This window comes from Microtus pennsylvanicus, chromosome 14 (assembly GCF_037038515.1).
Source record: "Microtus pennsylvanicus isolate mMicPen1 chromosome 14, mMicPen1.hap1, whole genome shotgun sequence".
NCBI lineage: Eukaryota > Metazoa > Chordata > Mammalia > Rodentia > Cricetidae > Microtus > Microtus pennsylvanicus.
In genome coordinates this window covers 74,844,677-74,988,855 of record NC_134592.1, presented here as the reverse complement: position 1 = coordinate 74,988,855, position 144,179 = coordinate 74,844,677, and the positions used below count along the sequence as shown (strand labels likewise).

The window sequence follows — 144,179 nt, the reverse complement described above, 5'->3', positions numbered from 1 at the left end:
CCATTCACTTGAGTCTCCTTGAAGTGTGATTTCCTCAACTTAGTGGTCCCAGCTGGAGGTGAGACACCTCAAGACATTTTGTGAGGTTAAAGTCATTGCTGTACATATTGCAAAACAGAGTACAGGACAAGAACTAGAAAGTCAGCTCAGTTGGTGAACTGCATGTAAGAAGCCCTGGTCCAGCACTGCATACCCCAACTGTACAGGGTATGGGAGAAGCAAGAGGATCAGAAGTACAAGATCATTCTTGGCTACAAAGCAAATGTGAGGCCAGGCTGTCAGTCAAACAAACAAAACACAAGAAAACTCCTCAGAACAGACAATGTTGCTAACCAGTGTCAGTAGTGGTGAGATTCCATGGTCTCACTTACTATGCTTAGTTTTCTTCTAATGAAAAAAAAATCCCTTTAGGGGCTAGAATTATCTAGATTCTTGTGCCTGAGTCACCTAACATAGGTCTACAATAGATATCCAGAAGGAATTATTTTTCTGGAAAAGGGTTTGACCAAAATGAAAACCCTAATGTATGTAGGCTATAGTAAACATACACTATAAATGATCAAAAAGAGAATTGGACCGTAGAGATGGTTCAGTCAGTCAAGTATCTTTTTCCTAAGCATGAGGATGTGAGTTCAGATCGTCAACATCCACAGAGAGTCAGAAACAGACTGTAACAGTGGGAGCCTGCTCAGTTCCAAGTTCAGTAAGAGAATTGGTTTAAAAACTAATGTGGTAAGCAACAAAAGAAGAGACCTGATGGCAATATCTATCCTTCACACATGTGTATCCTCTCCACACAAATACACCTGCACACACACATGCAAAAAAAGGGGGAGTCAAAATCTTCTTTTCTACGCTGATAGTCATAATTTTTTCTAGGTAGTCCTAATGAATTCAACAAATATTAAATAATGAGTACAGTGCTCTACTCATGGTCATATATATTATCTCCCCACACTTGAAAACTAATGGTATTTTTGAAGAATGAGCAACTTAAAATATTAAATTAGACATGACCCCCCTTAATTATAAATTAATCTTTACTATGAGATGAGAATTACAGCCACTTATATCATGGCTACAACATAGATAAAATGAAAATGCAACATAAGTGTGGGGCACAGATAGGGAAATACTGTGAAATACCTAGCTATTATCACTAATTATTTCAGGTGAAGTGGAAACTGAAATTTACATTTATATAGTTGTCTAAAAGGCAGAGGGCTTCAGGATTTTTTTTCTTTTACCATTTTCAGCAGTTTCCTGAAAACGTTTTGAAGCAAATAGGAGAAAAGGCTCAAGAATACAGGCAAGGATGTGAGGGGCTGGAGTTTTGCCTTACATTGTATAGTGGATACCATGAAAGTCAGTTCAGATGCCCTCAGACCTAAGTCCTTACTATAGAGGTAAAAACACGGGAAGCATATTTCTGTCTGTGTTTTACACCCAAATTGCTCCTACTTAGCTGCATTAACTGACACTTGCAGTTCAAGAAATTAGACTGTAAGAGAAGTTTAAGCCAGAGCCCTCCCTGAGTGTCTGTAGCCAGGGTCCCAGCAATCCACAGAAAGCATGATTGCCATTTTTCTGGGTGAGTCATCCCTGTTAACTGCTCACTACATAGCAGCAATCCAAATTTGATGGCTTAAATGGCAGCCATATCTCTTTTGCAGTGGGTTGCCTGGACATCTTTTGTACAAGCCATCTGGAATACATGAGTAGATCAACTTATCAGAGAGATTAGAGGCCCAGTTATGCTAGGGAATGACCTAAAATCCAAGCATGACTGATTCCTGATCCCCTGACAGTGAGCACTGAGTATGGCCACTGAGACCCAGCAACACCGTTATTCCAGCTCCACTGGTCAAGACAACTCCTAAAGTCAGCCCAGGTTTTAGAGTATAAGAGTGGGAGAGAAAACAGATTCTACATCTTTTCAAACATTTTACATCTTTGTTGTATTTATTTATATATTTGTGCATGTGTATAGAGGCAGATGAAGTATGTGTGCCACAGTGTGCATGTACAGGTCAGTGGACAACATTCAGGAGTCAGGTCTCTGCTTCTACCATGTGATGGCAAGTGCCTTTGTGGGTTGAGTCGTCTTTGCTGGTGGTAGGTTCTAACAACAAAGGTTATAGAAGAACTTGGGGAGTTGACTAGTGTTGTGCAGTGCAAATCCTTTAGCATCTCTAGACTCAAGGGGTAAGAGTAGCAAGAATGTTACCAGAGCCCTATGAACCCTGGCACATCATGAAAGCTAGAGCTGAGAAAGAAAAGGCTGCCGGTGTCAAAAAGGGATGCCTACTGTTTGCTGGTCTCAGGACAGCCCTTTATCAGCACATCTTTCCAGCCACGTGAGTGTAAGCAGAGGCAGAGAAAGCCTGAGAATGTCACCGTGAGGGTTAGGTTTCAGGACACTGAATAAGATAGAGACTGGGTCTGCTGGGGGAATGAAAGGTATTCTGTTCAATCATATCATTTACCTGGTAGAAACACAGGGGTCTCTTTTCAAACATGGTTCCAGGGTTGAATCCTCTTTTTAATTTCAAAAGACTTGCACTTGGAAGTATTTAGTGACAAAACACTCACTACTTTCACACCAGCTCTTTAGTCTTTGAGTTTCAGTGGCTGCTATAACATTCTTCTTTATACTTAGACAAAATCTTCCTTCAGCAAGCTTTCTAATTGCCGCTTTTCATTTTATTTCACCAGAATGACATAGAACATGTTCACTCTGGTTTCTAGGCTGGCTTTTCAAGTACCACAGGGAGATAGACCTCTGTGACTTCAAGGTGTGGTAGCACACGCCTTTAATCCCAGTGCCCAGGAGCCGGGAGCATAGGAGCGGCACTCAGCACTTTAATTCTGAGACTGAGCACGCAGCACAGAAATTCTTTTCATCCAAGTAACATCCAAATCTGACACGCAGAGCACTGCGCAGTCTAAAAACACGTCTCTGTATGGCGGCAGGAATCTGCCATGCTCTTCCGCCTGCCTAAGCTTGATTCTGCCTTCTGCCCAGGAGCAGGCGGGGAGCTCTGAGTCATCCTCATGGTCTCAGAGCACTCTCCTTCCGATCCCAAGCGGAAACAAACATAAAGCCAGAGTTTGCACTGGCGGCACAGCCCCAGGAAGCCACGCTTTGAAATGACACAGCATTTTTTCTGCTGCTGTTGCCGAATCAGGAAATCTCTCTACAGCACGCCACCAACAAACAGCAAAAATCTGTGTTAAACTCTCTCTCCCTTATTTTTAAGCCTTCTCAGGTTTTTTAAGTGGGTTTAGCCCATCACGTGGGCGCCATAATGTAGCGGCGTAAACGAATGCAGACAGTTTGTAAAAATATATATAGTTTTAATGTAGAAATAGACTTACAGAACCACCGTTCCCGCGGAGACCAGGAAAGTAGAAGAGACAGCTTGGAGCACGCTCGCCAAATTTATAGGCAGACATTAGCCCGAGGCGAACACGTCCCCTAAGGGATGGGACTTATCCCTACAAAGTACTAGAAAAGTAGCTATGTCACAGGCTAGGAATTTTTTTTCTCCACATGAAACAGCACAACAGCATTTGTTCAGAGAACAGTCTGATTTAGCCTGGCCCTTTCCTTCACCACGTGCTAGTTTGACAATCCTTCTAAGCTAAGTTAGCCCTTAGGTGCACTCTGAACTGGAAAGCAGCTTACATTTATTTTCTTGCTTTTGGAAGGTCTACTTCTAACCAAGGACAGGGTTTTTCTCCCCACCCCCCCCAAAAGTCACTTCATGTTGTTATCTGTAGCTCTCTACATCCCCTCTATCCCTTATTCTGTAAGGTTCTTCATTAAGATTTATTAGAATTCTCAAATAATTGCCGAGTGAAGAGCAAGCAAATATACAGACAGAAAGATGGATCAATTGATAATAAATTGATAAATACGTTATGAGTGCAGCCAAAACAATATAAACAAACCACCAAAAAAAACCCTTTTAATTTGTTGTCACAGTTCAGGAACTTCCACAACAGCAAGGACATTTATTTTTTAAAAAAAAAAAAAAGATTTATTTATTTATTCATTATGTATACAACATTCTGCCTCGATGTATGCCCGCACGCCAGAGCAGGGCACCAGATCTCAGTACAGATGGTTGTGAGCCACCATGTGGTTGCTGGGAATTGAACTCAGGACCTCTGGAAGAGCAGCCAGTGCTCTTAAGCTCTGAGCCGTCTCTCCAGCCAGCAAGGACATTTCTAAAAAACTGGAAAAGTCTAAAGTTCATGTTTACTAAGTTAAAGTAGTAAAAACAAAATACTTTGATTTAGAAAAATAGCAACAACTCCACTCAAAGCTGCGTGGGCCTTTTCATTTCTAATCAACTCTCACTAGCTATGGATGGCATATTTATTTTCCTATTTCATTTATTTAATTAATTAATTTTATTTATCTGTTTGTTTTTTCAAGACAGGGTTTCTCTATGTAGCACTGGCTATCAGGAAATCAGAGATCTGACTGTTTCTGCTTTTCAAGCACCGAGATTAAAGGTGTATGCCAACACCACCTGGCTGAACGATCTTTAAATGTTTTTTGATATAAAATTTTTGGAAAAAAGTATCAGTTTTATTTGATTTATGGTGTGAGATTTTTGAGAAGTCTCCTGAAAAGAGATTTTATTTTATCCATTGAATAAAAAGACATCACTAAGACACACACAAATCTGTCTTTATAATGAGAAAACATAAAAAGGAGCTATGAAGCAGACATATGTTATGCTTTTCATTTTCCTTCAGATTTATAAAAGAAAATAGAAGATTTGAGTCTAGGTAGACAAAAGAAAGCTGACCAACTGAAACAATTGGAAAATCCAAGTTGTCACCATTAAAAATGAAATTGTTGAGAAGAAAAGAAATAAGCCACCAGCTGTAATTAGGCAAAGTCCAGGTGCAAAAGTCTGTTCCTGTTTTTCTAGCTTCTTAAGCACAAACCTGAGAGCTGTGGTGAACTGGTGGAACACTAAGGTCCGCCACTTCACCGCCTGCACTGATGCTGGCTCCTCAGCTGGACTGCTGTGTGTCTGGAGGAAGGAACTCAGAGCATAGTCATAGCAACACCACTCATGAGGCAAGGAAACAAGGAGTGAGGTTCCTTCAGGATTCAAAAGCCTTCCCTCTCTGCCTTTTCTTTTCCATAACTTAAAACAACCGGTTCATCTGCCAAGTAAAAATCTAAGTAAATTCTCTACTCACCAATAACTATTGACATTAAGTGAACATAACATTAAGTAATTATTTCTTTTTTTTTATTTATTAATTTTTTTATTGATAAAAGAAGAATAAAGAAAAAAAACAAATTTCCACCTCCTCCCAGCCTCCCCTTTCCCTCCCCCTCCTCCCACTCTTCTCCCCCTCCTCCCACCCCTCTCCCCTTCCCCCCACTCCTCTCCCCCTCCCTCTCCAGTCCAAAGAGCAGTCAGGGTTCCCTGCCCTGTGGTAAGTCCTAGGTCCTCCCCCCTCCGTCCATATCTAGGAAGGTGAACATCCAAACTGGCTAGGCTCCCACAAAGCCAGCAGATTGCGTAGGATCAAAACTGCGTGCCATTGTCCTTGGCGTCTCATCAGCCCTCATTGTTCGCCATGTTCCGAGAGTCCAGTTTTATCCCATGATTTTTTGGTAACAGTCCAGCTGGCCTTGGTGAGCTCCCAGTAGATCAGCTCCACTGTCTCAGTGGGCGGGTGCACTCCTCGTGGTCCTGACTTCTTTGCTCATGTTCTCCCTCCTTCTGCTCCTCATTGGGACCTTGGGAGCTCAGTCCATTGCTCCAGTGTGGGTCTCTGTCTCTATCTCCATCCATCGCCAGATGAAAGTTCTAGGATGATATGCAAGATATTCGTCAGTATTGCGCTAGGATTTCAGGTTCCCTATCCTCAGCTGCCCAAGGAACTAACTGGGGACCTCAGCTTGGGCACCTGGGAGCCCCTCTAGGGTCAAGTCTCCTGCCCACCCTAAAGTGGGTAGGAATATGTATGATGGCAGGAGCTGGGTCATCTAATCATTTGGATTTGCTTTTTGCTATTAAAACTTTAATCAAAAAACAACGTATGAAACTCAAAATGTAACTCACATCACACTTCCCTATTCATTCATTCTCTCAACAAGATGATTCATTTTCCCAAAAGGGCCTGGAACAATTTTTTTTTTAATATTTATTTATTTATTTATTATGGATACAATATTCTGTCAGTGTGTATGCCTGCAGGCCAGAAGAGGGCACCAGATCTCATTACAGATGGTTGTGAGCCACCATGTGGTTGCTGGGAATTGAACTCAGGACCTTTGGAAGAGCAGGCAGTGCTCTTAACCTCTGAGCCATCTCTCCAGCCCTGGAACAATGTTTTAAAAACATAAATACTGAACTATTTTTCATAATTCTTCTATAGCACTTTTTGCTATAAAATCTTCTGCTTTAAAAGAAAAGCTTAGCAATCATGTTCTTATTGTTTAGTATAAAAGATTGAACTGTCTCATGCTCAGCAAGTCTATGGTTTCACAATCTCCATGTTTTTTGTTGTCTGTTTGCTGTTGTTGTTGCTGTTTTGTATGTAGGATTTGTAACAGAGCACACCACTTCCGTGTGGGAATGCAGTCTTTCAGTGGGATTGTCTACAACAGTTTGGCTTCACATTAATATGTGCCCACGTAGACAGAGAAAGGAAGACAACTGGAGTCATTTCTCCTAAGGACTGACTCATAAAAGTGGGACTTAAAAATTCAACAAATGGTTTTGATGCTAAAAATAACTATGAAAATTGTTAGAATGTAGGTGACTAAGGGAAACTGCAGAATCTGTTTTTCTGTGGCTCTTACAGAACCGATGAAAACTTCTCTACAACAAGGACTATCCAGAAATTTCTCACCAGGTATACAGTCGTAGAACTTTACTATGCAACAATTGGACCTACAAGCCTACACTGAAAGATGTAGAAAAAAAATGACTCAGAAAGTCAAAAATTATGACTGCCATGAAGTTCCACCTCTGTGTGTGTGTGTGTGTGTGTGTGTGTGTGTGTGTGTGTGTGTGTTTGTCTTAGTTAGGCTTGCTGTGATGAAATATGACCAAAAGCAAGTTGGGGAGGAAAGAGTTTATTTGACTTATGCTTCCTTATCACTACTAATCATCAATGAAAATCAGGACAGGAACTCAAACCAGGTAGGAACCACAATACTTCTTCCTTTTGTCTAAATAAGAAGGTTCTAAACCGAATACAAAACTATATACAAAAAGAACAAATATCAAGTATTGTCCAAGAGAAAGAAAGAGTAATAACATATACAAAAATAAAACTACAACCAACAGGAACATTAAGCAAGAAACACATACTAAACATGCGGGTTATAGGTAATTGGCAAAAAAAAACCAGATTATTCCAACAGCTGTCCTATCCTGAGGGTCTTGTACCTAAAATGCCTTTGGTAAGATTTGAGAGGATAGTAACCATGACTATTTATCTAGTCTTCAACCCCATCAAAGACCTGAGAAGGAAAATAATATTACCCAAGAAAGCAAGAAGTGCAAGCAAGCAACTTCCAAAAGGTGCAAGAAATTACAGAAACAGCTGTCTACCTAAACAGTTACCCAAAGTCTCTCTGCAACGTTGGGGCAACCATCTCTGGCTGTAGGCCTAGAGTATCTGACAGACTATTATCAAAAGCAGGAAAATTCAAACACGTCCTTCCCTGTCTTGGCAAGGTTTAGCAGTTGCTTCTCCTTGTACCCTGCTTGTCCAGATTGGACACCATGCTTACTGTCAGCAGTCAAGGCAAGGACAGTTCTTTGCCTGATAGTCCAGTTTGTCAAGAGGAAAAAAAAACTCCACGAGGAGTGTCTTCGGTGCCCATCATTCTCTCGGGAGTAGATTGGTGTTGGTAGGAGCATTCTTGTCTCACGCCAACAGAATTCTAAATTGTTGAAACATTTAAATGTCATATTCTGAAGTCTTTGAAATGTTTGAAGATTACCTATCTATGTGTAGTACATCTCCGTGCATCTGGAGAACCTAATTAAAATTACTGTAAGTATGACAAACATTATTAATTTGTAATTCGTAATAACCTATTTAGCTTAAAGACTAAAGTTTCACATTATAAAAATAAACAACCTATAAACAGATGAGGACAATGACCTCGAAATTGTAATAATTTATAGAAATATCTTGATCAGAGGTAGGAATATGCAATAGTGCAATCTGACAAAAATATCCTTAAATTATATCAATATTCAAAATATCTTAAGCAGAAGTAGAAACATACATACATACAGTATGGCAGAAACAATTTTACATTTGTGTACAAAGATACTGTAAAAAGAAATAGGAACACATACAACAAATAAAATTTTGAATTTGTATCAACATACAAATTATCTTAGATAATACAAAAATAATTTTACATATGCACTAATATACAAGAATCTATACCAGTGCAAATTGTCTATAACTAATTGCTAAAATAGTTTACAAGTAGATACATTAATCTACCTTATTATCTCATCCCATCCATTCCCCCTTTTTCTTTTCCAAAAGAGGCTTCCAAGTCTAAACTTCATGTTCCACTTCAAACCCTTAACAGATGACAATTATCCATAAGCCTGAAAAAACAAAATCTGTTGGGTGAGGGAACATCGTTTTCTTAGAATTGCTTCCTGCTTTTTAGAGGGCAAAAATATCTCTATGGGATCCGTAAAAAACTAAAACAATGATTAAATCTCAAGAGGACTATATGTAATATTTGTAGACAGTCTCTGAGTAGTGGATAAGTTCTGGCTAGAGTATTGGAAGAAGGTGGACTATCCCTGGAGCAGTTTTTAGCCAACCCTTGAGTGGTGTTTATCAGTTCAATGACATCATTATGAACCAGGTAGAATCATTATTGTGATGTGTAGGGATCAAGCTCAGTCCTCATATTTGCATGACAAGCACATTTTACTGACTGAAATGTTGCCCCAAAACCAGCCCAAATCCTGAGCTTCTGCAGGTTCTACAAATATACAGAAGATTCTCACAGTACAAGGACGGTCTAGGTTTCTTCCACATTTCTCTTTGAGTGAATGCAGCCAGCTGTGATAACTCAGCAGGGGTTTTTGGTGCATAATTACACAGGGGTCAAGTCACTCTCTCTTGTTGAGTCTTTTATAGTCTGATCTTCCCAAGCAGATCAGCCTTCTTTGGCAGAAAGCAAGACTGTGGAGAAGAAAACACATTTATTCTCTTTACCAGTCAGAGCCACATCTTCATGAGTCTCTTTAGGGCATTAGGGGCCTCAAATCCTCCTCAGCCCAGTGCAACAGTCCTGTCTTCCCTGCTTCAGTGGATGGAGGACCAACAAATCCTGTCCCTGACCTTGTGACTTGCATTTCCTTCAGCTGGAAAATTCTACCTTTCACATCTAGTCCCCTTCCCAGGGTAGCTGAGATAATTCGTGTGATAGGATTGGGGAGAATGAGGATCCTGGAAATCCTCAGTCCTCGTGACTATTACATTGTTAAACTCACTCCCAGAGCAGGAGCCTCTCGGATAGGATTGTTCGTGTAGTCTATCTCTCTATCTCTCCAGCCTAATGAACCTGCCTCACAGAAAAAGCCCTGGAGAACCCCAGCCACTACATTCAATAGCTCAACTAGAGCCTCTAAACCTCTCCATTGTCAGCTGCCTGATGTGCCTTATCTGGGTTAGCAGATAGTAAGTTCCAGGACAACACAGGCCGTGCATTCAGTCACGTTCAGTCACGTTTTCTTTGTCCCCCACAGAAGTTAGCCTAGCACAGAGTATTCTAAAGCAATGGTAATCACTTCGAGATATTGACCTCAAATTGATGCAGCCAGGCTCAGACCATCAATGAACAAAAATACATTCAATTGTCACAAGAAACTGGTTTGTCACATGATCCAGGGCTCTAACAGTTTACACCAAAATCTATTAAGATCTTTATCGCAGCATTCAGAGACAGTGTGTCAAATGGGAACGAATATGTGCTTAAGACAAAAAAAAAAATCCTCACCTCAATAACTAGAATTCCTTATAACAAAATTCTTAAACTGTTTTCCTTCATGACCCTTGTGTCAAAGAAATTTTTACACAACCCTAGGAATATAGCTCTATAAAATAGTTATAAAAATTAAACATTTACTGATAATAAATCTTAAAAGTTCAAATTAAAAAAATAAAAAGATAAAAGACAAATTTGTACACTAACAAAATTGCATAAAGAATTAAATGGGAGCTCGAGGGATAGTTTAGTGGTTAAAGTACTAGCCACTCAGGCTTGACAGAACCAGTTTGGATCTGCAGAATCCACAAAGAAATCTAACCATAGCAATGTAAGCATTTACAACTCAAGCAAACCCTGTCATGAGGACTCAGCTAGCCTGGTGAACACAGCAATGAACAAGAGAGGCCCTGTCTCAAACAAGGTGGAAGGTGAGAATGTCCTCTGATCTCTGCATATGCACTTTGGCAAATGCACACCAACACACATGCCACATACACTTACACACATATCCATACACAAGAAAAATGCTGAATGCTGGCTGAGCATTTGCTACTACAGGGTAGTAACATTTTTCGGAGTTGATCAGTATTTTTATTTATAATCATCAATGTTGAAAATATCACTTTTCACAAATTCATAGTATAAAAATGACAAGTGTGTGATTAAAAACATTTCAAAATTATTGCAAATTCTGTCTTGATCCTCAAGCCAAAATTCAGTTAAAGACATTCTGTAAAATCTAAGGCAGCAAATCAAATAGCAATTGATAAAATCAAATATTCTAAGAAATACAATTCAAATATGAACAAGTCAATATTCACATGCTAAAGAGTGAGTAACGAAAATGGCAAAGGTCTTTATTTCTATAATTAAACCATTATGTTTCTTTAAGGATGAAAGATTTATGCATGGGGCTGTGGAGGTGGCTCAGCCTGTAAAGCTGCCAAGCTTGACTACCTGAGTTGGACCCCTGGATCCCACATGGTAGCAAAAGAGAACTGAATTGTAAAAACTGTCTTTTGACCTCCACATGTGTGCTGTAGCATGAATGTTAATATGTCACACATAAATATATGTGAGAAAATCTGTACATATAGAAAAAACAACAAACACTGCAATTTGAGATGCGCATCAATCTGCACTCTATCAAGGTTTTCCAGGGAGCATTCCTTGACCTTGCAGAGTGTGACCAAGTGCAGTGTAAACTGCGCCTGCTGCATATTCAGAACAAGCCTGCAGTGATGGCAACATTCAGTTACATATATATGGTTGAAAGCCACAATTTAAGAAGCTATGACTTACAGAAGCCATAAAAATCTTCTCTTTTAGGGCTCAGAATATAGCTCATTGTTAGAACATTTCCCTAGCACCAGCCTTCGGTTCAGCTCCCAGCACTGCAAAAATAAAGAGAAGGTAGGTAGGTAGATGGATGGATGGATAGATAGATAGATAGATAGATAGATAGATAGATAGATAGATGATAGATAGATAGATAGATAGATAGATAGATAGATAGATAGATAGATAGATAGATAGATAGATAGATGAGAGGGAGAGAGAGGGAGGGAGGGAGGGAGGGAGGGAGGGAGGGAGGGAGGGAGGGAGGGAGGGGGAGAGGGAGAGGGAGAGATAAAATTTGAAAATATCCTTTCTCTTGGCTGGAGACGTAACTCAGTGCATTGCCAGAGTGTGCAGGTCCTAGGCTCGATGCATACAACCGTGCACATACTATACACAAGCACAATGATGATGTTGACATAATAACTGCAGTGTTTTTCTTGAAACTCCCCTAGTTTATCAACCAAGTACACACAACTCCTCACTCTTGGTCTTTTTTCCTTTTGCCTCCCAGATCTAACTTCTTCCCTTAGCACTGAATCATCCTCCAGAGCTCAGCATGTTAAGTTAAACACACTGTTGCTATTTTCCAGTTCACTTGACCATAAATTAGGGTGAGTTGTCCCTGAGGAAGGTCATGGCCTCAGACAGGCACCAGCTGTATTTCCTGGGTTGAGTTTATTGAGCCAAAAGGATAGATAGCTTTTCCTTCCCATCCCAGTAGCTTCCATCCAAAAGCAGATTGCCCCAATGTGGCTAAGCAAAAGAAAATTACAGAACATATATAAAGGCATGTACTTACATTTGCATGTACTTGTAAGATTTTCTTAAAGTTGCTAATTTCTTTATGTAAATGACAATGTTGTAAGTTAAATATTTTGAACATATGAGGAATTTAGCAGAAAGTAATTATATTATAATTTAAATTATTTGCATGTGTGCATGCGTGTGCATGTGTGTACCCACAGAGGTTAGAAGAGGACACTGAATACCCTGGAACTGAAGTTATAGGTGTTTGTGAGACACCTGACATGGCAGCTGGAAACCAAACCCAGTTCCTCTGAAGAGCGGCAAGCACTCTTTACCACTGAGACATCTCTCCAGCTCCCACAGAAAGTAATTCTCAAAAAAAGACAAATAGCACATCAGTTAACCAAATAGAAATGCTTTATTTTTGAAGTGTAATTGAATAAAATTGTATAGTCTTTTGAGATCAGTATGTCTTTTGTGAATAGGCAGCCGAGCAAATATACATACAGTTTAAGCTATTAAATACATTTGATGAAATTATTTTAAGATTCTTCAAAACATTCCATGATGTTTTAAAAAATGGGCTTCCATTTAAAAATAATGAAGAGAGCAAAATTATAGGTATCAAATTTTATGTTACAGAATATAATGATTCAATAAACTATTTGATTTTGCAGGAAAACTATGCACACACACATTTACACACGCATGATTACAAGAAAGACACTTGGTTTATAACAGTGATGTTGTAAGAGGCCACTTGTTTATTTCTGGCTTCCCAGACTGGAAATAATCACACAGAAACTGTATTAATTAAATCACTGCTTGGTCTATTAGCTCTAAATCTTTATTGGCTAGCTCTTACATCTAGAATTAATCCATTTCCATTATTTTATATTTTACCATGAGGTTCGTGGCCTACTGGCAAAGTTCCAGCTGACAGCTCATGTCTTTTTCCTCTGGGACTCCTTGGTGTCTCTCTGACTCTGCCTACTCTTTATATATATCTTTTCCAGCCTGGCTATATTCTGTTAAGCCATTGGCCAAAAGCAGCTTCTTTATTCATTAAGCAATAAACACAACACATATACAGAAGGACTTTCCACACCACAGTGACTCAAGGTGGGCAAGGTGGTGCATGCCTTTACTCCCAGCACTCAGGAGGCAGAGGCAGGCAAATCTCTGTGAGTTTGAGGCCAGCATGGTCTACAAAACAAGTTTCAGGACAGCCAGAGCCACATAGAGAAATCCTATTTTGAAAAACAAGCAAGCAAACAAGCAAACAGAAAAGACAGTAGCTCTGTATCATATACCACAAGTCTCTAGGACTTTTCAAAAACCCAAACAGGGGGGCTGGAGAGATGGCTCAGTGGTTAAGAGCATTGCCTGCTCTTCCAAAGGTCCTGAGTTCAATTCCCAGCAACCACATGGTGGCTCACAACCATCTGTAAAGAGGTCTGGCGCCCTCTTCTGGCCTTCAGGCATACAGACAGAATATTGTATACATAATAAATAAATATTTAAAAATAAAAAAAAAAACCAAACAGAGTCCAGATTATGACTCTGTGAAAGAATCTAACTCTTGAGCCTCAGTTTACTGAGCCAACTAAAGATAACCCTTTCTTGTGAACTTTCTGGAAAGAATTAGAAATAGAAATTACATGGGAGCCTGTAAATCTGACAAAGCCAGTGTTTGGGAATTCCAGAGATTCACGCCGTGGGAAAAACCTCAAAGCTTAGGGAAGCTGTATAAACATTCTGTATCTAGAGATAAACAGATGGGGATCTTTACGACGTCCAGGTTCAGCGCCTTGCTGCACTGTGACTCATTTAAAGACGGCAAAGCAAGAATGGAAAAGATGGAGTAGTCAGGACTAACAATACAGCTGCTTTCACTGGGAACAGGAAGCTAACATTGCTCATAAGTCAGTATTAGAATGTTGTGGAGACCCAAAAATGTGAGCCTATTTCCACGTCGACCAAAGGTCAGAGAGTTGGAACTTACCTCTAATCCTTCAAGGTTATTGTGTTTTTACCTCAAGCAAAGGTTCCACCTAAATCTAGGTCAGAGAGTTCTGCTCTCTCAAGGTTATCGTCAACAGGTGTGGCTAATAGCCAGACCTTGTATTTCAGGAATAGAGAGTAGATATGTGTTTACCTCAAACAAAAGTCTAAGGATCCAACTAAGGTTCCTTTAAGGAGATAACATTGGCTTCCACCCCCCCAAAAACGGGGGGGGGGGGGTTAGTGGTATTTTAAGCAATTGGAAATTAAACATGGGTGATTTTAGTATTCACTGGAACTCCCTCCTGCTACTATTCTGTTTTTCTGTCTTATTATTTTCATGTCTTTTTATTCTTTACTAATATTTCTAAATCCCAATGCCCCTACTATGGTGAGCGGCATTTTTGTAGAGGCTGTCCCCGGCAGAATATCAATCTCTTTAGATATTCTAATTAACATAGTTTGGGTGTTTTGTGTGTATATATGCTTTGTTATGTTGGGGATTGAAACCAATGCCTAATGTATGCCAAGCAAGTGTTCTATCACTGAGTTACATCACTAGCCCCAGATATTTAGAATAATTATGTTTAGAGAAACATCTTAGCTGTATTCTTCTACTGTTCACATGGTTATAGAGCAAATGGATAAAAATTTATAGATGTTTCTAAACACTTTTTCCTTAAGAAAACAGAAAATCTATTAACCCACTTTGGGGAGCAATAGTAATATACAAACAATATGAAAGATCTGAATATACATTAACACATTTCTTGAGCAGGAGAAAAACCTGTCTCTGCTCTAAACAAAATTTTCTATATTTTGACTGTGTTGGGAGCAAGAAGGTGCATAGTTAGTATAACAAAAGTTATATTTTATTATGCGAAGGATCATCACACAAGGTTCACACTCTAAATTCCTAACTATAGTACTAAGTCTATAACCTCAAGACTGCTCACCTGTGCAATATACCTTAGCTGAAGGTCAGGTCTAGTCTCTAACAGTCTCTAATTCAAGGGTCTCTTCACAGCAATAGAAACTCTAAAGACACCGTGAGTGGTTGTTTTTATTCCACTATGAATTAAGAATTTTCCACAATTGGAAGCTGTTTCTCCTCTTAAATAAACAGGTTTCATAATTCCAGGTAACTGTTAAGTATACTATTACTTGGTTATTTTATATGAGTCCTTAGCGATAGATATTTTGTATTATTTCCCCTTTTTCTGCACTGAAATAATATTGTATGCATAATCTGGCGCATTTTCCTAATCAGATCTGGAGTATTTAAAATTAATATGCATTTCAGATTGTCTTCCAGAGAAGCATAGTTTAATCTTGTTGATAACTGTTTACACTATTGTCCTCGCCTTGGTACAGATAGAGCAGCTAATGCCTGGGGACATTAACTTATCATTGAACTGTCAACACTTGAGCTCTAATTGGGTTACTTCTCAGTAGCCTTCACAGAGATTATACTTCCTTCATTACAGTACCTTTGTCACTGTACAAATTTATGTTGAATTCAGAGTTTATACATTAGTATTCCATACATCTAAATCAGAGCAAACTACTCATCATTTGTATATCCTACTACAAAAAGTGAATATTCTCTATGCATTTTAAAGGTGTTCATGTGTATTGCACATGATGTATTCTGGTGAAAGACTCATCTGCCAATGACTTCTCCAAAAGCTCAGTGGGTATAGTCCCAGTTATTGAGTTCCTCGCCCTGAATGGTCTCAACAATTACCTGATGAACATTTGTCAGATACGCATATATACTGGCAATTCTAAGATGTTCCCAGAGCACTTAAAATATAGCAGAAAAACAGTATTCAAACAATTCTTGTTAAGTTAGCGGACACTCCCTGCACAGTTATAGTGTGCTGTGCTCTGCACTAGTGCTAGAGACACAACAGTGAGAACCAGAGGTCACGATGGCTGGATTTATGGTTCATCTATTCTAGAACTGTCCAGAAAGTTTCTCTCCACTTAGCATGTGACCAAGTCCTTACTTCAGGGTAGGACTGAAAAGGTTCTACATGTGAACAGCCACCAGTGCTAAACTGGCTGTGTAATAAGGAAAAACAGGCTTGGCAAGAAAGAAGGCTGATAGAGGGAGAATGTATCAGATTTCAATGGCCCAAATACTGATAAAGGAGTCTAAACTTTGTACTGTTTCACAGATAAGAAAACTGAGGCATATGGATGTGAGGACGCTTCTCATGAATGACTGGTGCATTTGAATTCCATGGGCCTTTGGATTTATATTTCAAAGAAAGAACTGCAGCTTAGCACTTTCTTCAAAGTATAACAAATATTTTACTTCAAAACAAACTTTCTCGTTAGAATTTTCCTCTGATTTTACCAGTTCAGACAAGCACATTCTCCTTGCTTAAAAACAAAAATACAGAGTCAGAAGAACAGGAACCTGCTTGCCTTCTGAACCACCCCCCTCATTAGGTTCCCAAAGACCCATTCCACCCACCCCACTTCACCTCACTGTTCACCTGACTACCAGACCCCTGCCCTCTTCTTGGGTGGTTTTCCTTTGCTCAGGTGCAGACCACAGCAGTCAGAAGAACAGGTGCAGGCCAATCAACCAGAAAAACAGGTGAACTTCAGAGACTCCCTGTGGAACCAGAGACCACACCTGCCACCAGAGCCACAGATAGGCAGCACCCCAGCAGAACTCCAATCACTCAGTGCCCACAATCCCCACTCCCCTCCTCATCACTGTATCCCATCCCCAACTCTGGGAAAGAACCCCTGCTATACCAAAGGTTGAGCTAGCTGCCAAAAGTTCAGCCCCCAAATTGGACAAAGACTTCCTACTGGATCAGAGGTAATGCCAGTCTCCAGAAATCCAGGCCACAGAACCAGAAACTAAGGAGCAAAATGCCCATCCAACAAAGACAAACTCAGAAATCAGCATCTAGACCTATAATCATTCCAAACCCAGATGCCTAAATGGCAGTGTAAAAAGAATACAAAATTGGTACCACCAGAGTCCAGCTACCCTACAACAGTAAGACCCGAATTGTAGGGCCCTGGTCTCCCTTATTCCTGTGGTGCATTTGTGGGGACAGTTTATGATCAACTTACTAAGCTTCCTGTGTGTTTCTGTGCTATGCCTGCCCCGCCTGGTGGTTAGCTGCAGGGCATTCATTCCATTGATAATATGGTAATTTCCCACCTGCCTGGGCGGAGATCCTTGTGCTGCAGTCAGGTAGATAAAAACTCCCCCAACGCTGAATAAAGTGGCATTCGGCTGATCTCCTTCCGAATGACCCTGGTCTCTCTGTGTCTTCTTTTCAATCTCCAGGCCCTTGCCCGACTCGCGTTCGGTACAGTGGCGCGCGAACTGTACCGAGGGTGTAACACCAAATCGGGTGTTACAATTGGAGGCACCGCTGGGATGATCATCGGCAACTAGACCCATCTGCGAGATCGGGAAGTAGGGATCCCTGAGAGGTCGCCCTCGGGAAGGCTGGCCAGCAGGTAAGAAATTGTGTGGCGAGGGTGAATTGGTTATGGGTGCAAGTTATTCTGTTCCTGTGTTAAAGGGCCGGTTAACAGGCCAGTTGTTAGGTCTTTTGGAAAATAAAGGCACCGGTATTAAAGTTGAGACAGCACAAGAGATCATTAAGACAGTTTTAGAGTTTAGTCCCTGGTTCCTACATGCAGGGGGTTTTAATATTACTGATTGGGAGCAGGTAAAGGCTGATCTTCAAAATGCACTGAAAGAGCGAGGGCCACAAGAATTCCCCGTGGCGATATTTTCACTATGGCGCTTGGTCAGAGATGCTCTTCTCAGTGATGATGTTAAAGTGAAAGAGCAATTAGAGAGTTTAAACAAAACCCTTGAGGAGATTCAGGAAATAGAGTCTGTGAGTTCTATTAAGAGTTTTGAGGAACAGGAAGTTTTAGGAACAGGAAGTAATAGAAAGGATATAAAAGAAGAAGAAGAAATTTTAGAAAAGGAGATCGCACTGATAAAAAAGAAGTTAGAAAAAGAGGAAAGGAAGGAAGCAAACGGAGATGTCTCCATGAGACCGCCTCCGCATAATCCTTGCACTACTGCTTCTGCCCCTATGGACTTAGAGGCAAAAATCCGAGAGATCCGGGACAGGTTAAATTATCTAAGTGGAGAGAAGCAGATTTATCCTGTTGTGGAAAAGATTGATCAACAGGGACAGAGGGCCAGGCAACATAACCCTCTGGCTTTTAAGGATATTAAGCAGTTAAAAGAAGCAGTTGTAGACTATGGAGCTCATGCTCCTTTCACTGTAGCTTTATTGGAATCCTTTGCAGACCTCAACCTTATACCAAATGACTGGATGCAGCTTTGCAGGGCTTGTCTTTCAGGGGGAGATTATTTGTTATGGAGAGGTGAAATGCAGGAAAATTGCAAAAAGACTGCAGGCAAAAATGCTGAAGCAGGTTTCCCCCAGAATAACCTTGATATGTTGACTGGTGAAGGATAATATGCTAGCTTAGAAGCACAGATTGCTTATGATCCTGCAATTTATGCTCAGATAGCTGCAGCGGCCGTTAAAGGTTGGAAGACTTTACCTAACAAAGGATCACGAGAACAGCTTTCAAAGATCCTTCAAGGATCTTCAGAACCTTATTCTGAGTTCATTGACCACCTTCTACAAGTGGGAAGCCGCATTTTTGGGGATGTGGATTCAGCTATGACAGTCGTTAGACATTTGGCCTTCGAAAATGCAAACAAGTTCTGTCAGCAAGTCTTACGCCCCCATAGAGATGGAGATTTGAATGATTTTATCAGATTATGCAGAGACATTGATGGCACCCACCTGATGGGCCAGGTCATTGTTTCTGCCCTCAAGGAAGGTCAGGGTGGAGCTAGGCCTAGGAATTGTTTTCAATGCGGAAGGTCAGGACATCTCAAAAGGAACTGCCCTGCTGGTAAAGGAGCAATTAATCAGCCTAGAGGAAATCCAGGTGTTTGCCCAAAATGCCAAAAGGGAGTTCACTGGGCCAATGACTGTCACTCTAAGACGGACAGTCAAGGAAATATTATCCCCAGGTCAAAAAACGGGGGGAGGGGCCTGCCCCGGGCCCCCAAAACACAAGTGTATGGGGCCATGAGCGGAGCAGCAGCTCCCATCAGATTCATTCCTCAGAGAAATGCCTCACTGTCAACGACCTTGTACGAGGCACCTCAGGAAGTGCAGGACTGGATCTCTGTACCTCCGCCCGAGTAGTATTGACCCCACAAATGGGTGTGCAAGCCTTGGGGACTGGAGTATTTGGACCTATCCCAGAGGGTTCAGTAGGTATAGTTTTGGGTAGAAGTAGTTCTGCGCTCAAAGGAATCAAAATTTTACCAGGAATTATAGACTGTGATTTTACTGGAGAAATTAAAATTATGATTGAAGCTGGTATGGGAGTCCTTGTCATCCCTCAAGGAGCGAGAATAGCTCAATTAGTGCTTTTGCCCATGTTTCGCTCTACTAATCCTTTCTTTAAACAAGAACGAGGGGACAAGGGATTTGGCTCCACAGGATCCCCTGGAGCTTATTGGGTTTCTAGTTTAGAGAATCGCCCCACTCTTACTTTAATAGTCAATGGGAAAAGGTTCCAAGGCCTTCCTGATACAGGGGCTGATTCTTCAGTGATTGCTAAAAGGCACTGGCCTGCATCCTGGCCTCTACAGCCAGCCTCTACTACCTTGCAGGGAGTAGGAACGGCCAGTTCTCCAGAGTGCAGTACTCAGTATTCAGATTGGGAGGACGAAGAAGGCCATAAAGGCATTTTTAAACCATTTGTCCTGGAACACCTTCCTCTTAATTTGTGGGGAAGAGATGTTTTGCAAGCTATGGGAGCAGTTCTGACCACTAAACCTGTGCAGCGTATGCTATTGAAGCAGGGCTTTGTCCCTGGTCAGGGTTTGGGCAAAAATCTGCAGGGGGATGTGCAGATTTTAGCAGACAAGAAAATAATACAACAGTCACCTGGACAGCGTGCAGGGTTAGGAAATTTTTCCTAGGGGCCATTGCAGAGCAGCCAGAAAGCATTCCTATAAAATGGAAAACTGAAAAACCTGTTTGGATAGCGCAATGGCCCCTGAGTAAAGAAAAATTACAGGCTGCTCGTACTCTAGTCCAGGAACAGCTAGAAGCAGGACACATAGTGCCATCCACTTCTCCCTGGAATACCCCTATCTTTGTTATTAAGAAAAAGTCTGGTAAATGGAGGTTATTACAAGATCTTAGAGCAGTAAATGATTGCATGGAAATTATGGGGGCAACTCAACCTGGGTTGCCTCAGCCTGTGGGTATTCCTGCAGGATATTATCTTTTAGTTATTGACCTGAAGGATTGTTTTTTCACCATTCCCTTGCATCCAAAAGACTCTGATAAATTTGCTTTCAGTGTACCTTCTATAAATTTCAAAGAACCTTACAAGCGCTACCAATGGGTAACATTGCCCCAGGGTATGGCCAATAGTTCTGTAATTTGCCAAATGTTTGTGGCACGGGTTATTGCCCCTATTAGGTATAAATATTCTCAACTGTATATAAGTCATTATTTGGATGACATCCTATTAGCTGGACAGGACCCAAAAGTAGTCCTTGAGGCTTTTGCTGACTTGCAAGAATGCCTAGCACATGCTGGGTTAGTTATTGCTTCCGAAAAGGTACAACAACAGTTTCCATATCAATACTTGGGGCATCAGCTGTTGCAGACAGGAGTAAAACCGCAGAAGGTTACTCTTCGCCTAGATAGACTACGAACTTTGAATGATTTTCAAAAGTTGCTTGGAGACCTAAATTGGGTCCGGCCCAGTCTGGGAATTCCTACTGGAGACTTAAAACCACTTTTTGACATTCTGCAGGGGAATCCAGACCCAACCTCCTTTCATGAGTTAACACCTCAAGCAAGGCAATGTATTACTCTAATTGAAGAAAAGCTTGCCTCTGCTCATATTAATTATATTGACTATAGTCAGCCACTGCTGTTGATAATTTTCCCCTCCAAGCATAGTCCTACTGGAGTTTTTTGGCAGCAAGGACCCATCCTGTGGGTACATGAACATGTGTCACCTGTAAAAATTGTTATCTCTTATCCATCAGCTGTGCTACGTGTTATTCAGAAAGGATATAAGCTTAGTTTGCAAACTTTTGGAATGTTACCTGATAAGGTTATTACACCTTATACCCAGGCAGAAATAACTTGGTTACAAAATTTTGCTGAAGATTGGACTTTATTTTTATGCACTAATCCCTGCAAGTTAGACAATCATTATCCTTCTGATAAGTTAGTCACCTTCTTTAAAAATCATCCGGTATGTTTCCCTAAAATTATTTCTTTGCAGCCTCTGGCAGGGGCACGAAATGTGTTTACTGATGGATCTTCCACCGGGAGAGCTGTAGTAGCCTCCCCTCCTGATTTTGTTATTCAGTCTGTTAATACTAACTCTGCTCAGGTGGCTGAATTGGTTGCTGTCCAGATGGCCCTAGAGAAATATGCTGATATTCCATTTAACCTTTTTACTAACAGTCAGTATATAAGCAAAATTCTTGCACCGTTGGAAACTGCAGCTTATATTGCCTCTGTATCTCGAGTCCAGATGCAGTTATTGGCTATTCAAACTTTGCTTTGGGCCCGATCTGTACCCATTTACGTAGGGCATTTGCGGGCTCATACTGACCTCCCTGGTCCTTTAAGTGAGGGAAACGCTTTGGCTGATCAGCTTACTCGTCAGATTTATGTAGTTAGTCAGGAATCTTATAAAGCTGCAGAAAAAGCTCATAATCGTTTTCATCTCAATGCTGGATCTTTAAGATTTCATTTTAAGATATCTCGAGAGCAAGCCACTAATATTGTTAAAAAGTGCTCTCTGTGTACAGAACTTTTAACTGTTCCCCATTTAGGAGTTAATCCTCGTGGGCTTGCCCCTAATCATTTATGGCAAATGGATATCACCCATGTTCCTTCTTTTGGGCGCATGCAATATGTTCACGTAACCGTGGATACATATTCTCATCTCATTTTTGCCTCAGCTCACACAGGAGAAAGATTACGAGATGTAAAAAGTCATTGTCTCCAGGCTTTTGCCTACATGGGAGTTCCTAAAACTGTAAAAACTGATAATGGACCAGCCTATACTAGCACTGGCTTTGCTAAATTTTGTTCTGAGTTTTCAATTTCTCACAAAACGGGTATACCTTATAATCCTCAAGGACAAGCTATAGTGGAGCGAGCGCATCGTACGCTCAAAGCCTATTTGCATAAAACAAAAAAGGGGGAATATGGTTCCACCCCCAGAGATCATTTATCTTTTATTTTATACATTTTAAATTTTTTGACTGTTGATGCTCAATCTCATACTGCCGCTGACAGGCATTGGCGGCCAGATTCTTCCGGGATGCCTCATGTCAAATGGAAGAATCTATCAGATGGCACCTGGCATGGTCCAGATCCTGTACTGGTGTGGGGAAGAGGGGCTGTTTGTGTTTTCCCACAGGATGCTGACAATCCAATATGGGTACCTGAGCGGCTGGTGCGTGCTGTGGATTTTCCTGTCCAGAAGCCTGAAGACAGGACAGAGCCGAGAGATCAAAGAGATTCTGGCTTGTCAACTGAAGAGTTGCGGGTTTCCTGAGGAGCTGGCTGTGGTGGTCCGAGTGCCAAGGATTGTTCCTCGCCCGTCTACCTATCTACCCATCCCATGATATCGGCAGCCACAGCTGTTGCTGCCACAGCAGCTAAAGCTGCTGGAATTTTCATTAGTCAGTCAGTTGCTTCCTGCTAGCACAAAGGATACCTTCTCAGGACAGGTTGCAAATGCCGTAGCCATTCAAATTGAGCTAAATTTACAAATGAATATTGCAGTTAATTTTGCTCTTGGTTGTGGTTAAAGACCACTGCTAGATGTTACAGTAATAAGCTTATTGCTGTTGTTTACGGACCCTGAGGTGTACAATTTACAAATTGGCTCTTAAAATTATTCTAGTTAGCTATACCAGGGTTATTTTCACCAGCGCTGAGACCTTACTTAAAGGGCTCCAATTTGGGCAGAATTATTAAGAATTGAGCAAGCACAGTCTCCTTAAAGGATGCTTACATATGCTGGAGCATCATCTTCATGGTCATGATGCCAGAGCCAAAGGCAAGCTCAGGTCAATGTTGCCACGTGGCAAGTCCCCTTAGCTATTGCCCCAGAGAATCTTTCAGCACAAATCTGGCTGAACTCGGTGTTGGATGACTAGTGAGCCAAAGACGGGAAAGGCTTTTGGGGGGCTGCCTCAACCTAAGACAGGAAATGTGTTTTGACCTGGATGCTTTCCCATGACGGGTAAGGGGTATTGCCTGACGTCCAATGCCACCCAAGACAGGCCTAGTCATAATTTATACAAAAGGGGGACCTGTAGGGCCCTGGTCTCCCTTATTCCTGTGGTGCATTTGTGGGGACAGTTTATGATCAACTTACTAAGCTTCCTGTGTGTTTCTGTGCTATGCCTGCCCCGCCTGGTGGTTAGCTGCAGGGCATTCATTCCATTGATAATATGGTAATTTCCCACCTGCCTGGGCGGAGATCCTTGTGCTGCAGTCAGGTAGATAAAAACTCCCCCAACGCTGAATAAAGTGGCATTCGGCTGATCTCCTTCCGAATGACCCTGGTCTCTCTGTGTCTTCTTTTCAATCTCCAGGCCCTTGCCCGACTCGCGTTCGGTACAGTGGCGCGCGAACTGTACCGAGGGTGTAACACCAAATCGGGTGTTACACCGAATATTCCAATGCAACTGAAGCAGAAGACAACAACCTTTAAAAAGAACTTTATGAAGATGATAGAGGTCCTTAAACAGGAAATAAAAGAAGAAAATCTCTTAAAGAAATTGAGGAAGAGATGATCCAAAAATTGGAGGAAATTGCCAGGCGATGGTGGTGCACACTTTTAATCCCAGCAGTGGGAGGTGGATTTCTTTGAGTTCAAGGCCAGCCTGGTCTACAGAGCTAATTCCAGGACAGTGAGGTGAGGGCTGTTAAGCAAAAAAGCTGTCTCAAAACAAAATCAAAACAAAACAACAACAACAAATGAGGAAATCAATAAATCCTTTAAAGAATGCCAAGAAAAAAACAAACAGGCAAAAGAAACTGTTCAAGACATGAAAATGGAAGTAGAAGCAATAAAAAAAACACAGAGAGAATTCTGGAAAAGGAAAATCTAGGTAAGCAAACAAGAACCATAGATGCAAACATCCAACAGACTACAAGAAATGGACAAGAGAATATCAGGTGTTGAAGATATGATAGAAAAATAGATTCATCTGTCAAAAAATTATGAGAAGTTTTCTGTAAGGCAAAGGACATGGTAAATAAGGCAAATAGAATCCTACAAAATGGGAAAATATCTTCACCACCCCCACATCTGGCAGAGGGATGATTTCCAAAATATATGAAGAACTCAAGAAATTAGACATCAAAATACCAAATAATCCAGTTTAAAAATGGGATACATATCTAAACAAGGAATTCTCAACAAAAGAATCTCAACTAGTTGAGAAACAAATGTTCAACATCCTTATCTATCAGGGAAATGCAAATAAAACTACTCTGAGATTCCATCTTACACCTGTCAGAATGGCTAAGATCAAAAACACAAACAATAGCTCATACTGGCAAGGATGTGGAACACTCCTCTACTGTGGTAGGAATGCAAACTTGTACAGTCACTTTGGAAATCAATAAAGTGAAGCAGTCTAACTCAAGACCCAGCTATACAACTCCTGAGCATATACTCAAAGGTTTCCCCACCCTATCACAAGGACACTTGCTCAACTATGTTCAAATCTGCTTTATTCATACTAGTCAGAAACCAGGGAGCTGGAGAGATAACTTAGCAGCTAAGAGCACTGATTGCTCTTTCAGAGGAACTGGGTTCAATTCCCAGTACCTACATAGTATCTAACAACTATATGTAACTCCTATAGAGTTACATATAGATATATACACAGGCAAAAACAAAAATGCATATAAAAATTTTAAATTTTTCTTAAAAGTCAGAAATCAGAAATAATCTAGATGTCCTCAGCTGAACAATGGATAAATAAAATGTACATTTACACAATGGAATATTTCTCAGCTGTTAAAAAACAATTACAACATGAAATTTTTCAGGCAAATTGATGGAACTAGAAAAAAATCATTCTGAGTGAGGTAATCCAGACTTAGAAAAGACAAACATGGTATGTACTCACTTATAAATGGATATTAGTTAAAGATAATCATGCTATGGTCCGCAGACCTGGGGAGGCTAAGTAACAAGGAGTGTTTAAGGAGGAACTCAAGGATCTCCGTAGGAAGGGGAAATAGAATAGATATTGCAGGTGAACTGGGGGAGGATGGGGTTGGAAAAAGGAGGGATCTGATAAGTGAGAGAAAATATAGGGAGAAATGACTGGAATTAGGGGGCAATTCAAGGGCAAGGTGGGAACCTCCTCCAATGGAAACTCGTAATCCTAGCAAAGACTCCAAGTAATATTGGACACAGAGTCTGAAAAGGCCATCTTCTGTGAACAGTCAAGGTCTCAAGTGGAGGGACTGGAACACCAACCCAGCCACAGAATCTTCAGCCTACAGTTTTTCCTATCCTCGGGGTGTTCTGGGACCCTAAACTAGTAGAATCATCATAGAAAAGATCAGAGTCTTGCTGTGGGATGTCTTTCTGTACACTGTTAATATGTGATGCTCTCATTGGTTGATAAATAAAGCTTTTTTGGCCTATGACAAGGCAAGATAGAGTCAGGCAGGAAATCCAAGCAAAGATACAGGAGAAGAAGGGCAGAGTCTGGAAGATAGCAGCCAGCCACCTAGGAAGCAAGTCATGTAGAAAATGAGATAACATCACGGCTGTTATTCTTTTGGCCCTTTAAGGGGAAAGCCATGCCCACTCCCCCGTCGACCCCCCACCCCACCCCTGCCTCGCCATCTTGGATTCTCTCTCTTACTGGCCCCTCTTGGCGTGTGCACGTGTGCCTCTCTGTCTCTCCCCTCTCCCCTCTCCCCCCCTCTCTCCTTTAAGTAATAAATGTTCAGTTTTATGCCTATTTATTGTGTCTATGTGCCTTTTACCTGCCGCCTGTTCACACCCGCCAGCTTGGGTGGCTCTCCCGGCCGGCCGCATGGCAGGACCAGCCCGCCCAGGATGAGCCACTACTCGTAAATCACCGGGGATCTTGCAGCTCCCAGAGCCTGCTGCCTGCCTACTGCTGCCTGGGACTTGTAAGCATTCTTTAAAAATCATAAAAAATGGCCCATGGCAATACACAGATTAATAGAAAGGGGTTAATTTTAATGTAAGAGTTAGCTAGTAATAACCCTGAGCCATCAACCAAATATTTATAAGTAATATTAAGACTCTGAATGGTTGTTTAGAAACAGCTGTGGGGATGGGCAGGACAGAAAAACTTCCAGTTATAGAGAGTCTTCATCTAGCAAGTGATGGGAACAGATGCAGAATCCCATAGCCAAAAACATTGGGCAGAGCTTGGGGAATCCTACAGAGAAAGGAGAGGAAGGCTAGGAGAAACAGACGGGCCAAGGACACCATGAGGCCACAGTCCACAGAATCAACTGATAGGAACTCTAGGAGGCTCTCAGAGATCAGAGAGCCTGGATGGGTCTGACTAGGTCCTCTGCATATATATGTTATGGCTAAGTAGCTTGGTGTTCTTGTGGGATTCCTAAAATTTGGAGCAAGTGTGTCTCTAACTCTTTTGTCTACTTGTGGGATCCTTTTCTTCCTACTGGGTCACTTTGTCCAATCCTCATGTAATGGTTTGTGTCTGGTGTTATTGTAGCATATTATGCCATGTTTGGTTGATGTTCCTGGAAGGCCTGCTCTTTTCTGAGAGGAGAGAGGGTATATCTCAGGGAGAGGGGATGGATGGGGGAGGAAGAATCTGGTGGGGAAATTGTAATGTATGAGAGAAGAATAAAAAATAAGAAAAATTTAAAAACAGGCAAAGCATAATAATTTTTCTCTTTTATTATCGTGTTTTAATATAAATATATATTTCATTTTTAGAAATAGAAGGGACATGTCATTTACTAGTAGTGTCTTTGCCTAATGTGCACAAAATCCTACATTTTAACTGCACCATTGGAAAAATGGCTTTCTCGTCATCTTAAATTGAGCTGTTGTTTATTTTGGCAATAATATATAGACCAATGTAGGTCTGGTCTTTCTTAGCCACTGAGCAATTTCTTCAGTCAATCTGATCTTCCTTATAAGTAGACCATTTGTCACTGTATGCGATGTTTAGCATATAAAGGGCTATGAAGAAATGACTACTGAGGAATGATAGCTGTGCCACTGGTGGACTTACGGTAACTAACCAGGTAGGCAGAGCATCCAAAGCTAAAGGTTAGCCAAAGAGAAGTAACATCACCACTAGTGCAAAGTACCTCTTTGTAGATGACTGGATTATAGGCATTGTTTACCTGGAATCTCCAGCTCAGCCCCATTTCTCTTTCTCCACACCCCACCCTCTCAGAAAAACAGCCAGAAAGTCCAGTTCTGCATTCTTGGTGATGGGGAGGGGGCAGCTCCTTCCCTAAAGCTGCCAGCTGCCCAATCCCTGCCTAAAGTATTATAATTGGGCACAAACCCAGCTTGTGGCAGATACATCATCACCCTGTGTCTACATGGTATTTAAGCTCCCTCCTTTAGATCAGCCATGTGATTTTTTTTCTACCCCTTTCCCAGGCTCCATCTCTGGGGGCTGGAGGAGTCACCTGGGAGTTGCTTTGCTCAGAATAATCCTGGCCTCTTTTTAATTTGGCTTGATCTGGCTTACTGAGTCAGCAGAGAAACTACTATTGGGCATCACACTTAATAGACACCCTACTTCATGATATCTAAACAGGACTAGTTAGAATCATGGAGTCTTAGACCCTCACTGGAGTGGAGGCATTTTCTTAACTAAGGTGAAAAGAACCAGCATTCCCTCGATCATCCTGGGTTAGAAGAAGGCCAATATTTATACAGCACCTAATTCTGGAGTGAGACATAGGCGTGACTGTTTTCTAATGTGATAAAAATGGACCACTGGGCTCAGGGTGGACTAGCCTCCCACCTCGATCTGATTAGCAGTCTGAGCAGGAACCAGCAGGGCATCTGTGATGAAATAAATGCTCTTTTCAGAGCAAGAGCCCTTTCTTTCAAGTGAACTCACCTGGAAGGCCAAAGGCATTATGGTGAAGGTGGGACAGGACTGTCGATGCCTAAGAAAAGGACATAGCTTCTTCTAACATTGCCATCATTTCAGAAACACACTCAGGGCAAAGATCTTGTTTTTCCAGGGAACAAGTACTGGACCGGGAATTAGAATCTGTTCTGCTATAAGCTGCAAATAGTTAGCAGAGTGTTCAGCTTGCTAATGAAACCCAGTTCCTGAATGGCCCCAGGTAATAATTAACAACCCAGAACTCTATGGCAGTCTAATCTACAAACCTGTCACTTTTAGTCTCTGGTACAAAGGCATGCCCTGAACCCAACTAGTTTAAACCAATGGTTTTTGTTTTTCTTTTTAAAGTCTGTTTGCATTCCTTAAGACTCACCCTGTGCACTTGGGGCTGTGGGGAGTAATAGGAGAATTCAGGTGCTCGTGGAAAACCTGGCTTTGACCTTTCAAATAATGACAGAGTCTGGATTTTAAAAAAAAAAAGTAAAAAATTAAAACTGTACATATGGGAATAAGGACAGTTGGCACTTTATCCTCTGGCTTTTATGGGTTTTAGAATCTTACAGACTGGTAAAGGCTGGTCCCATCAACCCAAATTAAACTTTTGGAATCTACCTTTAAAAATAAAAATTTAGGTGGGTTGTTTTAAAAGAGAAGCCACTAAACTTCATTTTAAGTTACTTTCCTCTGTAAAACTAAGCATTCACCACAGAGCTAATACTCAGCTGCTCGTTCAATCTTCTAAGGGTGCTTTTCAGTAAACATGGTGAGTCACTTATGAATAAAAGCAAAGATAGAATTCAGAGAACATGAAGCTGGGGTTGATGGCTATAGTCATATCTTAAGTGTTTAGCTGGCTCTATTTATGTTAATCCTTATGAATCTACTTGTTAAATTTTCCTTAAAAAAAGCTTCCTACAGCAATCTAGCCCCACAAGCATCAGTCTCTATGACTTGTTTTTAAAGAACCAACTGAGCAACGAGGTGCCCAAATTCATAAACAAACAGTGAACTCTTCCAGAGGACCCAGTCTCTATTGACTCTGCCCCTCCTCATCTGAGTTCTCAGTTAGGTCATTCTGCCTAACTTTATCCTGCCTACCTTTTGGTCAAACAGCTTTTATTATTAACCAATAAGAGAAATACATACTCTCAGGGTACAGAAAGATCTTCCCACAACACACATTCACTCACACAGATGCACCAATCAATTGATCTGAAAAGAAAAGAAAAAAATCAAGTTACTCCCCACTGGATCTTGTCATCTTCATGGGAAGTGAAATGCAATGGGATGTGCAGATTTGTGAAAGCCTAAAAAGCTTTGATAATATCTAAATACCCACTTCAATGACTGCCTTAAAGCATTCTATTACAAACTTGGGGGCTCTCAATTGAGAAACCTCTTTTGTAATGCTCTGTGGATGGATAGCCATTTGTAAGGAAATGTTAATAAAGGCTTGACAGCTTCAAGCAGTATAAACTGTGCTTCACTGCAGTAAAAGAATTTATTCCTCACTCATGCTACACAACCAAAAATACTAACCAGCTGAAGGAAGAATCTGACTTCAGGTACAACCTCATCAAGACACCTCAAGGTAGACCTTAAGATATACCTTCTGGTGTTTGGGGAAGTGGCTCAGCAGTTAAGAGAATTGACTACTCTGCCAGAGGACCCAGGTTCAATTCACAACACCCACATGGCAGCTCACATCTGTCTGTAACCCTAGTTCCAGAGGATCCAATACCCTCACACAGATATACATGCAGGCCAAACACCAATGCACATAAAAGATAAATAAATATTTTTCTTAGGAAAGAAGATATACCTTCTGCTGTCTTCATTGTTCACTAAGCTCAAGGAGTTTTCATCATTGCAGGCTGGCAGCTATAAAGCTCTAAGTTATGGGAACTAAGAGAGAACTTCTTCCTAGGAGTTCACACAAACAAAATCTCAGAGTTACTGTACCTGGAAAACGTGAGTTTCACAACCATGCCTGAACCAATCCCTGGAAGAATGGAGAGGGTAAAGACCAAACACTATTGTAACATCTGGGCCGAAACGAAGAGGACTAATTTCTCAAGGCAACCTAAGAGAAGTTACCAGATGAAGAGAGACTTTATCAAAAAAAACACAAGCACACATAAACTTCTATTATAAAGTTTGAGGCACTGAGTGCCAATGACTCCTGTCTACACTTTCTGTATGTTGGAGGATGACAGTAATGTCCCTGTGTGATCTCTAAACAGTGAAAGAAAGGCTATTCAATTTATTTATTCATTCAACAAATGATATTCAATATCTATAATATTCGAGAAACCCTTCCTTGATGGGAATACAATGTTGAACAAAATAGAGACTCTGCCTTCAAAGAGTTCCTAGAGACAAGGCCATTTTGTAAAAACAGGGGAGTAATGATCTGCATGGTATAATGGGGACATAGTAGTCACTGTTCTGTTGCTGTGATAAAACACCATTGCCAAGGCAACCTACAGAAGAAAGGGTTTATTTTGGCTTAGGATTCCAGAGGAATAAGAGTATGTCATGACGCGAGAGTATGTAACAAATATAGACAACACATTAGGAGCAGGAAGCTGAGAGATCTCACCTTCATAACCAATCAGAAAGCAGAGAGAGGGAACTGGAAATGGGCTATGAAATCTCTAGTGACATATTTCCTCCAGCAAGACCATACTTCCTAAACCTCCCCAAACTCTGCTATCAACTGGGGACCAAATATCCAAATACTTAAGCCTATGGAAGACATTCTCATTCAAAACACCTCAAGGGGTATACACAAAGAAGGGCTATGCACAAAGGGATCTGTGACATCTGACTGTTGCCTCCCAAACCTGTAACATGTTTAGAAACCAAGAAACTTGTAAGAACCACAATATGCAAGAAGAATTGGTTTGTATATGAAATTTTGTATTCCTGAAATTAACTAAGTCAGGCGGCATCGGTTATTTCTCTCCTTAACCAAAGAAGTGTGATTGTTCATATTTTTTCTCAAAGCAGACACAAAAGACCTAAGAACTTTTGTGTGTGTGAAAGAGACATCATTTCTGAATCTCTAGAAATACAGTCCAATCTAATTTTAAAAGCAGTAAAAAATATCTAATTTTTTCTGGAGAACAAGCTTATGTAAATAGTTAGTTTTCTGATCTAAAGATCAAAGTCTTGAATGCAAAGTCCTTGATGCCTCACTGTTAATCAGAATGTAAGATGAAACACATACTTGGCATTTAAATACTGTGAGATGAAGATGACCTTGAAAATGATTTTTGGCGGAAGTTTTTCAAGTGGAAATAATAAATGCCTCCAGGAGGTAACTGTCCCATATTCTTGGAGACAAATAGCCAACAATTTGCAATCCCACCTGCCATTCCAAATCAGAGAGCTCTCCAGGGATGGGGGCAGGTGAGTGTGAGTGAATGTGTTGCCATCTAGAATAAAGTCCTGAGCAGGCATACTAACAAGTCCACTCCTCCTGAAATCAAGGAAGTTGTATAAAATATAATGAGCTGCAAGAATTTGTTCATGTGTAAAATTTGGAAATATTCATAACACAAATTCAAGTGGGCAGTGATATTTTCTGCCTAGAAACAAATTCATAGTAGGAAACTAGAAGGTAGACATATATGAATTAAGGAAGTTTTAAAAACAGACTATTCTTCATTTTGATTAAAAAAAAAACTGTGATGGGCCTGGTGGTATACGAGACAGTGTGTGTGTCGGGGGCTGTTTTACTTGTCCTTGCCTCATTGTCTCCCGGGAGAGATAAGCACATAAGCACAGAGTTACAGCATTGTATCACATATGCTGCATCAGACATAGTGCTGGAAGAGGGAACGGGTGTGTAAAAAGCTCTGTGGAAATGCAGCAAAGTCACTACAGAGGTCCCCTGAATGGAGTCATCAAGATATGCTCTATAGCATATAGAAGAGAATAATATGAGCAAGGCTGTACCTCTGAAGACTCCTGTGAGTACTGGGAGGAGCTGACTGGAGAGGCTCTGGAAATAAGAACAGCACCAAGGGGGACATGGCAGCTAACAGCTAGAAAAATCATAGCAGGACCTCACAATTGGGCCAAAGGAGAGGGTGAGTGAAGGAGATGTGTCCATGACTTAAAGCTGGGCTGGCTTCGTTAACATGTGATTTATACAGTTACATTCAGGAGAGCCCTGTGGTCTGCCGTCACTGTCATTATTAGTAACAAAGGAATTACAAGTTGGTGCCCTGCTGGTCATGCCTGGGCTTCTGTCTAGAGGTAAGAGGTGAACCACATAGCACAGATGATCCAAATGAGAAATAACTTATCTTGTTCTCGAAGGGTGGGTGGAGAGATGAGCTCAGTTTTGCACTTATATTTCTATTTGCCAGTAAAGGAACAACTTTGTGGCCTGTTAGAAACTAGGTGCAAATTCTGAACCAGATACTGGGGACAGATGTAAATTCGGGAAGAGGGGGGGTGAGGTGGAGTCCCTGGATATGGATGAACGTGCGTGCAGAAAAGAAATGATGAAGATACAACCTTTAGGAGCATTGATGGTTAAGGGGTCAGAGATGGCCAAAAGAAATGGAAAAGTGTCAAATCCAGTAAGAAACATTCAGATTGTGTCCTAGAGTTAGGATCAGTGAGCTTCAGACTTAACGAGAGACTGTCTCAATAAATATGGAGAACAAGAGAACAACTGAGAAAGAAACCAGACCTCAACAGCCGTCCCCCATGCTGTACATGCACCATGCGCAAACGAGGTGGTCAGGAGAGCAGTCTTTTGAAGAGCGCTGAAGGCGGGACTAATCCTTTGCAAATGCTTTGCACACTAACCAGGGGCAGGTGACCAGGAGGACTTGTCTGCTACTGCAGGAAAGACCAGTCTCAGAAAAGAGGAGCGGAATGGGATGGCAGTTGTAACTGGGGTAGATGAAAAGCTAATATAAACCTTTGGTCCAGAGCCCTGTAAGTTGATCAAGGAGAAAAGAGGTTTGCACTACTTTTCTGTTAATGTCTATAGATCTCCTTTCAATAGTACGGTACACTCTCGGTGCCCTGCAGGCTGTGTGTGCAGCCAGCCCTAGAAGATCTCAAGCATTGGAGAGGTTGGAGAAACTGCAGTTGGGTAAGTGCTAATTTGGTGAATAATTAATGCACATTTCTAAACTTGAAAAACGGCTTATTCTATGGTCTAATAATTATAAACTTCCCCAGGCCCAATCTAATTGCAGCTAAGCTAAAAACTGACCAGTCAGCCACTTAATCCCTTCTTGAGATGGCTAGAAAACAATCAAGTCTGCCTGGCCTAACAACTGACTTATGCTCCCCTCATTCCAGGAACATTTATCCAGGGCAGTACTAAAGACAATTTTAAGGCAACTGAATTGGGATCTTAGGAAAATTTGGAAAAATCTCTTTCCCAATCTTTTTCCTTTCAAATCCTCAGTAATGCGAACCTTCTGTTTACCCTCCACTTAACCGTACAGTGCTATGAGACGTTTCCTGAGAGCCCTCCTGGCAACTCGCCTTTTCCAAACGGTGAAGTTACTAGCAGGATTCTGTTCTGTAGTACGGGAGAAGGGCGTCTCATCAAAAACCTCCAGCTTCCTGCCTGTATCAACCTTTCTACCCTGAAGTGGGAAAAGGAAATCAAGAACTTACCTGGGTTCAGGTAAGATGCGGGCTATTAACCTTGTGTATATTTGAACAGACAGATAATTTAGAGCCAGGACTCCCAGGGTAACAAAGATTGTAGGTATGTCCTGAATAAATTCATACGCAAAAAATGAGCAGCTAATGATGTCCTTCCTATGAAATATGAAGACACCACACATGTAGCACCCACGCAAAGCTCTAGCTGTTTCATCCTGAGATATCGGGTGATGATGCTCAAGGGAGTTCAAGTTCCTAAAAACCAGGCAGGCAGACCCTCTTTCTAAAGGCTTAACCCAACTCACATTCCTCCCAGCGTTAGGTGCGAGAGTTCTTAGCCTTGGGCTCACGTAGTGACTCACTTCTTACAAATGTAAATGTAGGAGTCCGCGGAAGGTCCCACCGGCCCCCTTTGCCTACCGCTCTGCACACCTACTTCTAGAACCAGCCCCAACGCATCCCTCCCGAACGCGCACTGCTGGGGAAGCGCGCACAGGAGTGGACCCGCCAGCCCACGCTAGGAACTGGAAGCACCGAAGCCCTACTGCGACCGCAGACGCTGCCTTAAAACAAAAGAGGCGCCTAGGGAGGTGGGACCCGGACCTCAGCCCCCACCCCTTTACCACCACCCCCCGCCTACTTGCTGCCTCCCGCCCCTCCGCCCCCCCCAACCCACCCCCGCTCTCTGTGTGCGCATGAGCAGAGGCGCCTCCCTCGGTTCCTCCCAAGACGAAACTTTGTAATTCCCTTCTTTGGGCCGGTGGGCGGCCAGGAGCCGCTAGAGCACTCGCCCCGCTGGTTGAGGAGAACAAAGTAGCTGAACGACTTGACCCCTTCCTGGGCCCAGCACCCCGCTTCCGTGGGAGCTGCAGAAAATGGACGAACCCCTCTCCTCTCTCTCAACATTTGCCTTCCTCCCCCTCTACCTCTCTAGAAAGGAAGACACGAAAAAAAGGCAGGCAGCTTCCCTACCGCGCCCTCCCTCCCCGGCTGTGTCCCCTCGGCTGCAGGGACTGGACATGGGGCTGCTCCAGGTGTTCGCCTTCGGTGTTCTAGGTAACACAGGAGAAGGGCTTGTGGGGGCGGGGAGGGCCGGTGTGCTCGGGCATTGGGGAAGAAACCTTTAAACCGGTTTGCTCCTGCTTTGAAGGGGTTCGGGAGAGAGGGACTGGTTGGAAATGACGCCCCTGGGATCAATCGCCACAGCTTTCGCCGGGGTGGTGGTCAAGGACGCGCACGCGGAGGTCCGCGGACCCGCATCTCCGGGTTCTGCTCACAGAAACCGCGGTCCTGCGGACTTCCGAGGCAATCACTCCGGGGCTTTGCACCCTCTACCAGTTCGTGCTGTTTCCCCACCGCCGAAGGCTGGCTCCTTGGCGTGGCTGAGGATCCTCGAGAAACCCATTACGCACAAAAGTGTCAGAACCCAGAACAGGCTTCGTCTTGGAAACAGTTTGGGGGCCATGTGGCTTCAATTAACTATCGCTGTTTGTCTCGGGGTGGCACCATGAAGAGCTGGGCCGGGTGCCTTGCTGGAATGGCAAAACGTTGAAGCCACTACCGAACTAGAGAGACACCAACCGCCTCTAAGCTCAGGGAATCGGCTTCTATGGCAAACGCTGTGCCTCAGCCGGGCGCGATCGCCGGTGACCCTGGCGCGTGCATGAGTACTTGTTCTTGTGTCCCCACGCCCACAGATCTCCCACACTGGCACCGAGGATGCGGGCACTGCCATGTGCACCCGAGTTCTCACAAGCGGGGGTGCAACGCTTGGCGGGGTCAGCCTCACGGCGCCCTGGCCCAAGTACGTCGAAGTGGCCGGTTCACAAGGTCCACCTTTAGCGGAGGGGCTTCTTGGCTGGGGCAGATCAGAGCAGACAAAAGAGTCGGGTGGATTTCCTAGGTGATGCACTCAGCTGACTAATGGTCAAACCTAATGACGTGTCTGGTTTTCTTTTCTCGTCCTTCTCTACTTGTCCCGACTTTCCTGGTCTCTCCTGCGCTCATTTCTCTTCTGTGTTTTTCTATGCATTCTCCTTTCTTTTGAATCCTCTCTCTCTCCCTGCCCCTCCTGCTGTTTCTCTTTTGCTCTGGCTTGTCCCTTGTTTTCTACCTCCTTCTCCCTATTATAGCCCTGTGGGGTACCCGAGTGTGTGCTCAGGAACCAGAGTTCAGTTATGGCTGTGCAGAAGGCAGCTGCTACCCTGCCACTGGCGACCTTCTCATCGGCCGAGCTCAAAAGCTCACAGTGACCTCGACATGCGGACTGCACAAACCAGAGCCCTACTGTATTGTCAGCCATCTGCAGGTAAGGCGGGTCTGACCGTGGACTGAATCTCCTCCTCCAGGCCGACCAAAGAGGCATGCCCAGGAGACTTCACATCCTGCTGTCAATTCAGATTGGAATTCAGCCAGCAGAGGAGCCCTGGGCTTATGCTGGTAGCTCACCCAGTCTTCCCAGTCTCAGTTTGCAAAGGCGAATCTGCCAAACATTTCCTGCCACCACCGCCATCAATCAGTAGGGGAAGCCCGGGCTGCAGAGAAACTTAGCCTCTGTGCCCTGTAGGGTCTTGCGTGTTTGATGTTGTTGTTGCTGCTGTTTTTTCAATCCTTTTGAAAGTGTGTTGAAGATGGGTCAATCATCATCTTTGTGTACTGATCATTGGTGTTGGGTTTTCCATCTTTCACTTGAGTATAAGGATGTTCCAAACTGAAGCCTTGTTAGGTGATTCAGTCAGGATCAGACACATTTCCTTACTGAAAAATGCCCTGGTTGTCATGGCATCGTGATGGTGAAAGACCAAAATGAAATTTCTGGGTGGGACGTGCTTCTAAATGTGGACTCAGGTTTAGATTTCAGAAGCCATACTTATGTAAGAGCTAATATAAAAGAAAGAACATCATAAAATATCTTGAAACAGAATCTTTTTGCTTATTCTTTCCCCCAACCCCCAACCCCTGGGAAAAATTAAAACAGAGACTGGAAATGGAATGGAACTTCTGACAATAACAGAAGGTTATGGAGTGACTGTGGTTCATCAGGACAGTGACCTGGGATTGCTTAGCACGTTTAGTGAGGTGGGGTCACAATGTGGCAAAGTGGATTCCACTCATACGCTTCTAGGTTTATACAGAGCTGTCTAGACTGCTTCCTCCTGATTAGAAGAGAGGCTATAATTAAACTTTTTTTTTTTAAGTTCTGGTAATTGTTCTTCAGTACTAGTTTCCTTGACTACAAGTTAATGAAGGCAATTAATGTTAGCTTTTCTAATAATAGCATTTCAATTTCACCTAAGCTGTCTTGCTAACGTTTACTTCAGAGGTCAGAGCGCTTTGTCAATGGATCACCACATTCTGAAATCAGTTTGGGCTACAGTGAAAAGCGCACTTCAAAGCAAGTGGAGCCAGACTCCCTGGTTTGTATGATTAGCTGTCACACTGGAGAGTGCTTCTCACAGATCTCAAGGTCTTCTCTGTTTCTGAAATGACTGGGTATAAAATGAAAGCAGGGAACTGTAGTTCCTGATCCCTTTGCATCCATGCCCTGATCGTTCCAGGGTTCCTAGCCCCCACCCCACCCCCAATCTTTAAATCATTTTTGACAAGAATTTAATTAAATAAATACAACTGTAAAGATATAGTCTGTCTTGACTTTATATCACCCTTGACCAAATTCTGTTTTATATATACATTAACCTGTAGATATTTCAGCCTTAACGTAATTTTTAGATGTAAAAATAATCTGTATTCCAGAAAAGAAAGGCACAGAGCCAAGCTCCATATGGGAAGGGAATCTTTAAACTGTTCTGTTTCTGGTTCACCACAATGTATTGTGAAGAGTAGAGATCTGGTGCCAAGGTAGCTGTGTTTATGTGGATCCCAGCACAGACCTTCCTCCTCAGGACCTCTCCCCTTATTCTGAGCAGCTTTGTGTTAGCCTGCTCACCACCAACCTCAGATGAAGTAGAAACTAAGAATCTGGCTGTCTGGACCCCAAGGACTCGATACTTTTGCCTCATATATGGTCTGTGCTTCATGTATGTTTTGGAAAATTAGGCCAACTGAATTGGGTTTTGTTCTCTTTTCCCCCCTAATTTTCGGTTTGCATCATGTCAGCAAAGACTCTCTAATACCTGTTCTTACTACTGAGTAAGCTATTTACTGAGATTAAGATTTAAGCCTAGAAATTTAAGTTTGATTAAATTGGTAGCTTATGGAAACAATGCCCCCTTTTTTACTCCTAATCTTAAGCTTGCAAGAAAAGGAGATAATTTTCCAGAGCATTTCAGACAATTCAATAAGTTTAAAAGTGAAAAATATGACATACATTTGCATAATTTTTCCACATTGACCTTTCTTGAAGGTGGTTGGTCATTTGTTTTTTTTTGTATTGTGGATTTAATGATTTTTTTTTTAATGAGATTGTTTCATAGACTCATGAAAATGTTGTGTTTTTAGGAGGACAAGAAATGCTTCATATGTGATTCCCGGGATCCTTATCATGAGACCCTCAATCCTGACAGCCATCTCATTGAAAATGTGGTCACCACATTTGCTCCAAACCGCCTTAAGATTTGGTGGCAATCTGAAAATGGTACGTGATTGGTGTGAGAACAAGTTCCATGGAGTGTGACTGACTGTTAACTGGGAAACAAGTTCCCATGGGTATTTGTGACAGATTGTAGTCTTGGCCCTGTGATTAGAGCCACTGGCAGAATACTGTTTGGAGCATTCAACTTGCTTGGTCAAATCTGACCCTCCTTCCTGAAGTTTGTGTCTTGTCAGAAGCAGTGTTTGATGTTAGACCAAAGGAGTGTTCATAGGCCTCACCCTGAGGGGGCTTCTGGGGAGTGGGTGTGTGCTAAGGGGAGTGGGGAGAGAGCAAAGGAAGACTGCATACTCGGTCTTACAAAGAACACAGCAGTTTTTGTTACCAGCCCCCAAGAAAAGGCAAACGCATGACCCCTCCCCCACCTTCTAGCTACAGAAGATTCATGAAACAAATGATCATCCCATAAAATAAGCAATGTGATATGACTGTACAGTTTGTCAATGTGCCTCTTTGCTAGCAGTGATGGGAATTCAGCCTTTTTTTCCTTCTTTTTTGGTCATTTGGCTTAATCAATCAATCTGTTAATGTTGTTATAAAACCAAATTTAGGGAATACAGGAAGAGTTGCTATATTGGCTAGTTAACCATGTAATACTAGATCTTAGATGTGTGTTTTGAACAACCTTGTTGCTTTATATGAAGCACAGGATGGCTCCTACTTCAGTCTTCAAGTTACTGGGATTACAGGTGTGTGCTGCTGTGCACACTTGAGTTCATTTTTTTTTTTAATTATGGAAGAAGCCCTTGCAGAAGTGAACCTAAGCTTGGTTGTAAACAATGTGGAAACAACTAGATCTTCGCTACAGATCCTATCTCAGGAGTTCTAAGGGGCCTGCAGGCGCCTGTCATTCATCTCATTTTGAGGAATTCTTTTATGGCTGTCAGTAATTGGCTATGAATTGTGTGTTTTCTAGAAGGACTTGGTTTCTAGGGAAGGTTGCATGTTCACTGATCATGAATCCTATTGGTTCCAAACTTGCTTGAGAGAGATGAACCCTCAAGAAAGCATATAGATTACTCTTTAGAATGGATTGTTTTTACAAGGAAATACACTGGTTGGTAGTCCAGTGTGAAAAAAAGATTCAACCAATGAGTCCCAGAGGACTGCATAAACAGCATAAACCTTCTTATGAGCAGGGTCTGGGAGCTCTTCCTGACTACCCACATTCTGCAGTGACCCTGCAGTGAAGTGGAAACTGGGAGACAAGGATGGCCCCATTTTAGTTAAGAAATAGTAAAATAGTTTTAAATGTAATTAGAGGTTTTTCTTTATGATGTCAGGAGTTCATTTGTTTCAATAGCTTCGAGGGGAACAAAAGATCCCAGATGCCAGATGCCAGAAAGATTTTGCAAACAGTGAGGCCTGAGCTCTGTCACAGAGGGTAGATAAGATTAGACAGATAGGGCTTGGTGCCCAGAAATCACTGATTGTCCCTGTACCTTGTCATCTCTGTTGTCTGATAGTTCACAATTGCAGACTCTCTGTGATTGTGACTTTATCTCCTTTCTGTGTGTTCTCAGGTGCTGAGTGGTCAGAGGGTGAGGTTGAATCTAAGTGCTCAGATTCAGGGACTTGCGGGAGATGACTGGGACTTTTCTCACTCTTCATAGGGATGTGTTCTTGAATCTAGTAAATTAGATACACCGTAAAATAGTTATGTTCTCCACAGATTTTTTTCTTCCCATATTAAGAGAAAGAAGAGCAAACCATCCTGCTTTATCAGCCTGGACTCTAAATGGAATGTGCTTTAGGGACACACATTGCTGAGACAGTCCCTTTGTTACAGGAATGGTGCTAGTCTTGCTTTGTGCTTTACATTATCTCTAAAGCCTAGAAAAGCAGAAATGTATAGTTGCTTAGCTAATGTTTCACTCAGAAAGAAATGTTTAGAGTAGTTTTGTACGATAGTTCTTTTTAGTAAATTAGATAAGGCTCATGGCTATGATTATGGTGTTTTTCTTTAACATTCCAACTAACTCACATCCGTTCCAGTGACCACTTTTCCCCCTCGGTCGACTTGGCCGTTTTCCAGCAGGCGTGTTTATTTCAAAAGGTCTTACTGACTTCCTGAAAATATACCAGCTGTAACATGATTCATTCTGACACATTCCCATCTTCCTGCATTCAAGACTTAATTTGCTTGAGAAGATGAATCCTAAAGGCATCTTCTTACAGGGACAACTGAACAGTCCTCTTAACCCCGGGGGCATCTTAGAGGTCCTTAGGGCCTTGGGGGAGGTGCTTTTTATCCCTGGAATTCCAGTGACTTGTGTGTGTGTGTGTGTGTGTGTGTGTGTGTGTGTGTGTGTGTGTGTGTGTGTGTTCAAGTGGGTCTCTTATCCTCAGGGCACCATGCACTGTGCAAAGGCTTGTTTGTTCAGGCTTTCCCCCTGAAAGGGAAGAAGTTTTTGTTTTTTTGGGGGACAGGTTTATTTTCCTGGCTTGTTCTCTGCCTCCTTGGTAAGGAAAATGTTTTTCAAATGTAGAAGTGTAACCAAAGGTTGCTCCTATCAAGGATGCGTTTCCCTGAGTTGACATGTACTACCACACATGATACTCACCTGCTTTCGTTCCCATCATTTAGGGGAAAAAAAAGAATATTTGTGTTCCTACTGTACTTCTACAAACTGATCCCCTACTGTGCACTAGACGTGTGCCCCCTCCCCCATTTGGTTTAGAGGATTGGGGCAGTGGTTATGGCCACTAAGCAGACAGCACTGAGAGATCTTCTGCCAGATGTCTTGCAGCAGTGAGTAAATTCAGTAAGCTGAACTCTGGAATAATATATGGAAAACTAAAGAATCATTCTGGCTCATGCCTCACCTCTAAAATAAGTACAAAGGGCCCCCGTTAATAGCTTCAACTCCAGCTTTAAGACACAAGAGGGATTTGTATGAGGAGCTTACAAGTCATTTAGGAAGAAAGTCAGCTCTTCACAGACATTCCACATTAATCTCACCATCTCCTTTATTGCTTTAAAAATCTATAGGTGTGGAGAATGTAACTATCCAACTGGATCTAGAAGCAGAATTCCATTTCACTCATCTCATAATGACTTTTAAGGTAAGGAATCCCCCCCTTTCTCAAGAGCACTGTGATTTCTACATTCAGAAAAAAACAATGTTTATTATGTGTTGGCATAATTGGGAACTTAAATGTTACTGTTGTCATGTATTGGGATAATTGAGGGGCTTTCAAACAGGGGCATAGATAACTGTCCTTCCCGCATTCTATTTTCATGTCAATAACTTCTCTAACCCAAGGTAATTCATCTATAAACTTTTAATTAGAGATTTCTTTATTTCTCCCATAGAGAAAAATAGTGTTTGGCTCCCTCCCAAATCTCATTTGCATAGTATATATCTGATCCTTCAGGTTTATATTTTAAATGCTGAATTTGGTAACGCAAAAGAAAGTGTGTTATCTTAATTTCCAAGATTTTGCAAAAGTGTGGGAAGAGTTTCTCAGTCCCTAAAAAAAAATGCATACCTTCTTAAATGCAGATTTTTTTTCTCTCCATTTTTCTTTTCAAGATGTAAAATGACTCTAGGACCAGGGAGTATCTCTGTACAAAGTGCCTTTGTTTCTTAAGCAGCTGCCTGGAAATGACAGACTTCACTTGGCTTAAAGTACATGTCAGTACACACAAAACTCATAATTTACTTACTCTCTCCAGATTAATATCACTCTTGAATAATTTCCTATTGGAGTTGGGGACCTTACTGGCATTTTCTCAGGTTAGGTAAAGGGGTTGGGGATCAATTTACCTCATTGGCAAGGAGGCACAGAAGTTTTGTTTCTGTCTGACCCTCAAGCCTGAGAAGCCAAGGAACAAGGGCAGGCATGGGAATCAGAATGTGAGTAGGAGGGCGTCAAACTCCATGGTTCCCAGTCTGTGCACCTCACTTCCTTGTTGTCCCTCAAATTAGCCACAGTGACAACTACTGGGGCAGGAATGTTAATAGTGACATCTAATACTGAAAGTGGCTGGATAAGGGCTGTCACTAGCTTATCAGGGACTCCTTGCCATATTTTTTTTTTGCTTTCATTAACCTTAGTGGTTAAATTCAAGCTCAGCCCCACATGAGGGTGTCATCTTCATGTTATGAGACTCTTTAAAATAGTCGTGATATTCTTTATTGATGTCTGTGGCCCTATCTTACTTTGGAGAAAGCATCTGCCTGACATACACAGATGGCTGAGTTCTTTTACATTCAGAGTCCTTTGAATGCATATTCTGTGGTTGAATTCAAGGGGGCCAGAGATGAAATTCTGTTCTATACCTAAAGGCTAGGTATAGTGCTAAAGGTTAGGCTGAGGAGCCAGTGCCAAATGAACCGTGGGTACATGGTACCAACTTCCGCACACTGGAGGAGGTTTGTCCTTCAGGTTCCAAGCTTCTGTGAGAAAACAGAACCTCTGGGGTACGGCAGACCTGGCAATTTGTGTTCTGCCTTTCCTGGCACATGTGGCCAGAGCTGTGACTTCTTTACTGTAAAATGGGAAGGTTGTCTGGCATGCCCTGTACTCTGGGAACAGGGGCAAGCTTTCTTGACACCTTTTGTAAATGGTGATATTAATGTTAGCCTGTGTTATGACAAAACTTTTCCTGGGCAGACAAAATGTGCTCTTCTACTTAACCCAGATAGGGAACCCATGACAGACCAAAGTTCAGATGCCACCAAGTCCAACTTAGTGAACCAGTGAATTTTATTGGAGTTACTTACAGGAATATGTGTTGAGGGTTACTTTGGAGCAGAAATGACTCAAGGATAGTTGCATCACCAAGGACTGCAGCATAGACGGCAGCTCACAAAAGCTGGGAACCTGCAACGTGCTGCACAGCTTGCAGGCAACTCAACAGGGTGGCGAGTCCTTCCTAAGTGTCTCAATTGGTCTAAACCTCTTCTAGGCAGCTCAGCTGATTTCTGCTTGTCTCATAGCTGGTCTTGTGTGAGAGTTTTCTTTGCAGCTTGACTTCTTCCCTCGAAAAGGGACTCTTAGCTTTTATTGGGGCCTAGAGACTCTGGTCAGTTTCAGGGACATCCTGAAGCTATTTTGAGTTGTTTATCTTCCTGATAATAGAGCTTCCTGCAGGATGGATGTTTTTATCTTAGAGGAAACTATTACACAACAACCTGGCATAAGGGAAAATCTTCAGGGATGAGAAGCATTTCAGAGGGAAGAGACAGAAAAACTGCTCTTTGTGGATGAGCCTGAGAGCAGTGTGCCTTTGTAAGGTCATTGGGCAGACTTACTCACTGTACTTGCGCTTACATGCTTCAAGCTCAGGGTGACGAGGGAAGTAAGAATGGAGAAGCAGGTCTAAGGAGCCTGACTCTTTGCTGAGGAATGTAAACTGTATAGGAAGTAGGGAACCACTGACCCAGAGGTCAGAGAAAAAGCTCACCAAGGAAATCAGGCATAGTGACACAAACCCAGCACTCTAACAGTTGGGTCTCTGTGGGTTCTAGGCCTGTCTGAGCTATATAGAAAGTTCCAGGCTAGCCTAGGCTACATAGTCAGACCTTGTCTTTTAAAATAGTTTTGGATTATAGAGCATTTTAAATTCCAGAAGCTCACCTTTTCTTAAACACTTTTGAAATTTACTTGCTTCTACACTCTGCCACTCTTGCTGCTTTGGGAACAACTGTAGAGAGGAGGATTCTCTGCTTCCTGAGACGTCACTTGGATGCTTGAGAATCAAAGGTTGACCTTGAAGTTGAGAAGGATTGGAGGCAGGACAGGGGAAGGAAAGGGCTGTGTCCAAAATAGCCTAGAAGTACAAGTCCTTAGGAAGATGCGAGTCCCTAAAAGCATTGTAAATGGAAAAGAAGAGGAAGCAGGACAGAGATGAAAAACTTATGTTTATTCTCCGACAGGCTGGCTCAGGATGGATGGTTGCTAGATGGATTGGGTTTTCTTAGACTAGAAAAACTCACTTGTGTGTTGTATACCCAGTGTTTTTGTTATAGACAGATGTTTCCAGTCCTTTCTGTTTATTATGTGTTCAGCAGCCCCTGTGTAGCAATAAGGGGCCTGAGAAGCTTGATGACTAAGCAGAGTGGGGGGAAGGTTTTCATCCTTTAGTTGAAGTGAGCTGTTCCAGTTCCCGCAGCTTCATAACTCCACAGGAAATTGGATGACTGGTCAATGTCACTTGGGATTTAGGAGTTTTCAGAAGTGAGAGAAGGAAGCATAGTTGGGACAGGCTTCTATGTGTTACTTCCCTGCTGCCTTTTGATACTGAGACATCAGACCAGGCGTGTCCCTTCCAAGCCTGCTCTCGTCGTCCCAGACTGATCTCCTGGGATTGGCTGTACCTGTGTCATACCAGGTTCAGATAATCAAAGATGCTTCTTATTCCCTTTTCAAACTTAGTCTGCAATTCTCTTCAGTTTGATAAAGCATTGTTTTCTTCTACGCCTGGATACATAGAAAAGTAACTTTATCTGTTAATCAGATTAGATTATTAAGGAAGGTAAAAGGTAGGTTAGTGAATTTTTGTTAATTTCCAAGATCGGCACTCTGCAAAGGATTCTGTCAAATGATGATCTTTTTTTACTTCTTTTACTTTGTTTCTTTTCCCAAGTGATGATTTTAATTCAGAAATTCATCTTTATTTAAGTTTTGTTTCCTAGGTTGGCTAAATTTTCCTTTGATTTTTTTCCCCATGGTAATCTGACTTCCCCTTCGTAAAATGCACACAGCATGCTCATGGGTGTGAGGCATCTGCCTGTGCACACAGCATCTCATGAGTGTAGGCATCTGTCTGTGCACACAGCATGCTCATGAGTGTAGGCATCTGCCTGTGACACAGCATGCTCAAGGGTGTGAGGCATCTACCTGTGCACACAGCATGCTCATGGGTGTGAGGCATCTGCCTGTGAGGCATCTACCTGTGCAAACAGCATGCTCATGAGTGTAGGCATCTACCTGTGCACACAGCATGCTCATGGGTGTGAGGCATCTGCCTGTAAGACATCTACCTGTGCACACAGCATGCTCATGAGTGTAGGCATCTGTCTGTGCACACAGCATGCTCATGGGTGTGAGGCATCTGCCTGTGAACACAGCATGCTCATGGGTGTGAGCCATCTGCCTGTGCCTATTTTAGAGTTCTGTCTGCTTTCTCTCCTATTTCCACTTGAACTTTTTCCTCACACTCTCCTGAAATCTTCAACCTGTTCTGAGTATTTGTTTTTTTTTCCTATTCCTCTGGCACCTGCTTTTCACCCGTGAGCACACAGAGCTCCTGTGCTCGGCCTCTTAGGCACTTTTCTAGAGTACTGACCTGTTTTCTCTTACCATCCATTCGCTTTGTTGGAGAGATTCAAGTATTAAGTGAGTGCAGTAACTTCCAAATTCTGTTTGCAAAACTGAGCACCATGCCCATGTATCTGGCCCCAAAGGAGCGTTCATATAATTTTCAACACAGCCACCCATGCCTTAGGGCCTTGTGTTTCTTTCCTGTCTTCTTTTTCACTACAGTCTAATTGACCAAATGTAATTTGATACATTATACTGTCATTAGTTATACAGAATAGTTGACTTTATATCTCTCTGTCCATGTTATAACTGTGGAGTTAACAGCCTTTACCTTTCTTTGGTTTCTCTCCTTCTTTTCATCTTCCATGTTTAATGACAATGCTATCAGAGTTGTTTGTCTAAGTATAATCTTCATTTATTGAAGAAATCCAACCCTTGAGATCCCAATTTGACATTATCTTTTCTGTGAAATGGTCTCTAATTTTTCTATTATTTAAAAATGTTTCCTTTTGTGGTAAAGTATGCATAACAGATTTCCCCATTTTTATATGTATAACTCAATGATGTTAGACATATTCAAGATGTCATACTGTTGTCAATTTCCAGGACTTTGTCGTCACCCCAGATAGGGCCTCTAACTAGTCACTGAGCACTAATCCCTCATTGTCCTGCTCCTCTTTCCTGTGACCTCGTTTCTGCCTCCATTTATTATCCTAGGTATTTCACAGAAATGGAATCATAATATTTGAGATTTTGCATAGCTTATTTCACTTAGCACAGTGCCTTCAAGGTTCATCTGTGTTACAGTGAGTATGGCGTTCCCCTCCTTTTGCAGCTGAATTATATTCTATTGTGTTACCACATTTTGTTCTTCCTTTATCAGTTTATAGGCACTTGGGATGTTGCCACTCTGGCTATTGTGAATAATTCTGCTTGTTTTCTTGACTGTACTGTGGCGTTTGACATATTGCACTATGATATTTTATGGTCATATGTATTCCTTATTAGACTATGCAGCATATGGATGGCATTCATTACAGCTATTGAATGATTAAATGAAGAAGTGAAAGAGCAAGCATTCAAATTCAGTTCTGTCATGGGAACAGTGGCTAAATATACCAAAATATGCTAGCTACAAAGGCCTATTTATAATCAGCTTCCAAAGAGAAGCAGCTTGTTGATCTACTAGGGTGGGAGAAGTGTTTTCTTGCAAGAACACCCTCCACAGAATAGTGTGTAGTGTTCAAAAGTGAGCTAAATCTGATATACCAACCACATGAAGTTGGGCTTTTGGCACACAATGCGTGACATTTTTGAAAAGGACAGATCAGCAATCAAAAGCACCAAACGAGACTTTTCTCCTGCGTTTCAGACATTCCGTCCAGCTGCTATGCTGATAGAGCGGTCTTCTGACTTTGGGAAGACTTGGGGTGTGTACAGATACTTCGCCTATGACTGTGAGAGCTCATTCCCAGGCATTTCGACTGGCCCCATGAAGAAAGTGGATGACATCATCTGTGACTCTCGATATTCTGATATTGAGCCCTCAACAGAAGGAGAGGTTTGTATGTCTCTTTGTTTTAATTCTACTTGCTAGTCTACTTTTCGATCATTGCAAAAATACTAACCCTCTTATCTATTTTTAGGTGATATTTCGTGCTTTAGACCCTGCTTTTAAGATAGAAGATCCTTATAGCCCAAGGATACAGAGTAAGCTTGTTTTCAAATAAATGCTTAGGTGGGAAACAGTCGTCATGGAACAAGTATCTTCCTTCCCAGTGCCCTGCTACCAATATACTGATGCCCAGTCCTAAATTCACCTACATTTTCTTCATTTTTTATAGTCTTCAGAAGCTCTTCAAATTACCAGTAATCAGTCTTCACTGATAGGGAACACATTTTGATTATGTCTGCAGAACACTGACCATGCCACCTTATACTTTTTGTTGCTCAGCGTATTAGAGTATAAATTGAGTTGCTATAGTAAACCTCCCCCACATACAGTTGCTCAAATAAAACAGGTGTTTCTTTTGTAAGTATGAAACTAGCGGGAGTGGTTTTCATTTTAATTTTATGTGTATGGGTGTTTTGCCTGCATGTATGTGCACCATGTTCATTCCTGGTGATCTAGGAGGCCAAAAGAGGATGTCAGATCCCCTGGAAGTAGAGTTACAGACAATTGTGAGCCAACCATACTTGCTGGAAATCAAGCCCGAGTCCTCTGAAAGAGTAGCCAGTGTTTTTAACCACTGAGCAATCTCTCTAGCACTGGAGGGATTCTCTAAGAAATACAGCTCAGTTGCCACAATTAGTTTTACTATATAAAATGCAAGATGATACCCAGTTAAATTTAAGTGACTGATAAATAACAAGTTCTTTTTCAAGATCAGGTGTAACATTTGTAGTTGGTACAAATGTGTCCCATCCGATATTAATGGTTAACATAATTTGCATCACTTGCTATTGGGGACCCACTTAAACTGTAAATGCGTTTTTATTATCCATTCGAATTTAACTGAGTATCCTTTATTATATGCTAAATCTGGTAATCATAGCTATAAGACTATCTCTTTCCCTAGGATTATCCACACCAGCAGAATTAGAACACTATCACTGTTTCCTCATTCTAGAAGTCAAGTACAAAGATAAGACATGGATGTTGTGCATATCACATTTGCTCATTGCTATAATTAGTCTTGTAGCTAGAGCACAAAAGATACTGAGAAATATGTCTGCCTATGTGGCCTGTGCTCTGCTAAAACTCTTGGCAAGGGCTCTTATCCATAAGCAATAGGAAGTAAGAACACTGAGAAATATCAGAAATGCCAGTCGTGGCCAGTATATGTAGTAAGGTGAGGATTGTATAGCCTTTTGATAGATGAATGACCCAAGTGTAGAGTTGGATAACAAGCATAAGGTGATGGGGCAGTGAAATGGCAGGTGGGTCTTGAGTTCATATGATACAATTCTTAGTTCAGAGCTCTTGCCACTGTTTAACAGTTGTTTATATTACAGGACTGCACATTGATGTTCAATAATTAAACTCATCGGCTTCCATACCATTCTATCATATTGTAGCAACATGATCTGGTAACATACTTAAAACTTTACCTTTCCCATCTTTGAGTGGAAATAGAAATACCAACCTGAGGGTTGTTTGAGAGAAAATGAGTCGTATATAAGTGACCAGCCCAGAGCCAGAGAGGAAGAAAGTTTTCAGATGATTGAAGCTGCGGCTGGTAGTGATGTTAACCTTATTGCCAGCAACAGCAGTTTGTCTTGCATTGAGCTTATCCCTGTCAGAGTAAAAGAGGGAGATATCCTCCTCCCTTATTCTGCCTTGCTATGAGGTTACAATCAGTCAAGTAACTGTTCTTGTTGGTCTTTGCCCCTGTGCACAGCCCTCTTTATAACCAAAGTTTCATGGACTTCCAAGCTTGCAACATGAGAATAGAGTAGAAGATATCCAGGGGATGTTGACAGAAAAGTCTGCTTTCCAACTTAACTTAATTTGACATGTGTTCCAGACTGTTTTGGGTCTGTAGTTTACTCATTCATTCTATTGTAAAACAAGTATTTAATGACATATCCATGCAATCTCTGAGCAAGTCATGAGGCTATTGTTATAGGTCTCAACATCTGGTCATGACAAACAGCTCTGGAGTCCCTAGAAATACTTATGTTCTGCTTTGCAGGTTAAGTGTATGGGACTTGAAGAATGTATTAAATTTATGACTCAGTTCTCTTGACTACACTTGTTGTCCAGTGGCATCTGGACCTATTTCTAGGAAGTACCCATGTTAACTGTTTGTGCCTTTGATTTATGTAGTTATCAAGGGAACAGAATTTCTTTCTATCATTGAAACCTTGAAGACTCCCTTCAAAGTGATGTTCCTCTTAGAAATGCAGGCAGCTCGAGGCTCTGTTGTTCCTCCATATGGCAGGAGAGAGTGGGGGGCTGTTTGCTCTTCTGAAGGATTCTAATGAAGTTCAAGGGTTTCTAAATAGTCCAGCTGTCCTTCATGTTTGTTTTCCGGCCTGTTGTCAATAGTGCTCACTGTGTGCATGAGCATTTTGCAGATGTTGCCATTCAGCGCAAGATTGTGAGTTCTCTGTTTTGTATTTAATTTTTACAAAGAGCCTAAGTTTAATGCATGGACTTTCTCTTTCCAGCCTCAGCTGTTTCTGTCTTCACTGTAAGCTATGCATGTCTTATAACTATTTAAAATTGCATTTGGTCTCTTTGGCCATTCAGGAAAACCACCTGAGTAACAGGTTGACTGGCCCTTGGTCTATCTAGTCATATAGAATGTCACTGATAGCCCAGCTTCTGGAATAAGCTTAGGCTTATAGACCCAGGATGAAAGAGGAAAGCTAAAAGAAGACAAGTTGCAAGTTGATTTATAAGAAACTTTTGTGTAGGAAAAACAATTTGCCTGACCACCTAGAACTAAACCCCTTTGTCCTCTTGTCACAATACTGAATTTAAAAAAATATAAAAATGTTTTTCAAAAAAATGTAGACTACAATGTTGCTTAAAACTTGATTGAAAGAGGTCATAAATTTGTGAGGGAGTTGAGGGGACTATGGAGGAGTTGGAGGAAGGAAAGGGAGGGGTAATAGAAATATAGTGCACATATATAAGTTTTAAAATACTAGTTTAAGAAAAGCTTGGTTGAGACATTATTCCCCTAGAGAGGGAGTTTTCTCTAGTCTTATTACTTGGATTTAAGAGGCAGTAAATTTCAGATAGTGTTTTCTCATTCAAAAATAAATACATATCTGTTCCTATTGTAGTTAGAATTGGCACCCAGGATAAACCCATTTCTACCTGAAAGGAATTACTGACTTTGACAGCAGTGGCTATGGGAACCAGGGGCATTGCAGTATCTTTAGGTTAAGTGACAGTGGGTTTGGAACTCCAAGACTGTAACTGACATGACATTTTTACTAATCAGGGGCTATTGCACTGTATTAACTATGGTAAGGGTTACACCATCATCTCGTTCATTCAGGAGGTAACTGACATGACATTTTTACTAATCGAAGGCGATTGCACTGTATTAACTATGGTAAGGGTTACGCCATCATCTCGTTCATTCAGGAGGAGTAAAGTTTACTTAGACTGCTGTCATCTGCCCAGTCTGTCACTAAAGAGAAATAATGTAGAATTGCCACAGCATGCTTATCTGTCTGATGAGACCTTTCATCTTGGTGACCTTTGTAGATCTATTAAAAATCACCAACTTGAGAATAAAGTTTGTGAAACTGCACACTTTGGGAGATAATCTTTTGGACTCTAGAATGGAAATCAGAGAGAAATACTATTATGCTGTTTATGACATGGTGGTTCGTGGGAACTGCTTCTGCTATGGCCATGCCAGCGAATGTGCCCCTGTGGATGGAATTGATGAAGAGGTGGAAGGAATGGTAAGTGTCCTGTGGATGCTTGTTCAGTGATCTGAAAGGCAAAACCTGTCTTTAAGTCTGTCACATTTTTTAGCAGTTTTAAATTCCCAAAATAGACTTCGATTTTTGTGTCACATTAGGGGCTGATTACTGATTCCCTGTCTTGAAGAGTTGCTTAGGTTATGAGAATGTGAGCAAAAACTACTAGTTTCATAGACCCTTAATTGGCTTATGAAATCTATTGCTTTAGGCTGTTGCTGAAGTATTTTAGTTACCAAGGATTAAAAAGTTGTGTAAATAACAATCCAGATTGTTTTTCCATTAAGAAGATTAAGAAACCACAAGCTTCTAGGCTTTATGCTGGTAAGAACAAGGTGGCCTCAGCTCAGAGAGACTGGCAATTATAACCCAGGACCAACCAGAGATACCTCTTAGAGATCAAGTGATATTTTCTCTTTGTCCTCTCCTTTAACTTTACTTTCTTTGCCAACTTTATATTGTGTTTGCAAACTGAATACTTGAAATTTTAGATTTCATTTCTTTGACAAATGGTTAATATGCTGGTTAGTTTTTGTCTGGTTGACACAGACTAGAGTACCCTGGAAAGAATGAACAATTGAGAAACTGCCTCCATCAGACTGACCTGTAGAAATATGTGGGGCATCTTCTTGCTCAGTGATTGATGTGGGAGGGCCCAGCTCACTATGGTGGTGAAACAAGCTGAATGAGCCATAGGGGATCAAGCAGCATTCTTCCAAGGATTCTGCTTCAGTTACTGCCACCAGGTTCCTTCAGTGATAATAGACTGTGACTTGTGACTTGGAAGTGTAAGCCAAATAAACCCTTTTTCTCTCCCAAGACAGCAGCAAACTACAGCAGTTAGGCTGGAGTATTGTACTTTAATCCACTTAAGTGGTTTCCCAAAAAATTCTTCAAACCCTTAGGAGTTTAATACCACACGGAGACTCTGCCGTCCTTGAGAGATCTATCCCAGGCACCTCCCATAGTCTCTGGCCCTCCCTTGACGACAGACATATGTTGCTTATTTTCTCTCTGTCTCTTTAAAACTAGTTAGTCTTTGTACAAAGGGTGCAGAATCTGCGTGCTCTGCCCTTCTAAAACCTCTACCTTCCCTTTACTCCAGTTGGAAGTCTTCATGAGTAAACAAGTTAGCTTTTTAACAGCCCGAAGGCAGGGATATGCTTCTAATCAGTACATCCTTCTGAGAATTCAAGACAGACTTTGCTTTGCAGCACAGAAATCTTTGTGACTTTATGTCCAGTCATTCTCGCGGCCTCAGAATATGCATATTCAGGCACTGAGTGTCTTGTGATGTGGACTGGACCACTGCTTTTCAGTTCAGTGCAAGCCCTGGGAACGAGAGGGGCTTAAACAATCTCTACCTAACTGCACTCTGTCAAAACAGAGAGGAGAGACCTGTCTGTCCTGTTCCCAAATTCCAGGCAGTAGACATCAGGGTTACGGCAAAGGGCTTATACCTGTTTGGTAGAAAGGATCTATTTATCCTTTGCAGGCTACAAGGGTCTTAAGATTGCCTTGGCGTAAAATGACATTCAGTAGTACATCCTGAATCTTTTAGAAAAATTAATTTGTGTCTTTCTGATAGTTTTCTTGCTTGAAAGAAAACATGGTAAATGGTTGAAATTTTTTTTTTTATGGTTAAGAAAAATTAAGTGCTTTGTTTAAAGGGAGGAAATTGTCACCTGGCACAATGTAAAATGCACAGTGGTCAGATCTGGTTCTTGGAGACCAGTGCATATGGCATTCTACACTTATTTTTATAGGTTTCTATTACAGTAGCTTTAAAGAAATTATTCTTAGATAACTAGTTCGAAATATATTGCATTTAAAAATTTATTTAGGGTGTATGTGTGTCCGTCCCCTCACTCATGACCCACTGAGTTCATATGGAGGTCAGGCACAACTTGAGGAAGTCAGTTTCTCTATCCATGTGGATACTGGGGATAAAATTTAGGTATTCAGGTTTGGTAACAAACTATCTCACAGACTCTAGGTTAATTTTGTTGCTGTTATTTTAATTCTTAAATAATTACTTAAAAATAATTTATTTACATTATAATTACATCATTTTCTTCATCCCTTTCCTTCCTCTCAAACCATCCTATACACACACACACACACACACACACTTCCTTGCTCTCTTTTAAACTTGTGGCTTCTTTTTCATTAATTGTTGTTACATATATGAACATGTGTATGTATGCAGACATACATAAGACATACATACATATATATGTACATATCCCTGAATACATAAATACAACCTATTCAGTCTTTAAGTTACTTATATGTGTGTTTTCAGGGATAATCATTTGGTATTGGATAACCAGTTGGTGTGTTCTTCCCCGAGGAAGACCATTTCTCCTGCTGTAAGCATTCCTCAGTTGCCTGCAGTCCCTTAAAAAAATTCTTAGGTTGTTAATTTTTCTCATCTGAATCCTTTGTGAAGATATTCAGTTCACTGTCTATTGTACCATAGAAACTATTCCAGAAACAAGGATAATTGCTGTTATCTTACATGGATAGAAATTGCTTAGTTGAGGAAAGAAAATAAAAGAAGCCCTCACTGGTAGGAGCTAGAGGTGTGTGTGAAAGATTCTATCTTCTGCTGACTGTGGAAAAAGTGTGGCCGATTGTGTGTTTCTGACTTTGCTTCTCCTGGTTTGTAACTTCCCAGGTTCATGGACACTGCATGTGCAGGCACAACACCAAAGGCTTGAACTGTGAGACGTGCATGGATTTCTACCATGATTTGCCATGGAGACCTGCTGAAGGTCGAAACAGCAATGCCTGCAAAAGTAAGTCAGTGGGAAGGGCAGTTGGGATCCACTTCTACAATGAATGTGTTTGCAGAGGGGAGGAAAATAGGGCCATTCTCCCGACTGTGAGTGTTCCAGAGCAATAATATGTATGCATTGAGTTAAATTAACAATAATTAGTATGTCTGACATTGACTTGGGAAAACAGCAATGGTGTCCATGACATTGCATCTGCTTTTAAGACAAGAGGATAACAAGACAAATGAAAGGCAAATATTGTATATTTCTGGTGTGGGTTTGAGGTGTCCCCCAAAGGATCATGTGTTGAGTGTTTGGTGTCCAGTTGGTGGCACTGTTGAGAAGTAATTGGGTTCCCAGGCCACTAAGTTGATGCATTCCTTGCTGAACCTAGGTTTACTAGGTTAGGTCCTGGAGAAGGAGGTAGGTCTCAGAGGTATGCCTCTGATGATGTTTCTTGCTCCCAACCTTGTCTGGTTTGTTCTGCTTCCTGACTGTCTTGAAGTGAGCAGCTCTGCTATTCCATGCCTTTCCGCCGTATCACAGAGCCAGCAGCACCAGAATGAGCCAGCTGTAGAGTATAACCCCCAAAACTATTAGCCAAAGTAAAGCCTTCCTCCTTTAAGTTGTTTTCACAGTAATCAAAGAAGTCTGCCTTGTTGATGGACTGCCCATGTGCTAGAATTACAGGCTGCACCGTGTCTACCACTGTCATCCCCCACACCTCCTGCCATATTCTTCAAATAGGAAACCCAGAAAGATTTCCTTCAGAATAGTAGAAAGTACTGCAATCAATTCTACCTAGTAGGGTGGTGCCAAAGGTACCTTCAGTGGAACAGCACCCTTCTGTGTTGATCTCACTGAGAAAATAGCCAAGTAAATCGACTAGGTTGATCTCAAACTCAGAGATCCTCCTGCCTCTGCCACCACAGTGCTAGGATTAAAGGTGTTTGTCACCACGACCTGGCCTAGCAATCTTAAAGTTGCTAACTTGATTTGTGGTTTCCACCAGGATCAACAAGGGCTATATCCTTTTTCATGACCAGAGCTTTCTCACTGATTGCTGTTCTACTCAAACTCAGTCCCCACTTTGTTAAGCTTCCTTCCTGTTACCTCCATCTTCCATGGGTAAACAGATTTAAAAGTTTTGTTCTTGCCAGGCAGTGGTGGCACATGCTCTTAATCCCAGCACCTGGGAGGCAGAGGAAGGCAGATCTCTGTGAGTTTGAGGCCAGCTTGGTCTAAAGAGCTAGTTCCAGGACAGGCTCAAAAAAAAAAAAAGTTTTGTTCTTGACATTGGTCTTGTCATACAGAATGCAACTGCAACGAACATTCCAGCTCATGTCACTTTGACATGGCGGTTTTCCTGGCCACTGGGAATGTCAGTGGGGGAGTGTGTGATGACTGTCAGCACAACACCATGGGACGCAACTGCGAACAGTGCAAACCATTCTACTACCAGCACCCCGAGAGGGACATCCGAGACCCCAGTCTTTGTGAACGTACGTTGGGAAATGTCATTTACAGGGCCTGTTTTGTTTATTTGTTTTAATCATTTTTCATGCAGAATAATTGTTGTCAATATCCTCCTCTTGGAGCTCAGACTCTGAGCAGCGTAGCCAGCATTGCTAATCAATTGCTGTCTAGGATACGGGGAGAAGCATTTACGCTAATAAAACCTTCTTAAGTTCTCTTTGGCTGGATTTGGAGGGTGGAAGAAAATATATGTGCTTACAAAAAACCATGGCCTAATTCCTGATGCCTTTAACCTGGAGTTGTTCTTCTCAGCATGTACCTGTGACCCAGCTGGTTCTGAAAATGGAGGAATCTGTGACAGTTACACTGATTTTTCTGTGGGTCTCATTGCTGGTCAGTGTCGGTGCAAATTGCATGTGGAAGGAGAGCGCTGTGACGTTTGTAAAGAAGGCTTCTATGATTTAAGCGCTGAAGACCCATTTGGTTGTAAATGTAAGTTTGTTTGGGGCGTTCTCCAGGGATATAGTTCCATTTTACACTGAAATTGTAGAACTAAACAATAGCTTTGGACTCACTTGGTTTGTGTTTCTTTGCTTCATTTTGTCTTTAATAAAGCATGTGCTTGCAATCCTCTGGGGACAATTCCTGGTGGGAATCCTTGTGATTCTGAGACTGGGTACTGCTACTGTAAGCGACTGGTGACAGGACAACGCTGTGACCAATGTCTGGTAAGTAAACCTTAATCTCTCGATAAGAAGTTAGTGAATGTGGCATGGTTGTTTTGTTTTTGAGGTAGAGTCTCAGTAGATACTCAAGGCTGGCTTTGAACCCACAGTCCTCTCAACCTGCCACCCATGTCCTTGTATGGTATGTGTGTACCTGGAAAATAAGGAATGTGTCTCCTGTTATGAATCTTACCATCATCCATACAAGTTAATGCTAAGAGACCAATGAGAAAAGTCAAAATGAGGATTCAGAGTGAGTTATTTGACAAAGCACAACAAATAATGCTTATGAAGACAAGTGAACAGTTTTTAAAAGTGGCAATGCTAATTGCTAGTGAGGACATGATGAGCTAAGACTTGTTAGTTGCTAACAGAAATGCAGGTTGACTCATACTGTAAAAAGTGTTTCAGAAAAATGTCTCAGGAGCTAGTAAAAATGTACATATTCCTAACCTAGTAACCTTACTCCCGAGGCTCCCAGTGAGATCCTCAGAGAATTGGACAAAGGTGTATCCCTCTCAAGATTCATTCTGTCCTTATTAATTATGGCAGAAGACTTGGAACCAACAGTGGGAAAGTAGTTACATGAACTTGGGGATTTCCATACAAAGTGATATCAGTTCCTGTGGAAAATGACACTAATGCAGGGAAATGTTTGTGTTGTTATACTAACAAACAAGCCAGAATAAGACAGAGACTTCATGTAGGAAACAATTTCATCAAGACTGAGAAAATCTGGAGGAAGTACACCAGTAGCAGTTCAGTGGCATAGTATTTTGGGGGGAAGTGGGTGCTGGGCTTTGAATCCTCTATTTTGCACATGTTGGGCTTTAACAATGAACCTCAGCTCTAGCCCTGAGTAGAAGATTATGAGGGTAGTTTACATAGATTATCTTATAGCTTCTGTGGCATTTTAATGCTGTTTTTATTTAGTTTTGCTTAGAGGATCCACTTGCCCCATACATACATGTATTTGCAACCCCTAAATGTGTGTGCTTGTGTACAATCCTGAGATGCTTAATAAATGTCTTGAAGTCTGATTTAAATTAGTACATCTGAGCAGATGAACCTCTGTTTGCTTTTGAGATACAGGGGAATCTTTGTTGTAAGGAGGCCACTTGTTCATTTCCTGGCTGCCCAGACTCCCGAAATAACCACACAGAAACTCTATTAATTAAATCACTGCTTGACGAATTACTTAACTGTATTGCTAGCTAGCTCTTACATCTAGAATTAACCCATCTCCATTATTTTCTATTTTACCATGAGGTCCGTGGCCTACCTGCAAGGTTTCAGCGTGTCTGTTGCTGGCAGTGGCTCCACGGCTTCTTCTTGACTCTGCCCTTCTTTCTCCAAGCATTCAGTTTAGTTTTCCCCACCTAGCTCTGTTCTACCCTATGAGACCAAGCCAGTTTCTTTATTAACCAATGGTATTCACAGCATACAGAGGGAAATCCCACATCAGATCTCTGTATGAAGAGACCTGGTATTTGCCTTTCTTTTTATTAGAGAAGAAGCTCTCATTTTTTCCTGCTGTGTCCATAAACACAAATCCTAAAGCCTTTCCTTGTGGGTCTTGTGACAGACTGAACTGAAGGAAATGTAAAGACATGCCGAATACTTTCCATAACTGTTCTTACTGCCAGAGCCATTTGCATGAAGAAAACTGATCTCTGTACTGCTTGCTCAGAGCAGGACAGCACTTTCCCTCAAATGACTCAAAGATGAGTGTGTGTGTGTGTGGGCGGGGGGGGTTAACTAAGAATATTTCTACCCTCTGTCTGTTTTCATGGTTGAAAGCAATGCTTGGAATAACCAAGCATGCTGGAGCTTGTTCTTTGCTGAGTCTCTTGTACAGTCAAAGGAACCCATCTTTACATGTTTGATCTTTGTTCTGTAGCCACAACACTGGGGCTTAAGTAACGATTTGGATGGATGTCGACCTTGTGACTGTGACCTTGGAGGAGCACTGAACAATAGGTAAGTGGAATCTTATTTGTACTCTGACCCAGGTGCCAAGGAAACTCATGACTTCTGGAAATCTGAGGTTTTGTTGCCTCTTAAGAAAGTTTGTAAAGTATGTTCATCCTTGGTTTGAGTACCTGCTAATCATTTGTACTGTGATCTCAGTGAGTTCAAGGGTTGTTGTCATGCTAGGAGTTATTGTGTTGGCCTAGAGGTGGCTTAGTGTTTGCAGAGGAGCCAAGTTTGATTCACCTGTGTCACTAAAAATGCATGCAATTCAAGCTCCAGGCTCTAACGCTCTATTCTGGCTTCCACAGGTACCTAAACTCACGTACACACACAGACACAGACACACACACACACACACAGACACAGACATAGTATACATGTACATAATTAAACACTTTTAAAAAGAATAATTTTTTGAATCTAGGAAATTTATGTCTTGATTTTTTTAAAATAATGCTGTTATTCAGTTTTGTACTTTTATTTATCCATACCTTTTAAATTATCGAAGCCGTGCATGCCCATAGTTTATAAAGAAAACAAAAGAGTTCAAACAGTTCAAAGAACTATAAACTGAAATGCAAAGGCATTTTTTTCTCCTGTTTTCTCTTTTAAGTTTCTCCTAGGTAATCTAGATGTATCGTTATTAACAACTTCTTGTTGCTCCCTAAAAAATTAATAACAGGCAGTTATGAGTTCAGTATGCCTGCTGAAAGTCGGTGTTATTTTCTTCTCTGTTTTAAAATGATGTTAGGTTTTATGTGTTTGGCTTCTTTTTTCTTTTTTCTTTCTGTGTATATATTGTATGCATACGTGTGGGAGGCAGCCTGCAGTTTGACATTGGGAGTTTCCTTTGAATGCTCTCCATCTTCATTCTTTTTAGGCAGGATCTCTCAGTTAAGCCCAAAGCTCACCTATATGGCTAGTCCCCTTAGCCAGCTTGCTCTGCAAATCCCCAGGCTAGGATTCCAGGTGGATTGCCAAGCACTTACACGGGTTCTGATCCTCTTGCATACTGAGCCCTCTCCCCAGACCCCTATTTATATTTTAATAGACAACATCAAAGAGAAAAACCAGTCCATAATTTCCCACTTGCCTTTATCTTCATTTATCTGTATCCACGAGTGTGCACACACCACAGCACACATGTGGAGGTCAGAAGACAATGTGAGAGAATTGGTTCTCATTCTGGTGTGTTGGTTAGGTCATCAGGCTTAATAGCAAGTACCTTAGCCCACTGAATGAATTGTCTAGCCAGTCCTAAACGTGTTATCCTGAAACTTGCAAATTTTCCACTTGTAGAACTTTGTCTTACTCTCATCCACATCTTTATTTTTAATAACTTTATCTATCAGGTGAAAATGCATAATCAGTTTGGTTACTTTTATCTCCGTTTTTTAAATGTGTTGTGGTGAAGCTTTTCGAAGACATGTCTTGATAAATGCCTGCATCTCTGTAGATCAGGTTTCAGTGATGAAACTGCTAAGCCAGAGACCATACATATTTTCATTTTCAAAGAATGCCATATTGTTCGAGGTGGATTAAACCAGCTGGTTTCCTTTCTGTCTGTCACAGAAGTGCTGGCTTCCCTGGCCCCAGCCTCAGCTGGTAGCAGCAATTTCTTTTTCACTGATTTTTGTTGGCTTTTTGTTTTGTTATGTTATGCTATGTTTTGTTTTTCCAGAGACAGGCTTTCTTTGTGTAGCCTTGGCTGTCCTAGAAAACTCGCTTTGTAGACTAGGCTGACCTCAAATTCGCAGAAGTCTACCTGTCTCTGTCTCCCAAGTGCTGGGGTTAAATGCGTGTGCCACCACTGCCTGGCTCTTTTTCACTAACTTAACAGATAGAAAATAGATTCTCATTTGGTTAGGAGAATCTTTTCATTTCTTTTCTTTGTAACTTTTAAACTATTCATAAAGTTCACTTATCATTTTAAGTTACTGAAATATGCTAGTTTCCTTTGAATTGACATAACATGTGAATCTCTACAGAAATATATAATATGTTTAGCCAGTTCTTTTTATGGGAGTTGAGTTAACCACAGTTGAGTATGAAAAGTACTTTGGTCTCTATCCCTGGACCCAACTCAGAACATCTGGCAGGGAGAGTGTAAGTGACTGCAAGGACAGATGTTTCTTTGTCTCCTCAGTCCTCCCTCAGAGAACATGCTGAATTCATTGAGCAAGCTTCGTGTGCTCAAAACTTGACTCTCTGACAACTTTATTTCCCAACTGCACAATCTGCTGGCAAGCTCTGAGAATGTGTTCTCTTTGGCCTTTTATTTGGGTTTGTTCTGTTCCAGAGTATACTGGGATACAATACAACAGATGAATTCTCCCTCCAGAAGAACTCTGTTCTTAGAAACTCCTGAGGGGAGGCAGCTGGGATGCTCCCATAGATGCGGGGAGACTCGGGTCTGCCATGTATGCACTCCTGATTCCTCCATTCATAGCTGTCACCAACCCCCACCCGCCCAGTCCTTCCTGAGCAGATAAAAGTGACCATCATAATTCAGGAATGTCTGGGGTTCCTTTACCCTGCAAGGTCTCTATTCATTTCCTTTTCTCCATTGTACACTTGGTCTCCATTCTAACCTGTCTTCTAATTCCTCCTGAAAACTTCAAACACCAGAATATGTTCATCCAAAGAGTCTGTGAAACAAAAAGTTTTAGTGAGAATTTTAAAACAGGTTGGGAGCTGTGAACCCCCCAGATCCTGAATTTCTGGTAAACAACTTGTAATGCTTGCAGCTGCTCTGAGCACCCTCAGGAGTTCCTGATGGCAGGGCAGTGGTTTCTGGTGGGTTTGGCTGGGGCGTGGCTATCAGTTAAGGATCTCTATATAAGCGACAATAAGGGGGGCATTCCTGTTTCAAGGATTCTGGCATCGAGGATGACCTGTGTCTCTGTCTGTCTGTCTTTGTGTGTTTCAATCTCCAGCCCCGTGCCCGGTGCACAAACTGTATGGTAGTGCATAGAGCGCAGACAGGTGTGGTGCATTCCAGTCCTCCAATCTAGCATGACTGATGAGACCCCCGTTTTCATGGGGGGGGGGAAGGAAGCCTTAATAGATACTTGCCAGCCTGAAAGCCCTACAGAGTCCTGTAGTGGTTAGTGTTTCCTCCAAGAGATGTTTCTGAAAGATTTTCTTAGACTTGTCCCTTAACCACTATTTCAACTAGGACACTTGCCCATGCAAGGCACCCTGGGAACACTTGCTGAATGGTTGACCTGTGTGGCACAGGAGTATATTTTAAACTTTATATTTCTTTACTTCTCTTTTAAAAACTGTTTTTACACTTTATGTGTAGGGGAGGGAGTAAGAGTACAGTCCTCAGTAAGTTGATTCTCTCCCGCTACCATCGATCTCTGGGTTATCCCAAGCTTGGCACCAGGCACTCCCACACTCACCAGCCCTTTTCTGTGGACACATATTAATAATGCTAGATAAGTGTTGATTGAGTAAGAGAACTTGATAAACGAAAGATTTCAAGGTGTAGTAACTGCATACATACTTCTTAGGTGAAGCGGTTTCTAAATATGATATCAAACACCTTTTGGTTACTTTTAGCTAGGGACAAAATCTAGTACAAAAGTATTTAAAGTGAAAAACACTTCAAAACATTTTGTAGAACTAGCCAAATGGAATTTGAGTTGTACAGTAAAGGCTTTGTCCACCACTTCTAGTATGTTTTAAATATTTAAAGAACTCAGACCTAATAGTTTTAAGTAAAAGAACTAAACCCAAGATAATGAATTTTTGTCCAGATTGCTTACTTTAATGAATAAATAAGAATTAATGGCAGTGGCTGGTAGATAAACAGTACTTTAAATCAACATCTTTGCAGCATCCGTCCAAATGTTCTCAGTTAAATGTAGGCCCTTGGGCCAGCCCTGGGCATCTAACCTGTAGCCCACCATGTCTTGGTAAGAGCTTTGAGCTCAGTCTTCCCTCTTAGAAGTACATCAGGAGGTGCATACTACCTTCTTGGAAGTTTCGAACACTCTCTTAAGATGTGAGGTCTCAAGAATGTGTTCTCTTTGACCTCTTTATTTGGATTTGTTCTGTTCCAGAGTATACTGGAATGCAATATAGCCTGTGGCCTCTTCCTCTGGAGAACTCTGTTCTTAGAAACTCCTGAGAGGAGTAGCTGGGATGCTCCCATAGATGCGGGGAGGCTCTGGCCTGCCACATATGCACTCCTGATTCCTCCATTCACACTGTCACCCCCCACCCCGCCCAGTCCTTCCTGAGCAGATAAAAGTGAGGTTTTTTTTAAAGAGAAGGTGCTACTTTCTCTGCCGTTCCCAGCATTCGCCTGATGTTTGTTTAGCACTTGTTTACTCTGCTTATATTCCCTTTAGCACCAGACTGAGGCTTGCAGCTGCTCCATCTGCAAGGGTCTGAAATTTACCAACTGTGAACCCAGAACACAGGTTCCTAGACACTTTCATCAGCTCTCTGAATAATTGTGATTTATCTAGCTTTTTGTTAGTTGCTACAAGGGATGGACATTAAGGGGTTCCTTCTTGTTTGGAAGTGTAGTTGGGGTGGTGGTGATACTACCCAGAAAGAATGGGTGGTGCTGGTCTTCAAGGTAAAGTAGTTCTTACTTGGAATCAATTATGGATGAGATGACGGTGCTGAGTACAACAGCTGGCCCTGATGCATGGTACTTTTTACACTTTAGAAATTTTCATTGTTAATAGAGAAAAGCTGAACTTACACTTGTCCTGCTCATTCATGTGTAACTAAAAGTAATTATATTCCACTAGAACTTTTAAATTGTTTGTATTTGTGAGAAATCTGGGCTAAATCATCTTAACCTTGACCTATTGGGAAACCTAGAGCCTGTATTGACTTTTGATTGCTGCCAGACAAATTACCACACTTTAGTGGCTGAAAACAATATAAACTTAATATCTTGCAGTTTGGTAGGGCAGCTGTCTCTGTCTCTGTGGATTACAGACAGATGTTGGTGCAGGGTCCTTTGCTTTCAATGGACAATAGGGGAAAGAGAGAGTTCTCTGTTTATTCAAGTGTCAGGTTGTTTCCTTGAAGCTGTAGGGTGATCCTGTTTGCTGCTGGCTGTTTCCTATAGGCTGCTCCCATTCCTTGATTTCACAACCCACTTCCTCTTTCCTCAAAGCTGTGGTAAGTCCTTGTGATACCTTAGCTCTCTAACCCACTTCTCTGCTTACCTCTCCCACTTTTGAGAGCTCCTGGGAGTGGATTAAGTCCACCTAGATAATGCATGATCATCTCACCCATTCTGGGATTCCTGCCCTTCATCACATCTGCCATGTGTGGTCATGGACCAGCGGGTCCCAGAGAGGATGAATGTGTCTTTCGATGCCAAGCCTCTGTTTTGTGTTATCTTTCTGATACTGATTAAATAAACTCCGTATTCAGGTTATAGGAGAATTTGTAGTGAGAGTGCGAAAAATTGTATAGTATTTCTGACATGTGATTTTTGTTTGTTTGCTTGTTTGTATTTAGACCAGTAAAGAATAGTTACATGTCATCTTCTGTTGAGGAGGAGCTTGGATTTGGGAATGAGTTTCAAAAGCAGAGTAAAGTTGAATGGCCTCATATTTGTTGGGGGAAGACTTAGCTGGGAGGAAAGAGAGGGTAAAGGTTAAGAGGGGGTGGGCAGGTCAGGTTCTTCCACTTCTTTGCTTTCATCATTCCCATCCTTTCTCTGCACATCAGAATCATCCTCCCCAAGTATCAGGGCCAAGTATCAGGGCCACATCTTCCAGGACGCCTCCCTTAATTTTCTCCATCAGGTAAATTACAACTTCCTATGTACACCCAGAGTGCTACTGGCTACATTTTGTCTTGGTTAATTGCTTTACTGCTTATCTTCCCAGTAAGATTCCAAGTTGTTTAAGAGAGAGATATCCCCCCCATCCCATATTATTTATCCACAAATAATTAAGGGTTGCTTCAGAAGCAAGTTGGACTAACATATGAGGGCACTGGTACCAGCATGCACAGTGTCCAGGGACAGTATTTGTTTGCTAAATATTTGCTGAAGAGTACAAAGAGTGTGGCTCGTCTGGCAGCGCAGGGCTCTATTAGGATGAACTATGGAGCTGCAGGAAGCCAGACAGAGGCATCATCACCTGACATGACCAGGTGCAGAGAAACACTTGTGGGTCTATGGAAGCAGGGCTCTAGGAAGGTGGATTGGGTAGTGATGGCTTAGGAAGCTGCATGAAATGGTGGCATCATGGCCTAAGATAATGACAGTGACGGGAGAAGAAGGCTGCTAAGTGGAAAAACGCACTGGAAGAAGACTTAGGTGTTCATGTTGAGGAAGAATAAAGTTTTATCTCACACCATGAGAAAGGATTTAAAATCTGAGCATTTAAGAAGAGAGAATGAGAAGGGGGTGTGAATGATGCTGAGTATTTCAGGAGTGCAGCTGGGAGTGCCTCATCCACGGTTGGAATAATGGAAATGAGCGTAAAACTTGGGGTGTTTAGAGCTGTAAGGGTGAAGAACATCTGTGGGGCACGGGACATTTACAAAACATTAGTGTGGAATTGAAGCTCTACTTAACAGTGGCAGTGATTCCAGTCTGTCACTAGACTTGTCACAGGGCTCAGAAGCAAGGTCCTTCTAGATCCTTCCATGTGATCATCTCTTCCTGGGATTATTGCTCACTTAGTTTAGAATTGTGTCGCCTAGGAAAGACAAGCTCAAGGGTCCGCAAGTATCTCTCCATCTTCAGCGATTGTTTCTAATGATAGTGGAGCGCTAGTTACCTTTTTTGATTCATTTAGGCTCCCAGTAAGCATCTGCTATAGCGGAAGTGGGTCCATGTGATACAATGTCTGATGGCTGAATTTCTGAAAATGACAGTTGTTGGTGGCCTAGGCCAAGAGTGCTGGGTCCTAATTAGAACAGGCTTTCTCTTCCTGGAACTGGTTCTGTAGCTTTAAGAACTCCTATTCCTTTGGGATAATGTCTTGCTCCTCTAGCAAGGATATCACTTGACAAACAAGCCTTGGCCTGTTCCATCTTCTGGAGTTGCAGCTTGCCTGAAGCTTGATTTTTTTTTCCTAAACTTCAGGCGCAGGGCTTAAGTACCATTGTAAATCACATCTTGACTTTTAGTGGAGTGAAAAGGGATGCCTGAAGCCAGGTGTGGTGATTCAGTCTGAAATCCCAGCAGTCAAGCTGAGTTAGGAGGATGGCAAATTCCAGGCTAACGTGAGCTATTTACAGAGACACCCATCTTAAGAAAAATAAAGTCAGCAAAGGATACATGTATTTGGGTTTTACCAGACTCATAAAATGATAGCATGGGAAGAAACAAAGAAATAATCAGAGCAAAAGATAAATACATTACAGTTTATACAGTTTCATTTATTACCTAAAATCATAATATATAGTAAGAATTTATCTATATTAAATCTTTTCTAACTTTCGTTCATTCTTTTTCTATCCATTGTTTGCTGAATGTATTCCCTGTGCAGAGCATTAGGCCTGGGTGGGTGAGGGCAGTTGAGGTGTGAAGACCTAGCTGGTGGATAGAGATCTGCTAATGATTATGATAAAGGAAAAAGCAAAGGTTTTATGTGCAAGTAAGGAAGAATCACATTCTTAAAAAGCATCCTTTGGCAGTGGTTGGGGAAATTAAATAATGTTAGAAGCTGGTCTAGGCTCTGAGAAGCAGATGTGAAGACTCTGGGCCTCCACTTTAAGGAAGTGACAAAGCATTGTAAACAGTATGTGTACAGAAGCAAGGCAGTGACATGAAGAAGGAAGTCTGAGCTATGGAATGGGGCTGGTGGTCAGGAGCTGCCACAGCAAGGAAGATAGATCATCCTAGGCTAAAGGACCAGCCTGAACCACAGGAGGAATCACAGTCACTAGTGCATCTGAGAAGTTGCAAGTAGTGCAGTGTGTGATTGGGGAGAACTGGGGAGACATTAGGCAGACAGGGGTCACACTAGAAGGCACAATATGCCTGTCCATTGTGCCAAGAAGTCACATGGTGGATGCCTTCTAGAAAGGTCCTGAGGGGCAGCTGTATGGAGGAATTGTGTTAGGTTCTATATTTGACAAGGATTCTGTCTTAATTAGGGTTTCAATCGCCGTGAAGAGATACCATGACCACAGCGACTTTTTCAAAGAAAACATTTAATTAAAGTGGCTTGCTTACAGTTCAGAGGTTCAGTCCATTATCATCGTGGCAGGACATGCAATGTAAAGGCAGGCATGGTGCGGGAGAGATAGTTAATCCTTGTTGATATGGAGGCAACAGGAAGGAGACTCTCACTGGGCACAACTTGAGCATATATGACACCTCAAAGCCTGCCTGCACCATGGCACACTTCCTCAAACAAGACCACACCCACTCCAGGGCTACATCTCCTAAGAGTGCCACTCCCTTTGGCACTAATTGTTTTCTTTCAAACCACCACAGATACCAATGAGAAAACTGTCACGTTTGCTGACTGAGAGAACAGCATGGCCACTGGGAGGGGAAGGGCACAGTAGTTGGCTCTCCATGACTCTGTGGGGTGGGATGCCATCAGCCCAGTGGAGAACACAGGAGGGAGGCAGTGGTGCCTCTTTGGATGGGTTGTTCCAAAGAAACTTGGAGAGCTGAGTTAAAGATTTCCTTCAGGGAGTTGGCTATTTGGGTCTGAGGTCAAAAAAGAGTTGTAATAAAAAGAAAAGCAAAAGAGGGCTGTGGAGGTAGCTCAGTGGTTAAGAATACTGGCTGCCTTTCTAGAGGAACCACCTACATGATGGTTCACAGCTATTATAACTGCAGTCCCAGGGAATCCAGTGCTCTCTGATGGTCTCCATCAGCATCAGGCATGCATGTGGTCATATGCATACACAAATAGGCAAAACAGCCACACACATAAAACAAAGTGAAGGGGGGAAGAAAAGCAAACAGTGTAAGATTCCAAAGCAAGAAAATTTGTGATGTTTATAAGAAGTTTCAGTGTCATATAGAAGAGCATAGGAAACAGGGGAAACTGAAAAGACCAGGCCGAGAATACTCAGGGTCATGTGTTTAGACTAAGTTTGGGATTCATTTACAGATATTGTTTTTTTTCCCTTATACTTCATTTTTTGAATGAAATAAAAATAGATTGCCCCATAATAAATTTGATATTTAAACATAAGAACCTGTCTGCGTCTCCAGTGAGCTCTGATGAGCTGTGCTTCCTCCTCAGCTGTTCAGAGGACTCCGGCCAGTGCTCCTGCCTGCCTCATATGATTGGGAGGCAGTGCAATGAGGTGGAATCTGGTTACTATTTCACCACCCTGGACCACTACATCTACGAAGCCGAGGAAGCCAACCTGGGGCCTGTAAGTAGGGGAGCTTCTGGAAGCGTGGGAGAGCAGCACTGTTACCGACTACACAAGCTTTATAACAATGTCATTTAAGAAGTATTTTTGTAGATCTTGTCAGCACAAAATAAGGGTGGGGACATGCTGTCATATTTAAAGGTAAGTCAATATAGAATTCACAAGTAGTCTTTGGAGAGTTCTATAATAAGGCTTTTGGTTGGTGTGTCTACAAGTATAAGTATTTTACACTATTCTCTCATTTGTGCTTCAAAATTATTGTAGATCTGACATCATGAAGACTCAGACATATTTCACTTACCACCCCAAACCTTTCTGTTGTAAAATGTATGTCTGGCACTTAAGCGTAACTGGTTGACACAGATGGAACCAGGGTATTTTTCCTTGTAGTAAGGAGGCCACTTGTTTCCCAGCTACCCAGAAGCTTAGACCCGAAAATAATCACACAGAAACTATTTATTTAAAGCACTACTTGACCCATTAGCTCTAGCTTCTTATTTTCTAACTCTTACATCTTAATTCAACCCATTTCCATTAATCTATGCATCACCACGAAGTCGTGGCCTACCAGCAAAGTTGCAACACCTCTGTCCCTGGAGGTGGCTCCATGGCTTCTCCCTGACTCTGCCTCCTTTCTCCCAGGATTCTGTTTAGTTTTCCCCGCCTAGCTCTGTTCCCCTATAGCTCTGCTATAATCCCAAAGCAGTTCCTTTATTAACCAATGATATTCACAGCATACAGAGGGGAATCCTACATCATTTCCCCACATGACTTGCTGCCTTGAGCATTCTCATAGTTTGGCTTCTGACATCCAATAAGAAAGAAACAAGCTGCCAGAACTCCTAAAGCTCTAGACTGCCATCCCCTAATACTCTGTCAATCACAATTCCCTGGGCCAGCATAGTTTACAGGGAGTGAAGCATTGGCCGTGTCTCTTGGCAGGCAAAACCCTCACAGATACTAAGGAGGACTCAGTATGGCCATTTTTGGAGATGGCCAGTCACAGGTTCTATGTAACAACTGTAGGCAGTCCACCAGAGTGGAGTCATCATTTGGCATCATATACTCGCCAATAAATCACACTCCTGTTTGTGTACTCGTCAAGAGAGCAGTGGAGGAGAGAGAATGTGCTGCACTAGATACTGAGCTGGCCATGCAGAGACTTGTGGAGTACCTCAGCATTCCTAGGGAGGCTCGACAACCATGTTCTTTCCTTGGATTATCAACTAATTATGTCGAGTGTGGTATATCCCAAACTTTTGACTTCCATCTCCCTTGTCCCGACTTCAACCATAAAAGTAAAAGCATCTAATTACCTGTTTATGTGAGAGGGGAAAAAAACAAACACACATAAACCTAAAAACAACTTACTGTCTTCGGGGCATTTGTAGCTAGGAGACAGACAATAGTCAGTTTTGAATTACTGGACATCTTTGGCTATGAGGTGTAGGTGAATTCCATTTCATACAAAGAATAACTAGTGTCATTGTGTCCCCAGGGAGTCGTTGTGGTGGAACGGCAGTACATTCAGGACCGGGTTCCTTCCTGGACAGGACCTGGCTTCGTCCAAGTGCCTGAGGGGGCTTATCTGGAGTTTTTCATTGACAATATACCATATTCCATGGAGTATGATATCCTAATTCGCTATGAGCCACAGGTAAAAAAAAAAAAAAAAGCCATCAATATACATTGTGTGGGGGATCGAGGGGGCTGTTACTAGGTAAAATTTAGCCCTAATAGGTACTAGAATGTTCTGGGAGGATGAGTTTGCACTGACATAAATACTGGCCACTGGTTTTTCTAACCTTCTCTGTGTGCCTTTTTAAATCCAGCTTCTTATTCAGCAAGAGGTGATGTTGGTTATCAAAGCTATCCTCCCCCTGAGGCCTGGCTGCCCAGTGTCTGGTCCCCTAGTATAGTGAAAGTCCAGAGGTATAACAGAGATAAAGTTGGGAAACGTGTATGGGGGAACTGAGCCAGGGTTTCTAGAGTATTTCCTGAAGACTCAGCTCCAGGCCTTACAGCATGAGTGTTAATCGTTAAGTGGTATTTTTTTTCTTTAGAAATGGGGTCTTGTTTTGTAGCTGAAGCTAACTGTGAGCTCAAAGTCCTGCCTCAGCCTCTTCAATGCTAGGATTACGATGTGAGCCAACACATGCAGCACATAAGTAGAGTTTGATAAAATGATTTAAAGGGAAGAAAGAAGAGATGAAGGAGGGGCTTGTTGAGAATCAATCTCAATGCTAGAAAGGATATGGTCAGAGGTGTGCTTGGGGAAGTGTCAGGATGAGAAGAGGCTTCTGGACTGTGTATTGAGCAGAAGGTTGTCGTTACATGAGCTTCTTGAGAGTAGACAGCAAAGGCATGTCGGAAGAAAGCAGGTTTTAGGGCTGGAGCTGGTCAGGAACAGAGGAAGTATTAGGGATGGGAAAGCAACTGTGAGGTTTCTATTGAAACTGAGCCACAGTGGAGAGATCTTCCGAACTGAACTGAGTGCAGTGGGCTAACACAGAAGTTCCTTTAGTCCTTTGTTTCCTGTTCTAGCTGCCGGACCACTGGGAGAAAGCTGTCATCACCGTACAGCGACCTGGAAAGATTCCAACCAGCAGCCGCTGTGGTAACACTGTTCCTGATGACGACAACCAGGTGGTGTCTTTGTCGCCAGGCTCAAGGTCAGTGTGACAGTGGGTCCTACAGACTGAGTCACCGTTTCAGAGTGAGGCACTGGCTGTGGAAAGTCTTCTGTTGGCATGGTCGCCATAAATAAGCTTTTGTTTTACTTCCTGTTATTATTGGAAGCTTAAAAGTTGTTTTCTGTTGTTTCTCTCTTGTCTTGGGGCAGATATGTTGTCCTCCCTCGCCCAGTGTGCTTTGAGAAGGGAATGAACTATACAGTGAGGTTGGAGCTGTCCCAGTACACAGCATCTGGCAATGATGTGGAGAACCCCTACACGCTCATTGACTCGGTGAGTGCCAGGTTCTTGTCCATGTAAGAGAGCCTAATAGAAAGTGCCCAGCTGCTACCGCAGTATTGTGTGGAGAGACAGCTCTGGGTAGTGAGGCTGAGTGGGCCCTTTTTGCTTCCAGAGTTTCTTTGTTTATACGGTAAACAGTCAGCGCTCACTTCTGGATTGAAAAAAAAATTCTGACTAAAACCCACTGACTAAATCTCTGAGCACAAAATCCCACCAATCTCTGGGCTCACTCCAAGCTGAGGACTTGAAATCTCTGCCCTGGAAAACTTCTTCCCCCCAAAAAACCCTATATAAGCATGACTCCTGCTCAGTTCCCTGCTGCTTCTCACCCAAGCAGATGCGGCCACTTCATGTCTTTCCCAATAAATCTTTGTGAGGTTTGTTGAATGGTGTGACCTTGTGGTAGTCCTTGGCTCCTGATTGCCAGGATTCTTTTCCCTGTGACACTTCCATCAGAGAAACCTTTCCTTCAGAGCTGTAACAGTTAAAATAGCATTCCACCTTTCTGGGAAGGATGTGTTCAAATCATTTCCCCACAAATCTGTAAACTGCTTCAGTAATAGTTGTTTCAAAGCCCACCAACCAGTATAAAGTTTATCTCATTTTCTAAGCAGAATATTTACAATGAGGAAGGTTTCTGCTTTATGTCATGAGTGTTATTAGCTTCTGTTCCAAAAGCAGAAGGCTGTGGGGTTTTAGCATGGGTTCTTGCTATGATTGATAATGTGGGCACCTTCATGAGGTCATTGTGTTATTCTTCTTCCCCCATAGCTGGTTCTCATGCCCTACTGTAAATCCCTTGACATCTTCACTGTTGGAGGCTCAGGAGATGGGGAGGTCACCAACAGTGCCTGGGAAACCTTCCAGAGGTACCGGTGTCTGGAGAACAGCCGGAGTGTAGTAAAAACACCGATGACAGATGTCTGCAGAAACATCATCTTCAGCATTTCTGCCTTGATTCACCAGACAGGTCTCGGTAGGTGTCACTTGAGCAGCTACGGAGTCTGCAGGGTATATTTTTGCACTAAGAGGTACAATGGGGTACATGCCTATGCTTCCTTGTGACACAGCATGAAGGAAGCAGTATCTTTAACCTGAGCTTGACTTTATTTAACAAGTATTTTAGTTTAGTTTAGTTTAGTTTAGTTTAGTTTAGCCTGGTGTGATAGTTGAACACTTTTAATCCCAGTGCTCAAGAGGCAGAGATAGGCAGCTATCAGTGAGTTTGAGGCCAGCCTGGTTGACATAGCAAGTTTCAGGACAGGGCTCTATAGTGGAACCTTGTTTCAAAAAAATAAAATAATAAATAACAAATGCTTTTGTAATTTAGCATCATCAAAGATGGAATCTGCATTAAATAAATTTTCGAAGGGGGTAAAGAGATAGCTCAGATTCCTTGCAGAGGAATCAAGTTCAGCTTCCAGGGATCCAGAACCTCTGCCTCCGTGGGCACCTGCATTCATGTGCTCTTACCTAACAAACATACACATAATTAAAAATAATAAAAATAAATCCTAAGTATACACAGTATGTAAGGATGTAACCTGCCTATAGGCTGTGGACATGAAGGACTGAGAATCAGGAAAGCATCACCTAACTAAAAGTTATGTTTTTTCTCTAGGAAAGGTTAGACCAGTGATCACAGAGGTTTAATACTGTCAGATATTTGAGCTCTTAATGACCTCCTGCCTACGAAACCTGCTTTGATCTGCCAGGGCAGCTGACTTGTTCCCTCCCAGTCAGCACAGGATGAAGTTTTTAAACTGGAATTTTCAGAACTAGAGTAGAAAAGGGGTCGGGGAGTATTCAGGGAGAGATAGGTGTGACATTCTGCTCCCGTCATCAGCCTAACCATTGCTCTTTTTCCTGCAGCTTGTGAATGTGACCCTCAGGGTTCTCTAAGCTCTGTGTGTGACCCCAACGGAGGTCAGTGTCAGTGCCGGCCTAATGTGGTTGGAAGAACATGCAACAGGTGTGCACCAGGCACCTTTGGCTTCGGCCCCAATGGATGCAAACGTAGGTGTATCACAGACTTTGTAATGAATTCTGGGATGGTCCTTGGGGATTCCCTGACTTCCGAGAGCAATGCTCAGCTCTGAGCCTGATCACTGTGATCACTATGGATCAGGGCTGTGCACATGTGAAGGCATGTCTGTCTATTTAATGCGTTCTTTGTTTGCCTTGTCTGCAGCTTGTGACTGCAGTCTGCAAGGATCTGTGAATGCTTTCTGCGATGCTGTCACGGGCCAGTGCCACTGTTTCCAGGGCATATATGCTCGGCAGTGTGACCAATGTCTCCCTGGTTATTGGGGCTTTCCCAGCTGCCAGCCATGCCAATGTAACGGTCATGCTGAAGACTGTGACACGGTGACAGGGGAATGTCTGAGCTGTCAGGACTATACCACTGGCCACAACTGTGAAAGGTATGTGGGCACCACCTCCTGAAAGTAAAGATAATACATTGGGCATGGAGACTGGAACACCTATAATCCCATTTCTTGTGGGGCAGAAGTAAGAGGACCAGGAGTCTAAGGCTAGCCTGGGCTACATAATGAGGCTTTGTCTCAAAAAAAGAAAATGACACCATCTTTGGCTAAGTAAATATTATCTTGGACAAACGACAGAATTAATCTCTTGTAGGCTCCAAATGGTTCTTTCATTTTTGGTCATCCCAGCATTTTCTAACAGCTCACTCGTTTATCTAGCACAAGTACAGCTTACACCTGGTTTGTGCCACGCACTGCTTTGGTGCTAGAGCTGTGGTGATCACAACCACCTGAAGTCTGCTCTTTGCGAGTGGTCTGGCGAGTCAGCCTTGGATGGAAGAAACTCCCACTTGACACTTTCTGGCTTGGATAAGAGTTGAGAAATATTCTTCTCTAGTTTGGGTCAAAGCAGAAGCCTCATCCAAGTGGGACTACTCACTTCATATCGCTTTGTTATTCAAAACATTGTATGAGCCGGGCGGTGGTGGCGCACGCCTTTAATCCCAGCACTCGGGAGGCAGAGGCAGGCGGATCTCTGTGAGTTCGAGACCAGCCTGGTCTACAAGAGCTAGTTCCAGGACAGGCTCCAAAACCACATAGAAACCCTGCCTCGAAAAACCAAAAAAAAAAAAAAAAAAAATCAAAACATTGTATGCACCCAGTTTCCTGGAGACATTAAATATACAAAGTAAAACTATTCTCCAGTTAGCAGATGTTTTTTACCACTGAGTAGTACTCTAATGTGTATATATTCCACACTTTCTTTATCCCCTGCCTTTTCTTAAGGAGGGAGGGGGAGGGAGGAGGGTAAATGGGGGAGCTAGAGGGGAATGGGAGGAAGGGAAGAAGTGTAAATTTTTGAATGGAAAAATAAAATAAATTTAAAAAAAGCATGGACAACGCACTGAAGTAGAAACCCTTGAAGGTGAACTGCAGGCCCAGCTCTGCTAATTGCTTTAAAACTGTGGGAGAATGAATAAGAACTTCTGTATGTGTGATAGCCAGGTTCAAGCCTTTGTGTTATATGGGAAGTAAAAAGCACCCTAGTTAACATTTACTTTGAGGTCAGCAATCTTCCTTGCTCAAAGTTGGGAGGCTGAGTCAAAATGAGGCTCTGTATCTAGGTGTACAAGCATTTGCAAAGCATTCAGCCCTCACAGATCTCCAGTCTTAAAAATTCTGGATGTGATGGGTTTGAAAGCTAGGAACACCCCTCTTTCTTGCCCACGTTTGGAACCACATAAGAGATGGACTCAGGGGTCACAGCTGTAAAGCATCCCTATCAGTGCTGTTGGGTGAAAGCTGGATTTCAGGATGGCTTAGCCCCATGACCATGATTGTCTTGCTAACTGTATCTCCTCTAGCACCCCCATCCTCACCCCATCCTCCATACTCACATACAGGCTAAGAAGAATAAGCCATGCAGACTGACTCCCTAAGGCAAAGAGAATGTAAAGCCAAGTGTCCAGGGCAGGTAGGCAGTCCATGGACAGTGAGGTCCACATTGGAAACTATTTCTCTGAGTAACAGTTAGTGAAGATCATCACGATCATCCAAGGGTATCATCCTAAATACATTATCTTGCAAGTGTTCTCCATATCAGCCAGCTTCAGCACCACCAGGAACCTTGTTAATCAAAATATTTGGTTCAGGAGCCCAGCAACCTGTTTAAACAAAGTCCTTCATGGGATTTTAACTAAAAGTTAAGAATGTCTGTTGCTGCTCTAAAAAGTTCCTTGGAATAGGAAAAATGAGGAATCATGTCCTCAAACAGGATACAGTTTCCAAACCTGTTCTTATGACTGGGTCAGGGCTCAGTGTCTTCTGCACCCACCACAGGTGCCTGGCTGGTTACTATGGTGATCCCATCATTGGGTCCGGAGACCACTGCCGCCCTTGCCCTTGCCCAGATGGTCCTGACAGTGGACGCCAGTTTGCCAGGAGCTGTTATCAGGACCCCATTACTTTCCAGCTTGCATGTGTCTGTGATCCTGGTTACATTGGTAAGTCATACACACAAAGGCGATGGGAGAAGACGCGTCTGAGTTCATTATTAGTGAGAAAAAGATGAAGGCTGAAGCAGTAAAGTTCACCTTTACAGTCCTTCATTAAAACTTAAGGGATTCAGGAGCATATGGGGCAGAGCTGATTTGGTGTGCAGGATAATGGAGTTAAAGCAACAGGATCGCCACCATTTGAATACATGACAATTCTTAGGAATACTTTCTCAGTTTTAAGTACAATAAAGATTAATAATTTACTTTTTAGTTTTTTCTTCCCGTAACTTAACCTGTAGTGAGTGTTTGGAAGCCTTGTGGTGGCCCTAGGGCAGGCTAAAAAAAGATCGTCAGGAGATACATCACAGAGCAGGATTGGTCCTTGCTGAGTGAAGCTAGCCGTGTGTGTGTGCGCGTGTGTGTGTATGTGTGTGTGCATGCCTGTGCGTGCGTGCGTGTGTGCGTGTGTGTGTATGTGTGTGTGCATGCATGTGTGTGCATGCGTGTGTGTGCATGCATGTGTGTGCATGTGTGCGTTCGTGCGTCTCTGTGTGTGTATGTGCATGCATGTGTGTGTGTGTGTGTGCATGCGTGTGTGTGTGTGCATGCATGTGTGTGTGTGTGTGCGTTCGTGCGTCTCTGTGTGTGTGTGCATGCGTGTGTGTGTGTGTGTGCATGCGTGTGTGTGTGTGTGCATGCGTGTGTTGGAAGTTGTTTATTCCAGCCATTAAGCTGCTGACCAACTTCTGGATAGGCTCATGCACAGCCCAAGAAGTATTTCATGCATGTGATTTCTTAAGAAATGGGGCCACCAAGGAGGAACTTATTTTCTTGGCTCTTCATGGGGATCACTGATTATTTCTAGCTAATGCTTGGGTTAGGATTTTTAACACCCAACTACACTTTCATGGTCTCATTTCTGCTTAGCTCCTTGCCTTCTCCAGCCACCATGCTGTGGCATCTAAGCCTGCTTTAGCAGTGTTGGGGAGCACAGAATACTTTTCCTTCACAGCTAGAAGTCTGTTCCTTCTCTTTGAGATCATAGACTTGGTAAATTATATAGTGATACTAATGAGTGATTGCTTGTTTGGTCCCCAGGCTGGGAATGCCAGTGGACTTATGAGTGTGATTTTAGATAGGGTAAACTGAATATTGTGCTTGGTTTTATTTTCCAATAGGCCCCAGATGTGATGAGTGTGCCTCTGGGTTTTTCGGCAATCCCTCAGATTTTGGGGGGTCATGTCAGCCTTGTCAGTGTCACCACAACATTGATACTACCGATGCAGAAGCTTGTGACAAGGAGACAGGAAGGTGCCTCAAGTGCCTGTACCACACAGAAGGGGACCATTGCCAGCTCTGCGAGCATGGATACTACGGTGACGCTCTTCGGCAGGACTGTAGAAGTAAGATTCATACAACGTGCCCACTACAGGGATCTCCACCACCACAACAACCCCCTTTTTTTAAATCAGGATTTTGCTGTTGGGGCGCTTATTTCACAGGGAGAAACGCTGGTTCAGTGAGGCAAAATTTCATAATCAACAAATGTAAGATGAGACTGGATTTTTTTCCCATCTGTAAATCTTTATTCTTTGGCAAGACAAATCTCAAGATGTGGCTGTGTGCCAGGGGAAGTTGTGGCTGTCATCAAGATGAATACCATGCAGTAGAGTGCGTGGTGGTGTGGTCTTTCCATGAACTTGCTGATTGGGTGGGTCTTAGAGACCTAAATTACCACTGTGGGTGGGCTACACCTTTCTGAGTAGGCCTATCGCCTAAGGCAGAGAAAGAAGTAACAGCAGGTAAATCATTCAGACCTGATTATCTTTCTTGTCAGGAGATCAGCCAGGCTTTCTGGCTGCAAAGCACACAGGCATTGTTTTTGTTTATAAATAAGTGGAATGTTGGGGACCCGCAGGGCTGGATTCCTTAAAATCTTTTTAGTTTACAGGGCTTGTACCTGCTGCTTCTGACATATGCTGTGGCTGCTTCCTGCCCAGAGTTTGAAATCACTTAGTGTCTCAGTTCCCACTGGTGTATTTTTATAATTTCCAATTAAATTTTTAAAGTTTGAAATCTTTCAAATTTTGAATCTTTTGAATCTATGTATCATGAAAATATTCCTAGGCAAGTAAAAATCTGTCATTACATTTGTGTGGACTTGTCTGTCACCTGCCTGGGAAGTTTCAAATGCATAGTTATCATGAGAACTTCTATAGGATGCTAAGTTCAGGTTTGTGTGTGTGGTTTTTGTAAAGATTACTTTTAGTTTTTTCTTGAATGTCAACATTGAGATTTTGAGAGAGCAAAGCTTAGCTGTTTAGATGGAACTAACCTCTGTATGCTGTGAATGTGATCAGATGTACATTTGATCATGCTGCTCTATTTCAGAGTGTGTCTGCAATTCCCTGGGCACCGTGAAGGAGCACTGTAATGGCTCTGACTGCCACTGTGACAAAGCCACTGGTCAATGCTCATGCCTTCCCAATGTGATCGGTCAGAACTGCGATCAGTGTGCACCCAATACCTGGCAGCTGGCCAGTGGGACCGGCTGTGAGCCATGCGATTGCAATGCTGCGCATTCCTTTGGGCCATCCTGCAATGAGGTGAGGGACTGTGACTAGGGGTGAGGCCTCTGAGATGCCCATCAGCTGACTTTGCCCCATATGGAGGAAGGCCAACATATAGCACCCAGCTTGGTATGCGGATATATACTGTCTGTCGGTCTCTGCTTATCCTCCTTGACTGAGACAATGTGATTGTACACAAGGTCCTCATTTAACCCATCTATAGCATTCAGTATAGTGTGCAGTCATGGAGGCAGGCTCACATATCATTCCTTCCCTTGTCTGGCCCTCAAATCAGTTTCCATAGTTGATTCGGCTTGCGAGGAAATACAGAGCCATCCGCAGCATAGCACTTGCTGGCATAGGCTAAAACTGAAACACCCCAGAGTTAGATGAGCAAGAGGGGGTCTAGGATTGGTGTCAATCTATGGAAAGAGTGAAGATGCTGAAATCCTCCCATGCTAGAAACCTTTCCAAGCCCCTTACAAGAGAGCAGCTAGGAAGCTGGTGAGACATCTTCTCCCCGGTCTGCACTACAGATGTCCAGTTCCACTTCTGCCACTTAATTGGGTTGGGACAGGTTACAACTAGCTTCTTCACTGAAACCACCTGACAGGTCTTCTGTTTGGACTGCAGTTCACCGGGCAGTGCCAGTGCATGCCGGGCTTTGGAGGCCGTACCTGCAGCGAGTGCCAGGAGCTCTTCTGGGGAGACCCTGATGTGGAATGCCGAGGTGAGGCCAAGCCCCAAGCTGATTCTTTGATTGGTTGGAGGATGGGGATCTTAGGTCTGCAAGGGCCTTTGGTAAACTCTAAAGTGTAGTCAAAATGACATAAGTTTGTGCTTTTTTTTTTTTTTTGAAAGAACTAATCTAGCCTTAATGGACGATGTGCTCATTTCTTCAGCCCCACACCAAGGGGAGTGTCATCTGTCTTGGTACACAAACAGGCAAGGACACGTGCACACCCTACAGTATACACAGTCTCAGCGAAGTGAGGCTACATGAGCCATGCTTGCCAACAAACTGATCTGTTTCCTTCTCTGAGCAGTATTCTGTGGACAGCTCCCTTAATCGTGCTTGCATAGATGTGGTTACTCCAGTAAGCCAGTCAATTCCAAGACTCAAGCAGACTCTGAAACAGGCTGCTAATACAGCGCCCACCAGTGAGATTAGAAGGGGGTGATAGAGAACCCTGAGTTAAGTGAATATGGTTGGAGTTCCAAGTCTTTTCAATGTGATTCAAACCCAGATTCTCACTCAGGCAGAGAGTTCTTAATAGAACTTACTGCCGAGTGTGGTAGCTCAGCCTGTAAATGCTAACACTTGAGTCTGAAGCAGGAATAGCAAAAGTTCTGGGCCAGGCTGGTCAGCATAATAAGAACCTATCTCAAAGAGCAAAAACAAACAAAAATCCCACTTATTATAACTCCATGAGTCAGAAGGATTGCTTAATTTTTATATCATACCATTGTTTTAACCAGGCAAGTTATTTTTCAGACCTTAAAAAAAATATTATTTATTTATTTATAAGCTGTTTAACCTGTCATCCATCTGTTCTCAACTTTTCCTTCCCTATGTTTTAAGCATATTTTTGGGTATAGTTAACTATCTTACATGCTTCTTGATGTATTTTTCTTGTAGGTCCTTGTATAACTCAAAATGTAAAAATGTCCTTTTCCTCTTTGGAGTACAATGATAACAAGAAATAGCTCTTCAAGGAGTAGCTAGTTCTTCAGTATCTCCTATAGATGCTAGAGACCTAGACTTCATGCCTTTGAATAGGAGGGTGAAATAGTGGTCCAGACCTGAACAAATTGCATCTGATTTTTCAGTGAGGTGAGGTTTGCTGGCAGGTTTATATAGACATTTTAGGTAATGGTTTGTTTCGCACAGGGATGATGTTCTTTTGTTCATAAATAAGTACATTCCTATTCATAGTTCTCTAACACCACATGTTGTTTCCTTGTAAGGTTTGACTTTCTTGCTTTCATTAGAAGGTCCTGAAAGCATCACTGTAACGCATCACTGGGCATACCCGCTCTGTCTGCTCTTCCCTTTGTATTTCCTTTTTCTCCTTAAGATAACAGACTTGCTGTAAAGACACTACAAAGATTATTATGCTGGCTTGGTCCCAGTGGCTCAAGGGCAGCAGGACGGCAGGCAAATGGAGTGACCCCATGCAAAGAGCACATTGATGGGGCCACTGCCTGATTAAGTTCAAGCAGTGCCACATGTACCTCTCTCTGTATGGTATTGATCTTTCTTGTTCTCTATCTCTTATTATATAAAAACATACATAGTTTTCATAGAATACACATAGAGTTTACTTTTAAAAGTAAATCATCTTTCCACATTTGTCACTCTTAGATCCCTTTAGCTCAACCACTAAAAAGTTGTTTTCAAGCCCCTTGGAAATACAGTTTCTGGATGTGGGCTCAAGGAAAAAACACCCTAAGAGAGACTGATAGGACCTGGATATACAAATTCTGTTTTTCCTTGCTTCCTCCCAAATCATGCCATCATTCCAACCTTCTCTATTTGAGATGGAACCAGGAAGTTCCATCTCCTAAAATGTCAAAGTCTAGGGTGCTTGACCTAGTCGTTCACACTGGCAGTTTGTTCATCATTGTGTTTTTTAACATAACACTCTACATTGTCTTTCCACAGTCTCTGAGATGGGGAAGTGGGGGTTGTAGAAAGGGAGAACTAAGCAGGCTCTTGGTATTCAGGAGCCAAAAGAAATGTATAGGACTCTAGCCCCGATTCAGGCAGGCCCCTAAACAAGAATCTGAGACTCTGACAAAGACTCAGAATTTACAAAGCCCCAAGAGAGAAACCTGGAACTACCAGGGTTGGAGAATAGGGTTCATTGCCAGCCCTGGAGCTGGGGGTGGCCTGGGTGACAAGACTTCGTGTTGGCTGAGGGCAGGGGCAGCAGTGTGGAGTGAGACACAGCTCAGGGATCTTGATACTGGAATGCACTGACAATGGGAGGACCCCATAGAGCATCAGATATTAAAGACCACACTCTTCTGGTATTTCATAGTGAATTTCCAATCTATTCTCAGTTGAAACAGTTTGTTGGAGGGCACAAATTTGGACTTTTTGCTCCCATCCAGAAACTGCTTGTAGAAGGACTTAGGTCATAGTTAAGTCATCTCCTTATGGGAAAAAAAATGTAGTTATGTGAAAAGCAAATGATTGGAGCCTCTGGCATACAAATGGTTGAATGTTCCAATTGTTCAGGCAGCTTGGGGCTCTTGGCCTATTGTGCCAAGTCTGAACAAGCCCACCACTGTGCTGGAATGGAAAGACATCTATCCAGGGCTGAACGTGCTAGTTCAATGTACAGCCTGAAGCTTTGTTCTGTACCCCACAAGGGTCGAGGTCACAGGAGGAATCTTTCTGTCCATTCACAGACGGCAAACGGAGGATTGCAGTGCCCTTGTAAGGCCACAGGTTCCTAAAAGGCAGTGGCTTTCTAATCAGTGAAACTGCAATGTCAGGGCATAGGTGTGGGCTCTGGGTGGTGGGCTGGGAAACTCTGTGTTACAGTGTTCACCCCCTGTGTGGGAAGACCTAATTTCCATTCCTCAAGACCATAAAAAAAAAAGAGAAGGAAATACCATACATTCCTTGCCTACATATTCATTTTTCCACAATTACTCCCCTCCCTGCACCCTCTACTCTTTGAGATAGGCTGGCCTTGAACTCCTAATTCTCTGTTTTGACTTCCCAAGTGCTAGAGTTGTAAGTACACACCACCAAATCCAGCCTATCTTCACTTCCATTGTGACTCAGGAAATAAGACTATGTTTGAGCTTTTAGAGAACCATAATTTCAGTTATGAAGAAGGTTTGCCTGGTATAATCCTAATGACAGAACACATGTACCCCCGAGTTGGGCTACACTTGATAGGTGAGCATGCTGTAGACAGCACAGCAACTAACCCAGATTTATTTACCCTGTAAAGCTTTGCATTCATTTCTTGATAACTTTCTGTAGCTCTTTTGTGCTCCAATGCCAGACTTAATAGTACAGACAGGCAGAATGGCCAGCAAAACCTAACATGTTTACTCTTTTAGTCTTCATTTAAAAGCTTGTGGACTCCAGGAATGATGGGAGCTGGAATCAGTTGTCCTTCAACTTTCATTACAGACTTGAAGCTTTGTTACCAAGGTCAGAAAAAAGAAAGGGATTGGAATGTCAGAAAGATGAAAACTGCATATAAAAGAATGAAAGTATTAAGATGTCCTTGCTATCAAGAATAGTTTTTTTTTTAATATTTGGAGACTGCCATGGCACACATAAGGAGGTCAATAGACAACTTACAGGGCTCAGTTCTCTCCTATCTTGTTACTTCTGGGGATTAAACTCATGGTCGTCCCTGTAGCTGTTGGTTTTTAGTGAAATGGTAACTTCCATGCAAACTGTCAGCAAATCTTTAACTTGTAGCAAAGGCTGTGGTGATGCTTATGGGCAAAGCCAGGGGTAGGATGTGGTAGGAAGTGGGGGCAGCAGATACCCACTACTTGATTCTCAAGTTGCATCATTTCTATGTTCAAAATCAGAAAGGGAACAGTCATAGTAGATGCACAGTGAAAAGTGAGTAGGTAGGCCTGACAGGATACACCTGTAATCCTAGCCCTTGTGGGAGGTAAATAATTCAGAGCCATTCTTCACTACATAATGAGTTTAAACTCAGCCTGGGCACCATGAGGTCTTATCTCAAAAGGTGCTCTTGCCTAACCTGAAGGCTCTTAATGGACTATTTGGGGAAAATGGGGTATATAAATTTTCAAAGAACTATTTTAGTACTGAGCACTTTTTAGGTATAGTATACACCCCTTCTTAATTATGTGGATACAACAAATAACCTATGCAGATGAATATAGCCTCTGTTAGAGCTGATGGATCTCAGGCTCAGAGGTTAAGTGGCTTGCCCAGAGCCATACCTCTAATGAGGGCAGAACCAGGACCACAAGCAGGCCTGTGGAGCCCAGGGTCCTTGCTCTTGCCGCAAGTCTGGTGCTCTTGCCAGCAGCTGGTGTTGAAAGAGAGGAAATGACTATCCTAGCTAGAAGACAACACAGACATCATGTCACAACATGCCTATGAGAAGGACCCTCAAGAAATGATTTTAACTTGAGTTCTGGGAAGGTTTGGTTTCACCAGGTAGTGAGATGCTTTAATGTCAAGTTAATGAAAGTGGATTCTGTTCAATGAGCAGAAAGAGGAGGCTATAAGGAAGCAGGAACCTTACATGTCCAAGAAATAGGTACATAGGTGAATTCCCATTGTCAGAGAAGTTGGTTAGTGTTTTTAGTGGTTTTTAAGTCTGTGCAGTATTGTTTGTGGATCTACCTCTTAGAAATCATGATTTAAAAAAAAATAACAGGGCTGGAGAGATGGCTCAGTGGATAAGAGCATTGCCTGCTCTTCCAAAGGTCCTGAGTTCCATTCCCGGCAACCACATGGTGGCTTACAACCATCTGTAATGAGGTCTGGTGCGCTCTTCTGGCCTGCAGACATACACACAGGCAGAATATTGTATATATAACAAATAAATAAATAAATATTAAAAAAAATAACAGCCTTAGTAACAGAACAGCATATATACACAGATAATAATGGAGTTAGGTTTTTGTCATTGTTGCTGATGATATTTTCTTTACTAGTTTTTAAAATACACATGATTAACACTTTTTGCATATATACATACATACATACACATACACACACCACACACACATACATATATACCTATATATAATGGCCAGTTTGGTTAAAACAGCAATAACAAAAACCCAGACTGTTGAAATGTAAAAATTACATCCTTTGGGCAGCTTTTATTCCCAGGTATTGAATCCTTAGCCATGACAGCAGCTGTCAGAAGTAACATCCACCTCGTATTCACTTAGAGCACATTCCCAGCATGGTCGTCTTTCTGCCCGCGGCAGCAGCTGTCAGAAGTGACATCCACCTCGTATTCACTTAGAGCACATTCCCAGCATGGTCGTCTTTCTGCCCGTGACAGCAGCTGTCAGAAGTAACATCCACCTCGTATTCACTTAGAGCACATTCCCAGCATGGCAGTCTTTCTGCCCGTGACAGCAGCTGTCAGAATGCTGTAAAAGTAGTTGCCAGCTATAAACATACTCACAGAAAACAGGGAAGAATAACTTTGTGATAGTTCTTCAGCAGTGACAGGTATGCAATGGATCTAGTTCCAGTGAAGGCATCTGTGTTGCCTTTATGGCCCACATTTTGTCAAAGGAGATATAGTTGTTAACTGGATATGGGCAAGGTCAGCATATTTGAAATAACCACAGGCAGCAGATGTCTGAGCAGCTTACATCCTGCCGCAATCAAGACCATAGACCACTGTAATCCTTACACAAATTCACATAAATATGTTTTAAACTGTTCCATCCCCTAGTACCACACCAGATCAAACAATATAGAGTTATTTTAAGGGTTATTCCAAGCAATCATTTGAACAGTATAGCAGGTCCTACCCAGAAGTGAACACATCTACTGTCTACCACTTAGAAGACCATATCTGTTTGTCCCTCAAATAGGCTCTTTCTTTCTCTCTCTTTCTTTCTTCTTTCTTTCTTTCTTTCTTTCTTTCTTTCTTTCTTTCTTTCTTTCTTCTTTCTTTTTAGCAGCCAGGTCAGATGTATCACAGGTAAAACCCACTATGATTAATTAACCAGAGACAGTCTGTCTTTCATTCATCATCTCCTTCCATGAATCCTTCATCTTCAAATTTCTTTACTTCATTCATCCTATCTGGATAAAGGGATTCCCTATCTCTATCTAAGTGATAAGAGACGTCCAGTTTGTCATAGAGTTCTTTGTATTTGTTATGGCAGACATCACGGGTAAGTTTCCAAGCTTCTATAATATCTAGATTTTTTACTCTGGAGAGAGACAGAGTGAGCAAGAGAGAGCACACATATGTGTGTGCACGTGCAAAGAGACAACCTTCTCTGCCTTTCCTTAGGAGCTGTCCACCTTGTTTTTTGAGACAGGATTTCTCATTGGCCTGGAGCTCACCAACTGGGCTCAGCTAGCTGGCCATCAGTCTCTAGGAGCTATCTCCCAAGGGCTGAGTTATAAGCCATCACTCTTTGACGTTTTAATGTGGGTACTAGGGATCAAAGTTAGGCCCTGTGTTTATACACCAAGCACTTACCTAATGCAATCTCTCTCCAGTACCCTGGAGCTCAGCTCTTCTCCTGAATATCATACTCAGTATGTAGTTCTTATTAAAGGGCCTCAAAGGTACCCAGACTGGCAAATCTTTCAGGTAACCTGGAAACTCCTCTGTGAGCAATGAGCATGCCACCTATGGTTCCCCAGTATCCTACATGGGGTAGTCTCATAGTCTGAAAATTCAAAGGGGCAGCACATATTATTTCCTATATAGAGGAATGGAGGTGGCCCACGTGCATCTCTAGCTGTGTTGAGAGAGTGCCAGCCAACTTCTAAAGGCATAGTTGAACTCTGTTTATGGGGAAAACAGTTAACTGTTCAGAAACAAAAAATCTTAATGAAACTAGGGTCTGTAATTTCAACTTTTTCAATATAGTCATCACTTAACAGGTGTGTTTGGTAGTATTTCTGGCAATTTCTCAGGTTAACTTTCTGTTCCTTGGCTTTGAACTTCTCAGAAATACCAATAACACTTTCTTAAATTTTTTGTTTATTTTTGTTTTCTATGCATTGGTGTTCTGTTTGTGTGAGAGTGGAACTGTAGTTACAGCAGCGAGCTGCTGTGGGTGCTGGAATTGAATCCAGGTCCTCTGGAAGAGCAGTCAGTGCCCTTAACCACTGAGTCATCTCTCCAGCCCTACCTATAATACTCTTATGCTGATAGTTCCCTGACCTGTGTTGCCGACTTTACCATCAGCAAAGACTTTCCAGGGCTGGATATGCAGCCTTGATGGCAAAACCGGTCTTCTTGTTGACCTGTTGATGACACTAGTCATATATTCTGTTGGTCTCTTCCTTTCTACTGAAGACTATTTTGATATTGCAATTTAAACATTTTCTTTAATTACTCAAAATTAAAGTCCCTTAAATAGTCACGTTTTGTTGTAGCAGCTACACTGAGTCACCAGCCCATCCAGAAACTACCTGGCTCCTTTAAAACACTAGGTTACTTTGCTTCTTGTGTTGCATTTTACAGTTCTACTAGATGATGGGAGCTTGGGAGAAAGCTGCATATTACCAAATGAAAGGGAAACTTGTTCTTAAAACTTAACAGAAGTGTTATCTGAACTCTTCCTATTCACTTGAAAAACTGACAGACGTAGACTTGGCCAGGCCTTTCCCTGGTCTTTTTGGGTCTCTACACATTCCACTGTAAGATCCCACAGTGAAATGATTTAAAGCAAAGTTCGGCCTATTACACGCCTGTGACTTTAATATGCTGCCTACTCATCCAACTCCCCTGGCTGACCTGGAACTCAGATATCTATGCCTGCTGGGATTAAAGGCGTGTACTACCACAGCTGGTTGAAATCTCTTTTTAATCTTCAAAGGGACGGTAACCTCATAAACTGACCATGAGATTCTTTAATTTTTGTTTGTTTTTTTTCGAGACAGGGTTTCTCTGTAGCTTTGGAGCCTGTCCTGGAACTACCTCTGTAGACCAGGCTGGTCTCGAACTCACAGAGATCCGCCTGTCTCTGCCTCCCGAGTGCTGGGATTAAAGGCGTGCGCCACCATCGCCCGGCGAGATTCTTTAATTTTTAAGGAACGTAGAGAACAAATGGTATAGGAATCATACCTAAAGTGATTGACAGCTTAAGTGGCTTCTGGTTTGATAAATCATTGCCTAAAAAATGCAGGGAAACAAAATGTCTGGTGCTTAGAAAGTTGTGATCTGGGGATTGTTCATTTTAGGTTTATTCATTTTAGTTTTCTGTTGACCAAGTTTACTGCCTGATACTCAGTGCTTTGTTTTGTGAGCAGGTAAGTTTAATTATTCAGGTGCTATTTCTTTAGGATAAGGCTTCTAGCAAAGGGCTCACTCACATCAGGATGTAGTCTGAATCGTCTATACTGCTGTTGGAGGTGGGGGCTCAGACTTAAAGAGATGCGGAAGTGGGATGGAGGCCAAGATGGGCTCTGGAGACGCAGAGTTGACTCCTGGCTTGGTCTTTTCCATGCTGTGAGTCTTGAAATAGGTCATGTAGTGTTTCTACCTTGTTTCCATTTCAGAGAAATGGTGATAAGTATTTTGCCTAGCCCATAGGGATGGTGTGAAAATTAAATGGTGTGATATATATAAAACATGTCTATAATGCTTGTGCTGTATCTGTTGATTTTTAAATTACCATTACTCTTATTAAGAAAGAGTCATCAGGGTTGAGTCATGTATGCTAAGTCAAGCCACTGTAGGCTGTAACAGTTTGAGGATTTTAATTGCCTACTTTTGTCACTGATGCTTTTAATGTCAACTAGCATTTCTGTTTCCTTTCCAGCCTGTGATTGTGATCCCAGGGGTATTGAGACCCCACAGTGTGACCAGGCCACAGGCCAGTGTGTCTGTGTGGAGGGTGTTGAGGGTCCACGCTGTGACAAGTGCACCCGAGGGTACTCAGGGGTCTTCCCTGACTGCACACCCTGCCACCAGTGCTTTGCTCTCTGGGATGTGATCATTGGTGAGCTGACCAACAGGACCCACAAATTCCTGGAGAAAGCCAAAGCTTTGAAAATCAGTGGTGTGATTGGTCCATACCGGGAGACCGTAGACTCTGTGGAGAAGAAAGTCAATGAGATAAAAGACATCCTGGCCCAGAGCCCAGCAGCAGAACCACTGAAAAACATTGGCAATCTCTTTGAGGAAGCAGAGTAAGTAACTAATAAGCTGAAAATCACTCATGAAGGTTTTTCAAATTTTAAATAACCAAGATTTCTCAGGGTAGTACTTCTGCTAGGTTTTCTTAGTTCGGTTACTCAGGCTCTGGGCCCCTTGCTTATCAGCAGTGTTCATGGTGAGTAGAACAAGTGTGAGTTCAGTGTTCCACTTCGGTCTGTTGCAGCAAAGCTGGATTTGAGGCAGAAGGTCCGTAGAGTCTCGGCTTTGATATGTATGAGGCTTGTGAATGTGGGTAGCATGTTAATTCCTGAGTCTCTCTCTTGCCATTGCCCAACAATGATTGATCTATGCAATGATAACACACTCAAAGAAAAATTATGACCCTAAATTGTCATTTTAAGTATTGCTAATACTAGGGAATGCCCATGGCCACAGATAAGACTCTTATTCCCAAATTATTTTTCTGTTCAGCTGCTGTCCTATGAAAGGCACCATTGATGTAACCATGAAATGCCTGCACCAAAGCAACCTCCTCATTGGGCCTTCTCTTGATATTCATTTCTTTGATGCAATACTGTTTCTTTTTATCAATTAAAGCAATATGAATTGAGTGGAGATACAATTGAGGGCCATGTTTCTACCTAGCCTTTTCCCTGCCCTCAATATTTCAACTACTGTTAAAAGGAACCCCAAAACGGCAAGCAGTAAGATTTAGGAACTGAAGGACAAAAAGGAAAATGGAGACGGGTGTGGTGGCACAGGCCTTTAGATCTCAGCACTAGGGAAGCTGAGTCAGAAAGATCACAAATTAGAAGCCAGCCTAGGATATATGGTGAGAACAAACAGAGAACAGCAACAAAGAATATATAAGTACACTCTTTGGGCTGGAGAGATAGCTCAGCACTGAGAGTACATCAAGTCCTAGGTTTGTTCCCCAGTCCAGCAAAAATATCAGTATATTTGAAATTATTGCCTATTTATACATGTGTAGACATGTTCCTGCTATGGTACACTTACGGAGGTCAGCGGGCAGCTTTTCCCAGGTCATCAGACTTAGCAGTAAGTACCTTTTTACCTGTGGAACCGTCACCTCACCAGCCAGGTGAGATGGTTCAGCCAGGTTTATTTTAATAGCAAGATTTTGAGACCTGAAAAGAAGTGGAAGCCTTTGGAATCAGTCAGTTAATAAGAGTGAAACACTGGGGAAAATTATCACCAGGAAAATCATTCTACAAATCCTATAATCTTTTTCAGTGCTTGTTCTTTGTGTTGGGGCATTCATGGTATCCTTTCAGCTTAAGGAGCATTAAAAAAAATACTTATTTATGTATTTGGAAATTCAAGGTATACCCAAGCCTTGGAGCACATGTAGAATACAAAATGTGGAGGAGCCAGTTCTCTTCCTACCACATGGGTTCTGGGGTGCAAGTGGATTTGTCAGGGTTAGCAGCAAGCACTTTACTGACTTGACCGTCTCATCAGTTCTTAAGTAGCATTTAAAAAAAAAATGCCCAAGGTTTTAGCTTTTTTCCTCTTAACGTGTGTGTGTGTGTGTGTGTAGGTGTGTGTGTGTGTGCGTATGTGTGTGTAGGTGTGTTTATATGTGTGTGTGTGTATGCGTGTGTATGTGCGTGTGTATGTGCGTGTGTAGGTGTGTGTGTGCGTGTGTAGGTGTGTGTGTGTAGGTGTGTGTGTGTAGGTGTGTGTGTGTAGGTGTGTGTGTGTGTGTAGGTGTGTATGTGTGTGTAGGTGTGTTTATATGTGTGTGTGTGTGTAGGTGTGTGTGTGCTTGTGTATGTGCGTGTGTATGTGCGTGTAGGTGTGTGTGTAGGTGTGTATGTGTGTGTAGGTGTGTGTGCGTATGTGCGTGTGTGTAGGTGTGTGTGCGCGTGTGTATGTGTGTGTGTAAGTGTGTGTGTGTAGGTGTGTGTAGGTGTGTGTGTAGGTGTGTAGGTGTGTGTGTAGGTGTGTGTGCGTGTGTATGTGCGTGTGTGTGTAGGTGTGTGTGCGTGTGTAGGTGTGTGTGTAGGTGTGTGTGTGTGCGTGTGTATGTGTGTGTAGGTGTGTGTGTGTGTAGGTGTGTGTGTAGGTGTGTGTGTGTAGGTGTGTGTGTAGGTGTGTGTGTGTAGGTGTGTGTGTGTAGGTGTGTGTGTAGGTGTGTGTGTGTGTAGGTATGTGTGTGTAGGTGTGTGTGTGTGTAGGTGTGTGTGTGTAGGTGTGTGTGTGTAGGTGTGTGTGTGTAGGTGTGTGTGTGTGTAGGTGTGTGTGTGTGTAGGTGTGTGTGTAGGTGTGTGTGTGTGTAGGTGTGTGTGCGTGTGTAGGTGTGTGTGTGTAGGTGTGTGTGTAGTTGTGTGTGTAGGTGTGTATGTGTGTGTGTGTAGGTGTGTGTGTGTGTGTAGGTGTGTGTGTGTAGGTGTGTATGTGCGTGTGTGTGTGTATGTGTGTGTACATGTGTGTGTGTGTAGGTGTGTGTGTAGGTGTGTGTGTGTTTGTGTGTGTAGGTGTGTGTGTGTGTAGGTGTGTGTGTGTTTGTGTGTGTAGGTGTGTGTGTGTGTAGGTGTGTGTGTGTTTGTGTGTGTAGGTGTGTGTGTGTGTAGGTGTGTGTGTGTTTGTGTGTGTAGGTGTGTGTGTGTGTAGGTGTGTGTGTGTTTGTGTGTGTAGGTGTGTGTGTGTGTAGGTGTGTGTGTGTGTGTAGGTGTGTAGCCTTTGTGCCATGGAGCACATGTGGGGGTCAGAAGACCACCAGTGGGTAGTCAGTTTTCTCCTTCTACCGTGGGGCTCCTGGGGATCGAGCTAAGGTTGTCAGGCTAGTAAAGTTTTAACTGCTGAGCCATTCTATTGGCCTGTTTTTAGAATTTTTACACTTTACATGTTTTGTTGTTGATTTCTTTAAGAGACAAGACAGGGCCTGTATAGTCTGTTGCTTAATGAACCCAGATTCTCGATCTAAGGTGGTTATCCTCCAGAGTAGATAAGAAAAGATTTGCCAGGATGGCTGCTGGGTGATTTTACAGAACTTTACAGTGACTATCATATTTCTGAGAAGACATTAGATTCTTTGAGGTGAGCCAGTAATCCCCAGACCTTGCTCATTTTACATCAGAGTCTTGGAACCCTCCACCACCACTGCCACCAAGGAGCTGAGGCTTCACTTGTGTTTTTCTCCAAAGAATTTGGTGACAAGCTGTTAGCTCTAATTGTCTTTTGTAGGAGTAAATGTAGAACATAGAGGAATTTGGTAAAAATGGAGGGAGAGGAACTATACTATTGACCAATGTGGTGAGATTTGACAGTTTCGGCCAATTTTTACTTTTCTTTTTACAGGAAATTAACCAAAGATGTTACAGAAAAGATGAGTCAAGTAGAAATGAAATTATCTGATACAGCTTCACAGAACAATAGCACAGCTGGACAGCTAGATGCACTGCAGGTAGAGGCAAAGAGCCTTGACAAGACTGCGAAAGAACTGGCTGAGCAGCTAGAATTCATCAAAAACTCCGATATTCAGGGTGAGGACTTGTTGTGCAGGAATCTCAAACTTGGATAATAAATAACCCTCTTAATACTTCCTAAAAAATGTTTTTTTCTAACAATTTAAAATCTTTTGTTATTTTAGTCTTTGGCAAAATGGGGCTTAAAGTTTTTGGCTTTCCAATATAGTACCTGGGGGCAAGGTGTAGCACAGGCTACATTGAGTTAAAATGTGGTCCATTTCCCAATTTAACTCCCTACCCTTTCCTTAGCCTTGTGAATATTAAAAACATTAAGTTGTTAATTCTGCAAATCCTTTCACATTTGAGATTACTGCTTACTTAAGAAGTAACTTTTGAAACTATTTTCCTTACTAATATCATGGGCTGTATAAGACTCTCCCCAAAGAGCAAAGGTAAAAATACATTAATGACACAATTCTGCATTATACATTTTGTTTTCGTAGGTTCCCAAAGCCAAAATTTATTGTGTTCTTTTTTGCATATAATAATCATTTTAATAGACCCAAGTAGATAAAAAGAAACAGTCATCTGGTTATCTCCAGGCTGCCCAACACCGGGATTTAGATGTTTGACTTTGTGTAGAAACAGCATGTGCATCTTATCTTAGTTTCTCATTTTCACCCCAGTGTTTGGCATCCTCCATAGTTTGACCAGGTACTAATGGGACAGAAGAGATTTACTGTTCATTAAAGGGAATTTCTACTTCTAAATTTTTTTTCTTGAATCTTAAAGCTTTATAATATAATTCAGGGCCACAAGATACCAAATATGGGCCCTGGTTGGTTAAGAACCAGGAACAAGGAGAATAATTGTAGGCAATCTCACTTCTTGCCCTAGGTGCCTTGGATAGTATCACCAAGTATTTCCAGATCTCTCTCGAGGCAGAAAAGAGGGTGAATGCTTCCACCACAGATCCCAACAGCACAGTGGAGCAGTCAGCACTCACCCGAGACAGAGTAGAAGATTTGATGTTGGAGCAAGAGTCCCAGTTCAAGGAAAAACAAGAGGAACAGGCACGCCTTCTGGACGAACTTGCCGGCAAACTGCAGAGTCTAGATCTGTCAGCTGCTGCTGAGATGGTGAGGCTTGGGATTTGATCTCATTTTCTGTGGTCTCCCAGGAGACTGAGAAAACAAACAAAAACCTTCCACCTTGGCTTTAGTATTGCATTTGCAAACCTGCTAAGGTGACTCCAGTGCTCAAGGTGCTGAGGTACAATGTGGGTTAGCCAGAGTGAGTGCTTCCTAGCTACTCCTGCCTCTAGCTGTTCCTCTGTGCGACCACCAAGAGTCAGGACACCCCCCATCGTCTGTATTAGCTGAGGGGCTTCTTACTGAGATTGGACCCTTTTTATAATGTGCCCTAAAACAAAACAAACAAACAAAAAAAAAACCTTGCATGTTTTCCTTTGAACTACAATATCCAAGTGGAAGAATCGAGACTTGTTCAGAGACAGACTTTGCCAAGTTTTTCCATCAGTGTTTGCTAACATCCTTTGTTCCAGTAATATTACCTGGTAAGGACTAAAGTCTGAACTGTCCTAGAAAGCAGATTAATTTCTTAGATGCTTTTAAAAAGTAACTCTGGAGCCATATGAAATTGAGTAGTGAGCTTAATGAAAATCAGGCAAAAAGCCAAAAGAAAGCCAAGCCAGTTTTTTTCCTCCAGTTTCCTTATTGTTTTTCATGGGAGGGAACCAGAGAACTGAGAGCTAGTTTTACTTACACACCAATATTATTTTCTAGTTTTTCTCAGCCTAGACAGAGGAATTTAAGAATCAGGTAGAAAGCCCGCAAAGAAGACACCCATTTATGGGGTTTGGGGTACCCATGCCTACCAACCACCCACTTCCACGTTCTTTCCATTACAAAACAACAACCTAGCAAGCTGAGCTGCTTCTAACTTACTGGAGACGGTGAAAAACTACTAACCATTCCGTAGTTGCCATGGTCCCTCTTGCCCACTACCCACATGCAGTCTGAAATAGTCGGCAATTTTATGGATACCTGCAAGGTTTAGAATTCATTATTGCATGATGCTTTACCACACAAATTTCTTAATGCAATTTTGTTGAAAAGAAAAAGAAGGCCTAGCTTCAGCATAACTTACACATAAGACTGCACAGCTTCCCACATTTCCACATAAAATACTAGTTTTCTTCATCTTTCAGGATTCCTTCTTTACAAATCCTAATGAGAAAAATTAGTCATTTAAAAATCTCTACAAATTGCAGTGAGGTGCAGCTAAGCTTGCTAATGGGATTCAGCTTCTTAACGGAGGGCAACTTAAGAGTGGGCAGTATGTAGGTGTGAAGGAACGGCTCTGCCCTTCTAGATGAGCGTCCTGTCTGTGCAGACTTTTCTGATAAGACACAGTTTGTTTTCTTACTCTTCTTGTCGTCAGTACCCTATGAAAGATTTCTGTGGGCTCTGTACTGCCATTTTCTTGTGAAGGGTCTTTCCATCTTCGTGTCCCTCAGGCACTTCTCATCCTTCATAGAGAAAAGCTCAGCCATGCTGGTTTTTATCCCTGCTCATGTTTGCTGAAACAGAGCAGATCTACTGGGTTGCCAGCCTGTTTCTAGAAACAGCATCCATAAGGCTCTAAGTTCAAGTCTTGAGTAGGACTTTTTTTCTTCCATAGCAAATAGACTATTATTACTTTAACGTGTTTTAGGGGTTATAAACCCGATATGTGAAAGATCCATGTTTTAGTTGTTAACATATGTGGAATTATAGTTATTTTACAATTATTTGGACCAAAGAGTTCACAGTATCTCTACTAAAAACACTGTGTCTTTAAAACAATACTTTCCTGTTTGGAGATATTCGGGTAATTGCTTCCCATTGCAGTAATCCCTGCCTCTCTTCAGTACAATTTCCATAAAAGTGCTAAATATAACTTTCTTCCTGCACAGCCCTTTCCTATCATACAGCATGCTTGGAATTTCTGTTTGCATTTGTGCGCCGTAGCCATGTGATGGCCTTTAATTTTCTGGCAGAGGAAAAAGGACTCAGTGCTAGACGGGTGGGGTGGCTAAAGGAATGTGGAATAGCGACAGGCACCTTTGTTCATACCAACTGTCTCCCTTTCCATCTGAAATGTTCTAGCACTTTCGTCAGTTCACTCCTGCTTCCTGTCTACATTAAGTCCTCAGTACTGTCTGTCCTTTAGCAACTTTTCTCACTACATCTCATCTGTTCTTGATGATGGGAGTTACATGTCAAAGTTATGTACCAGATAGCAGACCATATTCCCCAGAGTACTTGGTGCTGGGCCTAACCAGTTTCAGAGTACCTTCCCATCCCTGTCCAACTCAGTTCTGACTCTCATACTGATAGAACCTGATAAAGCAGAACTCATATGCTATCCCTCAGCATTTGAGTAGAAGGCATGGAGATAAGTTCACCTACATTGCAAACACTTTTTAAGTATCCTTGCCGAGGACCACCTGTGTTCTCTGGGTCACCCAGCTGTTCTGTTGCTGACTTACCCTGAACTCCTGTGCCTGACCCTTGGCTTATTGCAGACCTGTGGAACGCCTCCAGGAGCTGATTGTTCTGAAAGTGAATGTGGAGGACCCAACTGCAGAACTGATGAAGGAGAGAAGAAGTGTGGGGGGCCTGGATGTGGTGGTCTGGTCACTGTGGCCCATAGCGCCTGGCAGAAAGCCATGGATTTTGACCGTGATGTTCTGAGTGCCCTGGCTGAAGTGGAACAGCTCTCCAAAATGGTAAGTCATTTAATGGACTCAGGTTTTGTTGTTTATTGGCTTGCAGTTGTAGAGAGGATTTGAAAAGAAAACTGTTCCACATGCTGACCAAATTCACTGACCATTGTGAAAGCTGATGTTTCTGCGTGGTCAAAAGGTGGCAGTGAGGTTCTTATTCCAACTAAGAATTTACTTTCTCTTCATGGGAATAACATTTATGTTAGGAGAAAGCAGCATAAATTTTAGATTAATAATTTGAGAGACTGTATTATTGTTGTACCTCACAATTGGGCAATGTTCTAAAGTGTCTCATACCCTTCTTAGATCGCCAAGTGTTTTAGAGAAGCCAAAAGCAGTTTTGAAACATTTTTAATGCTAGCCCTAAGAATAATGAACAGAAATTTCAATTCCTGTGCATATTGAGTGCTTTTAGTCTACATAAAAGCAAAATATTTTTAAAATATTTAAAATAGGAATTTGTTTCTGTGTTTGTCAATAATACTTTTTATACTGTTTGACATTCTGGGCTGCTTTCATACACGGCTTATTCTTCATGTTTAGGTCTCTGAAGCAAAAGTGAGAGCAGATGAAGCTAAGCAGAATGCTCAGGATGTCCTGTTGAAAACAAATGCTACCAAAGAAAAAGTGGACAAGAGCAATGAGGACCTGAGGAACCTCATCAAGCAGATCAGAGACTTCCTGACTGGTAAGTAGTGTTTCTGTTTTATGAGACTTTCAGTTATTTGTTCCTACAAAGTTCTGTTTGAGAGGCAACAATTACTATCTGTGTTTCGGTTAAAGTAACAGAAAATATCCCTGTTAAGAATTATCTTCATTTCAAGCTGAGCATGTAGGTACATGTCTGAAATCCCAGTACCTGAAAGGTAGAAGCAAAAAACAGGCATCAGAATCACCATTGACTACATAGAAAAACTACAGGAGATGCAGCCTGCCTTTAAAAGGCGGGGGCAGGGGGAGCATTTTAAGAAACAATTGTATATATGTACATATGTGTACAAAGATGCCCATGGAGGCCAGAAGGGGATATCAGATCCCCTAGAACTGGCATTGCAGGCATTTGTGAGCCGCCCAAGTGAATGTTATCTCCAACTCTGGTGCTTTGATGAGCAGTAAGCACTCTGAACTCTGTAGTCCTTTTCTTAGACTATGTCGTAAATAACCTTCCCACATGTGCTGCAAGCACTACCACACCAAGTAGCCTACCAAGAAGCCAAAACATTTACCCTGAAAACTGAATTACAACTTCTATCATTAGGACCTTGAAGGAGTTATTTTTGCAATGCCCCCAAGCCTTTGTCATCTATATTCAGAACCTCACAGTCAGTGTTTTCTGTGGAGAAAGAAATCTCTAGAATCTGGTCCAAATTTTAAGTTTGATTATAGTTCACATGCTATCAACATGGATACTAATGGGTTGCAAGAAAACTTATTATAATTGAATCAGAATTAGTCAAGAAGAGTATTTATGATCTCACATAATAGTTCAAAAATAGTGTAACTTCATGGGTCTGGACTCATTCACTTTGCCTTTTCTTTCTTTCCTACCAACTACATTCTTGAGATAGCCCCATCATTACAAATTGTAGTCTGACATGAAGACACTGGCTGATGGAAGAAGAGGACCCTTCCCTACTCCTTTGCTAGCCCCTTTAGGAGGAAAGAACCCTTTAGGCATTTCCTTGCATCTCTCCAGAAATTAGCCATGGCCCATACACAGATGCCACTGGAAGTGAAATGTGACTCTAAAAGCGGACTAATGGGAACTTGGTGTTCATTTGATCTGAGGAACAGTGTCCTGTTGAGAGAAATGACTACTAAAAACTGCTCCCCAATGACAATTGGAAACATGATGTGGAACCTGTGACTCAACCATGTATTTTTTTTCCTCACTGTTTAATTCCTTTGGGGTCCATATTTATGTTCTTAGACAGTCAAAAAATAAAAACAGATCTGACCTATATAATTAAAGCTTAACAACACATAGGAAAATCAAGCTCCAGAGTTGTGCTGAAAATAGACTGCCTTGATTCTTGTTGCACTCACTCTCCCTTCCAGGATTTCCTAAATTTAGATATCTGGTAAGGAATATCATGGTTTTTGTTGTTGTTGTTGTTGTTGTTGTTGTTGTTGTTTTTGAGATTAAACTCTCAACGCAGTCCTAGCTATCCCTACTCACTATGTAGATCAGGCTAGTCTTGAACTCAGTCCTGCCTCTTACAGATTGTACCAACCTCATGTTAAGTGTGAAGCTTTGTCACCTTGCAGCCCCATCTTTAAATGCCGGCCTCAATTTTCCATAACCTGAAGCCACAGTTAACCCACAATGCTCTCTGCCCATTCTCCCCAGCCCAAAATGTCTTTCAAAACCTGTGTGGTTCCTCCTCTTCCATGACCTCTTCAGCCTAAAGCATGGAGGGGCTTGTCTCTGAAATGGGAAGATTATATCCTTGCAACCTTGCAAGTACTGACGTGCTGCAGCTGAGTGAACCAGCCCTGATTTTTGTCTTGACTTTTCAGAGGATAGTGCTGATCTGGACAGTATTGAAGCAGTTGCTAATGAAGTACTGAAAATGGAAATGCCTAGCACTCCACAGCAGTTACAGAACCTGACAGAAGACATTCGGGAACGAGTTGAAACCCTTTCTCAAGTAGAAGTTATTTTGCAGCAAAGTGCTGCTGACATTGCCAGAGCTGAGATGTTGCTGGAAGAAGCAAAAAGAGCAAGGTATCTGAAGACACATTGGCAATTGGGTGGGTGGGTAGGGTGTCACCTGCTGTAGCTAGCCTGCTATAAAAGAGAACTTTAACTAATGAAGGGCCTTCCAGGAGGATATGCTTTCAAAGAAAATGCTATTTTCCCAAGAGAAAAATGTTTTCATGTTAAAAAGCAGTGTTGTTCTTCTGCTCAGCAAAAGTGCAACAGATGTCAAAGTCACTGCAGACATGGTGAAGGAAGCATTAGAAGAGGCTGAAAAGGCCCAGATTGCAGCAGAGGCGGCCATCAAACAAGCTGATGAAGATATCCAGGGAACCCAAAACCTGCTGACATCGGTAAGGTATTTAGAGCTGAGCTGTATGGGGAAAAAACTCACATGATGTTATTTAAGGACAAGAATTCTTGTAACACTAAAGATTATTTTGTAAAAATAAATGTAAATTATTTCTTAGTGGAAAATACTTGTATGGGAAAAAAATAAAAGGGCTCTGAGACACATTAAACCCTTTTATTTTTCCCTCATCCAAAGTGAAAGTTTGTCCGAAACTAAGCACTATTGCTTCAAAATTTTAACTATTAATTAATTTTAATTATTTACATTTTTTCAAGTTAATGGTACATTTTAGAGGTTGAGAATCTTGAGTTTGATTTGCAAATTGTGGCCTGTTTCTCTGCCAACATTAGCTTTGTTAAACATTTTGCTTTCAGTTAGTTTTGTGGGCAATACTAAGTTTTGTGAAACATACTAAGCTGCTTCTAGGTTTTAAAAGACAGTGTTCATCCTTCCAATGAGATCAATTATAGACCCTTACCAGTGGTCCAGGTATCTTTTCTTCTGGGGTAACTCAGTGTTTCTAGTATTCCTAGTCTCTGTGTCTTCAGTTACTAGTTAACTCCCACTTCACTACTGAGCTGACAGGAATTTCTAAAAAAAAAAATGACTGGAAGCTATCATTTTCCTTTCACAATAATCTGGAATTTTTATTGAAAATCCCTTCTCAAAGTTGCTCAGTTGTGAATGTTCTTTAGCTAAACACATCAGATTTCCTGAAGGTGGTTCTTAACATCAAGAAAAAATTCTTTATCAGTCGTAGCTTAAAGCTGGGCAGTGGTGGCACATGCATTTAACCCCAGCACTCAGGAGGCAGAGATAGGTGGCTCTTTCTGAGTTCGAGGCCAGGCTGGTTTAGAGAGTAAGTTCCAAGACAGCCAGGGATGTTACACAGAGAAACCCTCTCGAAAAACAAACAAAAAATAGTAGCTTATAGATCAGCAAACAAAAGCGAAATATGACACAGAAATGACTGAAGCTGGGCACTTTATCTAAGCCGGTGTTCTCAACCTTCCTAAAGCGGCAACCCTTTGTTGTGACCCCGAGCCATAAAATTATTTCATTGCTACTTCATAGCTGTAATTTTGCTGTTATGTATTGTAATGTAAATAAATGATATGCAGGATATCTGGTCGCAACCACTGATCTAAGCTATCTTTAAACGGTCAATGCTTCTGGTCTAGTGCAAACCAGCAGAGCAGCCTCAACTCCCCTTAACTTGTAATGATTAACATTACACCTGTAGATCGAATCTGAAACTGCAGCCTCTGAGGAAAGCCTGACCAACGCCTCCCAACGCATCAGCAAGCTTGAGAGGAATGTGGAAGAGCTTAAGCGCAAAGCTGCCCAAAATTCTGGGGAAGCGGAATATATTGAAAAAGTAGTATATAGTGTAAAGCAGAGTGCAGACGATGTTAAAAAGGTAAGTAAATATTTGTAACATCATAGCTAAGTTGATAAATAAGAACTAGTTTTTCACTTTGCCTTCCTTGACATTAATAGGATATAGATATCCCAATGACTTATTTTAAAGTAGCAGTCTTTAGAGATACATGAGAAATAATGAATTATGGGATCCATTTGTAAACTTAGACCCTCAGATCTCTAAGCTTAGGGAAAATGGAATTAATGGACCTGGAGTGGTACTCTCAAAGCATACACACTAGACTGGTATTTCTGTTCTGTAGCTCACAGAGAAAGGTCTTTACGACATAGCGAATAGCTGGCCACTTGAGAATAATTTAAAGAGAGAATGGGGAAAGCTTAAGTGTCCCCTCCAGAAAGGAGCAGTAGGAAATCAAACCTCACTTCTTGCCAGGCTTATTTTGAATTCACTACCTTTTGCTTCTCATTGGAAGGCACTGTATTTAGCAGATTTCTGGTTTACACATATATTTCATTTCTAAATTTATCTCCAAAGACAGCTTTTTAAACTTGGGAGTAGAGTCAGGGTTGTTAAAACTGCTACATAACCTAATTCTGATTTCTTCCTGTTGGAAGAAAAAAAAACCTTGTTCTTAAGCTTTTTGGTATTACAGAAAAGTAATTTAACTGCACCTGAGTTGGGAAGAGAGGCAAACCCTAAGAAAAATTACTTGCCAGTGTCAGACAACTCTTTCCTGTTGTTCTATTGACCTGTAGTTCTGAATACACAAATCTCCCAAATAATCTCATGAACTATTGAAAGAAAAATACTGATTTTTTAAAAAAATATTTATTATGGATACAGTGTTCTGCCTGCGTGTTTGCCTGCAGGCCGGAAGAGGGCACCAGATCTCATTATAGAGGTTGTTAGTAACACCAAGTAGTTGCTGGGAACTGAACTCAGGAAGGGCACCAGTGCTCTTAACCTCTGAGCAGTCCCTGTTGAATTTTTTTTAAAGCTATAGGAATGAATTTACTGTTTGTGCCCATCATTCCAAAAACCCGTATTCTCTACTTTTATTTTTGTTTTTTGTGACAGTCTATATTGACCAGGCTGGCCTCAAACTCCTGTCTACCACCTTCTTATTCACCTTCTCTTTATGTGTATGTTACAGGCTTGACCTCTTCTTTCTAAACCTTTCTGTTCCTTCTGGTTTCCTGATGCCCAGTGTACTTTTGTATGGCTTGTTGAGCTCATTTTTCATAGTAAGTGCTCATCCAAGTAAACAGGGCTAAGCCCCACAGTAGACGACTTACAATTTCAAATTTTCTTTGCAATGTTTTTAAAACTTACAACTTAATATGAAGCCTGAGTACTTTGCTGATCCTTAATCCAGACTGTTTGCCTGTCGAAAGATGGATTTAACTACTGCCATTACATTTCACCTGTCTTAATATGAACTGCAGGCTCTAGATGGAGAACTTGATGAGAAGTACAAGAAGGTAGAGAGTTTGATTGCCCAAAAAACTGAGGAGTCAGCAGATGCCAGGAGGAAAGCTGAGCTGCTACAAAATGAAGCCAAAACACTCTTGGCTCAAGCCAACAGCAAGCTCCAGCTGCTGGAAGGTAAGTCTTGTCTTCTGGTTTATTGTTTTTTATAAAAGGTGAAAAAATCTATTCATTTTTGGCTTAGGTTTTGAGTGGTCTGGCATTGAGATCATATGCTATAAACAATTCATATTAACCTTATTTTTATCTCCACAGCCTTAGAAAGGAAATATGAAGACAATCAAAAATACTTAGAAGATAAAGCTCAGGAATTAGTACGACTGGAAGGAGAGGTCCGTTCACTCCTTAAGGACATAAGCGAAAAGGTTGCTGTTTATAGCACCTGCTTATAACACAGAAAAAGGGCTGTAAGGGCGCTGCAGTGACCAAAGCAAACTAACTACATATGAAAATTGATGCAGTGATCTTCAAAATAACTCATCTATTTAATGTTTTTATCCACCCACTTTTGTATGGAGTTAAATAAAATACATTGGTTTTGTATAAATATATTTACTATAATTCTTGTTTCTCTTATTGTTTTGGTCTTCATGAATCCTGCCAAGAAATGTTACTTTCTCTGTAAAGACGGACTTGTACAGCACTTTCTCCCCTTTAGAAAGACACTAATTTCTACTGTATGTATAAATAAGGTAACAATATTCACCCGTGTTTTAGGTCAACAAAACTTTAATCCTTTTAAATCCCCAGTGGAGAATCCTGAGTGGAATTTAAACAGGGAGGATATACAGTAGCTTTCTTTGTGGCTCCAACCATTTCTAAACATCAGAAGGAAAAACTCTGGTAAAATACCGATGGGCAAGACTTCGGTGATTTAGACCAGTGTAGGGAAACTGTTCATGATAATGGAGCAAAGCTACTCAAACACACAACTTACACTTAGTTTTTATATTATACTTTATGTAACTTCACAATCAAATATTCCAAACAAGCACTTAGTCCAGTGCATAAAGAAAATCATTAGCATAAAACAGATAGGTGTGTGTTCACAACATAGTAGCTGAAAGAGAAGGCTAACAGCCCAGCCTTCTGTTCTTCACACATCCTTCTTAGTCCCCCAGATCTGACATAGGTGCAAATAAAGCTGGACATTGATAAAGGTTATGTAAATAGCTATAAAACCTAGTAAATACCAAAACAACCACACTTTACCATGTCTGGTTTATCTATTAAAAAAATGAATAGATAAAAAAATAACACACTACTCCGCATGTCTTTTCCACCAAAAGCCCATGCACGCACGCACACACACACACACACACACACTCTAAATCAGCTCGGTGAATAGGGCTGTTCCTATAAAGTTCTTGCATAACACCCCAGACACTGAGAGTTGAGCAGATTACAGCAAGGAGACTTTTAAAGCTTGTTTTACTCTTGGGCCTTTATTCACCCAGATTTTATTTATATTCTCATATATAAGAATCCTTCAGTTAGACAACTATTACTTTTGTGTATCTGCATAGCTAGGGGATCATATTAAATTATGTTTTACTATTTCCAAATTAGAAAATTCCATGAGAGGAGGGGGCATGTTTGGGATTTAAATAAACCATTTAAAAATACACAGACTTCACTCCCCCTATGACTAATTAGCATGTACAGCACAAACCCTCTGCTAGCTGTGAATTCTGAACAAAAAAGTATGAAGGCACCGCAAACACAGAGGAACAGCAAAGCAGAGTGTCCTGGTTTTTAAATAAGCTTTCACTTGAAAATTAAAAGCCAACTTTCTATAGTTAAGTAACCAGAATTTGAGAAAAATATAAATAAAAGAGAAAATGTTAGAAACTCCCCAACTCAGTAGAATTCTGGTACAAGACAAAACTTCGAACTATTTCAGCTGCAAACTGCTATCAAACAAGAGTTTAGAGTTGAGCCAATTTAACTTCCTGATTAAAGGAAAAATGTATTTATAGAGAGAGGTTTGTGAGTGAATCCAGCCTTGACAATGTATAGTCATTACCCTAACAGCCCTAAAACCTAAAGCCTGAAAACTAGTGAAATCTTTCCCTTGAACTACCATTCCACCAGGTGGTGGTGCTCACACCTTTAATCCCAGCACTCATGAGGCAGAGGCAGGTGGATCTCTGAGTTTGAGGCCAGCCTGGTCTATAGAGTGAGTTCCAGGACAGCTAGGACGACACAGAGAAACCCTGGCGAGAAAAACCAAAACAAAAAAGAACAGCAATTCCACTGTGCAGCAATAGTAAAGCATCTGAATGGTCACAGTACTTGCATTTGTTTTACAGATGATCACTAAATGTTTAGCCTGTACGTTATACAATATTATTAGAATCAGTATTATTCCAAGTTTGCTTAAGTCAAATGAATATCTTGTTTGTATATTTGTAAGTAATTTATAATTTTCTTTTTAGAAAACTGTACTATCAAATTTAGGAGCTACTCAAATTTAAAATGACAAATTTAGATGTAATTATATAAAGTGGTACTTAGCGTTTAGTTCATGGCTATTCTTGAAATAATTATTTTAACATTTTGCCATTTAATAGCATCAGTAAATACAATTTTGTAGCACTTTTTTTTTTTGTTTTTTAAAGATTTTGAGGCAGAAGACAGCTTCTCTGTGTATTCCTAGCTATCCTGGAAATTGCCCTACAAACCAGGCTGGCCTCAAACAAAAAGATGTACTTGCCTCTCTCTCCCGAGTACTGGAACTAAAATCATGTGACCCCACTGACCAGCTCTGTTCACAATGTGAGAACATTCAGTGCTATAAAAGTGGTAAAGAATAAAAAGTAAAAGACAATCAGAGGTAGTTCAAAGAATTAGAACCATCTTAATATGCACTCAGAATAACCAGTAAATAAATATTAAGACATGTTTATTTTGGTATCTTCATTTCCTGGTATAATCATGAGTCTCCATTTAATAGTTTTGTATACAGAATCTTCATTTGGGCAACTGAATGCCCTTTAAACTTACAGGTCTTACTACAACCTCAAAACACGTAATTCTATCTCTAAACTACCAGGAATTTGGGAGTTAAATAAAATGAGAGACAATCACTTTTATTTACATGTTGTTTGTACATATTTGAATCTTGTTCTAATCACTGACTCGTTTCCAATATGAAAACCAAATTTAACTTGGTCAGTTTTCTTGAAGCTGTTCACACGAATTATCCAGCTCCTTCCCTGTAACAGATTCACCTCCACTGAATTAGAGAGAAAATCCATTAATGCCAATTCAGTAAAGTTGAATCTCACAGACAGAATGAAAACACAAGTCAAAAACTGTCCAGGATGCTACTATATGTAGCTTTCTATCCACATTAATACACTGGAACAAAATATTTAAAATATAGGTACAAGGTTATTCCATTCTGTTTAAACCTACTAAATACCTTCCAGAAGTTTCATAATTTCATCCTACAAATTCCTGAAACTGAGAGATAATCCTGTTCAAAAATGTAACCTTGACAAAAGCTTCCAGATTTTAGGAAAAACCATCTTCTAATTAAAAGTTGATTGGTTTGCCAAAAGATGCAGCCAGGTTTGCTTCTCTAAAAGCCTCGGATAAAGTCTGCAAGGGAAGCAGTAAACAAACATGAAATAGTTGTGGGACAACAGAAAACTTGGCAGTCATCAAGTCTGTGAAGTTGTGCAATAATTACCGGATGTGCGTGGCAGACTCTAGCTATATCTTCACAAGAAGCTCCGTATTCCAAAGCCAGGGCCGCTTCATTCACCATTTCTCCAGCACCCTTTAAAATTAAAAAGCAATTATGTTTCCAAGGCAAAAATAACAATATGCTAAGATTAACAAATCAGGTTTTTAGGCTTTCAAACCTTAAATTTTCTAAACTTCTGCCTATTGTTACAGCAGTTGGAGAAGTCATACAAGAAAATCTTAGGAGGAGATGTAACGGAGCAGCTTGGGCTTTGAAGTTCTTCCACTTTGCTATTTTTATGTGTTTCATGCAATTTCATTGCTTAAAAAGTAGCAACTCTCCTATAATACTGTAAGTGAAATATTAACAATGAGTTTGTAAGTTATGAGAAGTGGCATAGGAAACATTCAAACACTGTTAACTTTACTGTTCTGCCACTTATCAGGGAATATACACTTCATATTCACAGAAACCTAAGCCTTCCCTCAGGAAGTAACATTGGGCTGAGAACATGCGGAAGTCTGGAAGCAGAGAGCTCTATACCAATGGTGTATTATGCATATACACAGGCCCCAAACTGCAAACCAAATTTGGCCTGCTATAAAAACAAAGAAGGCTCACGTTCCATGGTAAGAAATTAAAGAGTGGGGCTGTACAGAGGACTTAGCAGTTAAGCACTGGGTGCTCCTGCAAAGGACTCAGATTCAATTCTCAGCACCCACATTATGGCTCATAACTCTAGTTCCACTGGACCTGATTCCCGTCCTAGCCTCAGTGGGCACTGTGTTAATGCAGTACACAGACATGCATGCAGACAAACACCCATACACATAAAATAAAGTTTAAAAAAGAATGAGTAAAGAAGACGATCAGAAAGATGAGGTCAGGATGGAGGGTGCAACCAGTATCCGCGCAACCTCATCCTTACAATCTGGTTGTCAGGCATCACTGGAGGGTTTTAGGCAATGAGACTGTGCAAGTGCTGCTGTGATCCATTGCTAAAGGCAAACTTTCAATGGCAATAATAAGCAACAACAGAATGGAAACAGCAAGTGTACTAAATTTTACCTATTAAATGATCCCCAGAAATCTTACTGGGATTTCTCTGACTTTGCAATACTTACTGGCCCCAGAATATGTGCTCCCAGTACTCGATCTGTTGATTTCTGTCCCAGAATCTTCACCATGCCATCTGTGTCAGCATTTGTCTTAGCTCTACTGTTCGCCGCAAATGGGAACTTACCAACTTTGTACTCAATACCCTGTGGAGAACAAGTTGGTTCCCATTAGTGAAATCTTCACCACTTTTGCTGAAAAATCAAAGGAGTAAATATCTCCTTATGGTCCTAACAAAGGAACAAATACATAAGCTATAACATTCTAAAGAGTTACTAAAGGCAAAGATGTAAGGCTCATTTTGGTTGTTGCTGTTGTTTTCATTTTGGTTTTTTTTGAGATGGGGTTTCTCTATGTAGCTCTGGCTGTCCTGAAACTCATTCTGTAGACTAGGCTGGCTTTGAACACAGAGATCTGCCTGCCTTTGCCTCCCGAGTGCTAGGATCAAAGGCATGCGCCACCACGCCTGGCAAGATGTGTTTTTCTAGTCACTGGGGCCATTAGTTCAAATCCCATGCTTAGGATTACCTCTTCTTTCAACTGCTCTTCTGATTTGCCAACCCAAGCGACCTCGGGGTGTGTGTAAATCACCGACGGCACACAATTATAGTCAATGTGCACAGCACCGCCAGCCATTCCTTCAACACAGATGATGCCTTCATCTTCTGCTTTGTGAGCCAACATTGGACCAGCAACCACATCCCCAATAGCATAGATACTACCAGAAAAAAGAAACAGTAAACTTCTAAAATCTAAACAGGTTAATAAGTCACCAAAAAGACAATCAAAAGCCAGAGTTAAGTATCCAATCTTTGAGCCACCAAAAATTAAATTAGTTTTATTTAAACAGTCTTATTTTCAAAATAGTGTTTGAAATAAATTTAAAATTATTAAAAATGCTCAACACTTGAGAGCCTAAGAAAGATAGGATCACTTGAATCTAGTTTAAGACTAGCCTGGACTATAGAGCAAAATTTCATCTCTACATAAGACAGTTAAAATGTAAATAAAATATTTTCAATAAAATATTAGTAAGTGATGCTAGAAAGATGGCTCGGCAGTGAGGAGCGCTAGCTGCTCTTCCAGAGGACCCAGGTTCAATTGCACCATCCACATGGCAGCTCACAGTTGCCTGTTTACTTCAGTTCTAGGGTATCTGGCACTCTCCTGAACGCAAAACACCAGTGCACATTAAAAAAAAGAAAATTAGCAATTGGGGCTGGAGAGATGACTCAATGGGTAACAGCACTGGCTGTTCCTGAAGAATACCTGGGTTCAATTCCCAGCACCCACACAGTGGTTCACAGCTGCCTGTAACTCCTATTCCATGGGATCTAATATCCTCTTCTGACCTCCACTGGGACCAGGCACTTTATGCAGCAAACAGATATACATGTAGGTAAAACATTCAAACCACAAAAATAAATAAAGATATAAATTATTGGTAATTAAAGGATTTAAGAAGTCTTCATTACTACCATTTTTAGCTTGGTAAAATTATTAGGGTAGAAATGCTATGTATTCCAACCAAGTGGTGGTGGCGCATGCCTTTAATCCCAGCACTCTGGAAGCAGAGGCAGGTGAACTCTGTGAGTTTGAGAACCGCTTGGGCTACAGAGTGAGTTCCAGGACAGCCAGGGCTGTTACACAGAGAAACCTTGTCTCAAAAAACAAACAAAAGAAATGCTACATATTCCTTTACAACACACACACCTCTTCATGTGTCACTTTTTATCTTTATAGAGAGTCAAAAATATTATCATGCACATTAACATTTAATGAAGAAAACAGATAATTATCAACTTACTTTGGAATTTTAGTTTGGAATCTGGTATTGACTGGAATTCTACCTCTGGGATCTAGTTCAATTCCAAGCTCCTCTAGTCCCAAATTCTGAGTAAAGGGCCGTCGACCGATACAAACCAGGAGTACATCACAAGTGATAACTTCAGCTTTACCACCAGAAGCAGCTTCAACACTAAATAATCAACAGCGGTAACTGTTACAACACAAGCCTGCATCGACAACTGAAAGGAGCCATGATATTTCTACTATCTTTATTTAATCATAAATATGAATCATGAAATCAAACATACAAATTCTTAAATGTTTATTCTTAAAATCTTATAAAACCACGTAGTGTTAACACAGTAGTAAGAACATAGGTCTCACCAGGTGGTGGTGGCACATGCCTTCAATCCCAACACTCTGATGTAGGGTTAAGACAGCCCCTTTAGGGGGCGGGGTTTGCCTCAGGCGAATGCCTGCCAATAAATGGGCTGGGGAGGCGGCTTGGCCTTTTTTCCTTCCTACCTCCTGTACTACGCTGGAACTTCGGTTCTGTAAGTTTATCATTAAAGTGGTAAATATTCTTTAATATCTGCATTGCATTTATTTACACCGATACACTCTGACGCAGAGGCAAGCAGAACTCTGAGAGTTCGAGGCCAGCCTGGTCTACAAGAGCTAATTCCAGGACAGGTTCCAAAGCTACAGAGAAACCCCGCCTTGAAAAAGAACAAAAGAAAGAAAACAGCTGAGGATGCAGCTTAGTGGTGGAGTACTTGTGAGAATGCTTGGGATTTGGTCCCCAGTACTGTAAAAACGTAGAAGACAGGCTGGGCAGTGGTGATTCACACCTTAAATCCCAGCACTTGGGAGGCAGAGCCAAGAGGAACTCTGAGTTCTAGGCCAGCGTGGTCTATAGAGCAAGTTCCAGGACAGCCAGGGAGGAGTCTTGAAAACAAGACAAAACCCTGTCTTGAAAAGCCCTCCACCACACATATACACACACAAAGACTTTAGAAAGACCCATGCTCAAGTATTGATTGGCTCCATCTATCAACATGACTGTGAAGAAGTTATTTTGTTAAACTAGGTAAGTATTTAATGAATGCCAGATATATGCTATCAATTTAAGTAATACTATCATCAAATTCCCCATGTTATCTGTCTGAAGGGCTGCATAAATTTTACTAAACACAAGGATCTTTAAATTTTATGAACATATACAATGAAAAATATATCATGACGAGACTAGCTGATTAGGTTTCAACTTATTCATAAATTTTAAATGGCGAATTTGATAGGCAATACTGTGTAGTACAATGCAGTAAGATGGGTCTAAGTCATAAAAAGTCTAGACTACATTTGTTAATCTGAAAATCTAAGTGCTTGTTTGAGACAAGTCAGGATGATTTGTCAAAAACAAACGTAGCATACTTACGACACGTCAATTTTTCCATCTGACTTCTTGGTGGCACCAGTAACTTTTGTATTCAGTTTAAATTTAAATCCTTGCTTTTGAAGAATCCGTTGAAAATTTTTAGATATCTCCATATCAATTCCAATTCCACCCACGTGACCCAAAAATTCAACTGCTGTCACATCTGCACCAAGTCTTTGCCAAACTGAACCCTGAAATTAATTTTTAAGAAAAGTCATAAAAAAGTTTCCAAAGCAACATTTGCTAATTATTGCAAATAATTTATTGTATTGTCTTCTTTACAAATGTTTATGGGAAGCTCTAGAGGTTAAACAGATAATTTTATCTATTTATCCACCTATTCCACATTTACTGGGCACCTACTTATTATAGCCCAGGTACCTCTATAGCGGCTAAACATCTGTTACTAAATGACAAAACTTGGTATTTCTGGGGATTTTACAATATGGTAGAGGAAGGGAACAAATAAGTAAACTTCGGGATAGAGGAATAAAGTGCCATGAGAAAGACAGAAGACAGAGTCGGGGCCTTTGGACAGCATGATTACAGAGGCTTCAGTCTGCGTAACATTTACACCAAGGAGTAAAGGAAGTGAACCGGTAGCAGTGACTGAGAAGAGTGAGTGTCAGGGCAGAGGAGAAGAGTAAACACAAGAGTCCTGAGATTAAATAAGTAGGATATTGATCTCACTGGCTTTGGACAAAGTTGTAAATCCAGGATTGGGCTCAGTTCTGGACCTGAGTTAATAAATCTCTCAGCCTTCATCACAGCAGCTTCTTTGTGCAGTAGATGGTGATTAATACAGAAACATACAAGTGGTCACTGTGCAGAAAAATAAGAGGCTATGAAGTGCCCAGCTCTAAATCTATAACACATCCCCTCCCCCAGGGCTCAGGAATCACTGCAGAAACTGAGATAGAAAGGTTTTAAGAGCCATAAGTAGTAAACAAACATCTAGCAAAACACTACTTTCTGGTCATGACAAGGCTGTTGTACACAGGAACTCATAACAATTATAACTGCATGCATAAGACCCATACAAAATTAAAACAGTCACTATCTCAGCGTGGACAGGAAAGGAGCTAAAAAAAAAAATCCACCCATAGGCGGGAAGCTATTGGCAACTGACAGTGCTGGGGGAGGGATAGTAAATGTTCTTCAAGGATGCTCGGGTAGATGGCCCTACACCATGTACATACAGATAGCCCTGAATGGAATCAGTCAATTTAAAAGAGGACACATGAAGTTGAGAGGGCAAAGTGATGGACCGGATACGAGAAAATTTGGAGTGGAGTAAACAGAGGGTGGACATTATCGAAATATATGCATGTAAGAAATTCTCAAACAACTAAAAAAACGGAAGTATGTTTTTACTACTAATAATCACTAAGGTCTGCAAAATATTAAGATGGCTATGAAAATAATTCAACAAAGGAGAAATGCTTACATTTGTACTAAAATATTGACTTAAATTAAATATTGCATTTTAACTAGTATGGCTTTGACTTCTCAATGATTCATTATCAAACAACATAAAATTTGAAGTTAGGACTAGGAGTAGAGTTCAGTAGCAGAATGCTTGCCTGTAATGTGCAAGGTTCAAGTTCTAATCCTAGCACTGTAAAAAAAAGCAAAAAGGTAGCCTTTTAAAAATATATTATTTAACATTTCATATTAAAATCATCCAGTAAGTTTAAATGGCAAGAGTATCTTTCTAATAAAATTAGATTTACATTCATTTACAAATTCCATGCATATTTTATGATGAGAATGAACAGAAGAGAAGGTACCATTGGGCTATAAAAAATCCACAAATAAATATATACAAAATGAATCATGGATATAATACCCAAGACCAAAACTTCCAGAACAAAGCACAAGAGGTGCCTTTTGTGACCCCAAGTCAGAAAAAGATACAAAAGCAGAGCACAGTCTTCTTCCCAGCAACTAAGAGGTAGAGGCTGGGAAATCATGGCTTTCAGACCAACCTGACTACACAGTTAAGATTATATCTCAAAACCAAACAGGCAACTACTAATCTAGCTTTTGAAACGTAGTCACCGTATGTCTACAGAGAAATAATAAAAGCTAAATATGAATACTTACTACATACCAGTAATGTGCTGGATATTAAGGACACATGGTGAACAAAACAGCTATGACCTCTGTCCTTGTGTTTATGATTTAATGAAATCAAAGGGATCAGGGAACATCAAGGAAGTAAGATAAACTATAAGAAACAGAACAGGGGCTGGAGAGATGGCTCAGAGGTTAAGAGCACTGACTGCTCTTCCAGAGGTCCTGAGTTCAATTCCCAGCAACCACATGGTGGCTCACAGGCACCTGTAATGAGATCTGGTGCCCTCTTCTGAACAGCAAGCATACACACAGACAGAACACTGTGTACATAATAAATAAATGTTTAAAAAAAAAAAGAAAGAAAAAAAGAAAAAGAAACAGAATGAACGGCAGGAGCACCAAAGAACCTCCGCTCTCATGAAGTGAGGCTTAAAATACTGCAAGAACTGAAAATTGAGAAATATCCCACCAGGTGCACTTGAGGGGCTGAGGTGGGTCTCTATAAACTCAAGGCCAGCCTCATCTACATAGCAAGTTCCAGGCCAGCCATGGATACACAGTGAGACACATCTTAAAAACCAAACCAAACTAAACTAAACAAACAAAAAAAGAACTATTCCAAACAGAATGTTTACCAGTAGGTGTAATGTGTGCTCAGAACTAATATTCAGATATAACCAAAACACAGCATAAGAGGAAGAAGAGTTGGCCCATAGAGCTGGAGAAATAAACCAGTAGTACAAAGGGCTTCTTCTCTTCAAAAAACACTACCATTAGATTTTCCTAACAGTCATTCAAAGACTTCAGCTAGGTAAGGGAAAGGACATGATTAAACATATGTTTAGAGCCACTGTGAAAACCAGTGGCTATAATTAGAAGTTAAAGTCAGGAAGGCCTAGAATAAGACTTGATGTTGGCCTTGGAACCCAGGGAATGACTACGTACAAGAGATCAAAATCAGGGGTAACTCCTAGAGTTCTTATGGATGCCTCTACAAGAATAAGTAACAGCAGACACACTGAAGAAAAAATGTTACATGAGAAATGAGTGTGGCTTTGTTTGGTAGGAAAACGAAGAGAGAAAAGTATTATTGTAACTGAACAGAATGCCTACAAAATACATTAAGTGGAGATAATGTGTATTTAAAAATAAAAATCCAGCTGGATGGTGGTGGCACGTGCCTTTAATCCCAGCACTCATGAAGCAAAGGCAGGTGGATCCCTGTGAGTTCAAGGCCATCCTGGTCTACAAGAGCTAGTTCCTCCAAAGCTACAGAGAAACCCTGTTTCAAAAAACCAAAATAAATAAGTAAATAAATAAAAACCCAGAAGCAGAGAGACTTAAGCTATAGATTTTATGAGTCCTTGGGTAACTGAGATGACAGTGAAAAGAACACTTTGCGGATAGACCAATAGGGTCAAGAAAGAAACTAGCAATGGAATCTAGAGCAGCACAATTCAAGGACTGAAAAGGGAATCTGAGTAAGTATTTGTTTAAAAAAGTAACCCAGAGGGTAGATGAAAATCCAGCACAGGATAAAGTGTGAGAAGCTAGGAAATTTTCTAAAGCAAGAAATCATAAAGCCGACAGCTACCAAACACAGCAGCAAAGAAAACAATCTAGTGAACTGAACAAAATCCATTTGTGTTCTTTTCAGGAGCAATTTCTTAGCACAAGAGGCCATGGTCTGAGGATTAAATAGAAGGTGATGAAACAGAATATGAACTCTTTTGAAAAATTTGATGAAGAAAAGAACGTGAGAGAAAAATTAGTAACTGAAGGGCAAGCTCAAAAGAGGACTTATTCACACAAACATAATCATGTGTCTGCAAGGAAATGCACCTGAGCATGTGTGTGACACCCAGGTAAACAGAGGCATGTTCAAGTGTAAATCAAAAGGAAAATAGCCAGGAGTGAAAGTACATGCCTACAGTCGTAAGACTCAGGTGGCAGAGACAAGTTCAAGGCCAGGCTGATCTACACGTAAATTCTAAGCCTATCAGGGCTATATGAGACCCTCTCTCAATGGGGGAGGAGGGTGTACAAAGTAGACCAAATTTAAAGAAAGAAGAGAAAAAAACCTACAAAACTAAGTCATTGTGAAGGCAGAAAAACATGTAATAAAGTATGAAAGAAAGGTGAAGAGATTACTCTTAGGGAAAATGGTATTTTCACAGCAGCAGGAAGAACAAAAGGAGAACCCTAAGACAAAAGCATTTCATCCCATGCTCTCTCCTATGTGTTACACAGGAAGTCCCATGTGAGAGAGCAGAGACAATGTGCCAGCAAACGTAGAACAAGAGTGGGGAACGAAGTGGCCATGGCAGAGAGCAGAACTCAGCTAGGGAAATAATGGCTCAGCCAGGCTGAGGTTATGTTGATATCTGTGACTTCAATAAGAATTTAATACAGGCACCAATCTGAAGAATCTACTTTCCTCCAATGGCAGAAGATAGCAAAGGAAAACCGATAGCTAAATTCAACCAAGACAATAGTTTTTGATTTTTCCCCAAGCACATATGTCAGAAAAGTAAAGTAAGTCAGCCAAGCCTGATGGTAGAGCAGGCCTGTAATCCTCTTACCCAGGGAGCAGAGGCAAGGATATCATATGTTCAATGCCTACTTGGGCTACCAAGTGAATTAAAAGGCCAGCTTTGGCAACTTACTGAAAAGTTCTGACTCAAAATAAAAAGGAAGGAGAGGGCTGGGGATACAGGTTAGTAGTGCAGGGCTTGCTTGAGGCCTGTATTAATAACTAACACTAGTCCCTATGTTCAATGCCCAGTATAAAATAAGGCTAAAGTGACTCACTTAAGAAAACTTAGAACAGTTAAAAGTAATAGAATGTGGAATCTAAACTGATCGGGAAATCAGTCAAGATAGGAAAACACAGATAACAAAAAAAGGCTACTGACTTTCTGAACTAGAAAAATCAAGCAGCTAATTAGAGTGGGAGTAATTAAGAGAAGCGTGTGACCAGGGCAAGTCTGAGCTGAGGACAGCAGAGCAGAGCAGCCATGGACAGGAAGGTGTGATGGTCCTGCAAGAGGACACCTGAAACAAAGGGAAGATTCGTTACAAATATGTGGAAACTTGCTAAGTAGCAGATAGAAGGTATAAAATACTATTGTGCTCAAACTGTAAGTACTTTGGCATTTCTAAAACATGTTAGAGAGGAGGGAAGAGTCATCACATACGTTATCTCAAGGAGTATGGGCTTTAATGGAATGCAATTTGCTCAGAATGAGAACTATTTTTCAGTATGTTGAGGGTTATCAGATTAAAAAAGATCCAATGATCAGAAAGGGTGAGAAAACAAAGAAGCAGACTATAAAACAAAGGACATACTAAAGACTAATGATTACTAAATAAGTTATGTTGGAAGAAAAAGTATATTAGCTATTATTAGAAGTTTTAAGCAAAATTCAATGCTGACTGACCTAGAATGTTATATACAGAATCAAATAGAGGTAGGATTTTTGGTTTTTTTTTTTTAAGATTTTTAAAATTTTATATGAATGGGTGCTTGCCTATATTACATCTGGGCACCAGGTTTTAGGGTTTTGGGTTTTCTTTCTTTCGTTTTTTTTCAAGACAGGGTTTCTCTGTGGCTTTGGAGCCTGTCCTGGAACTAGCTCTTATAGACCAGGCTGACCTCGAACTCACAGAGATCCACCTGCCTCTGCCTCCCGAGTGCTGGGATTAAAGGCGTGCGCCACCTCGACTGGCTGGGTTTTCTTTTTTAAGATTTTTAAAATTTTGTATAAATGGGTATTTCTCTACATGTATGTCTGGGCACCATGCGTATACCGGTATCCTCAGGCCAGAAGAGGGCACAGATCCCCTAGAACAGGAGTTACATATAGCTAAAAGTCACCATATGAACTGAACCCAGGTCCTCCGCAAGAGCAGCAAGTACTCTTAACCACTGAGCCATTTTTTTTTTTTGTCTACTACTTTTAACATGCCCAATCTTGTCCTTTTTTTTTGAGAGAGAGAGAAATTCGATTTTTAATTATGCATGCATGTGTATGTGGGTATGTGTACACAAGTATAGACGGTGAACTCCTGGAGCTGGAGTTGAGGTGGTTGTGACCTGCTATAAGAGTGCTGGGAACTGAACTCTTCCAGGTCCCCTGGAAGAACAGTATGTGTTGTTAACCACTGGGCTAACTCTCCAGCCTCCCAAGAGGTTTTAAGCCCCTTTCAGCTCCACAGAGGTAATATAAGAAAGATACTACTTACCAATTCTACACCAATTACTCCTGCACCAATAACAACCAACTTCTCTGGAACTTTTTTTAAGGATAAAGCTCCTGTAGATGACACTATAGTATCTTCATCAATCTATAAGAAAAGCAAAATAACTTGGAAAAACCTAGTAAGTTATTAACTGATCTCATGTCATAAAAGATTATGTCATGGCTTCCACATATCACAATTTCATCAACTCTCTTTCAAAATGCTAATTTGAAATTTTATCATTTGATATTCCAAAATAAAAATGGTTAATTTTAACTTCATATTATGTGCTTTATTGTGTATACATATATATGTGTGTGGAGGCAAAAGGTCAACCTCAGCCATCATTCAGGAGCCCATGCCACCACGACCAGCTGTTTACATAGGCATGTAACAAGCTCTTTTTCTGAGACAGTCTCACTGTGTAGTCCTCACTCCTGGACCAGTTTAACACTGATCTTGTAGCAATCTCCCTGCCTCCTCCTCCTAAACGCTGGGATTACAGACACTCACCACCTTGCCTGGTTTACCTTCATATTGAACTCAAATATATTATAAAATATTCTATATCTGATCATAATCACTGCAAAATGAGAAGTAACTCTGCAAGGCTAAATGCCTGCTTAATTACAGTGTTTCAGTCAGTAATTACTCATTTATAAACAGAACAAATTTATAAAAAAAACCTATCTTGTAAGAAAGGTTGTAAGAGTTAGAAGGCATACATACCGTGATTCCAGGAAAAGGAGTGACCTCTGAACCTGTAGCTATAAGGATGTTTTTTGTACCAATAACCTGAGTGCTGCCATCGGCTTTTGTAGCTGTGACCTGATTTTTGCCAGTTATCTTTCCAAATCCATTGACGTGAACAACCTTTATAAAATAATATTTATATGCTTAAAATGTTTTTCTGATAGAAATAACAGGAACAGTACTCTAGATAACACAGAACATAAAATACTTCCTTAATAATACTTAACACATATAGCAGCAAAAACACTGTCTTCTGGACATCTGTTTTCAGGGTAGTGTTATTTTGGATTTTGTTCTTTGTACGATTTGGATGATGATAAATGCATTACATCATTTTTTTAAATGTTTTATCACTATTTTAAATTAAGTATCACATAGAAGGCCAAGAACATAAAACATCACTCTAAAAGCATAAAGATTTCATTGGTGTAAGAGGTTCTTCTGTTCATGTGTTGCTTTCATTGATTAATGAATAAAGAAACTCATGAACAGAAGAACCTCCTACACCATTTCCCCTTTTCTGTTTAAACAAAAAGAAACACTTTAACTTTAACATAGTAAAATTACATAAAACAGGTATCAAATAAGAATTACAATTATAATACTTATATTTACTTTATCTTTTATCATAACTAAGGAAAACTATAACTATCAATCTATTCTTCAACTCCATCAAAGACTCCAGAGGGATATAATATTACCTACGTAAACAGTACATTGTAAACAACTTCCAAAACTCTAGAGTTGACAGAGACATCTTGCTGCCTGGACACTTAACCAAAGTTCTTCTGTACCGTTGGGGCATCCATCTTCAGCCTACAGGCCCACAGTATCCAGCAGAATTTTCCATGAAGCTGGAAATTTCAAAGACAGTTCAGTCACTTTCTTCTGTGTCTGCAGAATGTCTCACAGACTCTTCCATGAAGCAGGAACCCCGAAGGACCACCTCACCTTTAGGCAAGTGCAACAGTCATCTCCCTGTGGGTCCTGCATGTCCAGTGAATCAGTCTAGGCAAGAACAGTTTCTTGCCACATGGTTATCAAACTCCTTAAGGAGCCTCTTCGATGCCCATCTTCCTCTTGAAGTAGCTAGTGCTGCCAGGAGCAGACGTGTTTCATTGTCATGAAAAGCCCTAAGTTATTAAAACATTTTAAATGCCATATTCTGTAGTCTTTGAAAGATATGAAGAATGCCTATCCATCTGAAATACATCTCTGTACATCTAGAAAATCTAACATGACTACAAGCTTGAATATTATAGATGATTATCTATTAACCTATATTTCTTAGTTATACATTACATTTTTAAATGAACACAATTGTAATACCTTAATCAAGATCAGAAATACAGATACATATAACAAAACTGACCTTAAATTTATATCAATAAACCAAGATCTATACCAATGCAAATTATTCATATCTATATCATATACCCCTTTAAATGTAAAAGAACCTTTATAAACAATATTTGGGAATATGGGCATAGATTTATCCATACTGCTTCGGGCTGATTGGGGGCGCTGTTAATCAGGTCTTTCATGGTGTATGCTAGGTTTATCTCAGTCAGCAGTTGGGCGAAGTATTTTTTTTTTTTTAGGGTGTTCACAGCGACCTTTCAGGAGGCCTTGGTCCATGAAACTATATTGGTGTAGAATCAACCCACAGGTTCTCATCTTCTGTGAAAACAAAAGAAGAACCTCCTTTCCAAAGCAACTTATCCTTAGACTCAAATTTGGAAGTCATGATACCTTTATAATATGCATGCTGGTTTAGCTTAGTAGTCCATACAATGAAATGTCTCTCTGTACTTAGCTCCTTCACAGTCAAAAAATTCAAAGAAAACACAATAATATACAGAATGCAGACTCCCTGTAAATTTCCCATTTTTACATGGCTTATTATTCTTTACTTCTTTTAATCTATGACTATCTGTACTATGTCTTTTTAAAGACTTTACCCTTTCTTTTAAAATTAACTTTATTTTATGACTCTCTATACTCTTTTCCTTCTCTCTCCCAAGCCTATGTACATTTATTTAACACTGTGTCCCATATAGAGGTCTTTTATATCTGAATCTGTCCTATTGTGAATCTGTAATTCTTTACTGTCTAGAAGAGCTTTTAAAATGTTAAGCAGCTTGGTTGTTGGCTCCGCCTCTCTCCAATTTTAAAATGGTGGAAGCACCACCAGTGCTAATTCTGGGGCCACCAGGCAGGAGCCACGCTCAGCAGTCCAACCCCGAGAATGAGCATGCATCACATAAACCCTTTTTATCTGAGTTACAGCCAAATCTGCCACACAGAGCACTGCGCAGCCTGGAAACATCTCTCTGTATGGCGGCGGGAATCCACCATGATCTCTGGCCTGCACAAGCCTAGTAGGCCTGATCCCACCACCGGCAGGGGCAGGAAGAGCCGAGCCATGGGCATGGTCCCAGCTACTTTCCTTCCAACCCCAAGTGGGCACACAAACACCCAGGCCCACAAATGCTCCATAGCCGGAGATTGCATAGGCAGCAGGGCCCAGGAAGCCTCATTTTAAAATAGCGTGGCTTTTTTTCTGCTGCTATTTCTAAGTCAGGAAAATCTCTCTGCTGCACACTGCCAACAAACAGCAAAAAGCTGTTTTAAACTCTGTTTTTTCTTTTTCTCGAAATTTTTTTTAAGCTCTCTTAGGTTTTACATGGAGTTAGATGGCCACATTGGGCCACCAATTGTCACATGGCAAGGCATACTTGTTTGTCTCGGCTGCCTGGCTAGCTTACACGTGAAATAACCACACAGAAACCGTATTCATTAAAACACTGCTTGGCCCATTAGCTCTAGTTTCTTATTGGCTAATTCTTACATCTTAATTTAACCCATTTCTCTTAATCTGTGTATCGCCACGTGACTGTGGCTTACCGGCAAGAATCTAACCAGTGTCCGTCTCAGGCTGAAGATCCACGGCGTCTCTCACTCTGCCCTTCTTCCCAGCATTCAGTTCTGTCTTCTCTGCCTACCTAAGTTCTGCCCTATCAGGCCCAAAGCAGTTTCTTTAATGATTAACCAATGAAAGCAACACGTGAACAGAAGAACCTCCGACACCACTTCATGTCTGTCACTCTGAGCACTGAACACCGACTGACCTTATTTTGTTTGAATAGGTGGGCAATTCCCCCTGTTAAGGCTTTCACTGCAGAACTCTTCTGCTCCATCATCTTCTCTAAATTCAAGCGAACTTCTGACACTGAAATTTATTAAAAAAATCTTGTCGTTATTTAAACTCTGAGAGCAATGTTTTCAACTAATCAAGATCTCAAAATATTCATCTCAATGTTGATAAACTATATCAAAGACAGTACTCACTTTTAAATTTTAATAACTGTCATAACCACAGCCAGAAAAGCTAAATTATCACATCACAATAATAGACCCAATCAAGCACTGTTAAATGTACATCTATGTCAAAAATGCAGACCAAAATAAAAATGTTCTATTCCATTACAACATTCTACAAGTAATTTATGATGGTTATTAGTCTAAAAGATAGTTAAATAAAAGTGGCAAAATCACCTGAAATTATAAAGACAAACGTTAAAATTTCATGAAACAAAACAATTGAGTATTTGAACACTTCAAAATACAAAAGCTTTATATGAGTTTAGTTGAATCAACTCAATTTTAAAATTTATTTATCTCAGAATCCTGAAGCAACAATATAAGATAAAAATGTTCAACTCAACAGAACTCAGAGGAAAATACACAGCAGTCAGTCGATGCAGCCAACAAAAATACAGACTCTTAGACATGGCAAAGCTTGCCTACAATGCAAGTCTTCTGACTAACATCATGGTACTGTCACAAAGTGCGATGTACTTGCTGTAGTATATGCACTTCTCTATATGCTGACTCCCTACAAAATCTCTTTCAGAAACCTATTACTGCTAAAAAAAAAAATGTCACGAAGTACATTAAGTCTATCTTCTGGAAGTTTCTGTCAAATACAACTAGAAAAAAGGGGGGGGAGGGTAAAAACAGCCCTCCAAAACATGGTAAAGACAATACAGACTAAATGCAAATGTTATAAACAATCCTCTTTTCTCACTAAACCTCTCCCTTCTCTCTCTCCTCTAGCTCTTTCTGTTCTTTCAACCACCAACAGCTCTCCTTCCTTCAATCTTACCCGTCAATAGCAAAGTACTCAGAAATCAAGCCTTAGCCTTTCCCACATTCAAAAGTTGTGTGGGAAAAATGAAAACTGACTCTTTACTGGCACCAAAAGATAGAACTTAGGAAAAGCTTACAAAGGTACAGAAGCTGTCATGGTAGAATTCTGAACCTAAGTAGTCTTATGTAAATCTCTTTAAATTTCGAGATATTTATCTCTCTCATCCTTGAATAAACATCTGTTCACACATACCAGTTCTTAGCAAGAAGAGTCAAGCATGACTGTTACTTCTAACTATAAAAAGTATACTTACTTTCAATTCCCCTAGATGCAAAATCTTTTCCATGGGCCATATGGTAATAATGAGAATTATTCAGTAAAGCCTAAAAGAAGTAAGGCAAATTTACCAAGTACTCATAAACAGACTCTATAACGAACTTACAAGATGACATTTTCTATTTAGAATAGTACATACTATGATACGAATTCATCTTTTCTTCTCAAACAATTAGCATAAGATAAACAATAGAGACTAAAACACACAGAAACAAGAATAAAAAACAAAACAAAGTTATTATCTTTAAATGTAAAACGAAAAGAACACATTTCAAGGTGGCAGGTCAAAAGGCAAAAACAAAAAAAAAAAAAATTTGCTAACTATCTTTTCACTGGCAATGGAAAGCTAAAGAAAGAACAAACCCAGAACACTGGAGTCCGGAAAAGGAGGACTCTCAGAATGTATGGTAGGCTATGATAGCATTCAAAGGTTTACAAAGGAAAAGGCTTATAAACATACTCAGATTCCTTTTAAGACACTGTATTAGATTACCAATCTAGTCTCAATACATCTCTGCAGTCAGTAGTAGCTAATGAAAAATAATCTTTGCAACATTTGAAACACATGCTCACCTTTGAAGGAATACAGCCCACATTCAAACACGTTCCACCTAGTGTTTCATTCTTCTCAATGCAGACTGTCTACAGTCAAAGAGAACATTACTTAATTACATGTAAATACATATTTCATTTCACTAAAGTTCAAAATATACATGTCTAAATTGCTCTGCCAAGCAAGCTACTCAAACTGTGCTTTTTCAGACTAAAAGAACCCTTTGAAATCTATCATCTGAATCATAAAAAAATGAGGCTAACACCAGAGTGAATTATTTTAAAATGATTTTTGTTCAATATTAACACATATGTGTTTTTACTGTTATCACTATATCCCAAATGTATTTAGAAACCAAAATGAAGTATTTCAAAAGAAAAATAGCTGACTTTTCTATACTACAAGATTACTACAACCAATAAAGCCCATTAGTCACAGATTTGGAAATAATCTATAGTTCTAATCCCCAGAACCCACATGGCCGTCCATGACCGTCTGTAAAGGCTTTCATGCCGCTTTCAGGCCCCGGTAGGTCCTACCGTGCACAAACATACATGCAGGAATATAAAATGCCCAAATGCATAGGTTTACAGTGCACAAACATACATGCAGGAATATAAAATGCCCAAATACATAGGTTTAAAAAAATTTTTTTTCTACCTATTTCCCATGTGCAAAACTTTTTGTGGCTAAAATAAGCTTGGCCCATAATAAAACAAAGCAACTTCTACATTGGGTATATCTTACCTTAAAGCCTAACTGGGCAGCTTTGATGGCAGCAACATATCCTCCAGGGCCAGAGCCAATCACTGTCACATCAGCATCAACTGCAACAAGAGGAGATTGATACAAAATGGTAAGTAACATTTATCAAAAACTCTCCAAATAATCAGCATGTTCTTTACAGCATTATTTTGCTCCAAGATATTTGATGTTCTTTGATGCAACAAAAAAAGGTACAAATTTTGAAATCCCACTTTTATCATCTATTCATTATAGCATACGCAAATACAACTAAGTCCTAGAATACAAACCTTACATCCAGCTGCCACTTACTGGTTATTGTATACCAAATGACATAACTCTTCTGTAACATGAGGAAGACAAGGACAACATAAACATAGCATTTTCAAGAAAAAGTAAGAGGTTCAGAAATGAACTAGTTTAGAAATGACTAGCCCAAATTATCTAGCAATTAAGCAGAGACAAATTAAGCGCGTTTTTTTTTTTTGTGGGTTTTTTGTTTGTTTGTTTTGTTTTGTTTTTTCCTGGTTTTTCAAGACTAGGTTTCTCTGTAGCTTCGAAGCCTGTCCTGGAACTAGCTCTTGTAGGCTGGCCTCTAACTCACAGAGGTCCACCTGCCTCTGCCTCCCAAGTTCTGGGATTAAAGCCGTGCGCCACCACTGCCTGGCACAAACTAAGGTTTTTGACTCTACATCTGGTTGTTTTTCTTTTTATTAATATAATCCCATTCTTTAGTTTCAACCTTCATAAGTTAAACTCCCAAAGAGCAAAGCTTTAAACCATTAGCAACATGACTTTGGATAAGTAATCTGACCTGCTTCACTTTAACCCTTGATTTGCAAAATAACCACAGGGAAAAAATTTATAGTCATAAAACAGAATTTTGAAGACTAAAAGTAGTTTGTAAACTGTCAATGGCCTTAACCTCTAAGCTATTTTGCAAGCTTCTCCCATAAATATGCTATACCCCAAACTGCTCATCATCTGAAATCCTGAACTAAAATTATTCACTTTCTGATCATAATCTTAAAACCTTTTAGTCCTCAAGAATAAAATGAGGACTAAAACAAATCTGGGTTCGGGGCTGAAGAGATGGCTCAGTGGTTAAGAGCACCAACTGCTCTTCCAGAGGACCTGAGTTTGATTCCCAGCACCCACATGGAGGTACACAACCTTCTGTGAGAATAGCTATACCACCAAAATAGAAACAATCTCAATGTAATACCCATCAAAATTTTAATGTAACCTTTAACAAAAATAAAATAAACAAATAGTAGAATAAGAAAAGAAAAACAAAAAACAAAAACTCCTAAAACTCACATGGGAGCACAAAAGACCCCAAATAGTCGAAGCAATTCTGAGAAAAAAGAGCAACACCAACACTATCATATTTCCTATACTATAGAGAGCCATAGCAAAAAGGGGGGGGGAGGTACTGGTGTGTGCACACATCCACAAAACAGATATGTACACCAATGGAACAAAATATGAGATACAGAAATAAAACTATGCAACTACAGAGCTGGGAAAACTGGACATCCATACATAAGACTGAAACTAGAGTCTTATTTCTTACAAAGTTCAAAGTGGACTAAAGACCCTCACATACGACTCTGGCACTGCTAAAGGAAAATACTTCAGGACAGGCTGAACAAGGATTTTCTGAAAAGTGCACCCACGGTCCAGAAAATAACATCAAGGACCAACAAATAGCTAGGCAGTGGTGGCATACACCTTTAATGCCAGCACTGGGGGATGGTCTATAGAGCAAGTTCCAGGAGAGCCAGGGATATACAAAGAAACCTTGTGGGGGGGGGGGGAGGGAGGGAAGGAGGGAGGGAGGGAGGGTGGGAGGGAAGGAGGGAGGGAGGGAGGGTGGGAGGGAAGGAGGGAGGGAGAGAAAATAGAGCTGACAATGGGTTGCCTAGAAGTGAAGAGCTCCTGCACAGAAACAAAAGCTAGAGAGTTCCCGAGAACTAGCTATACGGGCGACAAAAGATTGGTTGATATCTAAGACAAAGAATTCAAAAAATTAAATCAAGCTAAGCTTGCTTTCTTACAATAGCTCACGACTACCTGCTACAGTAGACTTGACCCTTCCAACGTCAAGATGACAAGCTACAGGCATGCCCACAGACCAATCTGATGGAAATAATTTCTCAAACAAAGGTTCCTCTTCCCAAGTGACTCTGGTTCATGTAAGTGGACAAGAACTAACCAGCATGGTCCCACTCCATTAAAATCTGAGTGTCTGCTCAAAGATTGCAGAGAAAATAGAAGGCAACAAATAAATCTTAACATTCTCCTATTACATGATACCCAGGACGGTTCTGTGACCTCCACAAATCAACTGTGGCATACACACAGGCACTCTCACACTTAAACATATACAAAATTAAAGAGTAAAATATTTTAAAATTTAAATTTTATGGATGAGTCCAATAAACAGATCACTTCAAATATTTTTTGTACTAGGAAGTTAAATACCTCACTAAAAGCCCATTTATCCCATTCCAGATGCTTATTAAAAATAAATATATTTGCAGGGCAGTGGTGGCACATACCTTTAATCCCAGCACTTGGTAGGCAGAGGCAGGTGGATCTCAGTGAATTTGAGGCCAGCCTGGTCTACAGAGTGACTAAGACAGTCAGGCCTGTTACACAGAGAAACCCTGTCTCGAAAAAACAAACAAACAAACAAACAAACAAACAAAAACCCCAAAACATATTATTTTATAGAAAATTCAAAACTGCAAGAAAACATTAAGAAAATTATACATCACACAGCTCCCTTTTATGTATATAATGGTAGTCTTTAAAAAATTGTTCAAATGTCAAATGTCATCATCGTCATGAAATTTCGAGGCAGCTAACACAACCTGACCCAGCAGACAAAATTAATTCTTAAAAGCTGTAATCACATGAAATTGCTCATTGCAAAACCCATCTGTGGCTCTCCATTACACCTGAAGTAAAATCCATACCACCCTGTCTGGCTTAGAATAATTTCATGATCTGATCCCTGCCTATGACTTTATTTTTTGGGACTTTGTACATCCACTTAGTCTTCTTGCTTTCCCTGGAGGCTCACAAATTAAGTTCCATTTCACACCTTTCTTACTGAAGCAACCTTTCACCCCCTCACCTTTCCTTGACATCCTCTCTAGGCTCCTAGTAAATTGTTTTCATTTTCAGTTACTTCTCCAAACACTTGTTACTTATGTATTACTCTTAAGAATGGATGCTACCTTGTTTACTTCTTGTAACTAAGTGTTCAATCAACAGTAAATTAATGTATAGATTAATTCTAACACAGAAAAGTTATTCTAACACTCGATTTCTTTTACATAAAAACAGAAAGGAACTGTCAACTAATCTGATTGAAAACCGCGGCATCAAGTACTTACTTGGTTGATCTGCATAAGTTCTTAAAGGCACCGAAGAAACTCCTTGTAAACCATGAGATATCCGATTGAAATGGCCTCTCTAGAAAATGAAAAATAAGACAAAGAAAACTTTCCTGTTAATTAAAACATAATTTTTACAATGGGCTGGTAAGATAGTTGGATAAAGAAGGCTCCTGCAAACAAACTGACTTCCCAAATTCAATCCCTGGGAATCATATGATGGAAGAAGGGAAATGATTTCCAAAAAGTTGTGCTCTAACCTTCGCACACACACACTCTAGCTAGCATGCTAATGTCTACACACATACATTCAAATACATAAATGTAACTTACAAGATTGATGAAAGCAAACTGGGGCAAATGGATCAAGGACTTTCTGTTACCACACAGGGTATTCTATCAATTTTCCCTCTTTGTCAATAATATTAAACTTTCACCATCTTACCTTGCTAGATCTGCCCTATTAAGAATATTCAATGCACTGTCTAATCTTAAACTTAATAAAATGTACTCACTGGCTTACAATTTTATTAAAGTTTCAGAAAGCATGGCTGATTTTGATGCCAAAAATCATTTTACCATTCTAATTAAAAGTCTGAAACTTTGAGTTGTTATTTAAATACTTCAACAACAATCATTTCACTTGTCATGCGTTCTAACTAATCTATTTAACAGTCTGTAATCACAACAGTTATGAGGCTGTTCTTGAGCCACTAATATGAGCAGAAAACTAAACTAGGAATTTACCAACAGTTTCTGTGCTCCCACATTCTGGAAGTCCCACAAACTACAACATACTCTCACTCTCTAAATACTTATGCCTACCATTTCCTAAGACCAGTGAGACAAAGAAACCAACAGAGTTCCACCTGCTATCACAGAGAGCAAATCAATGGAAGGCAATGACAATATATACTCTGAAATAGCAATGTCCTTTACTTGAAGGCAATCTCTGCACTTGAGATCAAGTCAGCCAACCAAAGAAGAGCAAGCTGTCTGTACTGAGTTTTAGTCCCGGCTCAGATTCTCCCTAAAAGGACATTTTGCATGTTACATTAATTTTTGAGCGCAAACAACTCAGACGTGAAATAAGAGTCTGATTTCTGTATTATCTCTAAAGTACTTGCGCTACCCTGCCACGACGCTGCATACATTCAGTTTGGAAGTCTCTAACTGACAGGTGAAACGGGGAAGTGGTTTGGATAGACCAATGCAATAATTCAAATAAAAAAAAATGCCCCAGGGCCTGGCGGATGGCAGAGGGCACTAGTTTAGAGTTGCGAACGCAGACAGGACCTTAGAGCAACACCCAAGGCTGTGTTGGGGCTGACCACGTCTGGGCCATTCGCGTTTCAAGGTTACCTACCCCCCACAGGAAAGTAGGCCTGGGTATGAGCTGGGATGCGGCAAAAGGTATAAAGGTGCATACGGCGGCTGAGAGGGCTGATTTGCTCGTTCCCGTGCCCGGGGAAAAACCTAGGCCCCTCGGTCCACGTCCGGAAGTGCGGTGTAGGGCTGCGGGCAGTCATTCCCCAGCAGGGCCCTTCCCGGCCCCAGCCCGCGCTCCCCGCTGTCTCAAGAGGCCCGGCTGAAGCGGCACAGAGGCGGGGCTGCGGCCGTTCCCGGCGTCAGGCCGCGTCCAGACCCAGGAGCGGGCATCTCGGCGCCCCTGGCCCAGTAGCACCACATGCAGGCGGCCCTCACCTTGGCCAAGGAGCAGTACACACGACTCCAGCTCTGCATCTTCCCTTGGTCCTGACCCTACCGACAGGGCTTTCACCTCCGCTGAGCCGCTGGTAAGTTTAGCCAAGGTCTCCCCGCCCTGCGCATGCGCGAGAGCAGTACGTCATCGCCCAGGAGCAGCGCGATTGGCCCGAGAGGCGGAGGAGAGCTGCTCGCTACGTCGTACACTGTCGTAAAGAACGCCATGCTTAGTGGCAACTGGGAGTTTGGACACTGTTGCCAATGTATCTAGAGTAGAGGTGCAGTTAAATTGGAAGACAGACTAAAATAAAAATGCTTGCTCAGTGAAGCCTACAGAAAGTAAAGTTTAAATAAGGAAAAAAAATTGACAAGCTCATGGTTATGTTAGGCATTCGTGGACACTTCCCAAAGACTTTTATCTCGCTTTACAAAAACCGTATGAAGTATTTTCATTTTCTGGATGGAGCCCTGGGAACTTAAAGACAGCAACAGAGAGATAACCGCATCCTTGAGGACAAAGACATTGGTCTTAACTACTGATTTATAATCTACTTTCAAAAGTCTTGTAAGGGATAGATGGGCCCCAGACTTGGGCCTTTCTTCACCAACACCCTGCTCTGAAAACGATGCTAACAAGAAAATAAAGGAAATAAACTACCTCCTGTTTCTCTATTTTGTAAGCGTGCCTCCCCTGTAGAGCAAACTAGAAAGGGTTGGGATGGTGGGTGAGATACTAGGTTTTCATTGAATATCATGCACCTTAAAAGATTGATAACTTGTCTATAGGTTTGAGCACGGAGGCGTAAGGTATGATTCCCACTTTGTAATAACTGTCTCTAGCAAGAAAACTTCTCAACGTTTCCCAAAAGTTCACAACCCAGACAGTCTAATGAACTCCGTAGAGTTAAACATGGATATTAGAGTTAGATGGAGATGACTCCTTCCTATCTATGCCCATTTTGAGGGAAAAAAGCGAGAGTGGATGAATGAATGAATGAATGGTTGGTTTTGACGTTATAAAGAAAGCTAGCTGTTACCAAATATTCACACACACACACACACACACATACACACACACACACGCCTGCCTCTTTTCTTGAAAGAGTGTCCCATGTGCCACAAACTGCCGTCAACCTCCTTACGCAGCTGAGAAGGACCTTGAACTTAATGATTTTCCTGCTTTCATTTCCTGAGTGCTGGTCTACCACCATGCCAAGTTTATGCGTTTGGGTGATGGAGATGGAACCCAGGTCTTCTAGTGTGCCAGGCAAGGACTCTTCCAACTCAGCTACATCTCTAACCCTTGTTCTTCACTTTCATACACTTACGAAGTGTTCAGAACCCTTGTTCTGCCCTTTCATACACTAGCAGAGTGTCCAGCAGGACAGGTAGGCATTCAGAATTGCAACTTCCTTTTCCAGGTTCCATACAACTATATATAGGCATATGACCAAATACTGGCCAATGCCCTTCTTTGTTTATTATATGTTAAATTATTTCTGATAATCTTTGATGGAACAATTCTCATCATAGTGTATTTAAGCCAAGTCCAAAACTTATCACTTTTTAAGTTAAAAAGTAGACTTGATTTCACCTTCTCTTGAATATGGAACATCCTTAGGCAAATGTTTCTTCTAATGAGTAAATTGTGCCACAAAGACATGTGCTCAACTATGTTCATAACAGCATTGTTTGTCATAGCCAAAAACTTGAAACAACCTAAATGCCCTTCAACTGAAAAATGGAAAAGGAAAATGTGGTACATTTACACAATGGAGTACTACACAGCAGAAAAAAATAACGACATCGAAATTTTCAGGCAAATGGATGGATCTAGAAAAATTTATTGGGTGAGGTAACCCAGACCCCAGAAAGACAAATATCATATGTACTCACTCTTAAAGTGGCTTTAGGCATAAAGCAAAGAAAACCAGCCTACAATTCACAATCCCAATCTAGACAACAATGAGATCCCTAAGAGAGACATGCATGGATCTAATGTACATGGAAAGTAGAAAAAGACAAGATCTTCTGAGTAAATTGGGAGCATGGGGACCATGGAAGAGGGTTGAAGGAAAGGGAAGAAGAAGGGAAGGGAGCAGAGAAAAATGTATAGTTCAATAAAACTAATTTTAAAAAATATAAGATATTGGAGGATTAGGACGATTTTAATCTTGCCTATCAGATTACCGTTGTGTTAATATTAGTTGCTTTGAACACTCCTCCAGAGATGCCTTTAGGAAACCAGTCATAGAGAAGTCACTGTTGCTGGTTCCCCAAACACAGCTCCAGCTTCTGAAGGCACTGCCACACACAGTTGTTTCAAATAGCAAGTGGTTAATTTTTTTTTTTGCCATCACCTGCCATTTCCACCCTGGCCAGAGCAGAGACTTCACTTGTTCTAGACCTCCTCTAGAACAAACATGGTTCTTCATTTGCATGGATTTCTATGATTGGTACAGACACCCTTGGCACACACCCCTCTGGCCCCTGGCTGTATAACTAGATGATCTTTTTGGTGTTGAAATTTCAGGGCTAATAAAGGACTTCTCTGGAGTGCTCTTTTCTTGCCTACTTTTGATCTTCAGCCTTAGTAAAGCAGAGTCACAGAGTAACATGAAAGAGAAAATGATAGTCGAAAGAGCACAGAGACAGGCAGCTGTGACACTGGCAGTAATGACAAGCAGCTGAAGAGTTCCAGAGAGCTGCCAGGCATTGGAGACCCAGTCTCAGACACATTTTATTAATAACTGAGAATGACAAGACCCCAAATCAAGCTCCTGTAACCCTTGCTGTTGTAGGGCTGAAGGTCCCAGCACCCGGGGCTGAATGAAAGCCGTGACAGTAGAAAAAGCTACCTACTGTAGTGTACTGCTGTCTGCCTCGACCACACATGACTCCAGTGGCTCACAAGTGGGTGGCTGTAACACAAAACCACAAGCCTTCAACCTGAGTTCCGAGTGCCATAAGTCTGTCTTTTAAAGACACGAACAATACTGGTACCTAGCTCTTAAAAACTACAAGCCTCTGGTTTTGGCTGGCAAGCCTCTAGGCCTTGGGCACTCAAGGGTCTACCAATCCCAGCACAGGAAAAGCTTCTTGCCCATCCACCCATGATTCTTATCCATGAAGAACAGAAACACCCAAGCCAGCTACAAGGCCTTTAAGAGCTATTACTCAAGCTCCCTCAGGCATTTACAGATCATTTCCTCCATTGTAGTGTAACAGGGGATGCCCACACAATAGAGTTCGAAGGATCCCCTAAATGAGTCCTAGCCTAAAATAATTCTACTCCATCTAATCGCTTCCCTAATCCCTATCTTGAAAGCATCCCATTAAGAGATTCATTGATATTGTCCCTTTTCCAAATGTTCCCTATTAAGTTTACACTAGCTCCAAGTTCCGCCTTGGGGAAGAGTCGCTGACAGAATGAACATCTGCTGATTGTTCCTTCTCCAAATGTTCTCTACTAAATCCAGGCTGGCTCCAGGTTTTGCCTTAGGGAGAAACGGCAGATGGAAGATGAGCAGACGGCTATAAGCTCTGTGCTGCAGGGTCTTTATCCCATGTGCTCCATGTTGTGTAATGGGGGTCTTTATCCCATATATTCTGTTCTTGTGTAATGGGGGGTCATAATCCCATTTCTCTGTTCTTGTGTAATGGGAATCTTAATCCCATTTATTTTGTTCTTGTGTAATGGGAATCTTAATCCCATTACTCTGTTCTTGTGTAATGGGAATGTAATCCCATTTATTTTGTTCTTGTGTAATGCGGGTCTTAATCCCACTTTTTCTGTTCTTGTGTAACAGCTCACCAGTGGATTTTCTTCTGGGTATCTGGCCAAAGAAATAAGGCCCCACCGAGTAAAGAAACTATTCTGGACTCAGGGAAGGAGGACTGGAGCACAGTGAATGTCAAGTGTACATCAGATAAAGAAAATAAGAAGCCAAGTAGAAGACGTTAAAGAGAACCAAACTGATGAAGTGATTTCCCAGGGCAGCCCAACAACTACCTGAGCATGAGTCCTAACCACACGAGGGGCGACAGCACGCATGTTCCCTGGTGTTTGCCAGCTTATTTATCTAGTCACTCCTCCACTGATCAGGGAACCAAAAGAGAACTAAGTCATAACCATCCCATGACCTTGCAGCATTTAGAGTCTAGTGGGACAGTAGTTCCATAACTAGATGGTTCCATGACAAGTGACGGGAAGAAACATGTTGACCTAAGAGGACTAAGTCTCACTGATAAATGAAGGCCACTTGTTTGTTCCCGACTGCCCAGAACAGCAATAAACACACAGAAGCTGTATTAATTACCACCCTTTTTGGCCTATTAGTTTATGAATATTTCTAGCTCATTCTTATCTCTTAGCCCATTTTTATTGCTGTAGTTTATATTTTATCATGAGGCAAGGTTCCATAAGCAGCGTGTGTCTTTCTCCTCTGGCAGCTACACGGCACATCTATCTATCTATCTATCTATCTATCTATCTATCTATCTATCTATCTATCTTCTAGTCTGGCTATATTCTGTTAAGCCATTGGTTGAAATCAGCTTCTTTATTCATTAACCAATAAAAGCTACATATGTACAGAAGGACCTCCCACACCAGTCCCACAACACTGATCAAGTTGGGGATGGCCAGTTCCCCTGAAGAAGTGGTACCTAATATCCAAAAATACAAACAAACAAAAAAGGTGGTCCAGGCAAGGACAATGAAGTAAGTGTTCTAAGCAGAAACACCACCATCATCTCCATTCTCTCTATGGGATCCAGATGAGAAAGGGCATTGTAAAGATGCTGAACTGATGGAGGTCTGGGTTCTGGGTCTTGCTGCTCCTTCACTTTCTGTGTGTAATCTGCCATAAGCCATCTTTTGGCGTTGCAGACTCTGAGACACCTCCAAGCAGCAAAACTTAAAGTGCTTTTATCTGAGCACTTGTAAAGAGATAGTTATAGAAGACCATAGAACATGGTAGCCTCATGACTGTTGGAACACTTATTACAAAAAGAAAAGATAAACTAGGAATTTAGCTCAGTGTTAGAGTCCTTGTCTAACAGACTCTAGGTTCTAGGTTGCATTACCAACCTTAAAAAAAGACAAAAATAGAAAGTGTTGTGGGGGAAAAAGTAAATCTGTGGATGGAAATGTAAACTGATACACATACTATTGAAAAAATAAAAATGGAACCGTTATTTGATCCAGAATTTAACTTTTGGGTATAGAGCTAAAGGAAATAAGATCAGTATACTGACTGGATGGTAGTGGCACATGCCTTTAATCCCAGCACTTGGGAGGTAAAAACAGGTGGATGTCTATGAGTTCAAGACCAGCCTGGTCTACAAAGCAAGTTTCAGGAAAGCTTGGGCTGTTACACAGAGAAATTCTATTTCAAAACACACACACAGAATCAATATACTGATGAAATATTTGTTGGCAGAGGTTTCTGGACCACCTGGTCCCGGAGTTGATAAGTCCCAAAGAAATATACAGAGGTCTACATTAATTATAAACTTGTTAGCCTAGTAACTCAGGCTTTCTTATTAACTAATTCTTACATCTTAAATTAGCCCATAGTTCTTGTCTGTGTTAGTCACATGGCTTGGTACATTTTATCAGCAAGCCATTCTCATCCTGCTTCCTCTGGGTCTAGGTGATGACTAAAGACTGAGCCTTTCCTCTTCCCAGAATTCTCCTGTTCTGGTCACCCCTCCTCTACTTCCTGCATTGTCACTCTACCTATACTTCCTGCCTGGCTACTGGTCAATCAGTGTTTTATTAAAACAATACAAGTGACAAATCTTTACAGGGTACAAGACCATTGTCCCACAGCAAATATCTTTATTTACATGTTCACCACAGAATTATTTATAACACTCCTGAAAGAAACAATGTTACTGTCCATTAATGTTTTGCAAAGAAAATACGAATGCATGTTCTCTCTCTCTCTCTCTCTCTCTCTCTCTCTCTCTCTCTCTCTCTCTCTCACACACACACACACACACACACACACACACACACACACGAACATTATTCAAGCATGAGAAGAAGGAAATCCTATTATGACAACATACAGACTATAGAACAAGTGGGCATCATGCTAAACGAAGTAAACCATGCACCCAAAGACAAATACTGCATGATCTTATTAATACATGACTCTTAAATGTCAAATTCATAGCAGCAGAAAGTAGAATAGAACAGTCATTGTCAATGTTACAAGGGCAGCATGGGGCAATGTGATGAGATGTTGATGAAAACGTACAAACTCGGTCTTTGGATGAGTTCTGGAGACCTGGAGTACAGCATGGTAACCACAGGTAACGATCTCCATGCTTGGGATTTTCAGTGAGAGCAGACCTTCCATGTCATCCTCACATATAGAAAAATGTATTCATTAGTTGATAATTTCACAACACAAATCCATATCAAATACGTTTTCTATTTGCCAATTATACAAGAAAAAGGCACTTTTTCTTAAGTAAGAGCAAGTCACAATAACTACCTATAACAAATATTTATTACTTGATTGTTCTGTTTCCCCCTCCACTCCCACTCTGTCCCTACTCCATATAGTATATGTATGTGCATGTGTGTGAAGGCCAGAGGCTGGCTTTGGGTGTCCTCTTGCTTTTCACCTTTTTTTGCTTTTGTTGTTGTTGTTGTTGTTGTTTTGAAATAGGGTCTCTCACTGAACTTAGACCCCATTGATTGGCCAGAATAAATGACCAAGGTGCTCTGGAGATCTGCCTGTCTCCTCCCACAACCTTGCTCTCAGCATCAGGGTTACAGATGTGTGCCACTAAACTTGTGTGCTAGGAGTCTAAAATCATGCCCCAGCACCATACTTGGGTGTTTTATATTGGAACCATCTCTCCAACTCCTCTTTGTGCCACCCTTAATTTGGGTTCTGGCAAATCCATCTGATTGGCAGAACTATGACTTTGTGCCTACTCTAGTTGCTTGGAATACAGCAGTGATGGCAGCAGAGCTGCAAAGTGGAGTCTTGTAGATGAATGTGATAAGGTAGTTCCACCCTAGCTCAGGATTGAGTATAATAAAGGGTTCTTTATTTAGAGGTAGACTCAGATCAACAGTCCTCTGCGTGAGCGGGGAACAGGAACTGAATCCAACAGCCAAAAGAGAGAGCGAGTCTGCCCAAGCTTTATGTCTGCATTTATAGAACAAGAGACCATGCCCAAGTGGCCTCGTATCTTAAAGGCTATTGGCTAAAGAAGTTCCCACAGCAGAGTCTGTAATAAATTCCACCAGCAGTGATAGAGGTTCCTATATAAAACACCTAAGTATGGTGCTGGGGACATGATTTTAGATCCCTAACACACATGTAAGGCCGGGTGTGGTAGCATACATCTGTAACTCCAGTCTTGGGAGTAAGATTGAGGGAGGAAACAGGAAGATCTCCAGAGTACATTGATTATTCAGTCTGGCCAATTAATGGGGTCTAAGTTCAGTGAAAGACCCTAACTCTCTCTGTCCCCTCTCCCCCCTCTCTCTCACACACACATGTGCACATGCACACACATTTACATGTACTAAAAAAAATTTAAGGAAAAAAGAGTGGTACAAAGGAATCAAGCTAACTTAGAACTCATGATGGCAGAGACCAGCAGAGAGTCTAGGGTAGGAGGGTGGATGTGGCAAGAACAATGGTTTACCCAAACTTCCTATGGAAAAATCTCAAAGGACCTCCAGCTTCTGCCAGTTTGACAACACTACTTCTCAAATCTTCATATTGATTTTATGGCTATGGGATTGACCAGTAATGAATTATCCCTTTTGTTCATAAGTGAATGATCTTTCAGGAGTCATTTGCAAACCATAATTATAATAGGCATGCTACCATTTATTGGAAAGCTACTATATTACAAACATTAAAGAAAATACTGCTCCTAAAATCATAACTGCAAGGCAGGTATGATTAATCTTGTTTTATAGGAAAAGAAAAAATACCAAAGAATTTTAAAAACATACCTAAGGTTGTGTGGTCAGTAAATGTCAGACTCCAACGTATCTGCCTCAGATCTTTCGACAAGTTTATGCCTGGTTCCTCATTCTAGACACATTTCTAATTGCCAAGCAACATACCTGGATCCCTTTGGACTCAAGAAGTTTGGGGTGGGGCCTGTGCCCATGCATGTGGAGGCCAGAAGTTGGTATGTGGTAACTTCCTGAATCACTCTCTATTTTATGTTTTGATAGAGGGCTTCTCACTCAACCTGGAGCTCTTCATTGTCTGGTTGACCATCAAGTCTCTTCCATGATCTTCCTGTCTCCACCTATCAAATGTGGGGTTACAGACTCACACTGCCATGACCATCTTTTAACTGGGTTCTGGGAAATCTCAACTACTCTTGTCCAGCAAGCACTTTACCCACTGAGCTATCTATCTCCCAAGCTTCTGCTCTCATACTCTTGGGTTTGAAGATTTCGTCTCTGGCATTGATCTACCATACCTTCAGTACAGATTTACCAGGGATAATATATTACTTATTCTGAGCAAAAGCAAGCAAACAAACAAGTACCAGAAGAACGGGCCCAGTGGCTTTAAGACTAATTGCTACACAGTCCATTGCTCTGTGCATTTGCTGGTTTTTTTATGCTTTGTATCTTAACCATTTCCTTTTTTTTTCTGAGAGACACTTTTTTCTTAGATACTTTTTAACAAAATTTCTATCAAAATAATCTAAGTGGTGATTGATTGTCCAAACAATAAATAAGTATTTTGTTAATATTGTCTGTAAGAATTTAGTCAAAAGCTACTAGCACCAACTTCCCAGAAGGGGGTAGTATTACTCCACTATGCCTTTTGTTTATGGTTACTGAGGGGAAAGTAGAAAGTTTCAAAAAGGAAACTGTGTTTTGGTGTAGGAACAGGGTTATCATAATGCCATAAAAATAATTCTAGATACAAGGACAGACAGAAGCCAAGACTAGGTACAAACTATCATTTTTCACACAGAAGAGGATGCAAGAGTTATCAACAAGATCCCCTGATTGTGGGGACATCCCAGTCTAGTTGAGGAAGTGACTACATGTACAAGCAGTTATAAGAGTAATCAGTGAGCCAGCCTGGGCAGGACTTCTTTCATTCACACACACTACCCCTTCAGGCTCCTCCACCTACTGCCACCCAAGTGACCTACTCCTTTGCCCCTTTTGATGGTTTTCATTTAAAGTCTTGTGTGTTATATGAGTGTTTTACTTGCATGTGTGTCTCTGCACTGGGTGCAGGCAGGGCCCATAGAGGCCAGAGGAAGGTGACAGATTCCTTGGAACTGTGAGCCACTGTGCGGGTGCTGGGAATCAAACCCCGTTCTCTGGAAGAACAGCCAGAGAGTAACTGCTGAGTCATCCCTCCAGACCCCGATTCCACCTCCCTGACCCAGCCTGCCACCTTCACCTCTCTCACAGCCCCATCCCAAATCCTTTTTCTCAGGGAGGTCTGTATGGACCACTCTAATGTGGTCCAGCAAACCTTTCTTCACCCTGTGCTCTCATTCTCCCTGCCTTGGTGCTTCTTTCCCATGAAAACTGTCATCCTCTGATTCATTTGTTAACATTGTCTGTTGCCACCAGCACCTAAGTAAGTTCCAGGGAGGCTCTGATTCCCGTGTATTATGCTCGCTGATTCCCCCCCCCCCCCCCCCGTACCCAAGCTAGTTCTTTCCACATTAAACACTTTTAAAATGTTAAAGTTATTTATAGGAGGTGGTGTGTGTAGTTCATATGAAGGTCAGAGGATAACCTGGTGAAAGTCAACTCTCACCATTAGGATCTGGGAACAGAACTCAGGTAGTCAGGCTGGGCAGCAAGAGCCTTTATTCAAAGAGACATCTCGCCAACTACCTCCCCACTACCCAACTGACTTATGAAAGAAGGAGAAAGGAAAGTGTCGCGATGGGCTAAAACCCCTTAAAGGGTGGTGAGGATTTTATTAGACAGAGAAGAGGCACAGAGGCATGAGAGAAATAGAAACAAGAGAGAGAGATGGATGTAATAATTTCCAGTATGGCAGACAAGAACTATGTAGGTCAGGCCTACAGCTAGAAATATTCCTTCTACAATTCTTTCACTTGTGCCTGGGATTATTCTGCCTGTCTCTCTAAATAATGCCCTTCTCATATATGATAATGATGCAATTAATAATGATGATGCTTCCATTGAAGAGTATTAGAGAAAACTTACAAATAATGTATCTGGTCCAGAGAAAGTACTTAAAAACAGAAGTTATTCTAGGACTATCACACACACGGCGCACTTGTCAAGCAAGTGAGTTTAAGTGTTTAGCAAATGAATTTTAAGTCACTTGACTTCTTCTATAAAGGGTAGGGAAGGTGGTTCTGAAGTGTAAGGCCTTCAGGGGTCCTAAATGTTGGGACTAATTGAGTCCTGGCCTTCAGCTGCTCTTCCCTGTCTAAAGCCTTCTAATTGAAGTTACTAGAAGCTGTGCCTAGCCTAGAGGATCAGAGGATGGGATTTTCATCTGTTGGCCATTGACTGCAGGGTATTTAAGCCTCCATGGTGCTATTAAAGAGGGGCTTTTGTACCAGCAATTGGAGGTCCGTGTGTTGGTCTGTCTCTGCATGTGTTTCCTCAACCTCCAGCCCCTTGCCCGAAACTCAGGAACTGGGAAGGGGAGGGGGTGGGGCGCGGTGCACAGCACTAAAGATGAGTGTGTTTATAGAGTGACTTTGCACCGCTGGGGAATTATGCAGATACTAACCCTTGTCTACATAGAGACAACGTCAATATCATCAGCCTATCATTTCTGCTAATAAAGTAGGAGACTTCTGCTTCTGTAGGATTAAGCTGCTATTTGAAGCTCCCAAGTCTGATAAGTGACTAATACAGAATTCATAGTCAGGACTTCAGATTCCAAACATGGCCTTTTTTTGTGTGTATGGGATTTGAACCAACACAATTATACTGATGATTGGCTCAACTGATTGAAAATGAACCAGTTTGCTTAACCCCTCAGCAAAGCTGAGATAAGGCGAACTGGAGAACTGAAGTGTGTCTCTCAAACCATTTTCCGCCAGCTTTGCCTCTTCACAGTCTTTGTCCTCACAGAATTAAACCTCTCCAAGTGGAAACAGCACTTGAGGGTAAATACCTTGAAAATTCTCATTATTTCTCTTTCACTGAAGGAGTTCTTCTTAGCCACCAAAAGACTGAAAGAAAAATGAAGTTAAATGATCACAACATTTGGGGCATACAAATAAATAAATACATGTTGAGATTATGAATTTATTGTTACGCACAGGATTAATGGAACTAGAGATAAAGTAGAAAAAATTGAAGTGTTAGGAAAACTATTAGGGTACTGGAGAGATGGTTCAGTGTTTAAGAGCATTTGCTATTCCTGCAAAGAGCTGGTGTTCCATTTCCTGCACCAGCATGGCAGATAAGACCTGTCTGTAACTCAAGTTCCAGAGGAACTGACATTCTCTTCAATCTCTATGGGCATGTCACGCACCTGGTGCCATACATACAAGCAGGCAAAACACTCATACACACAATAATAATAATAATAATAATAATAATAATAATAATAATAATAATTTTTAAAGACTTGGCATGACAGTTTTAAAGAGGAACAGAGGAGTATGTTTGAAAGTGAATCAGTTAAATGCAGATTAAATGGAGACAATGTGTGAGCTATAACTACCGTACAAACAAACTATTTGGGGGACTATTAAATGGGCTTTATAATACAGAGCTTCTTAAAGTGTGGCTCCTAACTAAATGTAGGGTTAGGATTGGAGGTGAGTACCACCATGCTCAGATGGTGTGGATGTTAGGATCCAAATTCAGTGTCTCAAGCTTGCTTAGAAAAGAACTTTACTAGGTGAGATACTCCATCTCTTTGATATCTGTCTCTTGAAGATATCTTCTTAGATATCTCTTCTTAGAATGTTTGACTAAATATGTTCTCGTTATTTTATAGAAGTGCTTGTAGCTAATTATTTTTTTAATTTAAAGATGTTTATCTTACTTTATATTGTAGATATTTTGCCTGCCTATATGTATGTGCACCATGTGCATGTCTGTTGGGCTCCCTGGAACTAGGGTTGTGAATGGTTGTGAGCCACCCTATGGGTGCTGGGAGCTGAACCTGGGTTCTCTACAGGAGCCTCTGAGCCAGCTGCAATTACTTTTAGTTCAGCTTTTTTGCTTTGTTTTGCTGATTTTCTTCTTTCTTTTTCATAACAGGGTTTCTTTGTGTTGCTTTGACTGTCCTAGAACCAGCTATGTACACCAGGCTGGCCTCAAATTTGAAAAGATCTTCCTGCCTCTACCTCCCAAGTGCTGAGATTAAAGGTGTGTTCCAACACTGTCCTCGGTTTTGTTTTTTGAGACAGTCTCATATGTAGCCATAGCTGGTCTGGAGTTCACTATGTGAAAGAGGCTGGCCTCAGACCTGCAGTAATCTACCTACCTCTGCCTTCTAAATCCTGGGCTCAGAGGTGTGAGTCAGCATGCCTAGCCTGGAGCTTGTCTTTTAGGAAGAAATGAGGAAGTTCTAACCCATGGTAGTAACTAGCCAACAGGTCATCCTGTAGTTACCACATTGTATACAGTACTATATACAGTGTCTCGAAGAATATAAAATTTTGGTTTTTTAAATTTTTTAAATTTCTGGAGGTACTTTCAAACACAGGTCAAATGGATAAAATAGCAAAACGGCCTTCATGTGTCTCTCATCCAGCTTCAACAATGACAAAACTGTGGCCAATGTTCTCCCATTTTGTCACTGTCTACATCCCTCCTGCTGTTTTACTTAATGCAAATTTTAATCACCATACCATTTTATCCATAAATATTTCAAGGTACACCTACAAAAGAGAAGGATTTTGAACCAGACTTTAAAAAGAGATCATAAATTTAAATTTTTTCTATGTCAGCAAATAATGTCATTGTTCAAATTTTAAGGTCTTATAATAAAATTATAATTTTCTTCAAATATATCAAGCAGTGTCTTTACAAGCCATAAAAGTGACATTATCATCTGATTATTTATGGTTGACCTATGTAAAGCTTAGGGATATAAAAGCATCTGCTCCACTTGCTTTCTTAAGAAGAAGTAGACTCTTTTTCGTGGCGCCTCCTAGGCGGTCGGCTGTGCGAAGATGAAGCTGAATATCTCCTTCCCAGCCACCGGTTGCCAGAAGCTCATCGAAGTGGACGATGAACGCAAGCTTCAGATCTTCTATGAGAGGTGCATGGCCACGGAAGTGGCTGCAGATGCCCTGGGTGAAGAGTGGAAGGATTACGTGGTCCGAATCAGTGGCGGCAATGACAAACAAGGTTTTCCCATGAAACAAGGTGTCCTGACCCATGGCAGAGTGCGCCTGCTGTTGAGTAAGGGGAATTCTTGTTATAGACCAAGGAGAACCGGAGAGAGGAAGCGCAAATCTGTCCGAGGATGCATTGTGGATGCCAATCTGAGTGTTCTCAACTTGGTTATTGTAGAAAAAGGAGAGAAGGATATTCCTGGACTGAAGATACTACTGTGCCTCGTCGGTTGGGACCTAAAAGAGCTAGCAGAATCCGAAAGCTTTTTAATCTTTCTAAAGAAGATGATGTCCGCCAGTACGTTGTCAGAAAGCCTTTAAACAAAGAAGGTAAGAAGCCCAGGACCAAGGCACCCAAGATTCAGCGTCTTGTGACTCCGCGTGTTCTGCAACACAAATGCTGGCGTACTGCTCTGAAGAAGCAACGAACAAAGAAAAACAAGGAGGAGGCTGCAGAATATGCTAAACTTTTGGCCAAGAGAATGAAGGAAGCCAAAGAAAAGGGCCAGGAACAGATTGCGAAGAGGCGAAGGCTGTCCTCGCTGAGAGCTTCTACTTCTAAGTCTGAGTCCAGTCAAAAATAAGTTTGTAAGGGTAACAAATAAATGATCAGACCTTGGAAAAAAAAGAAGTAGAAACATTTTCAGAAACAGAAGGCAGGAACACCTGCGATGGATAGCTGACTGACGTGAACTGTGTGTGGATTTGGAGGACAGGATTCTAATGCAACACACAGTGGAAAATCCTGATAGACATGCGTAAGATGATCCACAGTAACCCCAGGAAGATTTCTTATGCTCTGTGATGCATCAAAATTTGAAAAGAAAGGCATTTAAGAGCCTGTGAAGAAAGGCTGCCAGAGAAACATCAAACGTCCAGTTTTGTTTATGTGGGTTGTGATCTATATTATGACCAACAGAGGGCAGCAATGTGACAGGCACAACACAACCCAGCCCTTTTTATTGAGCTCAAACATCTCAGCAGGCCTCTCTCTGACTGCTCCAAAGGTGAAACTGGAAGCATCAAGGAAATAAAGATGCCTCTAGGATACTGTTTCTCAAAGTATGTCTCATCTCACCTTCAGTTTATTGTGGTGTGGAAGCTCTGTTAAAATGGTCACTTTTGATGTCTCAGTGTGAGTAAAGAACGTAAAATTCTCAGTAAAGTTGATTACATGTTAAAATAATATTTTTTAGTTGGTTAGATAAAATCTCTCTCTCTCTCTCTCTCTCTCACACACACACACACACATACACACACACACACTTCTTGTTGTGTAGCCTACACTGATTGGCCTTGAACTCATAATCCTTCTGCCTCAGCCACTTGAATGTTGATTAACAGCTGTGAACCATACTCAAATCCCCTAATCCTTTTCTATATTTTAAAACCGTGGCTATTACAACAATTTAAATTTATATATGTGGCTTTTATCCGTCGGCACATTTGTGGCTATCACTTTATCTTTATTGGTCATCTCTTCACTGAAGACTACAGATAGGACTTGTTACTCAAGCCTGGCCAGATACTAGTTCATGGTCTTAAAACACAGGAAGAAGACAGCACACTTCTGCTCCTTTTAGATCCTCAAGTGGACACAGAGACGAGTCATTGCACTGCCTTGCTTCAAGCACATCCCTAGGATAGAATAAATGGAGAGAAATTTAGACCAAATCAAAACAGAGAAGTAACACCATGATGATGCTGATTCATGAAGTAAAGCCATGCTTATACTCGGTTCTACGTTTTCACTGTTCAGTTGTAACTAGCTAACACTGTTTTGTATGAGAAATGTTGAGTGGAATATCTGTCTGCTGCAACGAAACAATCTGTAACTAACAATCTTGGCATTAGTGAAATGACAAACAAATAATTAAAAACAAAGGTGGAGGGGCTGGGGGAATGGCTTGGTTGGTAAAGCTTGCCAAGCAAGCATGAGGATGAGAGTTTAGATCTCCAGTATCTGGGTAAATAGACCTCACTAAGCAGCACAGCCCTGTAATCCCAGTGTGTCAAGGCAGAGACAGCTCACTGCCTGGCCAGCCAAGGAAAACCAATGAGTTCTAGGTCCAGCGAGAGGTTCCATCCCCCTCAAATAAGGTGGCAAACAACTGAAGAAAGCACCTTGATGCCACCCTCTGGCTTCCACACCCACACATACACGCATGCACACCTGCATGCGCGCACACACATGAATACACATACATACATGTGCTGCACACAAAATAAATAAAGAACTCGTTGTTCAAGGTAGTAAAAGCTGAGTAAGTCAGGACACATTAACATGATATTTGGTGATAAAAAGAATGAAAAGTCTTGGGTAGACCTCAAATATTCTCTCTGCCTAGTTTCCATGGCTTGGGATCAACAAGGAGTATTTCTTTATCTCTCTCACTCAAGAGGATTAATTTTCAGGGTTTCTCTTATCTTAAAGAAGAATTTCTTGAAGTAACCAAAGTAGCAAAGTGCTGAGTGCTTGCACTATGTTAACAAAAGCTGAGAAGAGACTGTGAAACCATGAGAACACACTAGCAAAAGGCTAGTGCTTTCCTGGAGGTAGGGAGTAAATAACGGAAAACTGAGAGTGGTCTCAGTTTTCTAACTTGGGATTGACACACAGTGTGAGCAGGTGTCTGGTTTTAGACTCACACGTTTATTTCTGTGTTCTCCTAGTGGATGAGGACACTCCCAGAGCTATTTCTTGCCAGTTTTTCTACCCACAATACACCTTCCTGAAGCCCCGAGCCCCTGAAACTTACCAGTCAAGAACTGAATACCAGTCTTGACCCCACTTGCTGTGGATGCTCTTAAAGATCTCCCAGAATGCCCAGCTCCTGCTCCACTCGGAGCAGCTGAACGCAAGGCAGCAACATGTTTGAGTGCCCAGCAAGTATCCAGCAGGGAGTAAGCCAGTCTCCTTTGTAGCACAGCCTACAGTTGGGTGTCTGTGTGAAAACAGAAACTCACCCTCCTCTACCGTGCAGTGGCGGTTGGGTGTCTGTGTGAAAACAGAAACTCACCCTCCTCTACCGTGCAGTGGCGGTTGGGTGTCTGTGTGAAAACAGAAACTCACCCTCCTCTACCGTGCAGTGGCGGTTGGGTGTCTGTGTGAAAACAGAAACTCACCCTCCTCTACCGTGCAGTGGCAGTTGGGTGTCTGTGTGAAAACAGAAACTCACCCTCCTCTACCGTGCAGTAGTAGTCGCATTCATCTTCCTTCTTCTGTTTTCTATTGATCATCAGTTCTTCTCAAGTTCTTCTCAGTTGGAAGACTGTTGCCTGTAACTGGTGTGGGAAGTTCTTCTGTCTATGTATTGCTTTTATTGGTTAATGAATACATCTGTTTTGGCCAGTGGCTTAGCAGAATAGAGCTAGGTGGAAAAACTAAACTAAATGCTGGGAGAAAGAAGGCAGAATCAGTGAGAAGCCATGTAGCTGCTGCTAGGAACAGACACCTCCACTGGAGCCTGCTGAGACGTTGCAGGTAGGCCATGACCTCATGGTGATGCACAGATTAATGGAGATGGGTTAGTTTAGGATATAAGAGCAAGCTAGAAATATACTTAAGCTATTGGCCAAAGAGTATTGTATACAATATTGTTTCTGTGTGATTATTTTGGGTCTGAGCTGCCGGGAACGAACAAGCGGCCTCTGAATACATGTAACCTCCAGTCCAGCAATGAAAATGGTTACCCTGTCCCTTAGCGTACAACTCTCATTTCCCACAACAGTGCTGCAGGCCAGCCAGTTCCCCGTGTTTCCTCCTCAAAACCTACCCTCCTTTTCTGGTTATCACAGCTTCCAAACATTAAGCACTGGCTCCTGAGATATCTCAGTGTCAGTCTGGTTTAGTATGCTTGTCTAATCCTGATTATGCTGGTTAGTTGTTTTCTTCAACTTGACACAAGGGTCATCTGGTAAGAGGGAACTTCAACTGAGAAAATGTCTCCATTAGATTGATCTATGGGCAAGTCTGTGGACATTTTCTTGACAAATGATTGATATAAGAGTATCTCGTCTATGATGGGCATACCATCACTGGGCAGGTGGTCCTGGGGTGTATAATGAAGCAGGTTGAGCAAGCCATGGGGAGTGAGCCAGTGTGTGCCAGTCCTCCATGGTCTTTGATGCTTTAGTTCATGCTTCCACATTCCTGCCTTGAGTTCCTGCCCTGACTTCACTTACTGATGGACTGTGACCTGGAGTTGTAAAATTAAATAATTCCTTTTCTCTCCC

The 144,179-nt window shown here is 41.4% G+C and overlaps 2 protein-coding genes and 1 pseudogene across 4 annotated transcripts; 2 read left to right on the top strand and 1 right to left on the bottom strand.

Moving 5' to 3' along the window:
• Positions 1-34,485: 34,485 nt before the first annotated feature.
• On the top strand, positions 34,486-101,177 carry Lamb1 (laminin subunit beta 1). Of its 3 annotated transcripts, XM_075948867.1 has the most exons (34): positions 34,486-34,573; positions 34,918-35,039; positions 36,116-36,291; positions 38,442-38,577; positions 41,585-41,658; positions 47,237-47,425; positions 47,511-47,574; positions 51,092-51,294; positions 53,993-54,113; positions 55,406-55,594; positions 55,881-56,060; positions 56,184-56,296; positions 58,194-58,273; positions 67,471-67,606; positions 69,105-69,263; positions 70,151-70,278; positions 70,449-70,572; positions 71,353-71,557; positions 72,454-72,597; positions 72,773-73,004; positions 74,907-75,070; positions 76,243-76,467; positions 77,456-77,670; positions 78,268-78,364; positions 87,130-87,499; positions 90,792-90,976; positions 91,799-92,040; positions 94,491-94,694; positions 95,235-95,379; positions 97,212-97,419; positions 97,604-97,745; positions 98,988-99,164; positions 100,574-100,733; positions 100,872-101,177. In XM_075948867.1, exons 2-34 carry the CDS (start codon positions 35,003-35,005, stop codon positions 101,006-101,008), a joined length of 5,361 nt encoding a protein of 1,786 aa, XP_075804982.1. In that variant the 5' UTR covers positions 34,486-34,573; positions 34,918-35,002; the 3' UTR covers positions 101,009-101,177. The 3 variants fall into 3 exon arrangements, with proteins under 3 accessions (XP_075804982.1, XP_075804980.1, XP_075804981.1); XM_075948865.1 differs by lacking the exon at positions 34,486-34,573 and having other exon boundaries at positions 34,700-35,039; XM_075948866.1 differs by lacking the exons at positions 34,486-34,573; positions 34,918-35,039 and adding an exon at positions 35,688-35,787.
• Positions 101,178-103,504: 2,327 nt separating this feature from the next.
• On the bottom strand, positions 103,505-126,770 carry Dld (dihydrolipoamide dehydrogenase). Its single transcript, XM_075948869.1, has 14 exons — positions 126,624-126,770; positions 124,920-124,998; positions 121,516-121,595; positions 120,789-120,857; positions 120,193-120,262; positions 118,858-118,958; positions 115,703-115,846; positions 114,977-115,078; positions 108,653-108,843; positions 107,234-107,404; positions 105,955-106,144; positions 105,435-105,572; positions 104,314-104,403; positions 103,505-104,222 (listed from the first exon to the last, which is right to left on the bottom strand). Exons 1-14 carry the CDS (start codon positions 126,660-126,662, stop codon positions 104,157-104,159), a joined length of 1,530 nt encoding a protein of 509 aa, XP_075804984.1. The 5' UTR covers positions 126,663-126,770; the 3' UTR covers positions 103,505-104,156.
• A 12,973-nt stretch (positions 126,771-139,743) lies between these two features.
• On the top strand, positions 139,744-140,581 carry LOC142835078 (small ribosomal subunit protein eS6-like; annotated as a pseudogene).
• Positions 140,582-144,179: the final 3,598 nt, after the last annotated feature.

Excerpts from the sequence above, each read along its gene's own strand:
- Lamb1 (XM_075948865.1), top strand. The coding sequence starts at position 34,859 with ATGGACGAACCCCTCTCCTCTCTCTCAACATTTGCCTTCCTCCCCCTC. Across the intron at positions 56,297-58,193 it reads AACGCTGTGACCAATGTCTG|CCACAACACTGGGGCTTAAG; the intron begins GTAAGTAAACCT and ends TTTGTTCTGTAG. Across the intron at positions 76,468-77,455 it reads TCTTCGGCAGGACTGTAGAA|AGTGTGTCTGCAATTCCCTG; the intron begins GTAAGATTCATA and ends GCTCTATTTCAG.
- Dld (XM_075948869.1), bottom strand. The coding sequence starts at position 126,662 with ATGCAGAGCTGGAGTCGTGTGTACTGCTCCTTGGCCAAG. Across the intron at positions 120,858-121,515 it reads CTGCCCAGTTAGGCTTTAAG|ACAGTCTGCATTGAGAAGAA; the intron begins GTAAGATATACC and ends CTTTGACTGTAG. Across the intron at positions 104,404-105,434 it reads GAGCACATATTCTGGGGCCA|GGTGCTGGAGAAATGGTGAA; the intron begins GTAAGTATTGCA and ends TTAATTTTAAAG.